Source organism: Polypterus senegalus, chromosome 2 (genome assembly GCF_016835505.1).
Source record: "Polypterus senegalus isolate Bchr_013 chromosome 2, ASM1683550v1, whole genome shotgun sequence".
In the NCBI taxonomy this organism is placed as follows: Eukaryota; Metazoa; Chordata; class Cladistia; order Polypteriformes; family Polypteridae; genus Polypterus; species Polypterus senegalus.
In genome coordinates, this window is record NC_053155.1 from 50,964,809 (window position 1) to 51,108,987 (window position 144,179).

Here is a 144,179-nt window from a genome sequence, read left to right on the forward strand (position 1 = left end):
ACTATGCGGTTGGCCCAAAAACAGACCTACTGAGGTCAAAGGGTTAACAATATTAAATACATCTTGAACGCAAAATACGATGTTCAATAATGATTCCCTATAGTTCAAAACTATACTAGGTACAACAAATACAAATAAACTTCAAAAATTATCATGAAATGTCAAACAACAACTGCCTTAAATACTTGACCTCCTCGTGAAACTCTTTTTTGAACCATTCGCACTGTGGGTGCTCAGTGCTTTCTAGAAATCTGTGGAAGAGACTGGATGTCTACACAAAGGTTCATAGTCACTAAAGAAAATGGCTGCATTGTGTCTGGGAGTTCTTAGGTACATTACAGTGAACGCTGCAGATGGCTGTCTTCATCTTAGCTGTAAGTGCTCTTGTCTGCTCCACACTGTAATACATTTCACAACAATTATAAATGACTAAGTATGTAAATCAATATAAAATATATTATTCAAGAGTTCTTTAGCACTGAACTTGATGTCAGCTCTCACAGACATGCGCTAGATTGACTTCTGAACCTCATTTATTAGGCACTCTATAAACAGTTAGTCATCCTCATGCAAAGACTGTCTCATCATTCATAGAAATCTAGGAGAAACTTTACAAAAGATCTTTAGCTGCTAAAGTATCAAGGTCATTAAAGCATGGAGGCCATGGGGCCATAGAGGCAGGCCGAGTCGAACATCAGTTTTTGCTGAAGCATGTCAAGGAGCATTGACACAGTATATCAAGCCAGGCCTCCTTCTCCAGTTAACAACAATAAGCACTGGCAACAACTGAGTGCCCTTAATGAACCTTATCTGATATAGATAGGCATTGTCACTGATGTCTGGAAACCCCAAGTTTATCAATCTTCAACAATTTCCCAATGTGCAATGTGGGACTCCTGATGTCCAGAAGAGGCATAAAGACACCAAATTAATGGAACAATCCATCAAAAAGGGATGACTTTTCCACATGTTACTGAGCCCGTGTTGTTTGTAGTGCTGGCCGAGAAAAAGTTTGCTTTAAGGGAAATGGAGATAACACAGTTTTTCATATGATGAGCTTCTAAAGTCGCCATAGGGGGACTGAAGCTGAAGAAGAGCCAACAATATTAAAAATCCATGAAAAAAATTAATATTCATCATGTTGCATTATCCATATGTCAGTTATGCAATATTATGCTCACATTCAAAATCAGAGTAGTGTATGAAAAAAAGCAGGTGAGAACGAGCAAATCCCACTGCTTCCTCATTGGTCAAGGGCCCTGTGTTAAATTCAAAAGCTCAGATTCACTTGAAAGCAAACCTTCTGTAGTCTCCATGGAACACTGCACTAAATATTCTTTAGTAACTAAGACAGTCTGATAATGGAGGAGTGTGGTACTTACATAAAAATAGAAACAGAGATAAACAGTACAACTGCAGACTTTCAAATTAATAATTAAATATTACATTCACATACAGAAGAAATTCAGACTGGTATTAGATGTATGAAAATGAATAATGCAACTGAAAACCTAATGCATGTATTTTTTTTTTGAAAAATGTAGACTCCACCATTCTTTCCTTTTTAAGGATACAAGAATGGAAATTACGAAAGCAATAAGGAACAGTGTTTCTATCTATAGTATAATTTTACAGATTGAAATAGTATTATTATTTTATATTTGGTTAACACCTTTATCCAGGGTAACTAACAAAGTCAGGATAAATTACAACTGTTCAAAGATTTGTAATTATTATATTTGGAGCTTGGGGAATATTATTTAGTAGAGAAACTTTGGAGTTTAATGCTTTAGCCAAAATGCTACAATGACTTTTATGGCAACCATTGTACTTCTTCAAAAAGGAAAATCCACATATCACCTAGAATTTGGGTTTAAGTTCAAATATTTAAAGATTACTAACAATTGGGATGATCTGAGGGATTAAATATAGAAGGTCAATCTAAGGGATGCAAATAAATCTTAAAGATCACTCTAGGGCTATCAGCACAGATATGGGTGTCTATCTGTCAGTGGCTCCTCATTTCTAAGTTTTGAATCCTACACCACAAGATACCTCAACTCATCACCTGTGTCCCAAGTGTAGAAATAATGAAGCACTTTTTCTCTGTTTAATTTTTAAGCTAGTTTGATTAAAGTTACCAGCAAAAAATAATATACCCCCTCACTTCTCACGCCCCATTTTCTTTCCAGTGCATTGGGGTCACTGGTTCCTTCCTCCAGTTCTTCACTCTTGCCCTTATGTTGACTGCCCAGTTTTCATTCCTCCTTATGAAGTCTTCTAATGAATTACAGAAGCCATATGCTGTACCTCTTTTCAAACCTTACAGTCCTTTAAGGTGCGGAATGAGGCTTCCTCCTTGGCACCCTGCTCCTCATTATTTGCCTAGACACCTAGGAACTCCCCTCAGAGCCTGTCCTAATAAGCAGTAGGCCACTCAGTTCAGTTGTGCTGCCATATCTACATATTGACAAGAAGTATAAAAACTGTTTCCATTTGTCTTAATCCTGTGCTCCCTATGACTCCATGTGAATGGTACATTCCACATAGTGCATATTATTTTTTTTTAAATTTTTGTATGGTTTAGGTTATACTTACCATATAATTCAATACCTAGTGAAATCTATGCTAGTATCTATTGTTAACTTCTGAAGTTAGATTCAGTGACCATCAGAGCTCCGTACAGGGGCTGTAACTGTTTTCACTTCACAATCTGTGGCTAAGAGATGTTATTAGAAAACACATCATTTACTTGTATGTAGATAATACTCACCTATATCACTCCTTCAGAAGAAATGGCATTTACGTTATTGAGTCCTTCAATCATTATGTAAACAATTTAACAGATTAAATAAGCAAAAACAATATGTTTTTGAATCAGAACATAAAAATGAAACACAGTAACAATGTCCTGTCACTTTTTATCACAGAAGGACTAAACATTAATTTAACTGAATCAGCATACAGCTTAGCAGTTATCTTTGACACAGATTTATCTTTGCCCTACTCCTTGCTACACTATCTAAATTCCTGCCATTTCAGATAAAAATAAGGAAAATTAAGAATTGCTTTTAGTAAGCAAGCCACAGAGAAGTTAATGCATGCATTTATTTTTTCTAGAATTGTCTAATGTAATGTGTTAGCTAAAAGCTGCAAAAATACATTTCTAATTGCAACTTTCAGATAATTTCAATAAATCTCTTTATATATGAAGTACAACTCATTTTGTTAAGTTTTCGAGTTACTGTAAGCTTAAGGCTGACTCCAGAATACTTCATCTAATATATCATCCATGTTCAAATTTAACAGAACTTCTCAGTGCATGCAACATGGAACACGATGCTGCTTTTCTAAAGGTTTCAAGGATAAGCAGAACTATAATAGGAAGCTGAGCCTTCAACTTCAACATCCCAAAGCTGTGGAGTGATCTGCCTGCTTGTGTCAGAGATGTCCCATAAATCTCACCTTTTAAATCCAGGCTGAATACTCACTACTCTAGTGTGGTATACCCTGACTAGAGCTGCTAATAAACTGTTCATATTGTAACTCAGTCTGTTGGTTATTTGCTTGTATGTAAATATCATTTACTGTGACTGACCCAAATCTGCATTAAATTTGCATCCAATATGCAGATGACACTAAAACTGGAGGGATGGCAGACACTGAGGAGGCACCAAAAAAAGAATTCAAAAAGACCTGAACAAGCTTCAAAACTGGGCAAACACCTGAAAAATGCAGTTTAATGTCGAAAAGTGAAAAGTGCTACACTTGAGCAAAAGGAACACCATTATAAGTTCAAGATTAGTGACACTGTCCTACAGAAGTCAACCTCTGAAAAGAATGTAGTGACTTATGACACCACATTGACTGAGTAATGCACAGAAGCAATTAAAAAGGCAAATAAAATGTTAGGTTAAATCATAAAGACTTAAATATAAGTCAAGGTACATTATGCTCAAACTATATGATGTATTAGTAAGACCACATTTGGTGTATTGTGTGCAGTTCTAGTCACTACAGTACAAGAAAGACATAACAACACTTGACAATGTGCAGAGGAGAGCAACAAAGTGCATCCCTGGATTTATGGACATGTTCTACTGTAACAGACTCAAACAATTAAACCTGTTTAGTCTCCAGTCTCTAGGACAGCTATAAAGAGGATGGAGAATGGAAAGGCTGTTGGTCCAGATGACATACCTGTGGAAGCATAGAGGTATGTAGGAGAGATGGCAGTGGAGTTGTTAACCAGATTGTTTAATGGAATCTTGGAAAGTGAGAGGATGACTCAGGAGTTGAGAAAAAGTGTACTGGTACCAGTTTTTAAAAATAAGTGTGATGTGCAGAGCTGTAGTAACTATAGGGGGATAAAATGGATGAGCCACAGCATGAAGTTATGGGAAGGAGCAGTGGAAACCGGGTTAAGAAGGGAGGTGATTATTAGTGAGCAGCAGTATGGTTTCATGCCAGGAAAGAGAACCACAGATGTGATATTTGCTCTCAGGGTATTGATGGAGAAGTATAGAGAAGGCCAGAAGGAGTTGCATCGTGTCCTTGTGTACTTGGAGAAAGCATATGACAGGGTGCCTTGAGAGGAGCTGTGGTATTGTATGAGGAATTTGGGAGTGGCAGAGAAGTATGTAAGAGTTGTACAGGATATGTACGAGGGAAGTGTGACAGTGGTGAGGTCTGCGGTAGGAGTGATGGATGCATTCAACGTGGAGGTGGGATTACATCAGGGATCGGCTCTGAGCCTTTTCTTATTTGCAATGGTGATGGACAGGTTGACAGATGAGATTGGACAGGAGTCCCCTTGGACTATGATGCTTGCTGATGACATTGTGATCTGTAGCGAGAATAGGGAGCAGGTTGAGGAGACCTTGAAGAGATTGAGATATGCTCTGGAGAAGAAAGGAATGAAGGTCAGTAAGAACAAGACAGAATACGTGTGTGTCAATGAGAGGGAGGTTAATGGAATGGTGAGGATGCAGGGAGTAGAGTTGGCAAAGGTGGATCCATTTAAATACTTGGGATCAACAGTACAGAGTAATGGGGATTGTGGAAGAGAGGTGAAAAAGAGAGTGCAGGCAGGGTAGAATGGGTGGAGAAGAGTGTCAGGAGTAATTTGTGACAGATGGATATCAACAAGAGTGAAAGGGAAGGTCTACAGCACGGTAGTGAGACCAGCTATGTTATATGGGTTGGAGACGGTGGCACTGACCAGAAAGCAGAAGACAGAGCTGGAGGTGGCAGAGTTAAAGATGCTAAGATTTGCACTGGGTGTGACGAGGATGGAGAGGATTAGAAATGAGTACATTAGAGGGTCGGCTCAGGTTGGATGTTTGGGAGACAAAGTCAGAGAGGCGAGTTTGCATTGTTTTGGAAATGTGCAGAGGAGAGAAGCTGGATATATTGGGAGAAAGATGTTAAGGATAGAGCTGCCAGGCAAGAGGAAAAGAGGAAGACTTAAGAGAAGGTTTATGGATGTGGTGAGAGAGGACATGCAGATGATGGGTGTAACACAGCAAGATGTAGAGGACAGGAAGATATGGAAGATGATCCGCTGTGGCAACCCCTAATTGGAGCAGCTAAAAGAAGGAGAAGAAGTCTCCAGCAGATGAGACTGGCATTGACAAAGAAGATCTAGAATTACTCTTTCAGCTTAAGGGTGAATCACATACTTGAGGACATCAGTGGAAATTAAGGGGGAGAGCATTTGAAAATGAAGCAAGGAAGCACTTCTTTATGCAAAGAGTTTTGGGACTATGGAACAAACTACTGAGACATATAGTTGAAGCAGAAGAAGAATCTTGGTGAGACATTGGGACAGCTTAGCTATGAGCTAAACAAACAAGCTTCACGGCCTGAGTGGTCTCATCTTGTTTGTCAAGTGTTTTGTGTTTCAAATCCTTTATGATTCTTCTCTTGGTATTCTTCTGTGGCAATCAGATCACTTCTACGGTTTCTGCTCATGAAAGTGACATAAGAAGTATCTGAAGTCTTAGAGTATAATGATTAAAGGGCTTAATTTGGTTCATAGCGCATACTTGCGTGAAAGGTCCAGGTGAAGTACAGCATCAAGATTGTATAGGGCTTTATCTTGGTTTTGATGTTTTAAAGTTTCTGTAATTGTTTTGTTCCTGAATACAATAAGAAGCCAGTGTTCTAAAATTTGAAGCTATTGTTGTACAAAAGTATTATTTTATGGGGTTTTTAAATAATTGTAGTTTGTTAGATAAAGTTATATCTAATTATTTAAATGTAACCACATTAAATGAATCTTCTCTTTCTGTCGGTTCCTGCTAGGTTCTTCAAACTGTGACTTTATCTGTGAATAAGCCACCTGTTTATTTCTCCATAAATGCCCTTGACAACAGATTTTGTTTTTCTCACTTCCATTATCAATCAGGCATACCTTCATCATAATTTTAATAGACCTTACAAGGTGTGAGTATTAAATAACAAAACCGATGCTGTAACTTAATTTAAATAAATACTACATACATTTCAGCACCTTTCCCCTTCAATATATTCCCCTCCTGTATCTATGCACCACTGCATTCTGGTCATTAGTCACTGAAGTTTAGTCATTTTCTTCTTCACCTAAGTGACTTAAAATAAGTTCCCTTGAGTGCAGACTTGATTTTAGAGAAAAGAAAAAAAATTACATGGAGCTAGGTCTGGTGACTAGGAAGAGTGTCCAAGCTAGATTGTCATTAGGATTGGCAGATATGAGGATGTTAGTCCCTTCTTTTTTTTTTATGAGGTTGTTCATGGATCCATTAGGATTTCATAAGAGTCAAAAATGCCTGTCAGATCAAAGAGTGGGTAAAATACTTGGGGCTCCTACAGCTGCCTTCAAGCAGTACAATTCATTTCTTGGCCAAAAACTGGTTTACCAAGATTGCTGAGCAGGCTGATGTGTTGTCCTGATGAAGGATGAAGCAATTTTTCCACAACTGTGGTCTCTTTCTTTTGACCCTTTCTCACAACGTTTACATATATACTGTATTTATGAGCTTGACACTATCAACTTCCCAAAAGTCTTCAGAAGCCATTAAGAAGGGTAAGAGAATGTCGGGTTATATAGCACAATATGAAGAGTACAAGTCCAAGGAGGTTCTGCTCAACCTTTGTAATGCACTGGTGAGGCCTCATCTAGAGTACTGTGTACAGTTTTGGTCTCCAGGGTACAAAAAGGACACAGCAGCACTAAGACAAGTCCAGAGAAGAAAGAATATACTGATTCCAGGGATACAGGGAATTAATTATGAGGAAAGATTAAATGAGATGAGCCTTTTCAGTTTAAGCAAAATGAGATTAAGAGGAGACATGATTGTAGCGTTTAAAAATTATTAAGGGAAAATTTCGCACAAACATTAGGAAGATTTTCTTTACACAGAGAACCACTGATACACGGAATAAGTGACCAAGTAGAGTGGTAGACAGTAGGACTTTAGGGACTTTCAAAAGTAGACTTAATGCCATTTTGGAAGACAAATATGAAGTTCTAATATGCTGTATACTGTTGCCAAGCACACTTGAGTAAGGGGCATGTTCTGGGCTTCTGCAATCACTGTATTTCCACTCTGGTATAGAGGTTGGTGCTGTCTCTTACACTTTTCTCTCTCTTGACCTTACAACCAATGCGTGGAACAAGACTCACTACCTGACGTTCCAACCCTTTATGCATGATTGGCTTCTCCTTTACACTGTTGTATACAGCAGAGGAGTTTCATTAGGACCTAAGTGGCACTAACAAAAATAAGAAAAGGTGAATCAGATGAAATATTCAGCCCTGCCAGGAATCTAGTTTGTCCAGTGGGAATTTCATTTTTGTTACAGGATGAACACCAGACTGGCAGTTGACATGAAGTGGGGCAATAACAATATATGCTGCCACTAACTATGCATTATGATAGTCCCAGCTACCTTGGAGTTGCCTTTGCCTGTAATTGTGTTCTGGGAGGTGAGGATTGCAAAGATAAGTGGGTCCAGCATAGGGAATTCTAGGAGGAAGCTCACAGCAAGTCCAGTAGCCATCCCTGAACTCTGAAGTTAAGTTTAGGCCTTCCCTGGGAGATATTACTGGCAAGAATTTGAAAGCACTTTCCAGTTACAAGACAGGATGCTTCATGTGATGAGGATTGATGATGGCAAAACTACTGAAGGAAGGAGCAGCAGCAGGAGGAGGAGGAGGAAGAGAAGCCAATGGTTTTGACATAGACGTTGGAAAAGGAGTGAAAAAGTGCTTGAGGTGCCTCATCATTGGCATTGTAAATCCTATTTAAGTAGGCCCAGATTGTCAGTAGGTTATTTATCCCTACTCTGTGGGTATTATTTTATTTTCTCCCTCTTTTTGTGTTTTTTGTGGTTTGGGGACAGTTCAGAAATGTCCCCTGTTCATATTGTGTATAGGTGTTATAATTATGATATTTCTGCATATACTAGCATGGTGATAGAGTGATTTATGCTTTTGCTTCACATGCCACATTCTCTTTAAATTTTCTATTTTTATGCTTTATTTGCCCAAGGCAAAAAAGAATAACACTGACAAACTGTCTAATGAAACGGGCCTGGATCTTGAGGAATGTTAAAGATCACTGGTCCAACATGGCTTGTTTACATTAACGTTGCTCTGTATTTATTTCAAGTAATTTAAGATTAACATCAGCAGACTCTGTCACCTCGTGTTCTGCATTTTCCTTGCTTGTTAGTGGACAGATTAACTCATTAACATTTCCAAAAAAAAAAAAAATGACCATGATAGAGTGAGTGTGGATTTATGACCTAAGATTCTTCTAAAGAGCTGCAACTTTAAACCAACCTTTGGTCTGTCAAAGTCCACATGCAGACTCATAACATCTGAAGGAAGCTAAAGAAAACTCTGTTTTGGACTGAGCTCTCCGTGGAAAGGCAAGTACAGGATTTAATTTGTACTAAAGTAAATTTGATTATATGAAAAAAATGAAAAACAAAATCATTATAGATGTTTTGATCAGTCTACTGTATTGTCAACTAAAATGGGCCAATCAATTTTTCTATATAAAAGGGAACACAGTTAGAAAGGTCCCGCGATAAGTTGTTCCTTTAAGTCACACGGGACTGTACATCAGTTTATAAGTGAAACAAAATTGGTTGATGGTGATATTTTATTTGTTTAGATAGGTGGATGTGTAGATGTTTTTCTTGTTCCTAAATAGTACATGATAAGTTATGATGTGGGTGGACCATTAAACATTATCAATATGTACATGAATATGCCCGACGTGTAGAATATAGATGTTTATTTATTAAGGGAATTCACTGTGGTATTTACATGACTTCTGTTACATCACATAGCCAAAGATAAGGGTTCCACTGCCAGCCAGATCACTTTCAATTTGCAATATGTATAATTTGCTGTTGACCACTTGGGTTTCACTCTTGGTAAGAGTGAAGGTGGTTGTGTGTTTGTTGGTGCCACAAAGAAATGTCACTTCTATCAGGGTTTGTTACCTGCTCTGACATTGTGTTTGAAAAACCAGATAGCTTGACAGATACAAGACTCTGGCATACCATGTCATTCTGACTGTTAATTGTTCAAGGTCATATTTATGTGATAATTCATATGATATTAGTTTATTTCTGCTTTCAATCCTTATGTGGTTTGCTATATTTCATCCATTCATTGCTTACTGAACCACTTTAAAACAGTTTAGGATGGTGGGGATCAGGGCCTATCCCATCAGGACTTGACACAAGACTGGAATCAACCAAGAACAGGGCATTTGTCTAACTAGCCCAAAAAAAAATGAAACCAAACTGAAACAATATCAGTGAATTAAGTCATTGGTCACCTGATCTGTTTTTAAACATACCTTCAGAACTGTGAATGTGAAGAGGTAACTTTTAAAAATGTTGACTTCTTGTAAAATGCGAAGAAAAATGTATTGTATTGAGTGTTTATATGTAGCTAATACTGTCTATCTGAAGGTCCAATTCATTCTTGTGGCAAGACTGCCAAAAAGAAATCTTCATCTCACGCTTATTTGACCAAAGTATATTAAAAGAGAGAAACCAACTGAATATGAACTCTACAATTGTTTGGTGCTTTCCTCCATTTATATTATATTTTCTAAAAATTAAGTATGTGGGGCTTCAGGATGCAGAATTCCGTTCCGCTTTGATGACAGGATGTGAATTTTCATCTGTTTAGGTACATTATGAGTCTTAAACACTCAACACAATTAATTTTTATTTGCATTTTACAGGAAGTCAACATTTTAAAAAGTTGCCTCTTTACAGTGACAGTTCTGAACGTATGTTTAAAAACAGATCAGGTGACCAATGACTTAATTCACTGATATTGTTTCAGTTTGGTTTAATTTTATGTTTTTAGCATATTTTCAGTATGTAATGTTTTATCTCTCAGAGAGATACTGCTATATGTTTAAATATTTTATAAAACAACAAATACACAGGAAAGTTAAATGAAATACAGTGTCCTCCAAATCCATTTTACGGCAATATTTTAACAAAAATATATACAAGTTAACTGATATAAAATATGAACCAGATTCTTTAAAACACAATCATATTTCTGTGAAAAACTGACATTCTGTTCTGATGATTTTTGCTTAAGTGACTTTGTGACACCCTTTCCAATATTGTATGTGGTTTCTCTCTTTGCCAGTGTTAAAAAAGAAGTTTTTAATGACATTCGAGGCCTCACTTGGTGTCAGAGGCAAGACGCATTATTCTCCGGCTCAATGAGCTCCAAGGTCCACCGGCTTCGAATGTTGGCTGGTGGCCTTTAGCAGCAGGGAGACGCATGTGAAGTGATCTGTAAGTGCTGAATCTGTGAACTCTCTCCCCTTCTACCTGCGGGTCCTCTTTATGGCCGGCTTCACCAGGTCTTCCCAGTCCTTTGGACAGTCTGCTGCCACCTGAGGAGCATGTCCTCTCAGGTCTGGACCCAGAGGCACTACAATACTTTTTTTTAGAAACGTCAGACAACTCTCACACTGTATCCTACACCAGGCAGTTTGTTTGCTCGATGTTCATTAGATTAACTGATAATTACCTCACATGTTTCATGTTTTCCAATTCTGTCTAGTACTTTTATAATGACCTACTCCATTTGTACAATTAGATTCTTGAGAGAGCTTATTCACGCCACTGTCTCTTAAATTTGGTCAGACCTTCAGTCATGTATCAAGGAAATAACAGTATTATGCTGAAAAAAAACAGCCACAGGAATTTTCACTCATCATTGATAATAAAAATGGTGAAAAATCCAGACAGACACAATTATAGCAGAGGTACACCTCTCGCCCAATCAACAAAGGCCATTCTAACCCACTTAATCCAGACCACATGGTAACTTGAAGCCTATTCAACCTATCATATGGCACAAGGCAGGAACACATACACACACCAGGGCCAACTTAGCATTGCCAAATCACATGACTTGCATGTCTCTGGACAGTTGGAGGAAAATTACGCACCCAGAGGAAACCCACACAGACACAGGGAGAACATGTAAACTCCATATAGGCAGAACCTAGGATGTGAACCCTGGTCTCATTAATGCAAGGTGGCAGCACTACCACTGCGCTTCCCAACAAAGGCCTTTGCATGACAAAAACATAAGTCACTCATGACTCTCGGCTGAAATAACCAGGGTTAGCAATGGATAGACATACTGTATATCATAACAGTTCTTCACCATACACGCCACAGTCCACTGGTCTGATGGACTCCAACCTATGATCTCAAGCTGGAGCTCACTCAAGTAGAATGGGACTTCAGAGCTGAAAGGATGTCCTTGAAACCAAGAAGGCTCAAGTTCAGGCTGGAGAACTCACTTCAGCAATATCCTAGATAGTTTACCAAATAACTCTATTAGGATTTTCCCCACTTAAACATCTCACTGGATTCTGGTGAATGTGGTTGCCGCATACTAGGCCTATAACGTCTCAATGGCCGCATGATTTCATCTAATTAGCTTAAGGAATCATCATTAAGTAAGGATCTAGGAAAGGGTGACCCAATGTATGGGCACAGACCTAATTACTATGTAGGCATTTATACCTAAAATAGCACTAAAATATATTACTGCCATTTCTCGTTTTTTTAGGTCAGCTACTTCAGACACTGCAGTTAATTACTCAAGTTAATGATGAACAACTTGATATGCAAAGTTAGAGTTGGTAACTGCTGGCATTTACTGTGAGTGGAGTTCTTGACTTCAAGAAAAGCATAGTGTAAAAAACAATTTTACGTCATACTTGATCCATCTTTCTTTCTTTCAAAGACATGCATTCTATATAATATTTTTCTCATTAAATAGTTGTTTATCCAAGTTTCAATTATTTTCAATACAACTTCAGAATCGCAATACTTAATTCAGTACCGTTTGCTTCAATTGATGTCCTTGTTTGACTAGAAAACTAATTGCAATGCATTATCTTAACACTGTGCTGTGAATTGAACCTGTCTGGGTGTTCAATACATTGTAGTTGATTGATTTATTACTACCTGTTTGCAATCGCTATAAATTCTGTGCATCTTCTATTTTTTCGAATTTATCTCAGTTAGTTACAGTATTAAAAGCTTAATCCAGAAAAAAAGTTAACAGAACAAGATGCAGTGGACAGAAAGATATGGAAGAATGATGATCTGCTGTGGCGAACCCTAACAGGAGCAGCCGAAAGAAGAAGAAGAAGAAGATTGTATCTACGTTAGTGTGTATCCTCTCCCAGGTGCTACCTTCTGTGTTTTAAGGCATGCTGTGTACAACTGAACTTGTTGCCGAAATTCTCATAATATGCCTGAATTTCTACATAGTGACATGTTGGAATCTATGGTGTGGCTTGTTGTAGTATGCCATCCATTTGTAACTGGAATACATACAACAGCACCACATCTGCATGGTGAATGTTTAGCCCCTTCACCTCCTTAACTCTGTGTTTAAAACAGATGCTGAGGTGACTATTTTTCAGACCCCCGAGATCTTCACTAATGTTCTGCTTGGAGGTTGCTACAACTGAACTATAATGACAACTATATATGAACACAATTTAAAATAAACAGTGAGTATGCAGAAAGAGTCTGAACGTCACTCTAAAATGACACTAAACAGTATTTACATGGCACACAGTATAAACGATGTCATCTGCAGACGCTTTACATTGAAGTAGAAAAGATAAAAGAATACACTTTAGCCACTTTACATTATATACTGTAGTCTTACCACTACTCAATTAAGAAAGGATGATTTAAAACTATTAGACTTTAAATTTTTTTAAGTTGTTTTAAATTACTTCCATTTTTTCATGCTCACCACCATTTTGTTGCTGGAATGCTTCTTCACATTGTTAGAGAAATGAGTTGTGAGTTACATACAAATTTTACTAAAAACAAAGGAAAGACATTGCTTTAGAACAACCACCATGAAAGATAAAAAAGTTGTTTGTGTCTTTCAGTGTGTTTTAACCCATGTTGAAGCTTGTCTATTCTTGGTGTTTGACCTTGGCTTCTGATAATTTCCTTGACATAGATCAGGGGTGCCCACACTTTTTTGGCTTGTGAGCTACTTTTAAAATGACCAGGTCGAAATGATCTACCTACATTAAAATTATATATATATATATATATATATATATATATACATATATACAGTATATATATATATATATATATACTGAGTATACTTTATACATAAAATAGATGTTGTCGTAACTTGCATAACTGAATAACTTTATGGCACAATTACAATTCAATACATTTATGGTCACTACAGTATTTGGATTTAATAATTGTCATGTGGGAAAAGGCTGACTCTCATAAATAAGTAGAGCCGAATAATTAAGTCAAGAAACTTTTGAATTCAGCTGAGTGAAAAATGGCGGCTGTCCGATTAACTGCTATTTTAGTTCCCTCTCCTTTCTCTTTCTCAGATCGCTTTTTGGAAGGACGTCAGCTTCGTAGTTTTTATGAACAGTTCGAAAGTGCCTTTCCACATTTTCCTTCTTTGGAATAACAATGATAGATTGACAGATCAGACAAATGCTGTGATTCACCATGAGAGTTGATGGTTTATCCATCTTATTCGAGAGTGATTGCACATTCCTCTTTACCTGTATATGGAGGCAGGCCAGTTCTTTTATCCATGCTTTGACTTTTTTCCCTTTCTGTCATTGGAAGAGCTGCAATATTTCATATACCACACTTTAATTTCCATGGAGTCTCCTACATTTTCAGGTGTTGCAGACATAAGGTATCTCCTTCATGTCTTCTTTGTGACTTCTCCCAGGTTTGCAGTTTGTCTAAAAGGCAGTTAAGAGGAATCATCGCTCAGTTTTTTTGATGACAGCAGTATATAATTAATCTAAAATTATTTATAAATTTACAAATGCCAGATCATATCTAATCTTAACATTAATAAATTGCTAAAATAAAATTTTTACTAAAAACTAGTAACTACAAAGAAAAAACACACACAGAACACAGAGCGTCTGTAAAAAGCTCAGCCTGCACAGCACTTGCTCTGTTTTTATACCTGTTACTCATCTCAAAGATCAGAAAATCACAGTAAGCTCAGAATAATATATCGTGTCTCATTGCAAATTATCCAAAATGAACCCAGGTCATTTACTCCATTACTCTTTAGTTACATATTCTGGGAATGTCTTTTTCTAAGGCTATACTGAAAAATAATTTTCACTAATCTTTTGGACAGTTCTGGATGTATGATAATCCTGAGCCCCCAACCTTATGAATTCCAGTAATCCTCTCCTAGTGCTTATACTACAGTGATAGCATGTGTCTTCATCTTGTTTGACTTGAAGAATCCTAACCCAGCCACAATGACACTGTGGGAAAACTTTGTCTCGTTTTCCTTCAAAGTAGAAAAATCAAATTGTAACAGAATCTGTTAAAAACAAATATCCATGCATTTATTTATTCAAGTTTTTTTTTCTGAAGGAATCACTAATTCTTAATTACTTAATTAATTACCAAGAATCTAGCTCACTTTGACCCTAAGTAAAATTAAGCATTTGAAAGGCCAAACCCAAGGTCCGAGGACACAGTATATTTACAAAGACAGGAAGCTGACACATGCTGGACATTCTGGCCTAATTTGCATATAATGTGTGGGCATTGTGGGGACTGTTTTGAATTGCAATAATTTGTGAGGTAATTGCAGAAGTAGCAACCTGATTTGGTTTTTAAATATATTGCTCTATCTACCCTTGTACGTATGTACACATCTGCATGCTGATTTGAGGAAACGACACATATATGTTTTGGGTACCCTCTCCCATTTGCTGCCTTAAATATAAAAACATCTGTTTTTGACAAAGGAAATGCGTGTTTTCTAGTGTGTGGCAGAGTATGTGTGGATGTTTTTAAGACTGACTAATTGATCTGCTGCTGTCAGAGGGGCAGTGAAGTATTTTTTGCATTTTCATTAAGCACAGTTACTGGCAAAGCTTCTCCAGTCATTTAGGCTTATTTCATTTGCATACCTGTGCTTTTATGCCGAGTGTTTTTTGTTTGCCCATTTTTTCGTTTTCCAGGTTAGTTTTGGTAGCCTCAGTCTTGGGGACCCCATTCTAGAAAGTGAATTTAGTGGATTCCATAATAGATTCATGAATGAAAAATTATATATGAAATACTCTTAAATGTTTTTGTATATGCTCTCATGTCAGCAAGGGATGTTATTCCAAAGCATATATACGTGTCTAAGAAGGAAACTAAGATGGATTAAATGCTTTTAAGTATGGATAGACGTTATTAACTGACCAAGAAAGCATTTTCAAATTTTTGCCAAATGCAACTTTTGAGACATGACCATTAAAATGAAAGCAAGGAAAGAAAAGTCATATTTGTAATGCACCACATGTTTCAGAGATAACATTCCATTATAGTTAAACTAGTAAACGGGAATGTTGTTTTTTCTCATCAATGTGTAACTGTTTTTAAAGTATTTCAGTCAAGTTAGGTTAAATGGTAATCAGGCCTCCTCCAGAATTACATTGTGTGTGTGGGCAAAGGTGATGTGCAGTATACCGACATCTCGATTCTTGTGCCCCTGTGATGCATCAGAGTAAGCACCGTGCAGTGTTGTCTCTGACATGAAATATTTGATCTGAGTTGCCTGCTACGTTTAAAACAGCATCAGTTTCGTAACTGGCAAAAAAAGCTCACTTTTTAGAAACAGGTAAAGTGGAAATGCTGCAAGAAACGTGAGCTTGAGATGGGGATGTTAAGCTTCAGTGAACCTTTTTTGAACTTACAATGATATGTTCATTTATGTATTGCAATACTATTCACGTGAGGTGGAGACTATTATGGGTTACCATGTTAATGAACTCATAGATGCAGTTTTAACACCGGATCTCCTTTTATTAAAAGTCTCAGTATGGCATGGCACCATCTTTCAGAACAGAGAAGGATGGCACTTTGCCTGCAGAGTTCCCACTTGTTAATTTATCTGTTGCTCTTTCAAACAGATGGATTCTTCCTGTAAGCCTCGTACCATCAATTTGAACAAAGGTGATGGCCAGAGCTATGGCTTCTTCCTGAGGATTGAAGAAGGAGTTCAAGGACACCTGATCCGTAATGTGGAGCCTGGAACAATTGCGGATAAAGCTGGCCTTAAGGATGGGGATCGTGTTGTGAAGGTTAATGGAACTTGTGTGGACAGCAAAGATCATTCAAAGGTATGATTCTGGTTATGTTTGGTACTTTTGGATTTGGTTGGTTGTTTGTTTCTGTCATGGGAACAACGCAATTCTTGTTCATGCTTGGCTTAGTTTTAGAAAAATAATAAATAAAAAAGCAAGTGGCAATATGTTAAAAAAGGTAATAAAAAATATTCAAAATGTCATATCCAATGTAATATAAATTGCACTCCCACAGTCCAAAGACATGCAGGTTAGGTGTACTGGCAATCCTAAATTGTCCCTAGTGTGTGTGTGTGTGTGTGCCCTAATCCCTGCCTGGGATTTGTTTCAGCCTTGTGCTATGTGTTGGCTGGGATTGGCTCCAGCATACCCCTGTGACCCTGTGTTAGGATATAGCGGGTTGGATGGATGGACAACAGCAAAAAGCAGAATATTTAACATATGTAACTCCAGATATGATGAATGTGCATTTTATAAACTAAGGAAACTATGCAAAAAACATCTTCGAATTTGCAGACCAAAGTACCCAATTCATCAAACATCCTGATGCATGTTTTGTTTTTATATGTAAATGAATTTCACAATTTTCACTTTCTCCCATATTCAACTCAGAAAAGGAAGATGGGAAATAAAAGCATTTTAAACCAAAACTACATTATCATCAAAGAAAATGGAATGCAAATCTTTTAACAAAATAAAAGTGTATTTGAGGCGAAGAGATTTATATGATGTATATTTCAATATCTTTCTGCTTTCATTTATACAAATACACTTTGTTTTTCACGTATTGGCTGATACCATTTTTTGATGAGGAACTCTGCGTTATTTGCAAAGCTATGGCTCTAAATGAGTGGACTTGTCTCTCATGTAAAATGAAGTGTGATTAATTAGGTGGAAGAAAATGACAATGGGTACAGAAGGAATCATGCCAAGTCTTCACAGACATTGACCCATCTCTGTCTGCATCTATGAGACAGGGTGATATACATTGTGAAATTCAAAGTGAATGTGAAATAACTACAGCAGCTGAAGTAGGAGGCTACCTAATAGTCTTTTTATTTGATATTGTACTTCTGTTTCAACAGTTGAGCCCAATTGTTCTTCATTTTAATGTATTCTGTATGATCATCAAATACAGATGTGACAGAAACTAAAATGCAACACTCCATTACATACATATTTTATAAGTAGTGCTGGAGCAAGGCTTTTGAACTGGGGAGGGGAGTAAGCTTGATTGTGGTTCACCTTCCAGCAGCATCCAGCAATACACCACCCCTGACATCTTACTGCACACAACAGATACAAATCCCAAGGATTTAACATTTGATCAATAAGAGCTGTTAGGATGAGAGTCTGATTTTTGAACCAATGTGGATCGACGAGGGGGATATGTCAGTATTATTTACATAGGTTAATTGTGATGGACCAGTGACACTCATTTCCTTCATCTCTCTCTTGTTGTTATAGTTTTAATCTGCATCCACCCCACTGTTCTCTGTTATGCACATGGTTGCTTTCTTCATCAGGCGATCTCTTTCTCTGCCCTGCCACTTTGCTATTCTTTGTACAGTTTGTCATGGCAGCTTTGACCAAGTTTAGTTGTCGTTTGGCTTGTAGCAAATAACTGTGTGAGTGGAAGTAAAGACAGCTCTTTCTCACCATTATGTGTGCTCCAATGTGCCTGATGTGTGATTACTTGTTTTCTAGCAGAATAGCAAGTGGTGGAATAGTGATTTGGTGTGTTTAGACAAACCAATATGTGCCGTTTTAAATTTCTGTATTATATATATATATATATATATATATATACAGTATATATATATATATATATATTATATATATATATAGAGTATATATATATATATATATATATATATATATATATATATATATATATATATATACTGCTCAAAAGAATTAAAGGAACACTTTTTAATCAGAGTATAGCATAAAGTCAATTAAACTTATGGGATATTAATCTGGTCAGTTAAGTAGCAGAGGGGTTGTTAATCAGTTTCAGCTGCTGTGGTGTTAATGAAATTAACAACAGATGCACTAGAGGGGCAACAAAGAGATGACCCCCAAAACAGGAATGGTTTAACAGGTGGAGGCCACTGACATTTTTCCCTCCTCATCTTTTCTGACTGTTTCTTCACTAGTTTTGCATTTGGCTACAGTCAGTGTCACTACTGGTAGCATGAGGCGATACCTGGACCCTACAGAGGTTGCACAGGTAGTCCAACTTCTCCAGGATGGCACATCAATACGTGTCATTGCCAGAAGGTTTGCTGTGTCTCCCTGCACAGTCTCAAGGGCATGGAGGAGATTCTAGGAGACAAGCAGTTACTCTAGGAGAGCTGGAGAGGGCCATAAAGGTCCATAACCCATCAGCAGGACCAGTATCTGCTCCTTTGGGCAAGGAGGAACAGGATGAGCACTGCCAGAGCCCTACAAAATGACCTCCAGCAGGCCACTGGTGTGAATGTCTCTGACCAAACAACCAGAAAGACTTCATGAGGGTGACCCAAGGGCCCCATGTCCTCTAATGGGCCCTGAGCTCACTGCCCAGCAGCATGCAGCTCGATTGGCATTCGCCATAGAATACCAGAATTGGCAGATGCACCACTGGTGCCCTGTGCTTTTACAGATGAGAGCAGGTTCACCCTGAGCACGTGACAGAAGTGAAAGGGTCTGGAGAAGCCATGGAGAACATTATGCTGCCTGTAACATCATTCAGCATGAGCAGTTTGGTGGTGGGTTAATGATTGTCTGGGGAGGCATGTCCATGGAGGGTCACACAGACCGCTACAGGCTTTTCAAAGGCACCTTGGCTGCCATTAGGTATCAGGATGAAATCTTTGGACCCATTGTCAGACCCTATGCTGGTACAGTGGCTCCTGGTGCACGACAATTCCTGGCCTCATGTGGTGAGAGTATGCAGGCAGTTCCTGGAGGATGAAGGAATTGATACCATTGACTGGCCACCACACTTTCCTGACCTAAATCCAATAGAACACCTCTGGGACATTATGTTTTGGTCCATCCAATGCCACCAGGTTGCACCTCAGACTGTCCAGGAGCTCAGTGATGCCCTGGTCCAGATCTGGGAGGAGATCCCCCACAGCACCATCTGTCGTCTCATTAGGAGCATGCACCGATGTTGTCAGGCATGTATACAAGAACACAGGGGCCATACAAAGTGCTGCGTACAATTTTGAGTTGCTGCAATTAAATTTTGGCAAAATGGACTAGCCTGCCACATAATTTTTCACTCTGATTTTTGGGGCGTCTTTGAATTCAGGACTCTGTAGGCTGATCATTTTCATTTCCATCAAACGATGTGGCATCCTTTCGTTCCTAACACATTACCCATATCTATATCTATATCAGTATAGATATCCAGGAGGATTTCTTTTTCCCATTGAGATCTGATGTGTTTTCAAAGTGTTCCTTTAATTTTTTTGAGCAGTTTTATATATATATATATATATATATATATATATATATATATATATATATATATATATATATATATATATATATATATATATATATATATATATATATATATATATATATATATATATACACACAGTGGGTACGGAAAGTATTCAGACCCCCTTTAATTTTTCACTCTTTGTTATATTGCAGCCATTTGCTAAAATCATTAAATTTTTTTCCTCATTAATGTACACACAGCACCCAGCATCATGCTGTCGGGGTGTTTTTCAGCTGCAGGGACAGGACGACTGGTTGCAATCGAGGGAAAGATGAATGCGGCCAAGTACAGGGATATCCTGGACAAAAACCTTCTCCAGAGTGCTAAGGACCTCAGACTGGGCCGAAGGTTTACCTTCCAACAAGACAATGACCCTAAGCACACAGCTAAAAGAACAAAAGAGTGGCTTCACAACAACTCTATGACTGTTCTTGAATGGCCCAGCCAGAGCCCTGACTTAAACCCAATTGAACATCTCTGGAGAGACCTAAAAATGGCTGTCCACCAACGTTTACCATCCAACCTGACAGAACTGGAGAGGATCTGCAAGGAGGAATGGCAGAGGATCCCCAAATCCAGGTGTGAAAAGCTTGTTGCATCTTTCCCAAGAAGACTCATGGCTGTATTAGCTCAAAAGGGTGCTTCTACTAAATACTGAGCAAAGGGTCTGAATACTTAGGACCATGTGATATTTCAGTTTTTCTTTTTTAATAAATCTGCAACAATTTCAAAAATTCTTTTTTTTGTCTGTCTATATGGGGTGCTGTGTGTACATTAATGAGGAACAAAATTAATTTAAATGATTTTAGCAAATGGCTGCAATATAACAAAGAGTGAAAAATTGAAGGGGGTCTGACCTCATAATCGTATATATATGTGTCTATATATCTGATTACCCATTGGCTTTGGTCACTGAGTGCAAGGGGAAAAAAAATAAAATGCAGTCTATAAGTTATTAAATAGTAAAACATTAACGTTTTAAGAAGTAAAGATACATTGAGCACAACTGGAGTGGTTTCGGGTAAACTACATTTTAAAGACTGTGTAACACAACAGGTAAGTAGTACTAACAGCAGCTAAAATGTATATGGATCATCTCTCGGTAGTAGATCCCTTTCGAAAGGCGCTACACGACGGCTGTGGTATAGAAATTACATTTTCTATGTGAACGTCCAAATTTCTGCTTGTGGTAATCTGCCTTACCGGCATTACCAGCAATTAAAGAAAATTAGTTTTGTGTCCTCTGCAGTGTTAAGAGAGAAAGGCTTTGGTTTGGGATAAAAGGAAAAAAGGTGTAAAGAAAGGAAAGTTGCCTTTTTCTTTTATATAGTAAAGAGAGATGTGTTCGCTGACGTTATGATCGCCTTTTGAGGACTGTCGCGGTGGGTCTCATGTAGACTGGTGAGATGTCCCTGCCATTAACCGGCTGGGATGGCACTGTTGGTCCTCCACTCCTGTGCGTGTCTTCCGCAACCTCATAATCGTATACTTGCAAAAGAAAGTGCGAAACGCCTTAATATTAGTTTGCCACGGTCTAGAAAAGGGATCCCGTGTTTGCAGTTGTCTGGGCTATAGCTCAGGGGAAGGAGGAAAAAAATTAAAAGTGCTCACTTTGACTTAAGGCAGAAGCGCAGTCAGCGTCTCAAAGGACGGTACAGCTATGCGCGTGCGCCGGCTGCTCAACTTTAATAGTATTTTTGCAGGGCAGGAGACGCCACTTTTTACAGACACGTTCAAGTGATCAAAAGTCTTTGCGCTCTTTAGAGGTCTTCCTTGTTCTCTGCATACTGCGTTCATAATCAGTTCACGTGAGCCGCTGGGAGTACATGCATTGAAGCTTCTGAGCTGTGCCTGTGCTATCTTGTGCGATCTCGCGATGTCCACAGCTTTATTTAATGTTAGCTAAGACCCGGCACTTAAAAGTTTCTCTCGCAGCTTCGCTGAGTTTATGTCAAACACCACCCTGAATATCTCATCTTCATCTGCATATTGAGTGGCAGAGTGTTTCTATTGGATTGCCGCTGAGGGACGGCCTTATATGGGCAGGCACTCAATTATATGGGAGGCGTGATGATGCAAGACGCAAGACACAACTCCGCCTCACACTGCGACCGAGCTGCCCGCTATGGCCGTATACAGTATACGAAAGTAGGTTAGTTATGACTGTTACATGTAGAATTTCGAAATGAAACCTCCCTAACTTTTATAAGTAAGCTATAAGGAATGAGTCTGCCAAATTTCAGCCTTCCACCTACACGGGAAGTTGGAGAATTAGTGATGAGTGAGTCAGTGAGTGAGTGAGTCAGGGCTTTGCCTTTTATTAGTATATATATATATATATATATATATATATATATATTATATACTGATCAGCCATTACATTAAAACCAGCTGCTGATATGGTGTAGGTGCTCTTGTGCCATAAAATAATTTCTGGCCACTGAGTCCTGGACTCCACATGACCTCTGAAGGTGTTTTACAGTATCTGGCACCACGCACTTAGCAGCAGATCCTTCAAGTTCTGTAAGTTGTGCGGTGAGTCCTCTATGCATCAAACATGTTTTTCTAGCACATCCCACTGATGCTTGATCACATTATGATCTATGGAATTTGGAGGCCAAGTCAACACTTTTAACATTTCCTCATATTCCTTAATCCATTCCAAGTGTGGCAGGGTGCATTATCCTGCTGAAAAAAGCCATCTTCAGCAAATACCATTGCTATGAATGGGTTTACCTGGTCTGCAGTAATCTTTAGGAAGGTGGAATGTGTCAAAGTAACATCCACATGAATTCCAGGACTCAAGGTTTCCCAGCAGAGTATTGCCCAGAACACAACACTACCTCCTTCAGCTTACCTTCTTCCCATAGTGCATTTGATGCCATCTCTTCCCCAGGAAAATGGCACACATGCACCTGGCCGACCATATGATCTAAAAGAAAACATGATTCATCAGACCAGACCACATTCTTCCATTGACCCACAGCCTATTCTAACACTCATGTGCCCGTTGTAGGTGCTTTCAGAGGAGGACAGGAGTCAGCAAGGGCACTCTGAGTGGTCTGCAGCCATGAATCAAGTTTCAATGCACTGTGTGTTCTGAAACCTCTCTCTCATGGCCAACGTTAAGTTTTTCAGCAATTTGAACTACAGTACCTCTTCTACAGGATCGGACCAGATGGGCTAGCCATTACTCTCCATGTGCATTAATGATCCTTGGAAGACAAGGACCCTATCACTGGTTCACTAGTTGTCCTTTCTTGGACACTTTTGGTAGGTACTAACTACTGCATGCTTGGAAATCCCCATAAGACCTGACATTGTGGAGATGCTCTGATCCAGTCGTCTAGCTGTCTCAATTTGGCCCTAGTCAGAGTCATTCAAATCCTTATGCTTGCCCATTTTCCTGCTTCCAACACATCCCATTCAAGAAATGACTGCTCAGATGCTGCCTAATATATCACACCCCTTGACAGGTGATACTGCAATGAGATAATCAAAGTTATTCACTTTATTTCTCAGTGGTTTTAATGTTGTGGTGAATATACAGTATACACTAGCCAAAGTAGTCATGTTTATAATACAGTAGGCAGAGACAGCATAATGCTATTCTGTCATTGGATTCCAGAATTACAGTAGCTCCAGGGAAAAACTTGGGGGTTGGTGGCAGAATTGGCACTCCAGCCACCATAAAACAAAACCTCACACTGTTCCACTCCATCTGAACTAGTGTGGTGCTGAGGTATCACCCGTTGCATGGCTGCACTAGGGTCCTAATCTGGATCCTGAGTTGGTTGCCGTGTGGTGGGTGTGGCAATGCATTGTATTAGTGCAAGCTCCTAACCTCTCTCTCTTTTGCTGGGCTGTGACCATGAACACTGTAATGTCTGACTCTTCCTCTTAGTTCATGGTAGAAAGTCTGTACTGGTTAAAGTATGAAGAAATGCTGACAAACCATGAGTTAAACAACAGCTATTTTATTCTCCTTTGTGTGGTGCTGTACTTTCACTCTCAATGTAACCTCACCCAAGGCTCCCTTGCAAAAAGCACATGATATTCCAGAAGACAGAAGCAGCTCTGGTTATTTTATCTGCTAGTCTAGCTTCATTCTGTTCACGTGTTTCACTTGTTCCAAGCCTACAGGTGGCACTGGTGTGCAAATTGCAGCAAACGAAAAAAAAAAACCCTGCTCTAAATTTTTGGATCCAAAGTCACTATGTTGTCTATATAGTCCTAGATAGCAATTATGTCAGATTTGGTCTAGATCAATCAAATAGTGAAGGTTTGTAATACTTGCCCTAAGACAACAAGTGACACTTGTGTGTAAACTGTTGCACACGAGAAAAAGAAAAATGACGGGGACCCCAAGGGTCCAAATGTTGGGTTCCAAGTCTGTCTTGTCAACATGGTCCTAGAAAACAACTATGAACAATTTAGTTCAGCTCGGTCAAAGGGTGTAGGATTGTATACGGAACATACAGTCCAACATGTATATTTCTATGAGGCTTTAAATTGGAATGTACCAGAATGTGGTTAAATTGACTTCTTTGTCACATTCATGTGTCCCCTATTAGGGTGTGGCCTGGGGTGAACAGTCTGTGCTCCCCAACTGGCCTTGCTACCATTGCTATTGTTGATTTAGTCTGCCTTTGAACGATTTTAAGAATTAGTTTGCTTCTTCATTGCAGACCATAAACAATATCAACTTGTGCCAGCAAGATAATATACCTGGAATCTAAATTTCAAGGCCGTCCAAGTCCCAAGATAAGATAAGAGTTTATAGAAACTAAAATAGTCATCAAGTGCATGGTGATTGAAAGTAAGGAAAAGCAATTAAAGAATTGGTCTGGAAACTGCAAGGTTGCAGCCTCAACTCTAGTACGTGACACACTTTGCACCCTGAATTCTGAAAAAAAAAGTTTTGCTTTAATGCTGTGCTGTATGAAGTGGTTTCAGATGAAGATCACCTTCAAATAAGTATTGTACTATATATACTCACCCATCTATTGTATTTTCTATGCATACTTTCTTCTGTTCATTGTCAGAGAATATCATAGTGCAATGAAGCAAACAAATTGACACTTTTCCTAGGACAATATAACCTAAAATTCTGCCTTTGAACGGCAGGAGGAATAAATTCTAGCAATATGAGAACATACGCTCCACAAAGAAGGTGCATCATCTGGTAATCGAACCACAGCTCAAGAAATTTTTGCACACCATAAGGCCATTTCTAATTTACTGTATGATCCTGATTAAGTTGCTTATCCTGCTTTACTCATGTTCCAATGATGAACAATGAGTACACCATATTAGACCAAAGCATTTACTAAGCCTACTTAACCCTGACCAGAGTTGTGGTGGAGCATATCCCAGCAAGCATAGGGCACAAGGCAGAAACAATACCCTGGATGGGGTAACAGTCCATCACAGGGTGAACAGACTATATAAATATATATACAGTTAAGTCCATAAATATTTGGACAGAGACAACTTTTTTCTAATTTTGGTTCGTACATTACCACAATGAATTTTAAATGAAACAACTCAGATGCAGTTGATGTGCAGACTTTCAGCTTTAATTCAGTGGGGTGAATAAAAAGATTGCATAAAAATGTGAGGCAACTAAAGTATTTTTTTAAACATAATTCCTTCATTTCAGGGGCTCAAAAGTAATTGGACAATTGACTCAAAGGCTATGTCATGGGCAGGTGTGGGCAAGTCCGTCGTTATGTCATTATCAATTAAGCAGATAAAAGGCCTGGAGTTGATTTGAGGTGTGGTGCTTGCATGTGGAAGATTTTGCTGTGAACAGACAACATGCGGTCAAAGGAGCTCTCCATGCAGGTGAAAGAAGCCATCCTTAAACTGCAAAAACAGAAAAAACCCATCCGAGAAATTGCTACAATATTACGAGTGGCAAAATCTACAGTTTGGTACATCTTGAGAAAGAAAGCAAGCACTGGTGAACTCAGCAGTGCAAAAAGTCCTGGACGTCCACGGAAGACAACAGTGGTGGATGATCGCAGAATCATTTCCATGGTGAAGAGAAACCCCTTCACAACAGCCAACCAAGTGAACAACACTCTCCATGGGGTAGGCGTATTGATATCCAGGTCTACCATAAAGAGAAGACTGCATGAAAGTAAATCCAGAGGGTGCACTGCAAGGTGCAAGCCACTCATAAGCCTTAAGAATAGAAAGGCTAGATTGGACTTTGCTAAAGAACATCTAAAAAAGCCAGCACAGTTCTGGAAAAAAACATTCTTTGAACAGATGAAACCAAGATCAACCTCTACCAGAATGATGGTAAGAAAAAGGTATGGAGAAGGCATGAAACAGCTCATTATCCAAAGCATACCACATCATCTGTAAAACACGGTGGAGGCAGTGTGATGGCTTGGGCATACATGGCTGCCAGTGGCACTGGGACACTAGTGTTTATTGATGATGTGACACAGGACAGAAGCAGCCGAATGAATTCTGAGGTGTTCAGAGACATATTGTCTGCTCAAATCCAGCTAAATGCAGTCAAATTGATTGGGCGGTGTTTCATGATACAGATGGACAATGACCCAAAACATACAGCCAAAGCAACCCAGGAGTCTATTAAAGCAAAGAAGTGGAAAATTCTTGAATGGCCAAGTAAGTCACCTGATCTTAACCCAATTGAGCATGCATTTCACTTGTTAAAGACTAAACTTTGGACAGAAAGGCCCACAAACAAACAGCAACTGCAAGCCGCTGCAGTAAAGGCCTGGCAGAGCATTAAAAAGGAGAAAACTCAGCATCTGGTGATGTCCATGAGTTCAAGACTTCAGGCTGTCATTGCCAGCAAAGGGTTTTCAACCAAGTATTAGAAATGAACATTTTATTTCCAGCTATTTAATTTGTCCAATTACTTTTGAGCTCCTGAAATAAAGGGATTGTGTTAAAAAAAAGCTTAAGTTGCCTCACATTTTTGTGCAATATTTTTATTCAAACCACTGAATTAAAGCTGAAAGTCTGCACTTCAACTGCATCTGAGTTGTTTCATATAAAATTCATTGTAATGTACAGAACCAAAATTAGAAAAAAGTTGTCTCTGTCCAAATATTTATGGACCTAACTGTATATATGCATACTATACATTATATATACATACACATACACACTAATCCGGAGAAGTGTTGGGTCCAAGACAGGAAAACTCCTGTCACATTAAAGTGTCTACACACACAGTCATTATTGCCAATTTAACCAAACCAATTCATCTAACCTGCATGACTTTGAACTGGGGGACGAGATCCACATGAGCACAGGGGAACATGTAAGCTCCACACAAAATCCACCTGTGACACGATTCTTGGTTGTGTTCTGCTATTTATGAACCTGTTGATGTGTGACTGACAGAAAACTCAGGAAAAGCACAGCAAGTTAACCTATCAGGCTTTGTGAACATTTTTGATATGGTGGATGCCATATCATGAATTTTCTCTAAGCATTTTCAACTTTGGTGTAGTTGTGTCGCATCACACTCGCTCTTCAATTGACTGAAAGAGTGCTGAGCTGCTCAAAACTCCCACCAACTCCACCCGTTTTTTTAATCAGCAATGCTTGAAACTCCAACAGGGACTCGGCTCACTCTCACTGCTCAACACTGCTGCTCAATGCAGACTTAACCACAGGGTGTACATCCACTTCAGGCACGATGCCACCTCTAGGAGAGAAAAATGGCAAGGAGTGGAAGTAAAAGACGCAGGATTTGACCACCATTTTCTTTAATCAATACTGCTGAGGTCCCACAGCTTTTACCATTATGAGAACTTGATGTCTTATTTGTGGTAGTAATTAATAAAATTAGTACCTTTATAAGAATTTTATGTTTTGCATATGGTAAGAATTAATAAAATTAGTACAAAAACAATAGAGGACTAAAACTTACATTTATAACCCATCAAAATCAGCATAAGATGAAATTTCACTTTGGTGAGAATCCAATGGATGAAAACCTTTGAGCCCAAGTCAGCAGTAACCACAATATTATGCACTTGAAATGTTTGTGTTTGGAGGGCATGATGAACTACAGTATGATGGTAACTTATACTATTATTTTTACACTCTGCACTATTCATCTGATATTCATAGAGAATAGTTTCCAATCACAGTAAATGCAGCACAATTTCCAGGGTTGCTCCCTTTTCCCTCTGCGCCCTGAGATGGATTAAGTGGGTTTTAGAATGTACATGTATTTATGTCCATTATGCATAAACAGTTATAATATTCACATTAGGAAGAGCTCTAAATGGGTCCCTCAGGTAATACAAATGTTACAGCTGAAATACTGAAATGAAGGATAACTATTATATGTTTCATTTCATTTTGCACATTAAAAAAACTACAAATGTGTTATATAATCATCATTCTTCCAATTTTTCACAGGTGGTAGAGCTCATTCAAGAAAGTGGACCGTCTGTCACACTGCAAGTCTTGGATGAGAAAGCCTATCTAAAGATTAAAGATCAAGACAATGAATCACAGACGCCACCACCAAAACCTGCTCAAATCATGAATGGAATGGCAGGAACAACTCCAAAACCAAAGCTGTGTTATATGGTGAAAGACAAAAGTGGATACGGATTCTCCCTCAAAACAGTAAAAAGTAAGCCTTACTTTGCACACCTTGACAACCAGGCAGCAGTATACATTCCTGTAACATTTTTATATTAGCCTGAAAATTAGAACTGACACGTGCTTGACTTTTATCCTGCATTTCTGACTCTGTGTTAATGGTGACTTATTTTTTTGTTTCTTTTACTTGCCAATGTTTCTACAGATGATAGTGGAATCTTCATGACTGATGTTAAAGCATCTGGAGTGGCAGAAAAGGCAGGAGTCAAAAACGACGATAGATTAATTGAAATCAACAATGAAAACGTGGAAAAGTGTACCCACGAACAAGCCGTTGCAAAAGTAAGTATGGGGATATTTTTTAGCAGGGATGTCTATTGTTTTAACATTTATTTATTTAGATTTAATTCAAGGTGAATTATGTATCTCAAGTTAATAGTTTTTTGTGTAACAGCAGGTAGATGCCCACACAGTTCATGCAGCAAGGCACGCAGCAGGGCAAAAGTTTCCTATTGTATTGTATTGTTTTGGAGGAGAGACCACATCTCCTTAGTGTGCGTTCAGCCCCCCTCTTCATGCAAAGTGGCTGGCGCATAGTGCGCCCTGGGGGTGGGCAATCGAAGCAGGGGGCAAAGACCACTAGTGTGTGTGTATGTATGTATGTATATATATATATTGTGGTCCCCGGCCGGGGCTGGAGCCCGGCCGGGACGCCCAGAAGGACCAGAGGAGGGCTTGTGCCTCCTCCAGACCGCAAGGGGGCGTCCGTCCTGGTTGTGTTGGGTGCCTCGGGTACAGGGCTTAGAAGCCCAACCCTGTAGGGACCCAAAGTCACCGCCAGGCGGCGCCCCAATGCCGGTTTATCCCGTGTGGTTCCGGGCCAGGGATGGAGCCCGGCCGGGACGCCCAGGAAGACCAGAGGAGGGCTTGTGCCTTCTCCAGATCGCAAGGGCGATCGCCCTGGTTGGATAGGGGGCCACGGGTAGAGGGCTTGGAAGCCCAATCCTGTAGGGGCCGTGGCCACCGCCAGGCGGCGCCCTGGAGCCTGAGGAACCCTGGAGCCCAGCACTTCCGCCACACCAGGAAGTGCTGGGGGGAAGACTTATTGTGGCGACCGGAGACCGCTGGGGCGTGGCCAAGGAGTGGATGGCGGAAACACCCGGGGCTCATCCGGGAGCACTATATAGGGGCGCCTCCCTTCAGTCGAGAGCGGAAGTCGGGTGGAAGAGGACGGAGCTAGCGGGAGGACTGGAGGCGGCCAGAGAAAAGAGAGAAAGAGGCATTGTAAGGCCTGAGGACTGAAAGAGGCATTGTAAGGCCTGGAATTGGTAAAACGGTGCAAGAGGCACTGGGGAGTTGAGCGCGGGACAACCTGTAAATATTGTAAATAAACAAGTGTGTGGTGAAAACAACGATGTCTGTCTGCCTGTGTCCGGGTCAAGTTCACATATATATATATATATATATATATATATATATATATATATATATATATATATATATATATATTTATATATATATATGTGCACAGAGAGAGAGAGAAAAATGAGTGAAACTACTGATGCAAAGTTAAATTCACAGTGAAACTCAGTGTTCGGCTTAACTGTGTCATTTCTACTGCATCTGCCTCTCAGTAAGCATTTAAATAAAAATTTCTAGTGGGGGAGTAAAAAGCAATGGAAAATCTGTGTATCCTCTGTTAAAAAAAAGAGAGAATGCACACTTCTGAATACTGATGTTAAGATACTCTCCAAAGTTCTCGCTAAAAGGATAGAGGAAGTGCTTCCTTATGTAACATCACAAGGGTAACTGGATTTGTTAAAGGCAGACATTTGGCTTCTAATGTTTGGTGTTTGTTTAATGCAATATACTCACCCATAAAATCTATACACCAGAGATAGGACACAGAAAAATTGTTTGAAATAGCTGAATGGGACTACCTTTTCACCACATCGCACAAATTTGGGTTTATACCAGTCCAGAAGCCTCTATATTAACATTATCTCAAATTACTTCAAACTAGAATGTGGTACTAGACAAAGATGCCCTCTTATCACCGTTGTTTTTTGCAGATACCATTGAGCCATTGGCCAATCAGTTTAGAAATGCATCAGAGATAAACAGGATTACCATAGAAGGCCTTAAACAGAAAATATCAATATATATACAGCTGATATGGCACTGTATATATCAGACCCACAAACTTCCCTACCAGTAGTCCTTAATGTACTAGCAGAATTTAAAAAGATTTTTAGACTTAAAATGAATTTGAATAAAAGTATAATTTTTCCATTGAACTCTCTAGCACACAACACTGGACTGGACATCTACCCATTCACTTTATCCGATCAGTTTAAATATTTAAGGGTAAACATCAGTAAATAAAATGATCCTTTTCAACAAAATTTTGCTATCAGTGTGGTAAAAATTAAGATGTGAACAGACGTTCTACCATCCATCTAAGATTAGCAGGAAGAATCAATACTGTCAATACGAACATCCTTCCTAAGCTTCTTTTTCTATTTTAGAGCATCCCATATATATTAACAAATTGGTCTTTAAGAAGTTAGACTCAAGTATGATCTCATTTATTTGAAATCTGAGGTGTCCTTGCATATAAAGGGTGACTCTACAAAGACCTAAAGCAGAAGGTGGCATGTCACTACCTAATTTTCATTTTTATTACAGGGTGGAAAACACACCAGCTATAAGGACCTGGACATTGTCACAAATTGATAAATATACACAAGCCAGGTGCAATAGAAATACAATCTTGCCTTACTTCTGTATATGCCCTGCATTCTGCCCCCAGTAAATACAAATTATCGTCAATATACCAATAATCCAAATGTCCATCAATCACTCAGAATATGGAACCAATGTAGGAATCACATCAATGCAAAGCAGTTTTTATTTGTTGGACCTTGGATTACATTATAATCACCTTTTTTCTACACTCTCAAACCTACACAGTGTTTAAAGTTTGGAAAATGCCAGGGATTAAAACACTGAGATAATTGTATATACACTAGATAATGTCTTTGCATTCTATGAACAATTACACTCTAAATTTATCTTCCCATCAATACAATTTTTCCACTACTTTCAAATCAGAAACTTTGCTAAAAGGAACCTGTCCAATTTTTCACAACCCCCTCCCATTTCTATCCTAGACGAAATACTGATCAGTCTTGGAAGACTCAGATAGCATCTCAATAATACATAAAAACATTAAATTCTCTTCCTTTCAAATATCCCAGGATTTGGTGGGGAAAGAATTTTTCACTTATTATCTCAGAAAAAGAGTGAAAGGCATCCATACATAAAATACACTCTGGTTCCATATGTGTAAAGTATTCAAACACTCAACTTACAATCTTTTATCGATCACATTTATCTTGTTTAAAATTGTCTAAAATGTATCTACTGCAACCTATGAATGTTGCGATCTAGCTCCAACCTCACTGAGCCAAATGTTTTGGAAGTGCACAAAATTAACATCATTTTGGACAAAAAAAAACTTTGAATGCCTATCAGACAGCCTAGTTGTCACAATCACTCCTAATCCAATAACAGCCATGTTTAGTGTACTGCCACATGGTCTTAAAGTGGAGAAGGGCAAATTGATTTTAAGTGCCTACACGACAAAACTAGCATGTAGACTTATCTTGCTTAACTGGAAGAATCCTAGCCCACCTACTCAGAGGGTAAATAATATTCTATAATATTTGAAACTGGAAAAAATCTAATTCTCATTTAGAGGATCTGTACAATTTTTTTTTTTAAATATGGCAAGAGCTCATTAATAATAAACTTTTTTTTATTGAGGAAAAGGACATTCCTCCTTTTTTACTGTATTTCTCTCAGATGGGGGTTGAATTCTGTTTTGTTAAGTTCAATTTGATTGTATATAATGTTATCTTTGTTGTGTAAGTTAGACTTAATTGTATGGAATAAAAAAGGCAGCAGTGACTTTTCATATACCACACTTTTCTGAAGAGAAAACACAACAATGTGCATGATGAGGTTCTACATGTGATCTTACTGTAGATGGCTAAAAATTCTAGACCTGCAGCCACAGACCCTGAGACAGTTGTGGCATAAGATTCCATTAGGGAATCTTCTTTTCTTTTGGAAATTTGATTTCTTCTCCCTCTCTTGCTACTTTTGTTTACTTCAGAAAGGCAGTTGGACTCAAAATGTGCTTCTTGATGTATCACAACATGCCACAGTATAACTGCACGGGAGAAATGGGAGTCATGAGAGTAATCTGAAGCTTTTAACTTTTTGTGTGATACATTAACTTGAATGTAAACCATTAATTCACTTCTATAATTTTCCAGTTCCACTGTTGGTAGTATAATTATAGCCTCAGATTTTACCTACATATTAGTTTGCCAGCTTACAGTTGCTTCTATCAAGTTTTGCAAAGCCATGGCAACAGTTTATTTAGATTTCTCAAATAGGCTGTATATTTCTTTCTCAGGTTAAACAGGCTGGAAACAGTGTTGTCTTTTTACTTGTGGATGAGGAAACTTATAATTATTACAAGAATGCTGGCATGAAGATAACTAATGAGATGGCAAACCTGAAGCTGCTCCCACATAAACCCCGCACTATAGAGCTGGCTAAAGGAGAAGATGGCTATGGCTACTATCTGAGAGAGGAAAAGGCCCGGCCAGGTATGGCTGCATTCAGTTGTTTACGAAGTTTTGCATTATTACATAAAATGTTGTCTACATGGAAGCAAATTATTTTAAAGGTGACATCCATATATCCTCATTTTGATTACACATCATTAAACATTTAAACAATATTCTAATAAGTACCAACTACAAAAAAAAGATGACTGTGTGTTTCAGCTCTCGAGTCACAACTTGAGAAAAAACTGTAAATGACAACTAGCAGGGTGTCACAATTTTCACCTATAGAAACAAAAAAGAAGCTGTGAATATCACATAATAATAAACAACAAAACTTTTTGCAGTTTTATTCAAGAAGCTGTTACTTTAAATAAACATGTGTGTGTTGTAGCGGACGACTAGAGGATAGAAGGACCGGGAGAGGGACAATACATCCCCCAGGACACGAAAGGGCAGCTGCCTTGGTTTGCATTGAGGCCACAGGATCAGAGCTTAGAAGCTCATCCCTGTTGGGGCCCGTGGCCACTGCCAGAGGGTGCCCAGATGGTTACAGAGCCATGGACTGCAGTACTTCCGCCACACCAGGAGAGTGGTGCCGGAACAGGAACCAGGCACACCCAAAGTGCTTCCGGGTGCCCATGCAGCACTTCCACCATACCAGGAAGTGCTACAGGAAGGTCATCACGGAGCACATGGAGCACATCCGGGTGCATTATAAAAGGGGCTGCCTCACTCCATTCGAGGAGTCAGGAGACAGAGGACAGAGCTTGCGGGAAAGGAGTGGAGGTGGCAGAAGAAGGAGAAAGGAAAGAAAGAGAAAGAAAAGGACTGTGAACTTTATTGGCGATTTGTGCATTGTTCGGCGCTTTATGCAGGAGCAGAAATTAAATGTTTTTGATTTCTTGGACTTGGGTGTCCTGTGTCTGTCTGTGATCCAGGCTGGTTCTTCACAGCATGTAAAAAAATGAACAATTGTTTTTAACCATTCATCAGTTTTAAAGACAAAGAACTGTTACATTTTGCACAAATGTCTGAATGCATTTCTTTACATAGAACATTCTTGATAGATGAAGCAGTTAACTAGCAATGTAGTTCAAAGTAGTATCCTGAAGAACCTCAATCCTCACACAACATCATTATTATAGCAATGGCTGAATAAGAATTGACAAAGCCACTATATTTCTGTCTACATCCACACTACTGTTTTCATTTAAAATTGCAAACATAAGTCTTGATTACCACTGTATGCTGATATTCTTTACCAGAAATAGTTGATTTACATATCAAAAAATAAACACACCTGACGATTACAGGTAAGAGGCCACAAACATATGAAAACAGGCACTAAGGAAGTACTCAACCACAGAAATAAACCTTCCAGAAAGAAGATGCATGGTACTTCACCCAAAAAAGCCTTCTCACTTACAAACTAGCACTCTCAGTCACTCTAAAAAGTGGGCCATACCTTCTCCCACTCGTAAATCCGGCCCACCTTAAATCCGTTCACACCTCTCCGTCAGCGTCTTTTGTCCGGTAAATGTGCCGATTAAGGCAAGCAGCCGGCTATTCCATGCCCCACCGTCGCAGAACATTCACTAAATTCTCCCAGCTCATGCCTTGCTTGATTATCTGGGAGTGAACTGCTGGAGTTTTAGAGTGGAAATAATAGATCGTTATTTGGAACACATGAATTTCATTTAAAACAGAAACTTTTTCATATTTTAGTAATAAATGTTACAAAATGTAGGCATAAATTATAGAATGTGTGAAGCCTGAAGTCCAAAGATCAAATAAACACTTTCACAAAAGGTTCAAGGACGATACAACAACTTCCATGGCGTAGTTGGTAAGATTTGCTGACTTGTAATCAAGAGGCCACCGGTCCCTGCTGCCTCCTATATTTACTGTTTTCAGTAGTGAGCTGCTCTTATTGTTAATATTATACAGTACACACATACATTTGGTTTGCGTCTGTACATTTATAGTACTGTACTTGTAAAAGTTACCTTTTTTTCACTTTTATTCTCTCATTCACGATCACGATACATACGACCGCTCTAGGGATCTGACACTGTTAGTTTTTATTTGAAATTGGGAATAACTGTAGATGCGAGTCGTGTTTTCAGGCAATGGAACTGGACATTCTCTGATCTGGAGGGATAAAAGCTGACACATAAACACGAGTGAATCTGCCTTCTTCGTATCTCACCATCACTTTATTTTTTTTTATTCAGTTGTATTGAGTGTTCCTGCACGCACAGAATTAGTATGCACCTTATGGTGTATGATGTCAAAAAAAAAAAAAAAATAAAACACACACGTAGGTATATATGATATTTTGAAGAAATCATTTTGTGACCGGAATAGTAACAATCACAAAACATCACCGCACTAATGCAATATTATTTGAAAACGAACAGTGTCAGATCAGGTGTGAATTTACGCTGGCGCTGTTACTTAGAGTCAGATCAGGAGAGATGGGAGGCGGGGTGGGGTGTTACAGAGTGATCGTCATTGAGAAAATAAAAATGAAAAAAGCTAACTTTTACAAGTACCATAAATTTATACCCAAAGTCCCATATATTTGTCTCTTTCTTTTTTTTTTCTCTGTGCTGCAAGAACCGTCTTTCCTACATTTACGACGTGTGTACCTGTTGCAATGCGCACACTTTTCTCTATGATGTGGTTTCTATTACACACCTGAAAAAAAGAGACAATATATGTGACATTTTGAAGAAATAATTTTATGACCTGAATAGTACCAATCAGAAAACATCATCAAACTAATGCAATATTATTTGAAGACGAACAGCGTTAGATCGGGTGTGAATTTACACTGGCGCTGTTACTTAGAGTCAGATCAGGAGACGCGGGGGTGGGGTGTTGGTGGACGGGTTGTAGATCTTGGGGTGTTGGTGCGTGAATGTGATTGAGAGAATAAAACTGAAAAAAGCTAACTTTTACAAGTACCATAAATTTATACCCAATGTCCCATATATTTGTCTCTTTCATTTTTTCTCCGTGCTGCAAGAACCGTCTTTCCTACATTTACAATGAGTGTACCCTGTGTGTACTAAAAGCACGGCTTCCACAGTAGGTGCTTTTCACATTATATGTGAACCTACCTAAAAAATACAAAGGAGAGAAAACTGGACTAGAGGCAGACAGGGATGAGCTGAGGCATACTTTTTGAACATTTTATCATGCCAGTAGCAGACTACCACTAGGCTATATAAATTCCTCCAGATCACAAAAAGCAGGAAGGGCTCACTTATATAAGTAAATGGAAGGCCATTTAAGTTACCTCAGTCAGTGTGACTGAGAACAGGAGGTCACGCTCTGAGATAGTGGTTGCCATAAGAGGTTGTAACCTTTAGATTTTTTCAGATCTTTATAAAAGTAGTTCAGAAGATTCATTGGCATATATTTAAAAGCTGTTGATTTCTCCAGTACCATTGAGTTGACGGGCAGTATGACACATAGAAAAAGAACTCAAATAGCAAAAGGTTTGTGAGGCCTGAACATTTTTTTGAGAGAAACTGTGAGGTGAGGTGGAAGTGGTATTTTGGACGTGTTGTTTAATTTACGAGTGTAGGTAAAGGTTCTATAACCACAAGATTTAAACACTGGATACTGAGAAATGAATGATATTCTTTATTTTCACAGGTCACTTCATTAATGAAATTGATAATGGAGGTCCAGCAGACAGAGCCGGACTGAAAAACATGGATCGGATTGTGTGCGTTAATGGTGATCCAGTAGATTCTATGAGCCATGAGCAGGTGGTGGAAAGAATCAGAGAGTGTGGCAACAAGACTTTTCTGATGGTTGTCGATGAAATCACAGACAAAATTTATAAGATGGTACAACATACGTTCTCAGTAATAATATCTGAAGCCAATGTTTACTTTGCAAATTTCATTGATTTTGACAAATGGGTAGCACTGCTGGCTTATGGGTCTACAATAATGGATTCAAATGTTGTTGATACTGCTTATATGAAATTTTCATCTTCTGTGCATGGTTGCTTGGGTTTATTCTAAGGGTACTTGCTTTTCGCCTACATCTTAATATAGTCAAGTTTTACTAACTGTGAGATGGTACAGTCTGTGGCCACGATATTAGTTACACCTGCTCCTCTAACATCCACTCATTAGGGTGGAACTCAGTAAATATATTAGCACACCAGGGGCCTCATGTACATAATGCCGTGTGTAGTGCTCACACTAAAACATGGTGTACAGACAAAAGTGGAAATGTGCGTACACACAAAAAAATTCTGATGCACAAAATGGTGCGTAAGCCATCTTCCATGCACTTGAGCTCCATACATTTTGGTCAGCATGAAAAGTAACGCACGTACACATTCCTTCCATCCCACCCCGACTCTTCACAGAATTTTGCATATTTTAATATGCAAATCAATCACCTTCCCCATTCAGTGTTTGGTTAAATGACAATGGCAAAAGCATGTGAAAAAAAGAATGTCAGCGAATGCAAAGTGGAGGCAAGGAAAAATTAACTATTTGTTTGCTTAAGCAGTGGTATAAACAACAAAAGGAAGTTGATCAAGTGATACAGAATGGTAAAGAAACTCGGAAGTTCAAGTTCAGAAAGTCGCGCAGTGCCCAAAATAAAAAAGAAATGGTCAGATATCAAAGTCAACGAGAAAAGGCGAGTCACAACCCACCATCTGAGTATCAAACAGAAGCATATTAGGATATAGAGAAAAGGAAAAAAAAAAATTAGGGACAAAGTGAAATGTCCACTTTAATCTTGCACTTTATTTTGTCATTAAAGTAGAACATTGTAAATTTAATCTTAAAATCAATGCTGCCTCAGCTATGCGCAAAGTCTATATGAACTTCTCCCATTCGGCAAACGGTTCAGAGCCTTTCCTGCATGAACCTCGCGGTTCAGAAACAGTTTCATCCAAAGAGCTATAAACATACTTAATCAGTCCATCAAGTGTTCCTGGTAGGACTGTTTGAACTTAGAATTCACTGTCTGCACTATATGTACATGTATATTGTACTTACGTTTCATATTGCATATTTTTCATTGTCTTTTATGTATTATTATTATATCATTTTATAGGAAATAACTTTATGAAGGATTTGCATATTGAATCTCATTATACCATGCAATAACAATAAAGGAATTCTATTCAATTCAATACAAGAGAGAGCATATTTACAGATGAAGACTACTGGCTTCTAAGTTGATTCAGGTTTCCAAGAGCTATCTTCTTGGAGCTCTTGATGTAATTTTTATGATGATATGCATTAAAGTATGTACATTAGTAATGATTAAACATGTTGGCACAGTGGTAGCGATGATCTGATGCTCTGTCCAGCCTCTCTCTGTATGCTTTCTGGGACTGGATGGATAGATGGATGGAATAATTAAACATGTACTACTAAGATATTTCAAAGTTCCTTAAAAGTTTTGAAAAATTATCATTCTAAGCTTACAGCTGGCTTTACATTTATTACAATGCTCACTGTGTGGCGATTGGTTACGTATAGAAAGAAAAGGAAGGACTGGAATTTGGGGTTAATACATTGAAAGGGACAGTACTTCTGCATTAAATTACTTCATCAAGGGTTGTGCATGTCCCAGCAAGTATATTGCAGGACGCAGGAACAATCTCTGGACAGGGCGCCAGTTCGTTGCTACTACCGTGCCCCCATGTTTAATACATGCTTTATTTCATTTCCTCATGAAAATGATATCAAGTATACATCTTAGTGTATAAATTATTCAGATATTACTTATCATATCACACATGTAATATTACATTACAGGAATGTAATGTATGCTGTGTTCAGTTGGCGCAATAGAAAGCCCATTTAAGAAGCACATGGTGATGCACACACAGAGCACACATAGAATATGAAGCATTTAACATGCTACTTTAGTTATAATGGGATCTGAGAAACTCTACTAAATGTTCTCCTGGGTAGATGCTGTATCACTATTATCCTCTGCCCTTTCGACACATTTATGCCGTAGAGCTTTCCCATCAGATGCTGTACAGCTGTGATTCCATGCTCAGATACAGTGGGTTAAAATACTCTGAGTGGTGCACCAAGAGTAACAACGCTAAAGCAGCTGTGGTATTTGGAATATCTTGACCATTCCGTGGACCATTACAATTGTTACAGGTTGATTACAATCAGATGCCTTAAATTTATAAACAATATGCGGTTAGTTTCAATGTATTTGATAAGCCGCATCAGGGATGTAAATCTAAAAAAAAAAATGGGAAACCACACTGGAACATTAGCACTGCTTTGACGCTGGGTGCTGCCAGTTTGCAAAACCGAGTGAAAACTTGTGTTCGCACAGGTTAAGGATGGCGTGAGAATGTGTGTGTCTTTACGCCAAGTTTAGTTTTTACATAACTCAAAGTGAGTGTGGAAACGGGTGTATGCACCGTTTATACTTAAGGCCCCTGGTCAAGATTATTAATTGTTATTTGACTGAACATCAAACAGCTGTGCTCCTGCACTACTGCCTCTAGAGTTTACAGACATCCTGTTAATGAAAGCAGTCAGAGAAGAATGATGAAACGTGTATTTAAGCTTACAGAAAGGCCATAAATACTAAAATTAGCGGACTTGACAGAAGTTGACATGCAGAAAGATTACTCGATATACTATACTTTTCATCTTCAAGTATTAGATGACCACAATATATGTGATCACCAAAACTGGATGTTCCCTACTCTGCAAATTCTCTACTTTAGCTGTGACAGGCAGATGGTGAGAATTTGGCATAAAGTGAATCCATGGAGCCATAAAGCCTTGTGTCAGACTGGTCATAGTATTCTACTGGTGTGGGAAATGTTTTCTTGGCACACATTAGGCTTCTAAGTACCCAAGTGTTACTTGAATGCCACAGGTTTCACTGTTTATTAATTGCATCCCTTTAGTGCAACAGTTTTCCCCTTTTTTTAAATAAATATTGTCAGTCAAATAACATTTCTTGTCAGAAAGCACACATTTTTGCGGAGTGGATAAAACAAACATGACAGAGACTAGTTTACTGCAGTAATCTGTACAGTTTGCAAATCTCAATCACACAAAGATGATGTGGAAATGGAGGTGTACAGCATAAAATTCTGCATGAATGCCATAATATTGGAGTTGATGTTGACCAAAAATCCATAAGTAACATTTCCAGCATCTAGCTGAATCCATGCCAACAACAATTAAGGCCGTTTTATAGGTTTAAAGGGTTAGGTGGTGGTTAAATGCTTCATTCTTACCTGCCAATTCTGATATGGTAGGCTCCAGCTACTTAAAATGCCAAGAAATTATCATATGAACGCAGTACAATAAACGTTTTACTTGCATGTCTCTTTGGAATAGAGTCAATGGTACAACATCAACAAAAACATAATATACACACATACATATATAAAAACCAAGGCATATTTAGAATAATTTGTACAATACACATAGTATATAGAAGAACAAATGAAGTATGTGTTACCATGACTGGCTGTTTTTTAAACCTAAGATAGGTTGATCAAAAATGTCTCTAAATAGAAGACTAACTTAAGTGCCAATGGTCATGTGTCTTTTTCCAGAATTAAGAAGCGAGAAAAGTTGTTCAGGATGGCTCAGGTCTTTAAAAATACTGCTTGTCTTTCTAAAGTAGCAAGTGTACTGTACATGTCCTGAACTGACAGCAGGTGGGAGCTGGTCATGTTCTGTGCCGCCATCACCATCTTTCACAGGACTTTACGCCATACTAGGATGCCATACTAGGATGTGATGGAGCCCGTGAAGATGGACTCCACAATACACCTGTAGAAGTTCATGAGAACAGATGAAAAAATCTGAGAAAGTAAAGGCACTAGGAAGCTTTCTTAACAATAGCTGAAATGTGTGGTGTCCACTTCAATTTACCACAGACAGTCACTTAAAGAAAATTAAAGCTGCTAACCCTCCCTGCAGCACCCCCTTCAATGTAGATAAGGAGTGTTGTGTGCTTAGATCTGCACTCTACAAGCTACCTCATTATTTTTGGTGATTAGGCCTATGATGGTGTCATCAACAGATTCAATGATAGAATTGGATCTGTACTCCTGACGAACAATGTGTACACGAGGGGGCTCAACATACTACCCTGTGTAGAATGGAAACTGTCAAGTACCCTGGAGTACTTCCGGTGCCAGGGCATAACCTCATGGAAGCACTTCTGGGTCAAGAAGAATCCCACAAAAACAGATATCATGAATCCCTGCAGCATCCAGGGGACCCATCAGAGTTGACTCATGGCACTACAACCCCCATCTTTTCCTGCAGGTTTACACATGGTTACCAAGGTCCAGTCTAGTTGATGGGGGATAAACATATTCCGAAATAAGAGCCTTTACCCATCACTGTCCTTCCATTCTAGCTTCCCTTCTTGGCAGGTCCCCCAAACTCCATGGCAGAATGCCCCATTATCTTGTTTCACACTTACAATGGAAAGTAAGGCAGGATGGATGACTAAGCAGCAGTGATGACTGGCATACTTGGCATCAAGAATACTCCATTAACAATCTCTTTGAGGGGATACAGTAATCCCAACAACAATTACAGTAACAAAAGCATGGCTACTTAAGTAATGTGAACCGTTAAAAGAAGTTTGCTATACCTTCAGAGTGTATAGAAATAGAATGAGTTGCTAGGTTTTAGGTGATACAATTAAAGTTTTTATGTTACATAGTAAGAACTGTAAAGAGCAGTTCCATTTACTGCACAAGAATGGTAAGAATCAATACATCAGCAAATTACATACTAATCCAAAATAAGTTTACCCATTTTGGCTGGTGATCATGACTTTCCCTTTACCTGCCTTTAGTTTTGCTTGATGTCTATAGTTTCTTTATTAACATTCTTGATTTTGGCTGCACTCTTGCCCATTCAGTTCCCTTATGAATCTGCACCATTTCTTTTGTCAGGTGAAATCATAATCCATCTCCTGCTTAATATTATTTATCTTTGGTCATATTTGGCTAATTTTTTCCTCCCTACTTCCTTCTCTGTCCACCCTAATAATATTTGTCCTTTAAAGGAATACTTCACCCAAAAATTATTTTTTTATGTGTTACCTCATATACTTTGTAGTGGTGGCTGAGAAAGTTTTAAACACATATTTTTTTGCATAATGAAGAGAAAATTGTTTATAACAGAATCCAACAGTGACCAATACTATACAATGGCAAACAATATGAAAAATGTCCATAGAAAAAGAAAATCTTCTCAGAAGTCAGAATTCTTGACTAATAAATGAGGGGGAGAGAAGCTGCTCTTCAATTCAATAGCACAACATTAAGGGAATGTCATTCCTGTTTACAATGCATGCAGATTTTTCCAGAAGTGACTTTTAATAATATTTTAGCACAAGCTGCATACAATCTGCACACTTTGAGCATACGACTGGATAACAGACATGTAGACTATGTGAAACAAGTAGCACAACAGGGACGTTTTTCACATTTTGCAGTTGTACAGTGCTGGTCACTATTGAGTTCTATCACGTCATGAAGTATTTTCTTTTATACTGCAGGAATGAATGACTTAACAAATTTTTCTCACATATCACACAACTACTCAGGTAGGTAACATATTTAAAAAAAAAACACTTTATAGATTCATTGCAGTCCATAACAATGACTCGACAGCCTGCCAGACTAACATCCTTCAGTATTATTCACCTTTCACTTCTTTCTTAAAATCCAGCATTGTCGCCATTATCCTAATTTCTTAGAATATCAAATATAGCTTTGGTGAAGGAGAAACACTGCCAACACTCAATTTTTTTTGCTTTCTCTTTTTTACTTATTATTGCAAGAGGTAAAGTAAATTGACACCTTTTATTGGCTAACTAAAAAAGATTACAATATGCAAGCTTTCGTGGCACCTCAGGCCACTTCTTCAGGCAAAATGTAATGGCTAACATGGTACAACACCCTAGTACTATTACTTAATTATCTTAATTAATCAGTTAAACAATTACTAAATCACAAGTCATTAATAATGAATGGGGTCACTTTTCAAATGCCAAGAATATATATATATATATTTTATTGCAATGATTTAGTGACCCCCATAGCACATAATCTTAAGATAACAAAAGCTGGTTTGACTATCAAGAGGTAAACATTTTTTAGTTAGCTATCTGCTAAGATGTCCCAAAATCTCAGCCTGACACTTTTTCTACACTAGAAAAGTAACTGACACCAATGGACTAACTAGTGAGATCAGGCACGGCTGGCTAAGCAGTTACCAAGGCAAACAAATTGTTACTGCTCATAACAACTTCTCAAAATGTCCCAGAAAGTTTATGAATATTCAACTGTGCTGCAAAGCTATGATACTAGATGGGGATTTGGTTTGTAAAGCCTGTTGTACTTGTTGGAGATTTTACTTTTTCCTTTGAGGAGTGATTATCACCCAAAATAAAGAACTGGCCCTAAACATCTCTACAGCTAAATGTAGACACTCACACATAACCATACTCACTCTGGCCTGGGCAATTTACAATTGTCAATTAACCCAAAGAAAAAAAAACAAAAAACAAAACAAAACATGAAAACAGGAAGAACAACAAAAAGCTAAATAGACTGTCAAAAGATTTTCTTGGAGCATCTACAAAACTTTCTTCTGCTGAGGTTTCAAGTTTACTTTCTTTCAAATCAATTGACATGATTTTGAAGAAAAGGAAAAAAAGACATTATTCACACCAATATACTCCACAGCTTTTACACTGAAGTTACTCAACAGCCACACAAACTGTCTTTTTCTGTCAAATGTTGCGGGTACTGTATTACTGTCTCAAATCTGAGAGGGACAGGTAAGTAAAAGATTAATTCATAATAAACTGGATGATTACATTATAGGACTGGCTGTTGTTTACTAGCTGACGTGTACAGCAATGCTCAATCTACATTCTTCCTTACCCACATTCTTATGACAAAAGGTGTGAACCTTTTTAGTATCTAAACTAGTAATATAATTCCATCGATTTAAGATAAAGGGATAAAGGTTGTGACTTTATTACACTAAATCAACTATGATATGCTAGTGCCAGAATATAATCACACATTCATTTTTAAAAGGGGATGGGCTGACTAATGTTTACCTATCATTATTAGTTTCCATTAACTTGCATAAGTAGTGCACACCCTCTAGAAAGGTGCATTCCTAACTTTTCTTGACTACTTCAACTTCATGTGTCCAATTTTTTTCTCAAATTCCTTACAATTGGCTTCTTGAATTCAAGTCTTTCTAATGACATTCCTTTCTTCTTCTGCTCTGTTTCCTTATTTTAAAATAGATATAATAATGAAATACTGTAATTAGTATCAATAATGCTTTGGGTAACACCTCAGGTATTGCAATGTTGCATACAAACTAAACATTATTTGTCTTATTCAACTTGTGGCCACTCTCCATCTTACAAACTCTTTTCTGTCATTCTCTAAATCTGAGTCTTCACAAGACATTATTAACTTGTTAATATTTTGGTTTGATTAAATAACAATACTTGGATTTCTAAGGCTCTGTTTACAATGTTTCTAAAATACTGTTTACCTCCAATATCATGAAACAGATGAAACCAATCCTTACTAAATTTGATCACACTCAAATTTTAAAACCAATTAATTTCACAAATGCAGCATCATTGATGCTAGTCTGTTTTACAGGCAGGAGTATCACCCATGCTCTGCTGGGAAGAACAGAATCATTCCAACAACAAGCCTCTGTGTACAACTCCAACAACTCCAACTACTGCACCAGAGGACAAAGTCAAACACAAACCAAAACTCTGCAAGCTGGAGAAAACCACAAGTGGCTTTGGTTTCCACTTGAATGCAATAAGAGGAACACCTGGCCACTTCCTAAAAGAGGCAAGAAAAATTCCACATTTCTAAGCATGTTTTTTGTTATTTTAATGAAAAAATCAGTTTGTAAATTATTGGTATCAGTGGTTCTCAAACTCAGGAATTTGTGAACCCAACAGCACATTTTTATTAGACTCATATTAATTAAACCTGCTGTTGAATAGCTAAAAAAAATCCAACAACCCCTTAAATTAAACTTCAGAGCTAAAGGTGAATGTTTAACAGGCACTGATTATATTACGCAAAAATGCTACATCTATAAGCAACTCCATCACTATAGAAAATTAAATAAATATTGGGAGATTAAGGTAAAATGTGCAGGTGTTGATGACTGTCGTGATGACTATCTAACAGTTCAATCATGCAGGAAGCGATTACTCTTGACAGCTCAGTTGTGAAAATGACTGCATAAAAAGAAAGAATTTTAGAAATTAGATTTAGATCAACTGAAAATAGTGATGTGGTATGGCTTGTGTTGATTAAAGCTCCAGGAGACAACTGAAATAAGTATTATTTTTATAGATTTAGGATCAATTATATTGTGAATAAAACAGAGACAAAAAGGTTTGACAGCTGCTTGGTTTTTAGATGCTCCTGATAAGTAAAGGGAGGATGCTCTCTGAGGCAATTTTTGGATTACACAATTGTTGATGGTTTGAAGAATTAAGCTCCGAAGATTCTGTCTTAGTCCAATACAGGAAAGTGATTTAGTTAGATTTGTTTTGCTGAGTTATTATAAGAAATGAAAAGATGCCGCTAGAAAGACCTGAAGGTAATGTTAACAAAAGGGAGAAAGCCTAGCAATGTTTAGAGATAAGACATTAGAAATCTAACTGGGAGAGCAGGCTGTGATGTTAAGCATAAAATGAAAAAAGTCTGAACACTCATAAGTAGAAGTGAAATATTCAGCAGGTTCTATAAGAGTGAGTTAACCCACTGAGTGAACAATTGACAATACAACTATAAATGATCAAGAAAATAAATAATTGAAAATCAAATGTCAAAAAGGTAAACCCATTAAATAATATTGAATAAAGTTTCTAAACTAACTCTTCAAATATTGTAAAACACTCAACAGCCATGAGCTCTTCTAAGAAACTGAGAATCTGAATAATTCCTATAAAGCAGGGAAATAATACAACAAATAATATCAAAGTGCTTTCATGCTAGCAATTTCTATAATTTACAATGTTATTAAAAATGACAATTAAGGGAGACTACTGAGGTCAACACAAGGACTGGTTGACCAAGAAAACTGATTGATGGAACAGCTCATATACTCTGTAGGAAGGCAAAGAAAACCCCCAATAAAACTGCAAGAGACCTACAGACAGGGTTAGATAGAAAAAGAAGTGGTGGTGAACTACTCTACGGTGCAGTGTTACTAAGGCCAACATGACCTTCATGGAAGAGCCATTACAAAAAAAGCTTGCCTGTAATCTCATCACAAATAAACAATGTATTGGGCTGTACAGCAGCTTATGGCACAGGAGACACTGCACGAGTACAGGAAAGAATGGATTCTACTGGAATGCCAGTTAGGAAAGTGGAGCTGAAAAAAGGATGGTATCTACAACAAAACAACAACCCAAAACACGCTTCAAACATCTACTGAGAAGTACCCTTAAGAAACATAAGGCAAATGTTTCTGAATGGCTCTCACTGTCTCCAGACTTGAACATCTCTGAATATCTTTGGGAAGAACTTAAACATGCTGTGCATGTAAAACAGCCCAAGAATACTTTAACAGCTAGAAGTGGTCTACAAAGAAAAATTGTGAAAAAAATTCTAAATTAATCATTTAAAGACTTTAAAGAAGTTTAAAAGTTGTGTTTTTTTGCCAAAATTAGTGCAACTAAGAACTGAATTTGTATGGTGTCCAGACATTTGCAAATGCTCTTGAATTTTTTTTTTCTCACTTTTTCTGATCATTAAATAAGTCATAACTGTACATTAACATTTTCATGGATACGCGGGTTAGAAAAATAAGTGGTTTGATGGATAAAATGCCATTGCTCTAGACGGTTTACTGTAAAAATTATATTTACCATTTTTTAACTTTAAATAAAATATGTAATTTAGCCAGGGGTGTTTGCAGGGAACTGTAATATCAGCTTATGGTTCGTTTCTGGAAAGCATGATCCTGCCAAAAGGATCAGTTGTAACAAGAGTTACTTGAGTACTATCTAAGGAAATATCTGAGATCAGATGTTATGAAATTTGTATATTGCTGTAACTACATTGATTTTGAAATCATGCAAGTTAGTTATCTCACTAAACAAAAACCGCTGTCACTAAAAAAACCAAAAAAACTAAAACCAAGCACAAATTAAATAAAGTGTCAATAATTAGCACAGCACAAGCTAACAAAACACAAAATGGTCTAAATAGGGACTGTGCAAATAAAGAGGTCATCCTATTTTTGGAAAAAAAAAAAATATGCACATTCCTTAAAGATGCCTCTTTATGTGTGTGCAGTGTCAATTCAGAACTTACAAGATTTAATTTCTATGTTAACATGTTTTTTTCATAAACGGTGATAAAAAGATTCCCTTACCATCCTTGTAATTGCTTTCCTTGTTATTCGGAAGGCTTGCTGCTTGATAATCTTCTCACAAGTGTTGGCAACACTGAAGCAGCTTTTTTTCTCTTTAACATAAATTGTCATTTGCACCGGTGCTTTGCAATTTGGTAACTGTTACTATGTAAAAAGAAGAAATAAAACTATACAAAAAGAAAAAGAGAAAAAGCAAATCAGTATCACCATTAACTGCATTTACCATCACTAAATGCATTACAGTATTCTAATACTGTGCAAAAACTGAACAAGCACAGCAAATGCAAGAAACACACAACTGCCACACACTGGGAGGACCTTGGTGGTGTAACTGATATATTTTAAAAGCAGACATCAAGTGAGCCCGCACAGACAGATCCTGGAAAGATCCAACAATGTTCTAAAATTGTACGTTGCATTGTGCAGCCTTTTTGACTGCATAATCAAAGTGGGAGAGGACAGCTGATTAATCAAGATCATAAATGCTTGTGACAAAATAATAATAATTATATCAACAGAACATGCTGTATGCTTTCATTGCCTTGTTGATTATTTTGGAAGATGTCAAAGAGTCACTTAGAACAATACAAAAAGTCTCCATAGCATAAACTACAGAGCAGAGAGGTTTATATAATAATATAAATAGGCTAATTTCTCTTCCAGACCAGTTTGGTCCTAATCAGTCAGCTGGGCTTTTCATCTCAGGTGTTTTCAGTTCAGTCCCTGGCTTTTAATTGTTAAACTTGTTAATTTGTATCTAAAGTAATACATGTATGAATTCTTACAGGTGGTGAAGGGCAGTCCTGCAGAACAATCTGGTTTGGTAGATGATGACATTTTGGTTGAAGTTAATGGTGTGAATGTGGAAAAGAAATCCCACGAAGAGGTGGTAGAAATGATCCGATCAGCTGGAAGCAAAATCGAAATGCTACTGGCTGAGAAAACAGTCTATAACTACTTCACCGAGAAAAACATTCCCATCACCACAGCTCTAATAGAATCGCCTAACACAGAGACTTGCTCCAATTCTGCTGCTTGGAAAGAGGTGCACACCGAGGTCATTACAGAGATAAAAGCTGAAAAAGCAGCATCAGCACCAGCAGTAGCAGAAAAAAAGGAAGCTGAACCAGGCCCTGATCCTGCACCCACCAACAACAGTCCTGCAGAGACAAGGAAAAGGGTAAAGTTTTTCTGTAAACTTCTACAATCCTATAGAATTATCCCCTTTAAGAAGTGACATATGGAGAAGCTTCAAATTTCGAATGAAAATCAGTTTTTTTTAATAATCTTAGAAAATGTAATAGAAATATTGGGTGTTACATTGGGGTCAATACAACATTTAGACATCAGCATGATTCAGTGAACAAATTTCATATTTTTCCTGTGTTAATGAAGGTTCACTATAGGGATACCTGTCTTCCACCCACAGTCAAAAACTGTTGTGAAACCTGACTACTGATTGAATGTGTTTGTAAGAAAAAACAGGTGATTTTACAATACAATAAAACTGACTGTATAGTGTAATAATATAATTCAAGTACATTAACGTATATAACATTTATTACATACACAAGTAAATGTATAATAGAATGAACAGGAAATGGAGTCAAATGAACAACTTAAATATTTAATCTGAAACTAAATATGACAAATGAAGAAAACATGATACATACACAGACAGATCGATCCTGGGCTGGCTTAACACCTCCTTTCCATGTTGAACTTTACAGATAGATGGGTGTGGGTTTGTGTATCCTAATTTTCTCTTCATCATCCAGTATGTGCTCTTACATGTGCCTTCATATATGCACATATGTATATTTAAATCAGTGCCCCATGACTAAACTGAGCAAACGTCCAAAATCCCAGGTTAGATTAAAAATTTCCACAGCAGCTATCGCTGGACATAGGTCTGTTTTTGAAAGATGTGGCTATAAGACAAAGACAGGTATGAAGACAAGACAAACACCATGTCTGAAAAACATTTTTTCTCAGTTATCGTACTGTACATACTGTATGTGTCAGTGTTCAGGGTAGATTCTTAAAAAAAACGGCTTGTTTTAAATTTTTGAATCTTTCCTAGGATTTTTATCATTCAAGAATTCTTCCAAATACAAAAATACACATAATCTTACAATGAAAATTAATTTCAATTTTCCTCAGGCACACTTGAATACACACACAATACTAAAATCAACTTTTCTAGACATTTTGAACAATGCAGAATAAGAATCTGAACTTAAAAGAGTAAATTTTGGAAACCAAACGTTAATTTGTACAGAGATCTCTCTCTCTCTCTCTCTCTCTCTCTCTCTCTCTCTCTCTCTCTCTCTCTCTCTCTCTCTCTCTCTCTCTCTCTCTCTCTCTCTCTCTCTCTCTCTCTCTATATATATATATATATATATATAATATACACAGTTGCGCTTGAAAGTTCGCGAGCCCTTTAGAATTTTCTATATTTCTGCATAAATATGACGTAAAACATCATCAGATATTCACTCAAGTCCTAAAAGTAGATAAAGAGAAACCAGTTAAACAAATGAGACAATAATATTATACTTGGTCATTTATTTATAGAGAAAAATGATTGAATATTACATATTTGTGAGTGGCAAAAGTATGTGAACCTCTAGGATTAGCAGTTAGTTTGAAGGTGAAATTAGAGTCAGGTGTTTTCAATCAATGGGATGACAATCAGGTGTGAGTGGGCACCCTGTGTTATTTAAAGAACATGGATCTATCAAAGTCTGCTCTTCACAACACATGTTTGTGGAAGTGTATCATGGCATGAAGAAAGGAGATTTCTGAGGACCTCAGAAAAAGAGTTGTTGATGCTCATCAGGCTGGAAAAGGTTACAAAACCATCTCTAAAGAGTTTGGACTCCACTAATCCACAGTCAGACAGATTGTGTACAAATGGAGGAAATTCAAGACCACAAAGGACCGCAGGGCAACTTCTAAGCAACTGAAGGCCTCTCTCACGTTGGCTAATGTCCATGATCATAAAGTTGGCCAGTTCCGAGCGTCAACTGGATGATAACATACATACAAGACCGCAAGACAAGCACATTAGTGAGTCTTCATTGTTAATTTATTTTTAAAGTTTTTTTTTTTTTAACTATTTTTCTCACGCAGTTAAATAAAACAAACAAAAAAAAAACACTTTGTTTTCCTTCCGGGCAACGCCAGGAATTTCAGCTAGTATGAAAATAACACGAGAAAACAAAACAGTGTAACAATAAAAAAAGAAAACAGAATCTGTGATCATTAACAACAGTTGTCTTGCAGAGCTCCAATTTCTTGTGCGACGCTCTCTTGCAGCCACCACTACTTGACAACCACTGCACATAGACTCAAAGAGCCGCTGAACTTGCATAAGGCCCTGACGAAGTTACTGGCCTTTGGCAGACAGAGAGGGACATGTCTCCAGATGTTACATCCAGGGCATCCAAGAGGTGCTCTAAAGGGATAATGTCAGGAGAAAAGGCGTGTCAAGGATGTTCATTCCTCAAAGGTCTGTGACCAGAGCAGTTGTGTGTGTGGCCTGACATTGACCTGCTTATAGGGTCAGATTGTGTGGGTGGATGTGAGCAGAGGGACAGGAAGAAATTTCAATTTCATTGTTAACTGTTTTTTTTTTTTTCCAATCAGTATATATTACAAATGCATTTCTCTCACAAGACAATATACTTGAAGGAAAATAAACTAAAGAAAATTGTTTTCCCCAAAATTAACTTATTCAGTTTATCTGATTAATGGGTCATATTAATGTTCTTTTTGCTTCTATTAGCAAAATCAAGCTACTTTATCAGTCTGAGCAAAGTAATTTCCAAATCATTTTGTATAAAACCAGATAGCTGCCACATTGTTACCACTTCTCCCGCCATCCTAGTGGCTGTAAGCACTATGTCTTTGTTGTTTAATTTTTTCCTAATTACAGCTCTTACAGAGATCAAACAGGTCCAATGGGAAGTTATGTGTAAAGAAACTTCCATTAGGTGGTTACAATTTTATAACAAATATTTTCTCTACCCCTACCTACAGGCTGATTCATCATCATCATCGTCGTCGTCATCAGCATCAGAAGCAGAAGATGAGAGATTATGAAGAAATGTAATTTCATTCATGACTTTGCATCACCAAAGATGTCAACTCTGAAGTTTCAGTAAAAGCATACTACTTTCATTTGCATATTTTCAAGTAACTCACTTGGCAGATTATACAGGCTTGATTTCATTAGCAAATCTAAACACACTATCATCAGTAACATGACAGGATACGGTTGCTATTAGTGGAAAAATCAGTCAAGCTGGTGGGATCCACTGTGTTTTATCACCAAGCTTTTCATTATTAAGTGAATTAGGTGAGCAAATTAACTAATTATGGATAATGAATTTCTTGACAAAGTCTTAAAATGAGAGATAATGTCAAAAAAAATCAGCCGCAAGCAATTGCAAACCTAAATTTCACAATATACTTTCTTTTTGCACACCTACATTATTTCAAAGATCTTCTTTCATTGATCTAAACAAAGTTCTTGTAAATTTTCATTTTTTGTGCCCTATTTTACTTACCACCATGGTAAAGGGTTGTATAGTTTTTTTTTTTTTTCTCTGAAAGTTTATGCTCTAAGTAGTCTGTAAAACAAACCAGAAGAAAAATAGAACCATGCAACATATATGCACTCCATCCCATTCTTGGGAAAGAATATTCTTTTCAGATTCATCAGAACAAACATGGAGGAATATCCCTTTCCCAGCTATTTTAATATTGGTCAATACATTCTTAATTTAGTTTGACAATGCAAACTAATCATTGAATTTCACTGTGGGCTGGATTATGTGTTGGTCAAACTAGTATGCAGGCCAATGAAATGTGATTGCAAAAAAATAAATAACTGAATCTTTTCAAAAAGAAAGTAATACTACAGCAAGATATTTTCTTAATTTCACATTTTTAGTTTTTTAGATCTCTTTCAGTGCATGATATATCTAAATAGGCTGTGCACAATCATTTCAATAACACCACTCATTATTAAAACCAGGGGGAAAAAGATAATAGAGACCAGAACAGGATCCAAAAATTAAATGCACCAAGATTCTGCAATTTTGGTTTTGTTAAAGTTCACCTTTGTAACAATGGGTTATAATTGATAGGGCAATAAGAATAAAGGACACATTCACACAATATTAAGAGAATATGATGTTAGCAAGCATCACTTTACTGAACTACAAAATGTGAATGTGCACAGAATGCAACAAAATATTTCCTTGTCACACAGAAAATGGAAGGCTATATATTGGAGCACTGATTCCTCCATGCTATATTCTTGAATGCCACACTAAAATAAAACAGAGTGAAATATGTGTATGCTATATTATATCTTAGAAGTTCTGATGTTAGTACCTTTCTCAGATGATATTTGAACATCCTTAATAAATTATAGTAATGAATAGCAAAATCTTTATATGAGAGACGTTCAAAAAGTTTCCACACTTTCATATTTTCGTTTGAAATGGTGAAGGTGAGTAGTAACTGGGCATTAAAAAGGTGGTATGACACTGGGAAAATTGTATCGCAAACGCAGGTGACTATGTAGAAAAGTGCTTGTAATTTGTTTTTGAAATTCTTAATAAATAGTTTAAAAAAGTGCAGAAACTTTCTGAACGTCCCTCGTACAATACATCTGCAAAAGCTTACCACTTGCTGACAATAAAGAGTCAGAAAGTATATTACGTGAGATTCAGGAGATGGGAAGCAGGATCTCCTGCATATATTTAACATGAATTCATATTTATTTTTAAATAAGACTGATTAAAAGACTTTCTGGAGGAACCATATCAGTTTAAGTAAAATATTTAGTACTGACACTTTAGGGCAGAAACTTTGTTTTCTTGCTGAAGGCCAGCTGTAAGAATTGTACTTGGTTTTTGTAATTCTGTAATAAATTCCTTAGAGAGGTATGTAAGAATTGTAGACATCTATGATGAATCACATTTCATAAACAGTTGATTTGTCATTTTTATTATTTTTTCTGTCATTAAACCTGACAATAAAGAACTTTCAAATGAGTTGTTTTCAAAGAAAATTTTTTATTAAAGTACATAGCACCCCAGTACACTTGAAACAAATTATTTTAAGATATTTCATGAGCAAGTTTAAATTTAAAAGGCAAGATTTCAAGTTCACCATGTTCATTTTATCAAACTCTTTTATTTTCTAGGACTCTTTGAATTTTATGACACTTAGCTAATTTCCAAACCTCACTCAGGAAATGTATACTCTATTGAGCAATTTTAATTTAATACTTTCAAACATTAAGTTGCAAATAATGAGAAGTGTATTTTGTATAAAAGATTAACAATTTGTAATTTATATTACTTATTGAGATTTTATATGTACATGTTTTGAGCCCACATTGTTAATTTCAAATATGCAATAATGTGGAAAGAAAAATATACCACCCAATGTTTCAAAAAATGACATATTGGAATCTTGCAGCCCGATGTATCAATTGTTTCCATTTTTTATATCCCATTTCACAAAACACTTATTTCTTTTGTGATTTTATGATAACTTTTCACTGTCACGAATACATATACTGTATAGTATTCTAAAATATATTCTAGGTTTATTTCAGTGCTAACTGGGGTCACTGCAATTGACACTGAGCTAATTGACATTTGATGGATTTTTCAAATTTGACAATTCATTTTACAAATTTTACATATATGGTGCATGTGTGTGTATGTATGTGAGATTATACATATACATATATACACACACACATACACAAGCGCAAAGCTCCTTGACATTTCAAAAAAGGCATAAAGAAAGATGTGACGTTCAGATTTTATGCTTGCATAGCATAAATCTATTTGTCAACTCTAAATTTCCTTTATATGCAAGAGCACTTGGGAAAATTCCTGATATACCACGGTTCAGTCATATTTCCAAATATATGGATTATAACCTCATACGAATTGCATACCATTCATGCAGAGGTTCATCTAACACTTCAGGAATGTTTGCCATCATTATGAAGATCAAAAAAAAATCCTGCTTTACTATATAACATATAGTCTACAATAAGCGCTAAGAAATGAAATGACATTAATGAAAATAAAACCCATTTACAGGACAGATCGCTAACCATTAAAGTTTTGAGAATCTTGCACTTGATCATACAGAGCAGAGAAATAACTACCAACAAAGTTTCTAAAACATAGTTTGAAGTAAACTATCAGCATTGAAATTACCCAGTCTGAATGTGTGTGCTCTGTCCTATTTTGGGTCTGTGCCTGCTTTGCACCCAGACTCTGGTTATGATTAATACTGGTCAAAGAAAAGAACAAACATGTTTAAGAACATGCAAACAACTACACACACTGAGTAGACAGAATAGCTGTTCCATCTCTGTGATTAAAGACATATCATTCCCTTACCCCCTTAATCCAATCCAGATCATGATCCCAAGTGCTAGAGCCCTAACTCATCAAAACCTTAAAATGGTTCCAGTCCACCATAGGGGCCTACTCATTCACATACTAACACTAACCTCTCAAAAGGCCAATTTTCAAATTGTCAGCATAAAATGTGCCTACTAAGGAATATGGGAGAAAACCTACACAGAAATAAGTAGAATCTCAAAAAACAATAAGATTAATGACAGGATTCACACTGAATCCATGAGTCAGCGCTGCTAACCGCTGGTCCAAGCATATAGTGTGTTTTGTGTGTATGTGATTAAAGAGTTGAATAAAAAAGCAAAAAAAAAAAAAAACTGTAACTAAAAGAAAAAGCAATGTTAAATTTATCTTAAAACATTTTCTATGGTAAACACTCTGCTTCTATAGTGACTAAGAAAGTTGTATTAATTTCTGCAACATAAAATGTCAAATTAAAACAGATTAAAGGGAAAAAAGGTCATCTTAATTTATTTATAATTTTCTTTTTATATATTTAAGTTTTAACTGCATCAAGTCTGCAATTATGTACAGATATGTATTCTGTATGTACAAACTTCATGGCTGACTTGACTTCAACAATTTCCATTTGCTCACTAAAATGCTATTTGCTGCTTTGGGGTGTTCATAACTAACCTTGATGAAGAGACCTTTTGTCTTGAATGATGTTGCTAATCTGTAACCTAAACCACCGTCTGTTTTTCACAGCAGCTCTTTTGTTACAATCTCAGACAAATCCTACTGTGATAGATGCCTAGGATAAAGCCTCAGCCTCTGGCTTCTCTGTATGTTCTATATCACTAATAAAAGAACTATCCTTGACCACAAAATTTTTTATTCTCTTATTCCTGCATGAATAATCTGAACACATTTAGCCAATATTTTCACCTATAATCTGAAAACATACATTTAATGGTGAATATGTGCACCATACTTTCCTGTTTATATGCTTTATTTATACCCTTGGGCATATCAGCTTTATATAAGGTTATCCTTTGTAGACTGGTGAGAGTTATAATGAATATTAAATTCTGCTCTTTCACTTATTCATTATTCAAACACTTAAATTTTCTTAAAAACTATGAGGGTAGCAATATGAGAAACTTGCTCTAATCATTGACTGACTAGAATTAAGGTTAACATTACATATATATGAGAATATAAAAACATACACACAGAAAAAAAATTCCTAGGAGATAATTAGCTCATTATTCCATTAGGCTCAAAATCCTAAATGAGATTAAAAGGAAAACAATTTACAGTGGATAATAAAGGACCATTTATTTGAGTGTTAATGCAAAATTTCAGCCCAACCATAATACAGTATTATGATTTGATTTCAAGCTTTACAAGACTTTGGACAGGAGCAGGAATCTCAAAATGAAGTTGTTACAGTCTTTGTACATTTAATAGTTTGTGTTATTTTCAAAAGAGTGTTGTTTAATCTAATATCGTCATTTCTGTATGCTATTGTAATTAAAATATTTTTACAATAATTGTAAAATACACACAATATGCCACATTATTAACAAATTTGTAGCTCATGATTCTTCAAACATTTTACAATCCAAGACAATAAATAAGTCCACAAAGTAAGAAAAAAAATCCTGATTCAGGAATTTCTTGTAAATTTCTAAATGGCACAACTGCCATTACAGAAATAAAGACAGTAGATTCAATTTAACTGCATGTACACATAAAAGAGTTCCAGATTATGATTGCTGAAAGCAGTTTTTTTTTCCTTCCCAACCAAATGGAAGCACAGAAAGTTAAATTGTCATGTTTTTCTCTGGTGCTTGCTTGTGAGCTAAGTAGAGAAACAGAATACTGGAGAGGGCACTGACTAGAAAAATGACATCAAACCAGCGGTGGTAGAAACTGAATTGTAGCTCTCCAAGTACCTCAGTAACAATAGTCCGATACTCCAAAGGCATGCTCATCCTCATCAGCAGGACTGATGAAACAAAGTACATTCCCTGTACAACAAAACACACAGAGAGGTGAAATGATTTGCTCAAGGTCTCACAGTGTCAGCAGCAGGGTTTGAATACAAATGCTGTCTGATTCCCTCCCCCCCCCATTATTCCAGCACCAATAAATGACATACTGCTTATTTATTGATTTAAGATGTTTCTATGACAAATAGTTTTGTACAAAAACAGTACACTACCTTTGTTAAACTAATTGGACTATTTTGTAACTAAAATTTTACAATGAAACAATTTTAAAAACATACGTTATTCATAATGGCACTCATAATAGTACAGTGCAGATGTCAGGAGGCAAGAATCAAGTACATAAATGACATACATTCTCAAATATTACAAAAGTTCACAGCCTATCCTTGTAGCATCAGCTGCAAACAGAAAACAAACTTGGACTGGGCAAATGTCTATCATGGGGCTAATTTGGAATAAACAATTAACATAACATGCATAACATGCATGCTTCTGGGTATGTGGGAGGAAAACCGTACAACAATGACCAGGCATGGGATTTGAACCCAATATGTTGGATCCTTGAGGCAAAAAAAACAAAGACATTGTGTGCTTTTGTTTTTCCATCATGTTCATTGTATTACAAATTTGCATTTACGAATCCTTCCATCACCATTCACTACTTTCCAAAGGCTCTGACTTAGCTTAATAGGATAAACTGGTTAATGTGCTTTGTCTGTTGTGCTTATAGTAAATAGCACTTAATCTGAATCTCACACACGATGTACATAACTATTAAGTTTTTCTTGTTTGTTTTTTTTTCCCCACAATCAATCTTTAAAAATTCTGAAATGAGAAAAAAAAACACTCCATCTTCTCTCATGTACAGTTAGCTTAAATATTACCTCCAAATTAAGTGTATGCATGTGCCCTGTGATAGGTTAAAGTGTTGTCTGGCTTAAGCTCTAAATGGTACCAAACATCTCTCAGATAGCTAAAATGGACACAGCCTGTTCAGCCCATGCCCTTTTGTTTTTAGAAAAATGCTGTATATTGTTGTAGTAAATCTTAAGTTGTTTTTTTTTACAATAAAGAAAAGAAGAAAAAACTTGCTTTACTTCTGAAACACCAACCAGAAATTCATGTGTACGTGTGATAGGTGAAGGTATGATATTACATGTGGTAACTCAAATTCCTATGGTACATGAACTCAGCAAATCGCCAATTACTTTTTTTCAAAAAACAACCTCACAACAGAATAAAACAAAGTCACTCCTTCCTAGTTATCATCTTTGACTGGCACAATACTATGATAAGAGAGACATTTGTATATTTTTGAGGGCAAATGATCTAAAGGATACTTACCATAATTTGTGCAAGAACCAGGACAATTACATTTGAAGATTTGCTACTTGAAATAGCATAAAAAAACTGGGGAGAAAACACATAAAATAAATATCATTAAAAAATAATAAACAGCAGGCTATTCCAAAACATAACGTCTTCACCCATTTACATAAATAAAGGTTTCATAGTATTTTAATGTAATATCACAAACCTGAAACTCTACTAAAAAATTTAATATTTGCAAAGCTTAATTACACCTTTATTAATAGGATTACTAATGTGTAAACATTCAAATAAAATAAAATGTGATGGCAGACAAATATTTGCTTTAAAGAATATCTGGAACATATCCATGAAATCATTTAATTGACCTGATTATATTTTCTTATCCACCTGCCAAAAGTCATAAATATAATGTGCAAAGTGTAATTTAACAACAGTATACACAAGTTATTGGAATTTCTGCAGTTACTGGGCATAATGAATATAGACATAAAAAAATGGCACTTACGGTGGAAGACATAGAAAAACAGGACAGAAAATGAGTATCAGTATACATGCATTGATGTTTACATAAGATATTGGTAGCCTTGGTACACAAGGAAAATTTTACAAAAATAAAATGTTATGAGTTGCCACACAGAGTGAATATAAATGCTTCAGAAAAAATGGTTATATAATTTATCATAATGTATCAATTCTATACAATTTTTACTTATTTCATTTTCAGTTTTTCTATTTCAATTATACTTTAACCCCAAATATATTTTACTTTAATGCTTAGCTTTTATTTTAGCCTACATAGCAAAACGATTCTAGAAACATGGAGATAAAACACTCAGGGAGGCTCTTTTTAGTCCAGCAATCTATATGCGAGTCACGTTTTAAAAGTTAAATAAAATGTATCTCACTCATGCTCTCTCTACTGGTCAGTTTAAGCTGAAAGCTGTTTACTTTAGAAGGACTAGTCATTTTAAAAATTGTTTCAAGTACTTTACAGCACTCATCGAAGGCATATAATCCACACAACCTTCTAGACATTAATAATTTAATAAACAACTACACCAGTGCAATTTCTCTCTTTATCACTCAATGAAGAAATAAAAATTGCATGGGCAAGTTACCCTCATATCTTTGTGTTGCATAAACCCAGACTATTAGAAATCATTCCAAATTGCTAAAATTTGTAATTTGTATTTCCATTAGATTTTGAAAATAGCCACCACCTTCTGGACTTGAAAAAAATGATGGAATTATTTTACAAATTGTGTTTTCTATGATAAACTAATATAAGAAATGGAGAAAAAAAATAAAATACTGCACCAGCAATCAAAAGCTTTGTTTTGTCAAATTTTAGACACCAGTTACTTTAAAAGAGAAAAGCCACCAAACTATGCAGTAAAGCCTGTGGTGTGTGTCACTTTAATTTCAGTTTTTAAATATTTCACCTATGGATTTGCCATGCCATGTTTCAGTAATTGATTAATGGAAGGAATGCCGTTGTGCCTGTACTCCTTTCTGCATTTTCGACAGGGGAACAACCCATTTTCATTTCTACCCATTTTAATTTTATTTCAGTTTTTGAATGAGTTTTAATTTCAGTGAAGTTAATGTGTTTTAGTTAGCTTTTATTTTTATGTTGATTCATGAAATTCTTTTTAGCCATTTTAGATTTAGTTTTTAATAACATGCCCATGCTTTATTAAGTAATGAATTCCTATTCCATGAAATGATGCAGAAATACTTCTGAAGAAAGCTGTAAGTTATTTACTGAAAATGCTGTAAGAAGATTACTGCAGTTATGCAAATTGCACGTTGGCAAAATATTAAACTACAACTATAAATAATGAGTCACCTAACCTCCACACACCACAGAATTATGTAAATGGCTATACTTTGTACTTACGGGTTGTAAATCAACCAAACAGATAAGCAATTTAAATTAATAAAGCAAAGAAAGTTTTAAATTTTAATTTTTAAAGCATCTAAAACATGTTATATTACCCATTTACATTTTTTCACTAGTGCAAATGTGAGACAAAAGAAAAACTCTTGTAGTAGTGCATGGGAAAGGTGCTATATATATATTATTATTATTTTATTATTCCCCTTAAAACAAAGCTCCAAAACATATTTGTATATTGTACAGGGAAACAAAGAAAGTATTAACAAGAAAGTAAACGTTCTGCTTTCAAAATTTACTTCAGCATAAGCAAGAGCTAACCCAACTTTGGGCTTCTAAAAGCTAAACTTAACTGGCATTAACTATTGTAAAGAACTGCTGGAAAAAAAAGAAAATCTGTTGAAGTATGAAGGAATAATAGAGGGTTTGATACAAGAACCCTACTTACTTTTTAAATATATAAGAATCCTTAAGTAAGCAATTCTGATCAAAGATCTGTAAAATAAACTGCAGTGAAATAGGATCTGCTCTTATCTCACTTTTAAAAGAATTTTAAGAAATACACAGAGGGAAGAGAGAGTCTTCAGCTCACTTTTGGGATGACCTTTTATAAAGACAATATTCTTCTGTAAGAAATAGAAATTTCCACTGCTGCCCAGAAACATATTTGAGATGAGAGTATTAAACATATTGTCCTGCAGTAGATAGAACATGTTCTCTTTACTTATTATTGAGGAGAAGTGGGAAAAAAGAAAAGCAGAAACAACCATCACCTATAAGCATGACCTCAAGAAACTGAATGCCACACACATTTATGTGTGTCTGCCTCTATCTATGACAGTTCCTCAAAGAGCCAGATTATGTAATTAATTTGCCACAACCATTTATTCACTTTTGCTTTTTTGGAGACATTAAGAATATCTGAAAATGCTGAAGACTATGACTGAATTAAATGCAAACAAGGGGAGCAGGCAATAAATTTTAATATTTGTTTTACCCTGGTATAAATGAATAGAGAGGAGAGGTTCTCTAACAGATGAAATGTAACAGAGTAGCAGTCAGTTCTGGATGCAGATGGCCCATAGTCCCAGCACAAAGTGAATGGCGGCTGTGGTCTGTCTCCTACAGACCAGGCAAGTGCAATAACGAGAGTGCATGAGCAGAGGTGCAGGACATGTGTGTGGATCTACACAAATATGAATCTGGGTGTGAGAATAAAAGTATGTAATATTTTCGGATAAGGTCACCCGAAAACCATTCCATGATAAAACACCTGACTGACACAAATGCTTTCAAGCAGCACATTACTTGGCTGTCAGAATGTGGCAAGCTCCAGATAAGTTGGAACTGTTTTGAAAAATTGTCACTGAGTTGTAATCTCAAGGTGATGAGATCTAACAACTGCAGCTGTTAAGCTTGACATTCCCCCGATTAAAAGTAACGTAACACACCATTGACTTTAAATGAGAAACAAGCTACAGGAAAAAAGTAGGGTACAGTTTAATCCAATTAGTATTTGATCCAAACTGTAGACAGAACCAAAAATACATTTCACAGTCCCATCATCCAATCCCTACCACTGACTAATTCACTGACTGGCCGCAGTTTAGTTTCTCTGACACCAAGCCATATAGTGATGGGCAATGTCATCCAGAAAACAAAACATTCCTGGGATGTAATTTCAAGAATAACCTTGCAAAAAGGTTTATAGTGAAATGATTTCTTCATTCAAATCAAACAAAAACTTGTATTTCTCTGAAAAGAAAATCTTGTTTGGAGTTACTTCCTTAAGAAGTTAACTCTCCCGACCTCTGCAATACTTTAAATATGTTACACCTTTGTTCTTCAAGGTGCAGGCACAATCACACAAAAGCATTGCTAATTTAACCAAATTTGAAAAATATCTTACATTACTTTTTGTCCAGCAGGCCTTCTTACAGTAGAGAACACTCTGTGCTTACCTCAGCCAGACTTACAGACATCTTTATATCAGTGTACACCCACTTAAAACAAGTAATGTTATTGGTATTTATTCTTCTATCAGAAACAAGATGCATTTCAAATTATGCAAAAGTTCAAATCTCAAACACATCAGTCTTTTTGCATCCTTTGTGCACCCTTCTCTTTGTCTCTGCCACATTCAGTTACTCTGTTTCCTTCGACGTCATTCCAGGCAATGTGGTGAATCCAAACTGGTGCCAAATGAGTGTGTGTTATTATAGAGTTATTTAACTGGCATTACAACGGGTACAGATTGTATTTATTGGTACATGCATTGGCATTATGTTGAGTTTTTAAAGAATACATTGAGAATTTTCTTCTTTATGAAAAGTCTGCCCAAATTCCATTTTTCTGTTTTCCTCTCCTACATGGAAATCCTTAAGTGAACACATTAAATACTTCCAATATACTACTGGAGAGCAAACTGATCAGGAGTCTTTCTGAACAGAATCCATCCACAAGTCTTTAAGATCCTGTACAACTTACAGTTACATGCTTTAAATATTTCACTTTCTTCCCTCACATGACAGAAACATACTTGTGCGTGATACTACAAGTAGTATTCATGCTCTTTGAAAATCTTTCAGAGAATATGTAAAACCTTTATTTGCAGCATGAAACGCAAGGCAGAGATCAACCCTGGAAGATGCACGTCAGTATATCACTGGGCAAAGACATGCACACTTACTCACAGCAATCAACTCATACAAAAATGTAGAATGGGTAATTAAAAGCTGACCATAATTGTATTTCTACTTGTCTACACAAAAGTTGGTGAAGGACCGAAGAACTATAAGAGGCCGGAATGAATGGCCTGTCTTCATTTTAAAATAAGTAATTCTTGTGTAAGTGAAAAGCACACGTACAGGCAATGCACAATGAAGTATAATTCTGAAATATTACAATAGTGTTTGCAGTAAAATGTAATTGGAAAAACTGAATGGCAAAAATAAGATTTTATACCACAGAATTAATAAATCAACATTTTAAAAAGAACAGTATGATTTTAGGTAAGTTATTGTAAGCCATCTGGTGTTTTTCTGTTGAACTGCAATGGCTGGGAGATTATGAAGCAATCTGGCACCTCTTAGCAAGCAATAAATGAACTTTCACCATTAAGCAGAATTTTTATGATATTGTATAACTATATACTTTAGAATACAGAAAGAATTACAACAAACAGAACTTACCTTAGTTAATGTAATTAACAAACCTCTGATGGAAGTTACAATAATAATTCCTACAAGAATGAATGAAATATGTTGCGACCAAAATTTGACCTAAATTAAGAAAATGCAGATATTCATTAGATCTGTGGCATCACAAGCTAATAGATACATTTTCAAAATAAATGTAAAAGTATGAATCCATTAATTCTGAAACCATCAGTCATTTGAAATTAAGCAGCCTGAGCATGGAAGAGGTGGTATATAAACAAAATGTATTATTATTACTAATTGTTAAAACAAAAAAAATGTTTGAACAAAAAGAAAATCTTGGCTATTCAGTTTTAAAAATATCTGTATAGCCTGTCAGTTACATAATCAAAAAGTGTTATTCCCGTTAGTGCTAGGCAGTATGACCAAAATTCTATATCACTGTATTTTTCTAAATTATACCGGTTTCACGGTATTTTTTTTCCTATGCACGAGAGGATGTTAACCTCATTTTCAACTGCAATTACTGCAGTAGACTGGCTAAGAATAACCTATTCAACTGTCATGAGCATTGTACATTGTACAAAAACTTATTTTAATGTGCACACAAGTATTAATACAGGTTTGCATGGCCCCATAAAGTGATACTTTTCAAGGGGGTGGCACTAATGAAGAGAAGGGATCACATTGCATGACAGTTGCAGTCAAAATATGGAACCTTTTTATTGAACAAATTATGCAAACAACTTAAACTAAAATTTTGACAACATATTTTCAACCATCCAAAGAGGCATTTAGACTTAGTAAAATATCCAAAGATGCTTGTCAAAAGTTGTATTGCACTGAACATGTCTTAAAAAAAGAAATAAATAGTACATTTTTTTTTAAACCAACTACGCTTTCTGTTAATGTTAACAATCTCTGTCCACTGGCACGTAAAAGTGATTTTTTTTAAACAACTTTACCATCATTAAACTGCATAATAAATAATAACAATAAAATAAATAATAGTGCAACTTCCAGTAATAATACTATTACTTCAAGCCCAGGTGCATTACACAGTATTCACTTAATAAGAATAAAATAAAATAAAACAAGTGCAACTTGGCAATGACATTTTTACCAACTGAACCATCATTTGGGCAAATGACATTAATATGCACCTTGCTTAAAGCTAAGCTATATACATAAACTAGCAAAATACCCGTGCTTCACAGCGGAGAAGTAGTGTGTTAAAGAAGTAATGAAAAAGGAAACATTTTGAAAATAACGTAACATGATTGATTTATTGACATTCATTTATTGACATAAACGGCGAGAATGAAGCAGACATGTCGAGAATAAAGTCAACATGCCACCTTTATTGTCATCATAAGCGTCGAGATTAAAGTGGAAATGTCTAGAATGAAGTCAACATGTCGTCACACTATTACACAGTACCCAGGTACATTACACTGTATTGAAAAATAAAACAAGTACTACTTGGCTTGCAGCATTATCCAGTAGTACAGAACCAGTATTCATACATTTGAACATAATGGCCCACATCCAACCTTTTAAAACCAAAATTATCTCCAGGCAACGGACGTGACTCCTTTTTTTCGGCAAAAGTTCTTCTGTGTCATCATGTTCAACTTTATCGTCAGCTACAGCTTCAGTTTCAGAATGTTCTCTGTCCATTTTCACTGTGCAATACCTACACTACCGTATGTATTCCGTTGCATGCCTATTTAGCGGTGTAGCAGTGAAAAGGAACCCCCGCACAACAACTCCTACTAACGCATGTACTCTGTTGTATGTGATTAGCGGTGTAGCAGTGAAAAAGGTCCCCCTTATACAGTTTCTTGCTGCGCCACATTCCGAACGTTGTTTAGGCAATTTAAACCGGTGCGGTATAAGAAAAATCTGTATCATAACAAAAATAAAAAATGGTTTTCGGTATGAACCGGTATACCTCCCAGCACAAATTCCAGTTAATGAAAACTAAAATTAAATATGCCATTAATAGAAAAACAATCATGTAATTAACTAAAATTATACATAATTAATAAAAAAAAATCTCAAAACCAGAAACAGACATAAGTTAGAAAATAAAAACAAAAATGAAATAGTTTTTGAAATTTTATTTTAACCATATTAATCTTTTTGCACAGTGTCCATGTGAACATGCAGTTGCTGGTATATTTATTAAAAATTACTTAAAACTGTGCTGTAATAAATTTGGTTAGAACCAGGCATCGATTTGTGCGCATGTGCAAGTAACCCTCGTGGCTAGCATCTGAATTTGTGCATTTCATTGGTCATTTCATTCATCAGTCAGCTCTTTCGTCTAGAAGTATGAACCAAAGCCTCACAACTTGTCAATGACTGGCCAGAATCTACTGTCAATAGCAAATAGCCCTTTGTTAGCGAATGGCAGACAACTTTCACTATACTTCAATTAAAAGGTGCTTAAATTCAAATATGTTATTTATATATATATACAGTCCCTGACAAAAGTCTTGTCGCTTCTCTATTTTGTAGAAACTCCTGCTATTATCCTAACTTTTAATTAATCAACTAGTGTTAGAAATAGCTTATATGAAAAGCTAAAGCCCTCCCAAATGATGTTTAATGCACTGAAATAGTGCACTGAATTAGTTTCACTGAAAAAAGATTTATCATTTAATCAAGACAGAAAGGTCAAATTTGGGCAAGACAAAAGTTGTGTCACCTATACAGAAAATTAACAACTTTACTGCAAATCCAAAAATATGTCAGCAAATTAAGTAGTGGTGCTGTGAGATCCAAATTTAATATCTTGTATGACTTCCATGAGCTTGAAGGAAGGCATCAATGCGGTATGGCAAGGATTCATACAATTTATTGATGAAGTCATCAGGAATAGCAAAGAAAACAGTCTTGCATGCCTCCCAGAGTTCATCAATATTCTTTGGTTTCGTCTTCCATGCTTCATCTTTCATCCTACCCCACATATGCTCAATGATGTTCATGTCTGGTGACTGGGCTGGCCAATCCTGGAGCATCTTGATCTTCTTCGCTTTAAGGAACTTTGATGTGGAGATGGAAGTATGCGATGGAGCAGAATTTGGCCTTTTTTATGGTTGGGAATATAAGAGGTAGCTAAGATTTCTTGGTATTTTAGACTATTGATGTTGCCTTCCATCCTGCAGATCCCTCGCATACCCCCATACCGGATGTAACCCCAGACCATGATTTTCCCTCCACCAAACTTCACTATTTTCTGGGTAAATCTCAGCTCTGTGCGGGTTCCAGTAGGTCTCCTGCAATATTTGCGGTGACTGTGGTGTAATTCAACAGAAGATTCATCTGAAAAATTCACCTTCTGCCACTTTTCCAGCGTCCATCCTTTTAGCAGGCTGTGGGCCTTGGCAAATGCAACACGGTTTTTCAATTGTCTTTTGTTTAGTGCTGGCTTATGGGCACCGACTCGACCATGGAGGCCATTTCAAGGCAGAATCCGACAAACTGTTCTGGTTGACACAGGGACCTCAGGTGACCAGGTCTCGTGGAGCTCTGCTGCAGTGGAAAATGGGCTGGCCTTGGATTTTTGAGCCAACAAATGGTCCTCTCGAGCAGTTGTCTTGCGGGGTGTTCCTGACCTGGGCTTGTCAAAAACGTCTCCAGTCCCTTCAAATCTTTTTTTTTATCCTCTGAACTTGATGTGAGACACACTGAAGGTGCTTGCCACATCAGCAGTGGATTTGGTCTTCAGCCTCTTGATAATCAACACTTTAGTCTCAGGGTGAATCTTAGGCATGTTTGCAGAGCTCTAGTTGCAGTTGATGTGAAGGTCTAGTGTACTGGGGTTCTTTTTATACACACCTGAAACCTAATTGATCCATTATTAGTCACAGGTGAAGCTCATATGACAAGGCGACAACACTTATGTCTTGCCAAAAATGGACTCAATGGGCTTTACCAAGCTGTGAATATTAGAATACTTTTTGTCAGTGTCATTTTGCACTGAAACATTATTACAAAAGCTGATGGGATTAAAATGACCCATTTCTTGTAACAAAATCTTGATTAGAAATATATTTTAGCGGCACTTCAGGTCAATTTGTACACAAGCGACAAGACTTTTGTCAGGGACTGTAAGTATAGTATGCATATATACAGTTAGGTCCATAAATATTTGGACAGAGACAACTTTTTTCTAATTTTGGTTCTGTACATTACCACAATGAATTTTAAATGAAACAACTCAGATGCAGTTGAAGTGCAGACTTTCACCTTTAATTCAGTGGGCTGAACAAAAAGATTGCATAAAAATGTGATGCAAATAAAGCATTTTTAACACAATCCCTTCATTTCAGGGGCTCAAAAGTAATTGGACAATTGACTCAAAGGCTATGTCATGGGCAGGTGAGGGCAAGTCCGTCATTATGTCATTATCAATTAAGCAGATAAAAGGCCTGGAGTTGATTTGAGGTGTGGTGCTTGCAGATTTTGCTGTGAACAGACAACATGTGGTAAAAGGAGCTCTCCATGCAGGTGAAAGCAGCCATCCTTAAGCTGCGAAAACAGAAAAAACCCATCCGAGAAATTGCTACAATATTACGAGTGGCAAAATCTACAGTTTGGTACATCCTGAGAAAGAAAGCAAGCACTGGTGAACTCAGCAACGCAAAATGAGCTGGACGTCCACGGAAGACAACAGTGGTGGATGATCGCAGAATCATTTCCATGGTGAAGAAAACCCCTTCACAACAGCCAGCCAAGTGAACAACACTCTCCAGAGGGTAAGCGTATCGATATTCAAGTCTACCATAAAGAGAAGACTACATGAAAGTAAATACAGAGGGTGCACTGCAAGGTGCAAGCCACTCATAAGCCTCAAGAATACAAAGGCTAGATTGGACTTTTCTAGCACAGTTCTGGAAAAACATTCTTTGGACAGATGAAACCAAGATCAACCTCTACCAAAATGATGGCAAGAAAAAAGTATGGAGAAGGCATGGAACAGCTCATTATCCAAAGCATACCACATCATCTGTAAAGCACTGTGGAGCCAGTGTGATGGCTTGGGCGTGCATGGCTCCCAGCAGCACTGGGACACTAGTGTTTATTGATGATGTGACACAGGACAGAAGCAGCCAAATCAGTTCTGAGGTGTTCAGAGACATACTGTAAAAACATACAGCCAAAGCAACCCAGGAGTTTTTTTTAAAGCAAAGAAGTGGAAAATTCATGAATGGCCAAGTCAGTCACCTAATCTTAACCCAATTGAGCTTGCATTTTACTTGTTGAAGACTAAACTTCGGAAAGAAAGGCCCACAAACAAACAGCAACTGAAAGCTGCCGCAGTAAAGGCCTGGCAGAGCATTAAAAAGGAGGAAACGCAGCATCTGGTGATGTCCATGAGTTCAAGACTTCAGGCTGTCATTGCCAGCAAAGGGTTTTCAACCAAGTATTAGAAATGAAAATTTTATTTCCAGTTATTTAATTTGTCCAATTACTTTTGAGCCCCTGGATTGTCTTAAAAAAATGATTTAGTGGCCTCACATTTTTATGCAATCTTTTTGTTCAACCCACTGAATTAAAGCTGAAAGACTGCACATCAACTGCATCTGAGTTGTTTAATTTAAAATTAATTGTGGTAATGAAACAAAATTAGAAAAAAGTTGTCTCTGTCCAAATATTTATGGACCTAACTGTATGTATGTGTGTATATATCTATACTAATAAAAGGCAAATCCCTCACTGACTGACTGACTCACTGACTCATCACTAATTCTCCAAGTTCCCGTGTGGGTAGAAGGCTGGAATTTAGCAGGCTCGTTCCTTACAGCTTACTTACAAAAGTTGGACAGGTTTCATTTCGAAATTCTATGCGTAATGGTCATAACTGGAAGCTATTTTTCTCCATTTACTGTAATGGAGTTGAGCTCGAAAGCCGTAGGGGCGGAGTTTTGTGTGACATCATCACGCCTCCTACGTAATCACGTGAACTAACTGTCAACGCAGTGCGTAGAAAACCAGGAAGAGCCCCAAAAAGCGCTGAAGAAAACATGCATTATATAATTGAGAAGGCAGCGAAACAATAAGAAGCGAGCGAGTGACATATACAACCATATTCATGAGTGCTGCTACTTCGGAAACAAAGCACGTGTAAACCTAAAGTTTAAATTAAGTTCATAGACAGGCTGCCGCTGGTGTTTGTCATGCCCACGGGTAATGCGGGATACAAGTTTAATGAGAGGACGCAGGATATAAACGAGAGTTTTGATCACTTTATAACTAAGTTAAAATTGCACGTGAAGGGCTGTGCTTATGCAAATTCGAGACTGTGTTTGTGGGGATTGACAGTTAAAGGCGGGTGGGAGTCACGTCATCATCTCCCTCCCATTCACCTCATTTCGCTCTGAGCTGAGCTCCGCAGCTAACGCATAAGCGCAGTGTTCGAGCGACTTTGTGACGCTGCCACCAAATACTCACAGAAAATTCCACAAGTTAATACACACGCTGTCTCTACAGTTTCTCCACACTGAATCCTCCAGGCACTACTTACAAAAGGTTACATTGACAATTGTGTTACGTTATTTTTAAAATGTTTCCTTTTCTTAGCACAAGCACAGCTGAGAAGCTTTGATGCATGTGCTCCATAACGCGTTAAAAAAACATGCATTTAATCACACTTTGCAATACAAGCAAAGGGGAACTTCTGTCAATGCATGATTTCCTGGTACACAGATTACATTGATCAGCGCTTCCCGATTCATTTTACCCTCGCACCCCCTTGGTTTGAGAAGAAGTATGAAAAAATATGAGGTTAACACAGAAAAACAGATCACCAATTGAAGCTTTATGAATAATCGATTCGCCATCAATAATTGTTTTGGTAAAGCCATACTCAGTGTAATCCTCCTTCCATTTTATAATTTTTCCGCCACTAGCCATGATTAAATGAACGGTAAAAAAGTAAGAGCGAAGCGAGGGTGACTTATTCAGGCAGGCAGGCGACGGCTCAATAGCTCAATTTGGATATAAGTAGGTTCTATTTAGTCGCCAGAAATATCTTTGGTAGGAATGGAAGTTGAATTTAGTCTTTAAATTTCTATGGTAAAGAAAAAGTTATGCAATGATGACTAAATTTAACTATATAAAGTCAAAACTTGTATATATAAAGTCATTCCCGAATATATAAAGTCAAAACTTGATTATATAAAGCCACTGTCGGAATAAATAAAGTCAAAACTTGAATATATAAAGTCAGCGCTGCAATATATAAAGTCAAAACTTCAATAAAGTCAGCATCGGAATATACAAAGTCAGCGCTGGAATATCCATCCATTTCCCAACCCGTTGAATCCGACCACAGGGTCACGGGGGTCTGCTGGAGCCAATCCCAGCCAACACTGGGCGCAAGGCAGGAACCAATCCTGGGCAGGGCACATGCATCATTTTCAAAATATTAAACGAACAGTGTTTTTTGAATTTATTTTTCTGAATACGTTTTTGTTACCTTAGTTCAGTTCAGAGTCGTTTCAATCAATAAATTTTGACTTTCACTTTATATATTCAGGAGTGAGTTTATATACTCCGATGTTGACTTTATATAATCAGGAATGACTTTATAAATTCAGACGCTGACTTTATATATTCAGGTTTTGACTTTATATATTCCGACAGTGACTTTATATATTCAAGTTTTGACTTTATATATTCTGACGCCGACTTTATATATCCACAAAATCAATGTATTTGCCTGTGTGGCACCCCATACTATATGTGTGTGTATATATGTACACATGTATGTGTGTGTGTGTATGTATATATATATATATATATATATATATATATATATATATATGCCAGCAACACTCATGACAATGACAAAACAATTACATTGTCAATCATGTTACGTTATTTTAAAATTTTTCCTTTTCTTTTCATAACTTCTTTAACACACTACTTCTCGCTGCAAAGCTGGTATTCTGCTAGTGTATATATATATATATATATATATATATATATATATATATATATATATATATATACACACACACACACACACATACATACAGGTGCCGGTCATAAAATTAGAATATCATGACAAAGTGGATTTATTTCAGTTATTCCATTCAAAAAGTGAAACTTGTATATTAGATTTATTCATTACACAGAGACTGATGTATTTCAAATGTTTATTTCTTTTAATTTTGATGATTATAACTGACAACTAATGAAAGTCCCAAATTCGGTATCTCAGAAAATTAGAATATCAATTAAGAACAATGCAAAAAAAGGATTTTTTAGAAATGTTTGCCAACTGAAAGGTATGAACATGAAAAGTATGAGCATGTACAGCACTCAATATTTAGTTGGGGCTCCTTTGGCCTGGATTACTGCAGCAATGTGGCGTGGCATGGAGTCAATCAGTCTGTGGCACTGCTCAGGTGTTATGAGAGCCCATGTTGCTCTGATAGCGGCCTTCAGCTCTTCTGAATTGTTGGGTCTGGCGTATTGGCTCACAAGGAGCTCTTCAGGTTTTGCATGTTGCTCATTAAGTGAATGATCTGAGATGTTGCTATAACAGATACTCAATATTTAATGTAAATTGTATGCTTGTAGAAATGCAGTATACATAAAACACTTTCATTTCTATTTCTGCTATTATTGATACTTCAATTGTATTTTACATATGATCTTTCAAGGTTTCATATTGGGTAGATGACATATAATCGGAATCAGGAGATAATCAAAAATAATTATGAAGTAAGACTGTATGTTGGCGGTGATCTTACTGCTCACAAATTGAATCTCCAAAATAAAAATGCAGGTTTGAAATTAAATAATTTGCTTAAATTTGTTGCATGTTAAAGTAACAAATGATATCAGAGCACAAATATTTGATTCTTGCATTGTCTGATTATACTGGAAGCCTTGAACACTGTCAGAAGAAAATAAAGTTCTGTAAAATGATATGGATTAAGCTGACAGGTGTACCATGAATGATGTACAATCTGAAAACTATAAAGAAAACTGTGTTTTACACATGCAAAACTATGTCTGTGTAGGGTTATTCGTGTGACAAAAACTAAAAGTTAAATTCTTGAAAAACTAAACCTAAATAGAAAACAAACACTAAGAACTAAAACTAGAAAATAGCAAAAATATAAAACTGAATAAAATATAAAATCAAAAACTAAACAAAAACTAAAATTTGAAAATACCTTAAAAGCAGAAAAACAATGTAATCAAATATTAGTAGCCTAACTTACATCAAACTGTATGCCCAAGTAGTTGACTGTAATTTCAATGCCTCTAGTTACAGGGTCAGTTTTTCCAACTCTGTCAAAAACTATATTAATTGTAGCCTAAAAAAAAAACAAAGTACACAGTTTCAATGATATTGTGACCTTACACATGAACCTATTGTTATATTTCTTCAAATGATGTAACAATTTAATGATCAATACAAATTAATAAAACAACTGAAGAAAATAAAAAGTTATATATACATGAAAGCAAAATGCAATCTTATTTTAAAAAAATTGCAAACAGAAATTCAATATTGAAAACTGACTCATATAACCTCAAAACAGTAATTGTGGCACACATTGTAAACAAGCAGTTTTATTGAGGCTAAAAACAGAGGCAGGCAAACTCATTTCCTGTATCCAACAAAACACACATTCTTCGATAATCACTTAAAATTGATGAGTAAGACTACCTAAAATGTTTAAAAGTAAATAGATATTAGGTGCCCGGAGTCCTTGGGCTGTTTCTCCAATTAAAATGAACAGTTGTATTTCTTTGTGAATAGGCTGGTGTAACATCACTTACACCAATCCAATGTATACAGTATAATAACATAAAACTGTAAAGTAAATAAACTTTAGTCTTCTTACCATACAAATCTTCCACACACAATAGATTGAGAAAAAGTAGCCAAGGAAGTTGAAATATTTTCCTTGAAAGGTTTTTGAATATTCTATTCTTTCCTGAAGGTGTAAGGAAAAGAAAATCAATTTGTTTTTGTCACATACATGACAAAGCATCACAATAAGCATCAGAATTTAAACCTTATGTTATGGAAATTTGTAAGGACAAAAAAAAAAAAAAAAAGAAACACCTCCAGTTTTTACAACTCTTGGAAATTATGTTTACTCTGAAGTGCTACATACAATAAATTTGTTTTTCAGCTATGGAATCAATACTAAAAGTATATCATATTATAATGCTATTGAGTTCATTTCTTAGTCAGTGCACAAAATATTTTCTCTTTGTGTAAAAAATTGTCAATGTATAGTTATTTTTTTCCTTCAGCATGGATAGTTTAGAGCAGGGGTGCCTAATACGTCGATCATGATCAACCGGTAGATCGCGCTGCATTCAAAAAAATTTTTTTAAATGTTAGTCTATCATTTATCCTCCCTATGGCATTTGCCACTTGATTGACATACAGGGAGACCAGTCTGAGATCTCTTTTCTTCTAACACACTGGTCATCCCGCACGCACGATCAAACGTGTGAGCTACTGCAAAACACCGGCTATCTAAGTGATCTAGTTATCCTTCCAATTTATATCGACTAAAGAAGGGATTTAAAAAAAAAAAATGTGTTGGTTATGGGCGGGATGTGGAATTGGAAGAGGATTTTTCTTCTCGCACAATGTCACAATCGAAGTGCGTTTGTCTGATCTGTCAATCTATTATTGCTATTCCAAAGAAGGAAAATGTGGAAAGGCACTTTTGAACTGTTCATAAAAACTATGAAACTGACTTCCTTCCGAAAAGCGATCTGAGAAAGAGAAAGGAGAGGGAACTAAAAGCGCAGTTAATCGGACAGCCATCATTTTTCACTCGGCTGAATTCAAAAGCAAAGGCAGACACACCGAAGCATCGTTCTGGGTGAGTCAGTCGATCATGAAGCATGAAGTCCTTCCAAGATGGAGAGATGATAAAAGATGCCTTTGTTGAGGCAGATGGCTAGGGACAAATTCCTGCTGAAATTTAAAGACCCCTGGCTGAAGAAAAATAAGTTTCTCCTTGTCATTAAACATGCACAATACAAGCAACTTAATAACGATCAATGGCTGCTAGACTTGGCATTTTTTTTCCGATCTGACCAACATGTTGAATGAGCTTAATTTACAGCTGCAAGGAAAAGAGAAAACCATGGTCAACATGATTAGCTCTGTTAATGCTTTCAAACAAAAAATGCAACATCTGTCCTCAAAGCTGCAGCGCCTTGATTTGGGGAACATCCAAAACCTTGCGTCAGAGCTGGAGACAATGGAAGGCGTGTGCTTAACTTGACAGCATACGCTTTACAGAGAAGATTGAAAATTGTCTGTCAGACTTTATCTAATGGAAAAAAAGTAACGATTTGAGTGTTGCCCAATGTAGCAGAGTAAGAGTAGCATTTCTTCTTCACAAATGTACTCAAGTAAAAGTAAAAAGTATGGTGCAGTAAAACTACTCTTAGAAGTACATTTTTTTTTAAAAAGTTACTCAAGTAAATGTAACTCATTACTACCCACCTCTGATACTCAGTGTGTGTGTGTGTGTATATATATATATAGCATTTTTAATGTAGGTAGATCATTTTCACCTGGTCATTTTAAAAGTAGCTTGCAAGCCGAAAAGTGTGGGCACCCTGGTTTAGAGTTTACAAAGTCCAGCTAGTCCAGCTATACATTAAAACTGAGAAAAAGCTCAGACCTAATTAGTCAGAATAAATGCATGTGGAAAGAAACTGTTTAGTTGATGTATTAACTTTCACTAGACAAAAGCATTTGCCAGAGGGTAGATTTTGGAATAGGTGCTACCCAAGAAGAGTCCAGAAGGCTTCTTTACCCTGGACTCATGGAGGGTCTGAATGGGTGGTAAGTTACAAACTATGACCTTTTCACATGCTCTGCTGATGCACTATAGATTGACCTTAGCTTGAGCAGAAACAGCACCAAACCAGACAGTTACAGATGAGGTCAGAATGTACTCGATAATTGTTGGGGAGTGTAATCAATACATACTTTTTTGTGTTTGATAACTTCTGTTCCCATATGTATTCTTTCTTGTTTTTTTTTTCTGGTGTTAATTTATTCTTACAAATCTGTTTATTAGGGATGCTGGAACTTTAAACCAATTTCCAATTAAAATATACATGCACAAAAATTATAAAAGCAAACATTACAGTTTTATCACCAATTAATATCTGTGAAAGAAATATTTATAGAGTACCCAAAAATAACCAGAATTAAAAAAAAAAAAAAAATGTTTTAATAATTTTTACTTATTGAAACTTTAGTCTCCTTCAAAGTACTTTCCATGTGAATCAATGCACTTGCCCCAACAGTTTTCCCACTGGTGGTAACATTTTTTGAATTACTGATGAGGAACATTGTCCAATGCCTGAAGCGATTTTTCTTTGACTTACTTCACGGTTCAAAAACACTTTCCTTTGAGTTCTTTTTTCATATGCGTGAACAAGAAAGTGTCGCACGGAGCAAGATCAACTGACACTTCCCCTTGTTTCAAACAGGAAAGCCACTCATGACCTGTGTTTTACTTAAAAGTTTCCTCTTTAAAAGCAGTTTCAAGCATCACTACAGTTTCAGCAGATGATTTCCAGAAGAGAAAACAAAACTTAACGCAGACTCACTGTTCTTTATGATCACTCAAAAATTGCAGAACACGTTTCATAAGCACCAAGAAAAACCGACACGGAATGCTATACGAACAATACAGAGCAACACCACTTGGCTGACTGCCACAGAATACTGGAAGTATGCTACAGCTAGCAGCAAAATTCACAATTAAGTCCAGATTGCACACCAGGTACAGATTCTGGTTATTTTTGGGTACCTCCTCATATTTGTAAAGGCAACATGTAATGTAATAAAACAATGTTTACAAAAAGTGAATGACTAGATTCATTAAAATTTACATCAGAAACTGTACTCTGAAAATGATGCTGTCAATACAATCAGATTTACAACTCTGTCTCATGTAATTTACAAGGCTACATTCAGTATTTAAAAGAACAGGTAACATTAGTAAAATATGTGCAATTCCATCCCAAACCTAAAGACAAGAATAGGTGAAAAGTTTTTCGAAGTACCTTAGTTGCATGGAGATCTACCGTTTCCAAGAAAAGTTGACGACTTAGCTCTTCCAAAGCATCTACCTCCTGCTGAATCAATGAAAGATCTATTTTCATGGTTAAGGCAATATTTTGACTCCTCAAAAATTGTATCTTTGCAAGAAAATAAAAACACAACAGCTGTTAATTTGATAGCCTTATTTAGAGCTTTATAACTTAAAATTTCCATAAGATGCTTCACTGATTCTCAAATCTATACATATCGACAAATGATCAAAACTGAAACAACTCATCTTGTAAATATTATATATGCAAATCCAATAAATAAAAAAAAGATATGGCAGATGGAAGTTAATTAAAGGTGGCACAACCACATAAAGTGTAAGGGAACAATTACTTTTTGACAAAAGTGCAGACAATGTTAGATAACTTTGTACATTGGGTAAACAACATAAAATGACACATTTTATTTGTTTGATTGCCCTTTATTATTAGTTTATGGATGAAGACTTAAAAACATTCAATTCATAGTACAGGAAATCAGAAGGCGGCAAATACATTTTCACAGCACTGTATAAATTAATTGTATTTAAACAAACATTAGAAATGTTTAAGCAAAATTAGAACATTTAATTTTTGAAAAAAGAGCAGTGAAATAATTTTTATGCTGTTCTTCAGACATACTGATTGATATAATGCTTTCCAAAATTAATCTTGTAACAGCAAGTAACATGACTATGACCATAAATTTCTCAAAAACACAACAGTAGGAGAAACATTTGGCTCCTGGTTTGACTGTCTATAATTACACTAAATAACAAAAACAATATAGGTAAATGAACATTACAAACATTTAGATGAGAACAAGCGATTTAGCCCAACAAAGTGTGCTAGTCCTATCGACTTCATTTTTAAAAATAACATCAAGTCGTTTTTGTATGTCCCTAAACTCCTACCGTCTACCACACTACTTGGTAACTCATGCCATGTGTCTATGGTTCTCTGTGTGAAGGAGAACTTCCTAATGTTTGTGCGAAAATTACCCTTTATTAGTTTCCAACTGTTTCACCATATTCTTGTCATGTATCCTTATTGTTAGGACACACAAGTAAATACATTCAAGGACAGCATAATTCTCATTTTGACAATGTTAGTTTTTCAGCCTGAAAAAAGGATACTTTCACTCCCAGGAGGATAAGATGTGACACTTTTTATCATTCCCCAGAAACCGGTTTGCTTATTTTGATCTTCACCCCGGAGGTACATCATTCGTCGTGTTGCTCCAATCCTTAAGTTCAGCAAATTGGGTAAATAGCAGCAAGAAAAACACATAAATACATACATACATACATACATACATACATACATAGCAGTAATGAAAAAAATAATATGAAGATTTCACAATATTGGTGACAAAAGAAAACAGAAAAGATGTGGACAAATAAATTCAGGAAACAATGTATTGTAGTTCAGGTATGTTTTTGTTGAACTAATGACTACTGCCATAGGCCCTGTCCACACTACTACATTTTCATTTAAAAACACAGACATTACTCTTCATTCATGCCTTTCAACCACACTACTATGGCATATTCGACCACCAAAAATGGTGACTCTTGAAAACACTCTCCTATGCAGTATACATCTGAAAATTTAGACTGAGCATTATGGTGTAGATAAGCAAAAATCATTTTTTTTTTAAATGCAGACTCCAATTGCTCTCTCATTTGTACATGCTTATTACATAACCCTTCCCAGCGCATTACGTTTCATTCCCTGCTCGGTCAACCTTCACAGAAGCATATTGCAACACAGCAGATATACGATAGCTGCTTTCCAGGGCAATTGCCGTGTTTCTTACCTGTATAAATCTAAACTGTGTTTTATATAGTTTGAATGCTGCATACATATGTAAATGGCAAATACTTTACAGATTACTACAGTTTTATGATAAATTCCGCGGCCTGATGGTGTTTCCATCCCTTCATGCATCATCAGTTCTGGGAAAAAGTCTATGCTGCGTGCATGACCAATGTAGGCAGACAACTATTTAATATGCATTTGCAGTCATTTTAGTGTGACTGTTGACACTTTCAGAAACAATGTAAAATGCTATTGTGGATTAAGGCTGTCAGATCGAACACTGCTATTCGAATATAATTCAAGTCACTTAAAAACAGTCTTATTCAAAGGCAAAGGCTTATATTCTATTGTAAAAGAACAGTTGTTTGTTTTATCTGCATTCATTTTGGCATTGAGTTACTCCATACATGCTATGCAAATCTGCAGTATTTTATTGGTCTGTTTTTGCACTTCCACAATCAGTCTTTTGGTAATTTTGAATGGTTAGCTTATTATCTTAATTAATAAAACTTACAGCCAGATCCTCTTCACAGTGTGCCTTCTTTCTCTTTTTTTTTTTGTTCTATCCCACTACTCTATTAAAGGGCCTCATTAGTGTCAGCCAAAATATCATGTCCCATAATAAATCTCCATCTTATGTGACTGGTGGTTTGATACAGCTCTTTGTTTTAGACATTATGTAATTTCAAATATTCAGGCCACATTTATTAAAACACTGCTCTATCTCCAAATAAAAAATAAACCAGGCAAATTGTGTGGACCCAGATTTGATACTGTGACAATCCTATAAGCCACATAGGAGCCACTTTTAAAGGTGAGCCCACAGGTGCAAACTCTTTTTTTATTCTGAATGGCACGATATAAAGGGCACCCTAACACTGCCCAGTGGACACATACAAAACAATAAGACAAGTCAGCCTTTGAGCTGCCTACCTCCTGCATGATCTTTTACTTTACTCACTGTTCTTACATTGTCGCAGTCTTACTAACTGACCTGTATTCCTCTTGATCCTTGTCAGGACAGCGAGCCATAAAAGCAGCCACAAAAAGAAGCTTAAATCCTTATGAGACACACATGCTGGTACAGTGGTTTGCTACATTATTACTATTTTTTTTTTTTTTTAACTAAAATGCCTCAGTAAGACATGAAGTACTTTTAACAATGCTAATGCATGGGTCCCATTTATAGCACTCACAGACTTCTTACAGTACAGGCAAAATCAAAAAAAAAATATTCATATGACAACTCATGTTCAAATGGCATAGAGTTTTCAAACAGTGATGTTTTCATGTATGAACGTTTGTGTGCATGCGTGTGTGAGAGAGAGGGAGGCAGAGATAGATTCAATCTCATTCAAGTGATTATCTATACTAATAAAAGGCAAAGCCCTCACTCACTCACTCACTCACTGACTCATCACTAATTCTCCAACTTCCCGTGTGGATGGAAGGCTGAAATTTGGCAGGCTCATTCCTTACAGCTTCCTTACAAAAGTTGGGCAGGTTTCATTTCGAAATTCTACGCGTAATGGTCATAACTGGAAGCTGTTTTCTCCATTTACTGTAATGGAGATGAGCTTGAACCCGTGGGGGGAGTTTAGTGTGACATCATCACGCTCCCCCGTAATCACACAGTACATAGAAAACCAGGAAGACCTCCAAAAGTGCTGAAGAAAACATGCATTATATAATTGAGAAGGCAGCGAAACAATAAGAAGCGAGCGAGTGACATATACAACCATATTCATGAGTTCTGCTACTTCGGAAACAAAGCACGATGTAAACCTACACTTTAAATTAAGTTCATAGACAGGCTGCGCTGGCGTTTGTAATTTAGTGCCTGCCCATATAAGGCCGTCCGTCAGCGGCAATCAATAGCAAACTCCACTAAATATTCACGGGTGAAGGACTGTGCTTATGCAGAGGAAGATGAGATGGTCAGGGTGGTGTTTGACACAAACTCAGCGAAACTGCGAGAGAAAGTTTTAAGTGCCAGGACTAAGGTAACATTAAATACAGCCATGGACATAGCACGAGATGGCACCAGCACAGCTGGGAAACTTCGATGCATGCACACCGAGTGGCTCACGTGAACTGGCGCAGTGCACAGATAAAAGCAACAGTTCCAAAGAGCTGAACAAAAACCGAATTACACAATTGAAAAGGCAGCAAAAAATACATACAAGCATATTCATAAATCCAGCTACTGCGGAAACAAAGCACACGGTGGAAAAAGTCAATGTCCCGCTAAAGGAAGACAGTGTAAAAAACCCGTGCATGCAGTGTGTCAGGTCTCAGATAAAGAAGAAGGCGAGCTGTTTATTGATGCAGTAAGAAGCGAATCGATGAATGAAACCTGTCATCTTTACAACGATTGACAAACACGGAATGTAACTTGAACACAACACATCCTACAAATACGAACCTGATTGAAAGAAATAATGATAATCAAATCCTTGATGACAGCAACACTCAGTAACACTCACAAAACAAATACTGTATATTCACAGTCATGTTACGTTATTTTAAAATGTTCCCTTTTCTTTTTCTAGCTTTTTTAACACACTACTTCTCCGCTGCGATACGCGGGTATATATATATCCCGATCTACATACTCGAATAATGGATACTTTATTCGCCATCAATGATTGTTTTGGTAAAGCCATACTCAGTGTATTCATTAGATGAGCGGTAAAAAGTAAGAGCGAGGGAGGATGACTTATTGAGGCATGCAGGCTGTAGTCTTGCGTCAACTCTATCTGAATTGCGATCACATTTGAAAAAATATATCTTTTCAAGTTCTATTTAGTCCATATGTGTCAAACTCAAGGGCGCGGGCCACATCCGGCCGGCGTGTAATTATATCCGACCCGAGATCATTTTATATACTGTATTATTGTTATTAATGGCCGGGTATATGAAGCGCTGGTAACACAAAAAACTACAGATCCCATAATGCAGCGCTTCAGCTGCCTTGGCCGAACACTTACCGCGTTAATCAAGTCTAGCTTATGATGCTGCAAGTTATTGCGAAGCTAGCTCACACGATGCTGAAGAGAAAAGTTGATTCTGAAAATAGAGCCTTTAAAACCGATGGGAGGCTGAGTATATGTTTACTGAACCCGTGTGTCTCATTTGTGGAGCTAATGTGGCTGTAATTACAGAATTTAATCTAAGGCGGCACTATGAGACAAAACATCAGGGTAACCTGAATGCAATGCAGAAGATACAGAAAGCAGAAGAATTAAATAAGAATCTGACACTTCAGCGGACGTTTTACCGTGCACAATCACAAAGTGATTTCAAGTGAAGCTGCTTTTATGGGAGACACAAATGCACCAGTGCAACTTGCCCCACTTTCCCTGTTGCCAAGTAATGTTAAACCAAGTCGTCACTACGGTGTTCCCAAATCGCACTTTGCTGATAAACTGGCGCACTGAGTTTGCGGCGCTTTGGTGACTTTGAAGAACAAAAAGTCCGTCTACATGCGGCTCGAACCTTGTGCATGTTTGGTAGCACATATCTGTGTGAGAAGCTCTTCTCAGTGATAAAGACTAACAAAACAGCACACAGGAGTCGCCTCACTGATGAGCACCTGCAATCCATCCTGAGAATCTCCACAACACAGAACCTCACACCAAACAGAAACGAACCTGTTGCCAAAAAGATGCCAGGCGTCCAGCTCTAAAATGACATATGAGCAAAGACAACTGAATGATTTGATTTGTTATTGCTGAAAGGAACACATTTTATTTATATTTCCAGGTTTTGTTATGCAGCATGTTCATATTTGAATTTGTATAATTTTGACAGGATATATTTTTATGGAGAGCAAAATCTTTTGGGATATTTAAAATCTAAGTTTATTTTTATATAAAATTACATAAGAGTAAAGAAATGTGAATGTTTGTTCTTTTAACGTTTACTTTATTTCTAACTTGTATAATTTAGACAGGATATATTTTTATGGAGAGCAAAATATTATAAGTTGTTTAAGGTTTGAGTTGATTTATTCACGAATAATATTCCTGTCTGTTTTTACCATTCCTACCAAAGATATTTCTGTCGACTAAATAAAAATTCCTTCTATTTAAAATTTAAATAGAACTTGAACAAATCGATAGTTCATAATATCCACGCAGACTTGCACGTAAGAGCGGGAGTTATCCGTTTTAACAAGCAGCGTATTGCACTGATCTGAAATAGCTGTGTGTGTATATATGTAGATATGTATGTATATGTATATATATGTTTATATATGTGTGTGTATGTATATATATATATATATATATGTATTTCTGTGTATGTATATGTATGTGTATATATGTAGATATGTATATATATATATGTTTATGTGTGTGTGTATTTATATATATATATATATATATATGACAGCAACACTCATCACTCACAACAGTTACAAAACAATTACATTGACAATCATGTTACATTATTTTCAAAATGTTTCCTTTTCTTTTCATTGCTTCTTTAACACACTACTTCTCCGCTGCGAAGCGCGGGTATTTTGCTAGTCTATACTAATAAAAGGCAAAGCCCTCACTCACTAACTCACTCACTCACTGACTCATCACTAATTCTCCAACTTCCCGTGTAGGTAGAAGGCTGAAATTTGGCAGGCTCATTCCTTACAGCTTACTTACAAAAGTTGGGCAGGTTTCATTTCGAAATTCTACGCCTAATGGTCATAACTGGAAGGTATTTTTCTCCATTAACTGTAATGAAGTTGAGCTGGAATGACGTGGGGGGGCGGAGTTTAGTGTGACATCATCATCACGCCTCCCACGTAATCACATGAACTGACTGTCAACGCAGTGCGTAGAAAACCAGGAAGACCTCCAAAAAGTGCTTAAGAAAACATGCATTATATAATTGAGAAGGTAGCGAAACAATAAGAAGCGAGCGAGTGACATATACTACCATATTCATGAGTGATGCTACCTCGGAAAGAAAGCAAGGTGTAAACCTAAACTTTAAATTAAGTTCATAGACAGGCTACCGCTGGCGTTTCACATGCCCACAGGTAATGCGGGATACAAGTTTAATGAGAGGACACAGGATATAAACGAGAGTTTTGATCACTTTGTAACTAAGTTAAAATTGTAGGTGAAGGGGTGTGCTTATGCAAATTCCGAGACTGTGTTTGTGGGGGATTGACAGTTAAAGGCGGGTGGGGGAGTCACGTCATCATATCCCCTCCCATTCATCTAATTTCGCTCTGAGCTGAGCTCATGCTAACGCCATCTTCGAAGCAACCGTCAGACTGCCACCAAATACTCACAGAAAAATCCACAAGTTAATACACACGCTGTCTCTAGAGTTTCTACACACTGAATCCTCCAGGCACTACTTACAAAAGGTCACATTGACAATCGTGTTACGTTATTTTTAAAAACTTTCCTTTTCTTAGCACAAGCACAGCTGAGAAGCTTGATGCATGTGCTCCATAACGTTAAAAATAATGCATTTAATCACACTTTGCATTACAAGCAGATTACATTGATCAGCGCATCCCGATTCATTTTACCCTCGCACCACCTTAGTTTGAGAAGAAGTATGAAAAATATGAGGTTAACACAGAAAAACAGATCACCAATTCAAGCTTTATAAATAATCGATTAGCCATCAATAATTGTTTTGGTAAAGCCATCCTCCTTCCATTTTATAATTTTTCCGCCACTAGCCATGATTAAATGAGCGGTAAAAAGTAAGAGAAGCGAGGGTGACTTATTTAGGCAGGCATATATATGACAGCAACACTCATGACAATGTCAATCATATGCGTTATTATTAAAATGTTTCCATTTCTTTTTCATTACTTCTTTAACACACTACTTCCTTGCTGCGAGGCGCGGGTATTTTGATATATATATATATATATATATATATATCTTATAATATATGAATGACCTCCAAAGATCGCTGAGACTTTTGATATCATGAACGAGTCTGCAAAAACTGTGGTCTCCTGCCCAGCAAAAGTCGAGCAGCCAGCGTGCATAGCTGTGCCGGCCTTTGAGGCGCTGACTGCGCTTCTGCCTTAAGTCAAAGTGAGCACTTTTAATTTTTTTCATCCTCCCCCTGCGCTATAGCCCAGACAAGTGCAAACACGGGACCCCTTTTCTACACCACGGCAAAATAATATTAAGGCGATTCACACTTTCTTTTGCACGTATACGATTATGAGGTCCTCACCCCGGATTATGAAGACACGCACACGAGTAGAGGACTGACAGTGCCATCACAGCCGATTAATGGTGGGGACGTCTCACCAGTCTACACAAGACCCACCGTGACTGTCCCCAAAAGCCGATCATAACGTCAGCGAACACATCTCTCTATACTATATAAAAGAAAAAGGCAACTTTCCTTTCTTTACACCTTTTTTCCTTTGATCCCAAACCAAAGCCTTTCTCGCTTAACACTGCAGAGGACACAAAACTAATTTTCTTTAAATGCCGGTAAGGCACATTACCAGAGGCACAAATTTGAACGTTCACATAGAAAATGTAATTTCTATACCACAGCCGTCGTGTAGCGCCTTTCAAAAGGGATCTACTACCGAGAGATAATCCATATACATTTTAGCTGCTGTTAGTTACTTACCTGTTGTGTTACACAGTCTTTAAAATGTAGTTTACCCAACCACTCCAGTAGTGCTCAATGTACCTGTACTTCTTAAAACGTTAATGTTTTACTGTTTAATAACTTAGACTATATTTTATTATTTCTCACTTGCACTCAGTGACCAAAGCTATACACACATATATAAAAGCTATACACACAAGTATATGTATGTGTATATATATGTATGTATGTGTATATATATATATATAATATAATATATATAATATGTATGTACGTGTGTGTGTGTGTGTGTGTGTGTGTGTATATATATATATATATATATATATACACACACACACACACATATATACATGCATACATACATACATACACAAATATATATAATTTGTGTGTGTGTATATATGATGTAGATAGGTATGTATATATATATATATATATGTGTGTATATGTAGATATGTATATAGATATGTAGATATGAAGATATGTATGTGTATATACAGTATATGTGTATATATATATATATATATATGTATGTATGTGTATGTGTGTATATATGACAGCAGCAATCCAAGCTGTGAGAAAACAGTAAAAAGGAGGCGTGGCAGACGTCGTGGTACATTTTCTGATGCAGCTAGACGAAAATAACTTTGTGGCGCTGCCAAATACACAAAACAATTACTTTGACAATCATGTTACATTATTTTTAAAATGTTTCCTTTTCTTTTTCATAACTTCTTTAACACACTACTTCTCCGCTGCCAAGCGCGGGTATATATATATATATATACATATATAGATAGATAGATATGAGAACAACACTCATATCAATGACAAAACAATTACATTAACAATCATGTTGCGTTATTTTTAAAATTTTTCCTTTTCTTTTTCGTACCTTCTTTAACACACTACTTCTCCGCTGCGAAGCGCGGGTATTCTGCTAGTTTGAATATAAAATAAACACTTTCGCAAAGGTATAATGAAACAAGTGTGCTATTATTCAAGAGTAAATCTGAATAACAAAAAATTCAAGTGACAACAAGATACCAAGAAGACATGACTCACCAGCATTTGTGTGTCTGCTTATATCCCTTTAGCAATATTTTTTACACATAGCAAAACTTTAGACTGGCTGTTACAGAATGAAATCAAAGACTTCTTTTTTGGTGCAAACACCATCAGCGTGGCACTACCAGACCTAAACACTAGCGTGGAGAGTTGTTGGAGTACCGAAGTGACTATGCAGCAGGTGTAAGTCCCATTTTACTTATGGCGCCAAGCAGAGTTGTGTCACTGAAGAAGCTGTCTGTTGTTACCGTTCTGCCTTTGTCCAGAAACGGCTCCATAAGCTTTATGACCACAGACTCGGAAAGTCTTTGCCCTAGGGTTGTAACTCAAAACACAGTTCTCAACAAATCATTGCCAGATGTCTGAGATCACAGCAAATCTGTCATTTTGTCACATTTTCTGCATGGGTGTCTTTGTTGTCAAAGCACAAATTCCTCCTGGTAGTCTGATAGTAGTCACAGGAAATCTTATCTTTGATTGCCGGTGCAACAAATAGTTCTGAGCAGACATCAACTGTGGTCATCGCTCCTCTTATGAAAAGAATGGAGATACAGTTGTGGCCAAAATTATTAGGCCCCCTTATGAAATTAGGCAACACTCCTGATTCCAATATGAAAATGACCATTAACAACAAATGTTTGTTTTTTAAAGCGTATCTGTGTCCAAAATAACAAGGTCCACTAATTGTAGTTTGGATATTTTATTGACACACTGAGTGGAAACAAGAAAGGGCAAAAATGAGACATCCAAAATTATTAGCCCCATGCCCATTAATAGTCAATACTGTACCCTTTTTGAGCCACAACTGACAACAATCTATTAGAGTAGGTCTTTACTAGATTAGCACAGGTCTCCTGAGGGATTTTGGTCCATTTCTCCATTGCAAATTGTTCTAGCTGGTCCAAATTGCGTGGTTTCCGAGCATGGACATTCACTTTGAGCACTCGCCACAGATTCTCAATGGGATTGAGGTCTGGGCTCTGTGCGGGCCACTCCAAGATCTTGATTTTGGTATCCTTGAAAAACTGTTGAACTAATTTTGATGTATGCTTTGGGTCATTGTCTTGTTGGAAGACCCAGCGACGACCTTAGCCTAGACTACGAGCAGATTTCTGCATATTCTCCCTCAGAATGTCAACATAATTTTCTTTTTTCATGATGCCATGCACCCGAACAAGGCTCCCTGTGCCTGAGGCTGCAAAACAGCCCCACAGCATGATGCTCCCACCACCATGTTCAACTGTGGCAACTGTGTTCCTAGGGTTGAAGGCCTGTCCCTTTCTTCGCCAAACATAAGCAACATCCATGTGCCCAAACAGTTCCAGTTTAGTCTCATCAGACCAAAGCACAAACTTCCAAAAATCATCTTTACATTTCAAATGTTCACGGGCAAACCTCAGTCGGGCTGTGATGTGCCGCTCTTTGAGTAAAGGGGTTCTTCTGGGACGATGGCTGTGAAGCCCACCACGGTAAAGAGCCGTTCCTTGAAACATCAACTCCAGAAGAGGCCAGGTCAGCAACAATCATCTTGGCAGATGTCCGGGGTTCCTTGCTGACATCTCTGACTATTTTTCTCTCCAGAGTTCTTGAAATCTTGCTTACGCCACGCCAGGTTTGTTTCTTACAGAATTTGTCTCCTTGTACTTGGCAATGATGCAACATACAGCAGTTCTAGACACTGTGAATCACTTGGAAATGGCAGTGTAGCCTTGCCCCTTATTATGAGCCTCTACTATCTTCTTTCTGAGCTCCAGACTGATTTCCTTTGTCTTTGGCATGGTCAGTAACAGTAGTCCCTCTCATGTGTTCAAGAGCCCTGTTCCATGGAAGTCTTTTTATGCTGATTGAGTGTTGTTAGGAAGCCAATTGACTGCAGGTGTTGTTAGGAAGCCAACTGATTGCACAACTAGTGGTTTCATAGCTGATTGGTTAATTAGTGTAGGTGTGTTTTGAAAGCAAACATTAACATGGGGCTAATATTTTTGACCACCCCATTTTTTACTATATTTGATATAAAGCAAGACTAAAAATATATTTTATATTACAAAATGTATCAAAAACTAGCAAATATCACTGGTGGATGTTTGATTATATCAAGTTTCATCAATGTTGCAAACTTTGGGAAGAAGTTTAGGAAAATGTTCCATGATCGGGCTAATAATTTTGGCCTCAACTGTAAATGCTATCAACTCAGAAAGGTAGAAGCAAATTCGTTTTACCAGGTGAATGTCACTGACAGAATAAAACTGAATAATAAAAAAACAAGTAGCCAAATATACAGCGGGTGTTACAGACTCAAATAAAATGTATGTTTTTATTATATTATAGTAATAATAAGTGGCTCACTACTCAAAACGCAGAGCACCCGGACTCGAACCCGGTACCTTAGGGTTATAAGGAAACAGTTCTTACCTTTTTTTTTTTATTTGCTATAGCCATTTGTTTTTGTTGTGGTGACTAATAATAAAGTATTTAAAAAAAATAAATAATGTACACATATAAATGTAATGCCACAAACTCTTAAGCTACATTTGAATATATTTGAGTATTTACTTCTTTTTACTTTGAATATTTAATACTTATTTTTGGCTAATTTGACAGCAATTGTTCGCAAACAACAGTTACAACCTCTCACACCAGAAATTAACGATTCTGTACTAAATATAGTGGAATCCTAAAAATTTTGGGCACAACTATCACAAACACTTTCAGCTGGGACATTAAAAGCATCTACATCACTAAAACGGCACTGCAGGGATTGTACTTCTTACGCCAACTAAAGAAATTAAATATTTCCCAGTCAATCCTAGTTCAATTTTACAAAGCTATAATTGAAAGGGTAATCACATTTTCCATTGTTGTCTGATTTTGTTCAGCAATGGCACACTCCAAATCTAAATGACAGGGTCTTGTGAGGTCTGCTAAGAAAATAATTGGCTGTGTTCTTCCATCTGTGGCAGACTGTATACATCTTATGTTACTAACCATGTTAAAAGGATCACCAAAGACTCATCTCACCCATATTATCACTTACTCCAAAACCTCCCCTTTCGTAAACATTTCAGGTCAATTAAAACTAACAGACACCTCAATAGTTTCTTTCCCAGAGCCACAGCCCCCCTTCTTTGTACATTCATGTGGTCTGTCATAAACTGTATGAAGGTGTGCATGTGTTTGCAGTGTATGTACGTGTGTATACGTGCATACACACTATACACTCACAATTGCACTTACACATCATATGCACATTTCCTTTTATAATCGTACTATTTTGCAACTTTGTTTGATATTTTTCTTTTTAACTTATGCTATTTATACTATATGCATGTGATGTTATGTTCCATTACAAGCAGCTCCAAATCTACCAACTCAAATTCCTGTAGATTAAGTACTGGCAAATAAAAGTGATGCTGATATATTATGCTATCATGTTTCATATTGGAGTACAGTAAGGTGTCATTTAATTAATACATTTAATCCTTTGATAGATAATTTCAGTATACCCCCACATTATGAATACTTTACTGTATTTGACCAGCTTTTACGCAGAAATATCACCAGGTATATATATTCCAATAATCAGAAAACACTTTCATTTTCAGATTTTCAAAAATTACACAGTAACACATGACACACCAAAACAAGTTTAAAGAAGTGTAGATCATCATCATCGTCGTCATCCCCAGTTTAACAGCCACTTTCAGGGGTTTCCCAGGTTAGCAGGTTGCCCCAAAATGTTCTCCTCCACTCTACACCATCTTTGGGGGTGAGACCCATTCTGTTCCTACCATCTGACCCTACATTCAACCACGTCTTCTTCAGCCTCCCTCTGTGTTTCTTCCTCTCCACCTCCAACTAGGTGTACTTCTTGATCCAATCATATTCTGCCCTTCATTCCATATACCCAAGAAACCTTAGTCTGTTTCTCCTCAAAATAATACCTATCTACTCCACTCCAAGTCTATATATTAACTTTCCATTAATCTTCCTCTCACTTTGTAACATATGAACTACAATCAAATGCATCAGGGTTGCACAGTGGATTAAGGAGTAAATTGGCACCTGTAGCAGTTTGGCATCTGTGCTGGAGAGCCATTTGAATTTTTCATTACAGTTCCTCTTATCAGATTTGTCTGAATACCTCATATGCCCCTTTAATGTACCGTTGTCTAAAAACATAACACTAAATACTCTTATTTTGCTTCTGGAGCGTTAATGGGGATAGGCCAATTCTATTTTCTTCTTAAACAACAAAGACAAATGAATATTAAACAGACTTCAGTAGTTCTGAAATTGATATAACACAATATAATGACAATGTGAAAAAAGTTTACTTGAGGTTTTTGCAAATTTATTAAAAATAAAAAAACTGAGAAATCACATGTACATAAGTATTCACAGCCTTTGCTCAATACATTGTCGATGCACCTTTGACAGCAATTACAGCCTCAAGTCTTTTTGAATATGATGCCACAAGCTTGGCACACCTATCCTTGGCCAGTTTCACCCATTCCTCTTTGCAGCACTTCTCAAGCTCCATCAGGTTGGATGGGGAGCGTCGGTGCACAGCCATTTTAAAATCTCTCCAGAGATGTTCAATCGGATTCAAGTCTGGGCTCTGGCTGGGCCACTCAAGGACATCCACAGAGTTGTCCTGAAGCCACTCCTTTGATATCTTTGCTGTGTGCTTAGGGTCGTTGTCCTGCTGAAAGATGAACCGTCGCCCCAGTCTGAGGTCAAGAGCACTCTGGAGCAGGTTTTCATCCAGGATGTCTCTGTACATTGCTGCAGTCATCTTTCCCTTTATCCCGACTAGTCTCCCAGTTCCTGCCGCTGAAAAACATCCCCACAGCATGATGCTGCCACCACCATGCTTCACTGTAGGGATGGTATTGGCCTGGTGATGAGCGGTGCCTGGTTTCCTCCAAACGTGACGCCTGGCATTCACACCAAAGAGTTCAATCTTTGTCTCTTCAGAGCAAAGAATTTTGTTTCTCATGGTCTGAGAGTCCTTCAGGTGCCTCCAGGTGGGCTGCCATGTGCCTTTTACTAAGGAGTGGCTTCTGTCTGGCCACTCTACCATACAGGCCTGATTTGTGGATTGCTGAAGAGATGGTTGTCCTTCTGGAGGTTTCTCCTCTCTCCACAGAGGACCTCTGACAGAGTCCTGGTGGTTTCGAACTTCTTCCACTTACGGATGATGGTGGCCACGGTGCTCATTGGGACCTTCAAAGCAGCAGAAATTTTTCTGTAACCTTCCCCAGATTTGTGCCTCGAGACAATCCTGTCTCGGAGGTCTACAGACAATTCCTTTGACTTCATGCTTGGTTTGCGCTCTGACATGAACTGTCAACTGTGGGACCTTATATAGACAGGTGTGTGCCTTTCCAAACCATGTCCAATCAACTGAATTTACCACAGGTGGACTCCAATTAAGCTGCAGAAACATCTCAAGGATGATCAGGGGAAAAAGGATGCACCTGAGCTCAATTTTGAGCTCCATGGCAAAGGCTGTGAATACTTATGTACCTGTGCATTCTCAATTTTTTTATTTTGAATAAACTTCCAAAAATCTCAAGTAAACTTTTTTTACTTGTCATTATGGGGTGTTGTATGTAGAATTCTGAGGAAAAAATGAATTTAATCCATTTTAGAATAAGACTGTAACATAAAATGTGGAAAAAGTGATGCGCTGTGAATACTTTCTGGATGCACTGTAATTATTATATATATTAAATCCTGTCTTTTAAATTTCCATGCTACTTCTTTCTTTTAATGTAAGACAGCATCACTGAAGGAATTATCTGTCTGAAATTTAAATTGGGTCCATGTCAAACAGTCATCTCAGTGGATAATCACACATGTATCATCTTTATTTCAGTAATAATAATACATTTTATTTATATATCGCCTTTCCCATGCTCAAGGCACTTACAGAATATAAGAAAGAACGGCAGGGTATACAATATATAGCATTGTACAAACCAACTAAATAAAGAAGATTACGACAGTGAATTCAGAGAAAAAAGCCTAACAGACAATATAAATGATTGTCTAGCACACACACATACAGTAAGCAAAGGAATAATCTCCAATTATTATACAATGATTTAGAGTTGCCCATGTTCTGTTCTTTCATACTATGTTCCCATCTAAGTCAAAAACATCAGCATGAAGTGTTTTATCTCTGTATTGCTTGAAAGCACTTCCTTTCTATAAAGTATATGTGCCCAAAATGTTTTATTTTTCTTTCTACATTTCTCTACTGATACTCTATAGCATCCATCCATCCATCCATTCTCTTCCGCTTATCCGAGGTCGGGTCGCGGGGGCAGCAGCTTAAGCAGAGAGGCCCAGACTTCCCTCTCCCGGCCACTTCTTCTAGCTCTTCCGGGAGAATCCCAAGGCGTTCCCAGGCCAGCCGGGAGACACAGTCCCTCCAGCGTGTCCTGGGTCTTCTCCGGGGCCTCCTCCCGGTTGGACGTGCCCGGAACACCTCACCAGGGAGGCGTCCAGGAGGCATCCTGATCAGATGCCCGAGCCACCTCATCTGACTCCTCTCGATGCGGAGGAGCAGCGGCTCTACTCTGAGCCCCTCCCGGATGACTGAGCTTCTCACCCTATCTTTAAGGGAAAGCCCAGACACCCTGCGGAGGAAACTCATTTCAGCCGCTTGTATTCGCGATCTCATTCTTTCGGTCACTACCCATAGCTCATGACCATAGGTGAGGGTAGGAAGGTAGATCGACTGGTAAATTGAGAGCTTTGCCTTACTATACTCTATAGCATATGTTTTATATTGGTGTTTGTGCATTTGGTAGATTTTCAATAAAGGTTGCCAGTTTAGACTAAGAGTGGATATGTGTGCCCTGTGAAGGAGTAGTTTGAGCATCTACAACCCTGAATTGGATTAAGCAGGTTTGAAAACTTTGAGGATTCAGTTACAACACATGGTTTTTCCATTACAAAAATTAACCATGGAATGGGCAACAGTCAATTACAGACAGATACAAGCATTTTTGGAAACCAGTGTAATCACACATATCAAAGTAAATAATATTATATAAATGTACACTGGTTAAGTATTAAGAAGGTAAATATTGTGGCAATGTCAGTATAAAAAACGTAATAATTCTTCAGTTTGCATTGTTTACCCTTCACAGTAATTTGTACCACAGCCTGGTTCAGACTTAGCCAATGGTATTGGATCAACCAAACCTTTATAGTTTCAAACTAGTGAATTAGAAAATGGGTATACAACTCACTCCTTTTTTTTAATGAAGGACTACTAGCGTAAATTGTAATAGTATTTTATAATTATGACACCTCACCTTTTCTTTTTGCTGATAATCATATCAATTGTCTGAAGGAGCCGTCTTTCTAAAGCAAGTATGTCACTTTCTGTTACATTTCTGTAAAAAATACACAAGATCACTGTAGCAATGCATATATTATAAGTATTAGAAATAGTCTATATTTAATCAAAACAATTCTGGTGACATTTGCAATTTACTGAAAACTGATCTTAATGCAGAAGAATCTATTCCTGATAAAAAAAATTCTGGTTTATTAATTCCACTTATTTGGCAGAATTTACATGAAAAACTCTTGACATTTCCCAATACCACAACTATAGCCTCAACTGCATCTAAGTTCAACTAAGTGCTACGTCATCCTCTCCTTTTTTTCAAAACTTTAATGAAGTGCAAAAAATATTAAAAGGGCATCTTTGAACAGAGTGTCACTATATATTTACATAATGTGTCCTGCTCTTCCTCATTAAACAGAACACTACAACTGAGTATGACCTTGGAATCATTAGGCCTGTTCTCAAAAGTCCTACATCTTGGGCAGACCCAACAATCTGCCCTGGCAAGGAGAGGAGAATGGCACACCAGACATACACAGTTCTACCCTATAGATCGGTGATAGGTCCTCTACTTTTCTCTCTGTATACCACCTCACTGGGCCCCACCATGCAATCCCATGGTTTCTCTTATCAGTGCTATGTGGATGATACATAGCTGTACCTGTCATTCCTTCTAGACAACAATACAGTATCAGCTGGAGTCTCTGCATGTCTTACTGATATCTCAAGCTGGATGAATGATCACCATCTACAGGTCAACCTGGGAAAAAAACAGCTTCTTGTGATTCTAGCCAGCCAGTCTGCTCAACTCCCCATTTCTGTACAGCTTGGCTCACTGTCACTAATACCTGCTAAGTCAGTATAGAATCCTGGGGTTGTGATTAATGATCAGCCACATTTCTACTGTTTCTCATTCATGCAGGTTCATGTTATACAACACCAGACCTCATGTGACAGAGTATGGAGCACAACTCCTGGTCCAGACTTTGGTCGTGTCACATCTGGACTACTGCAACTCGTTTCTGGCAGGATTACCCACATATGCTATCAAGCCGCTGCAGATGGACCAGAATGCAGCAGGCCGTCTTGTATTTAACAAGCCGAGATGGTTACATGTCACTACTCTCTTGATGGTCACTACATTGGCTCCTTGTAACAGCCAGCATTAATTTCAAATCGCTGATGCAGAGTATATGGAGACACTGCTGAAACCCTATATACCTCTTCATCCACTTAGGTCTGCCAGTGAAAAGCGCCTGTTGATGTCGCCTCTGCATGGTATCAAGTCTCAATCCAGACTCTTCTCCTCTGTAGTTCTTAGTTGGTAGAACAAGCTAACCACCTCTTATCCATACTGCTAACTCCCTCATTGTATTCAAGACAAAATTGAAAACCCATCTGTTCTGTAAATATTTATATAATTGATTGGAAAAAACGTTGCTTTGGGAAAGTTTATATTGCTGCTTAATTTGCTGTTAGATTACCGGTAAGTTTAATTTATCAATTGCAACCTATGATTGCAGATTTATTAGTTATTACATTTCACTTGTGGCAATCAGCTTTTGTTACCTGTCCTACTACACTTGCTGAACAAACAGGCCCTAGCCTAATGTTACTCAATTATGTTTACCTCTTTTGTAAGATGCTTTGGATAAAGGCCTGTCAAGCAAATAAATGTAAATGCGTTAAATATTTGGTTTGTTATTTCTAGTGAAGAAAAACAAGCAAAAAAAGTAGCATCACTTTGCTTAAATAATCATTGTGGAAGAAATACAACAATCAAAAAGAACAAAGTAATACTGACTGGTAGGAAAACACAAAAACAAATGGATGATTACTTTGAGTACAAGCAGTTTGATGTAGAATTATGCATCTTAATTGATACAGTAATCTTGTTATATTAAGGTAAAATTAAGAAATCTTACTTGTACCTTAAGAAATATGACATATATGTGTATGGACAATTTACAGCACCAAAGCCAGACAGTAAAGCCATTAGGGTTACCCCAATCACCCCAACTCGACTGATTAGTTGTTCTATTGAAAGAATTCCTACAGAGAACAGGAGAAGGAAAAAAAAAATTTAAATGCCAAAACAAACAAACGGAACTGTAATAAGAATACAAATGATAATAATTGCAATTTAAACTACAACAGAACATTTTGTGATTTTCACTGCTTCATTACAATTTAAACATTTTATGACATCACCTTCATTATTCTAGGTAACTTACCATGCTTTGGACTCAAAATAGGAAATGGATCTCCTAGTTTCCAAAAAAAGTACATGAAGGTAAACCAAACAACACAGGAAAATAATAGCTTCTGCCGCTGCACTATAAACAGAAAAATATATGATTACACAAAGGTAAAAATATGAACTATACATTCAACATAATACAACTGAAAATTTCCTCAGCACATTATGGCTTTTCTTGTGCATGCAGCAATGACAAATGGGAAAAAGCAACAGTACCCTAAATAACCAATTATAACATTATGTATAGAAAAAAATGCCTTTTCCTTAAAAAAAAATTTAAAAACTAAACAATGAATTTTAATTGCCATATTTTTACTTAGAGTTCAGGAATTCAGGTAAAGGTAAAAAGCAAAAACGAACACAATTTATGAGAAAATAAAATATTATTGCAGCAAATGTGCTTAATTAGACTATAAAAATCTTGAAATCATTATTGATATCAGTAACAATATTAAACTTTGGCATTAACAAACACTGAAATAATCGTGACAGGTAAATTCTTTGGAAAAAAATAATTTTTTATGTTTGAACAAATGTTACTATCACTAAATGAAACAAGTTTGACTCTACATGTTCTATTAAATAAAAATGACACTTAAGATTATTAGCGCTTGTAAATTTGTGAGTAAACTTGTAGCATTTTGACATTTAGCTACTGAACGCAGTATACATATTTTCTACAAATGTTTTTTTCAGCTTGCTATTAAATAAAAGATTAGTAACTGAACATATTATTATAATACATTTATGACTGTACAGAGAATAGTATAATTCTTAAATAAAAGATGTGTGTGTGGTATACAATACAGACTAACTAGTAAATCTATATTGACCTAATGTGAATGTATCCTGCAAATTTGGAATAAAAATAAGTTGAATTTGAACTATTTTGTTTTACTCAGCATTCTCACATTATCAAGAGATCTACAGCGCTTCCCTTTTTTTTTCGACAAAGTTAACATTCATAACTTCAATATCATGTGAACAAAAAAGTAACAAAGTAAAAACTACTTCTCACTTAGTCCACCTTGTTGCTCATCTTAGATCTGTGCAGAGACACCTGGTTAATTCTAAACACTTTGTGATGCATTCTCTATTGTCAGATAAGCAAAAACTGGAATTTTCTGGCCAAACCATAACCTTTACATCTGGAAAAACCTCATTATCATTTACTATGTACCATACTGGTGAATATGTCATTGTTTATGGATTCTTTGTTTTCTTCAGAAATGGATGAACTGTGATATATGTGTGTTTGTAAAATGAAAGTTTAAGATAACAACTGATATGAAAAACAACTTACACAATCTAATATTGCTGACCACGAAGTATCCAATATAGAAAGGAACTACAAATATAAGCACCAGCAAAATGACATAAAGATTTAGCTTCCAGTGAAAATACCTAGAACTGAGAGATGTAAGGAAAAAGAATCATTTTCATTATAACACAGCTAGCAAAACCCTTATTTACATGCAAAACGCTTGGAGAGAAAAATCATTGGAAGCCCCCGCCTCTACAAATAAATCTCCACAGGTATGTTTGAAGGATTCACACAAATGTGATTGTCTATGGTTCTGTCTCCACATGGTGCCAACTGTATTTTGACACATTTCATTACGGTACTCAATAAATAACTGAAATCAAATCAATTTAATTAATAATACAACAACAAAGCAAATCTTTAAATTAATAAAAACAATTTTTTAGACAAGTACGTAGTGGCTAAAGAATATCTCTCTGAACTGGAAGGATCTGATGTGGTTTAGTCTGGAGATATAGAGGGCCAAAGATGTTCTAATGCAAGAAAGACATTTTCATACACTTTTCAGCAAGCCGTAAATTAACAAATATTTAACTGTGGACCAGCTATTTTAGATATTAAAGACATCTAACACTAAATAATAATCCCTGAAAATGTCATGCATCTAGAATTAAAGTTCAAATGTTATAACTTATGGAACACTGAAATTTTTTAGCAGTAATCTTTTTTTTCCCCCAATTACCTTTTAAAAGCCACAGTATCTTAGAAACTAATGCACATACAGGTGTACAACTCTGCATACTGAATACTGAGTATAATTACATTATTTTGAGCAAGAATGAAGAAAATCAGAGATAGTGAGGAATATTTTCTAAATTCTGTTAATCAGATACAGATTTGACTATATTAATATATAATAATAATAAAAATCAATAAATATACTGGAAACAACCCACAATAATGTAATGAACAACAATAAGAAAAACATACATTTTAAGATGTCAGTGATTTAGAGCAATTTATCTTTATACTAGACATTTAACTAAGATATAATTCATACATATACAAAAAACTCCTTATGTATACTACAAAACATAAAATAATAAGCAATTTTAAATAAATTCAAACAAAACAAAACTAGGGAATTGAACCAAATGAACAGAAATCAAATATAAAACTTACGTGCTACTTAATACTCCCAATATCTCAAAAATTAGAAGTTCAAACATGGTACAGGAGAAGGCAAAGGTCACAGAGAAAACAACCTGTACTACGTACTGTCGAACCTGTCATAAGGAAAGTAAAATTAAATAAGATGCTTAGATACAGTGCAAGTTAAAAAAAGGAAATAAATAATATTTTTAGCTTAGTATTCTTATACATCCTCTTACCACAAGATAGGGCATATTCAAAACAAATGATTCTCAACTTTTTTTTAAGGACAAATATCTTTTTGCAACACCAAGTAACTCAACATGCTTAATTAAATATTTGTGAGAAAACACATTCTCTTATTTATTGCCTTTCAAAGTGGGCATTAAAACATTATTTTAAAATAAACATTAAAAGAATTCAATGAACTATCGTACATGTCCATAGGAAAACAAACAGAATGCATAGTAAGTAGTCCTCTAGCCAACTTGGGGTTATATGAACTTGGCAAATTTAAGGCAGATGGGGGATGCCTTATAGCAGGTATGGAGTTGGTTTTATCCTATTTAAATAGTAAGGAAAAATACAAATTTTAGGATTCTGGGTTTCTGTGTACATCTTACAAATTCACTTCAGCAAACCAGATGATTTTCATTTTTGGTGAAAACATTTTTTCCAGTCAGAAAACAGGAACCAAAATACAATTTCAAATTTTCCATTTAAACAAATATTTTATTTGTAATGAAAAAGAAAAACATAACTAAATATATTAATAAAAATAGCAATGGGTTGGTTTAATATTATTAGGATTTTATGACAGCACAGCTGATTTAGGAAACTTGTCTTAAAAAATATACTTGGCCATTTAAAAACATGTATCATCCATCCACTCATATTAACGAGTGCTTTATCTGATTTAGAGCCATTATGCAGAGCCAATCTCAACAGCATTGAGTGAAAAACAAGAACTAAACTTGGACATGTTGCCAGTCGAATATGAGGTGTGGCAGAAAGGTAATGAGACTGATTTTTTATTTACCAAAGTATTTATTTTTTTCAAACATCAATGTTATCCCCTTCAAAGTAGTTCCCTTGGGCAACTACACACCAATGGAGACGTTCCCACTGTTGGTAGCAGCGCTGGAAGTCTTCAACCGGTATGGTCTTCAGCATGTGCGTTACACTCTTTTGGATGATTTCTAAAGTCCCGAAATGACGTCCTTTGAGGACATTTTTCAGTTTAGGAAAAAGGAAAAAGTCATACGGACTGAGGTCAGGTGAATAAGGGGGGCTGGGGAACCACAGGAATGCCTTTTGAGGTCAAAAATTCTGCTATGGAGAAGGCAGTTTTTCGGCACCATTTTGGCACAGACCTTTCGCATGTGCAAATGTTCAATCAAAATTTGATGAACGGTAAATCTGTTCAAATTTAATTGTTCACTCAAAATTCTTAATGTTAAACGACGGTCTGATCTCACAAGAGTGTTCACACGTTCGATGTTTTCATTGGTTTTCGAAGTTGAAGTCCTCCCTGAGCGGTGTTCATCTTCAACGTGTTTTCAGCCTTCCAAAAATGATTTGTGCCAGCGAAAAACTTGAGCTCGGGATAAAGAATGTTCCCCACAGGCCTGTTTTAACTTATCAAACGTCACACTTGCCGTTTAATGGCACAACGTTGCTCTAAATTCCGCTGTTCCATTTTGTGTGACGCACAACCAAAAACACAACTTTGCTAATAGCAGTCACAAAAATCACGTAGTTAACGGAAGGAGTTGAAACTCGCACTGAGCTATGGGAGGGTACTGATACACGTGCTCTATCAAGGACAACAGCGCAGCGTTGCCAGATCGCTTACAGTGTTGCCAGTCTCATTACTTTTTTGCCACACCTCGTAAATGTATTTTACACACTTACACATTTTAGAAAATAATATAACTTATTGATCCTTTTTTTTTTTTACCAGATTAGTATTGTAAAAATACTACATGGTCATTTATACAAATACAATTTCCATGATTGAACTACCAACTGAATTATGACTTGGTTTCAGTTAATTGTTTTATAAGATATTAACATAAATAATTAGCAGACAGAATGACATATTGATTAGACAAACCCAAAAGGTTTCATGTTCAAGAACAAACAAAACTTCAAAAGATTACAGAAAGTCTATCAGCCAGATCCTCATTGTAACTATGACTGCTCTTTTTATTTTAGCCAAGTGTCATTCTTGTGTACATTTGTTTTTGTTATATTTATGTATCTATGTACTTATTTATTTAATGAGCTTCTGAAGAAGCCAAAGAATCAGCAATCTGAAGACTTTTTCTGACTCATACCAAGGCGGTTTTAGTGCTACGCTCAGAAAAGAAAACATACTGAAATCGTCGAAATATTTATTAACATTCAAATGCTCCAACTGCTTAACTTTTCAAAGGAATATGCAACTTTAAAATCGGTATACATAGTCATGTTGATCATTCTAGTAGTTTACACACATTTACCTCATAATCCTTGAATAATTGTCTCATAAAGAAAAGCCATCCAAACCCAAAGAACAGTACCTGTAAAATAAAAACATTTGTGCATTTTTGAAGAACAGTACATGTGCTTATTACATTGCAGATATAACAATTCATCCTCAAAAACATTTATTTATATAGCATGTTTTCATACAAATGAGATAGCTCAAAGTACACATAAAAATAAGATTAGGCAATACCAAGTAACAAAGAATAAAGGAGGACAGAAATAACAAAACAAAAAAAAAACCTCCAGTGGCTTTAGAAAAAAAATATCTGCAGGGGTTCTGAGGCCACGAGATTGCCCAGCCCCCACTGGGTATTCTATCTAATACAAATTATCTACAACGGGAGACATGAATATGAAATTACTATATTACTATACCATTTTATTAACTATAAAATGGTATCAAGAGAAAATAAAATACCTGTACTGTAAATAAATACATTTTCTAGTGTAACACTAATAAACAACAATACTGAACCAACAATCACCTATATGAAAATTATAAAACAGGAAAATGCTTTATTGAATATATATATATAAAATGCAACTGGTAAAACTAATACATCATTTAAATTTGATGCTTGAAGAAATGGGTTGAATACTGTTGCTAATTGATTTCCTTGTTTAAGCAGTAAGCCCGGCAATCCAGGAAATAAAAACAATGTTTTATTTCTACACAAAACAAATGTAGAAGGATGCATACCTAATCCACTATGTAGTTTTTTTCCTCATATTAATTTGTTTCATTATTACTCCTTAACAGACTTTAAAGACAAGTAGATTAATGATAAGAATCTAACACAAAAGGCAGCCAAGTGTACTCATCATTCAGAGTATTTTCTTAAAATGAAATCTGAATATCAGTGAATGATTTTTTAATGATCAGATTAAACAGCTTTCTAGAATTCATACATTTATGAATATAAAAATACAGTACTTGGAACTTTTGTTAGCAGACTACATAGAATCAGCTTAACTAAAAAGTTGACGAACAGTATAATTCTTAAGATAAACTGTGTTGCAAAAAAAAAAAAATGCACCCATAGAGTAATGTAGGGCTCAAAGCAAAGAACTACAGTTTATACTATTAGAATGGACAACATACTAATGCAGCGGCACAATTGGTGTTCAACCAGCTAAGGCAGGCACATCACACTCCCTTCTCTACAGATCACTGGCTTCCTGTTGCAATTACTAAGTTCAAGTCCTTGATGCTTTACTAAAAAAGTAATCAATGGGTCAGCATCCATAAATATGGAGAAACATCTGAGGTCCTATGTTCCTTCTCAGTCACTTAGGTGTGCTAATGCCCCCCTGTCAATTCTCAGCCCAGGCTCTTTTTACATGTATCTTCAAGCTGGTGGCACAAACTGTCCATATCCATTTGAAATTCTGACTTCCTCATTGTTGAACATTGTTGTTTGAATACTCTCTCTTGTTTGGTGAATTTTTGTCTGATAGTTGTTAGGTTTTTGTAACGTAGGAATTGTAACTATAGCTTATATTTTCTTCTGAGCTCTTCGTTTGTGATGGCCAAATTTTTAAGTGATGTTTGATTACATTGACCTCTTCTGTAAGTCGCTTTGGGTAAAAGCGAATGCAAAGTAGACAAAAAAAAGTAAATGTAATGCATTATGCACGTCAGAAGTATTATTTTTATAAATATCCTAAAAGTGTATTTTCCTTTCTGCGTTTTAGTTTGTCTGCATAAGTAGCAGGTGTACATCTGTAGGAAAACCACAGTGACTGGGTCAAAGTTCTGAATTCGAGCATTCAATGGTCCGGCACGTTTAAGACATCGCAGTAACTGAAAAACGAAACACTCAGTCTGAATGAAATTTGCCAATTATTAGCACTAGCAAATGGCAAATAATTTTGACCAAATTACTTTCTTTTTTTTATTTTTTCCCATACATTTGTGCCTCAAATGCAATACAGTTGGAGAAGGGGAACGTAACTTTTAAAGAAGATACACTGTTCTTCACTAAGGCTAATCAAATAATGACTTCTAATATTTTAATACTAAAATCACAGTTCTACGTAAGAAAAGGAATACGCTGGCCTGTTTAACATTATGATAAACTAAAATATACCAACTTATTTCAAATACAAAAACGCTAAAGAAAGATTGAGGGGCAACACGACATACTTTTTTTTTAAACCTCACAGCGATGTTTGCTTGGCCAAAACGAAGATTACTTAATAACTATAATAATATTACACGATTCTTTCACCAGTTTCCCATCAAAAATACTTTTAAAGATGTAAAACACGTTTACCTGTGAGGTGAACATAATAACCGAATCCACGAAAAAAGACATTCTAGCAAAGTTAAATACAAAACGCCAAAAATAATCACATTGTCACTTTTATTTCTCTTTTTTAATCGCGCACTTTATAAGTACGATACACTGCAAGTACTCCACACAGTTCAACTTCGCTCTGCTCGCATTGCAATGACCAAAACTCAATTCAGAGGAAATACGTGACGTCATCACAATGACCCGGAAACACAATCCTTCTCTCGCTCTCTCTCTGGAAATGACGTAAGACCAGTGTTCTTTCTGAGTGACAGCTTAAAGGTGATGACAGCACAGATAAATTGTTAGGCTTTTAAATCAGTGCGACGCAATACATATTTTGCCGTGGAGGACTATGATGGCGCCAAGAGCCATAGCAGTAGTTTAATGATGGATACAATATTACATTAATTTTCCCTTTCAAGATGGAGCAAACTTTTATCTTTTTCTGTCAGTAAATCCTCAGGTTACTTGCGTGTTGCCTTACTCTGGTGTTATTATTTCTCGTACTAATAAACTGTTGCGACTTAGAACGGTTTAGAGTACTAATATGGATGTTTCCGTTTCCATAGTTTTTTTTTTCTTTCGTAAAATATGTCCAAATGATTATTTTTAATCAAAAACCACTTTTTAAAATAAAACGGAACTTTCTATGTATGTTTACATGACATATGGTTCTTACAGTAAGTGTATGTCTTATCTAGCATTTGCCCAGGGTCTTCGTGTCCTCTCGGTATTGGTGATCTTACAATTGAACCGTTTAAAAACATTCTAACATTACAAGAAACTGCCGGAGCAGAACGCGCTCACTTCATTTCAATAACTTTTAGCAATGAAAAATGTAAACACTAGGTGGCACCACATGTTTATTATTATGCCCAGCGTACGAATTTAAAACTCCATGGATCGCGGGCCAATATTAGATTTTTAAATTGATATACCAACAGTAAAATTTACCGTAAAACAACAAATATCAAAGTGAATGTTCTTTTACGGCATTAAACGATTAACCCCTACAAAATGTGTGATATGCACTATTCAGGTTTGGAAAGTAGTATTTATGAATGAAAAATGCTATAAAATATAAATGTATTACCTAGAAAATGTTATTTCTTTGTTAGTGTTCAAACTGCAGATTTTTTTCCTGGTTGGGTAGTAAAATTTAAAGCAAAAGGCTTGCCCATCATATTTGTACTGGGAAATTCTCAGATGACTCCTCCATCATGGCCTGCATTAATAATAGAGAAGAATCAAAGTTCACAAGGCTTTTGGAGGACTTCATCTTATGGTGCAGTGAGAACCAGGTGCAGCTCAGCATCAGCTAGACAAAAGATCTGATGGTGGACTTCCAGCCTGCCAAAAAGCTTCTGAGTACACTCACCATTTAGGAGGAGGATATAGAACAAGTGCAGAACCACAAGTACCTGGGGGTCCATATTAACAGCAAGCTGGACTGGACTTACAACAAAGTTGTCAGAGCAGACTGTACCTCCAAAGGAGATTCAGATCTTTTGATGTATGCAGCAAGCTGCTGGAAATGTTCTATTAGTCCATAGTAGCTGCCTTTGGGTGGAGGCAACTTGAGTTCAAAAGATGCACAATGCCTGAAAAGCGTTACCGGGAAAGCCTGCTCCATCACAGGGCAAACCCTAAACACACTGGACGCTACTATGGAAAAGGGAATGTTGGCAAAAATGGCTTCCACCATGAAAAATATCCACCATCCTCCCCAGCAGTCACTCCTTTAGCACTTTTTCCTCCATGGAGTGCTAAGAAGCATCTCTCGGAATCTTTTCTTCAATTCTTCACCTGTATAAGCCTTACATTTTATCGATGTACAGTGTTTTTTTTTTATAAAAGAAGCTACACCAAATGAATACACATTGATTTATTTATTTGTTATTAAATTCTGAGAGCAATTTATTTATGAGAATGACATTGTATGGTTATACATTGGTTAACAATGCTGTGACAGGTCATTGTCTATGAGGAGTTTGCATGTTTTCCCCAGATCTATGTAGACTTTTCTCCAGGTACACCAGCTTTCTTTCTACCTTCCCAAAGCTGTGTGTGTTAGATTCATTTCTCATTGATCTTGTTATGAACTGATTGTGAGACTGGAAGATTATTTCTTAAAGGCCTTGTGTAAAAACCTTTAAAGCAGTCTGTAGGTTTTCTGTAAATGGAAAAAATAAAGACAGTAGAATGATCAAACTGTGAGGTAAATGCTGTATTTCAGTTACAAGAATTAAAAAACTTATGGAACTGCAGTAACACAAATATCCCACACATTTTCATAAATAAGTTAATGTATGTAGTATAAAAGTAATTTTATAACATAATTATTTAGCTCAATACAATATAGTCCCAATTCTAAACAGTATTTGTAAATAAGACATAAGTGAATTGAGCTTTTCTTGTCAGCTACACCAACCACACCATGACTTAAGACCTTCAGTTCACAGAGGTTAGTTATCTAAAGGTATATAAGCTAACACTCTGATGACACACTTGGTGGACACACTGGGCAACAGCCCATTATATTCTGTAGGTTTGTTGAGAGCATCTTCCACAATATTGAAAGTCTATCTATCATCTGTTGATGAAAATCCCCTCCTTCTAAGTGCTTCATAATACAAATCAACATCATTACCACAGACATGATAGAGTCTCAGGAACTGTGAAAATGGAAGACAAATTTTAGTGTGCTGGGCATAGAAAGAATTGTAGAGGAACTACCTGTGTGAGTAAATTTCCGTGAAATTAGGAGTAGGGGGATTTAAGTCCTAGGAAGTTAGATATATAAACTAACGTCAAGAAACGATTGTTTCATGGTGGACACATTGATTGTGAAACTGGAAAATATATTAGGTGGAAGCAAACAAAGTTGTTAATGAACTGCTGAAGACGGCTTAATGAAGCATGAGGTAGCACCAACACAGTTGTCGATACATCTTTTGTATGAATCAAGTACTATGTGAGTAGAATAAAATAGTCTTATATCCAGGGAACTACAATATTGCCATAGTTAGGTCCCATTCTAGTGTCCATTGCAACTCCATTCACCCGGAGATAAAAGCTGAAAGCAAAAGAGAAAGAGTTCAAGTAAGGATTCAGTTCTGAAAGTCAATACAGTGTGTACGCAATGGTTCTGCACTGGGCATCTATTAAACAAATGTCTAAGGGCAATGAGACTTTCATCATGCAGAATGACTGTGTTAAGAGAAGGAATGTCTATGGTAAGGATAAAGCAGTCACGACACTGAAACCAAAAGCTGACAAACAACTTGAGTGCCTGATTAGTGACTTTTAGATATAAAGGAAGACATTAAATCAGTGGTCCTATAAGGCTATCACCAAAAGCTAAAGCAAGATTTATATGACGCATACACTTGGAAACAACAGTGTTAGGCTTGGGGAATTATGGGTTTTTCAATAATAAGAGGCCTAGCATCTGGAGGCAATTCTTTTTAGCTAATGAGAAGAGAATGAGTAGATACAACCTCCTGCTGGTAATCATTTGTAGAGTCCTGTGTGTATAAGAGGGAGATATGTATGTTAGAGAGTTGTTTCAAAGCCTAAACAATTTAAAGGACATAATACCATAGGACCACTGCACCATATTTGTCTGCCAGTTTGATGATGGTATCATCTTGTTAGTGCAGTGTCAGGAGCAACTGGTGCTGTTCTCCTGCTTGGTAAAGTTCAATTTGTGTTTGCTTGGTTGAGAGAGTTTACAATTGGATAGAGTACTGGTTGATGAAGTAATAAAAAATGTGTAAAATGTCAATCTGATTGGGTCTAGAAACTCTGCTGGGGGTTAACCAAGTTGACAATGTAAGAGATAGGATCACATCCTCTCACAGTACTGGTCCCTTCTGAAAAATGTCTTGTGAGACAAATCCTTCAATATATGGATTAGGGCAATGTAAATGTTTTTTTTTGCTACAGATGCAAAATACGGGCCCCTGCCTGAAAGGGGGGAGTCACAGAGTATTGCCTGACTACAGTATATTTTTGCAAAGAGTGGAAGAAGCTTCCTGCTCTGGTTTGTTTTTCAATAAGCAGTTAGATTTGTTGCTCTTATTGTTGTTATGGAATTCATAATACCTGAAATTCAAAGATCTTATGAGGTGGTTAGTAAAGTCAAACTACTATGGAACAATACAACGCAGAAGTGTTTTTTTAAGATACCATTTGTTAGAGTAAAATGTTTCAGTAAAGATATGGAGAGCATGATCTTGTGGAAAAACTACAGTAGGATATTCTTCTTATTTTTTGTTATGTGACATCCCAAAGGATGTTGTGCTAAATTATAGGTGAAATCATTTGGGAGAGAATGTTGTAATGACTGTACCTGTACAGAAAACTAAGTGATTAGAGAAGCAAGTTTTGAAGCATATAGCGTGTGGAACAGGACCCGGACACAGACAGGCGGATATCGTTTTTTCACCACACACACGTTTATTATCTACACTATATACAATATTTACAAGTGCACAAACCCAGTGCCTCCAGCACTGATTCCCCAAAAGTCCGGGCCTTTTACACAGTCCAAAATGCCTTTCTTCTGGTCGCCTCCAGTCCTTTCTCCAGCTCCGTCCTCTTCCACCCGACTTCCTGCTCTTGAATGCAGGAAAGTGGCCCCTTTTATACCACCCCGGATGGGCTCCAGCTGCTTCCCGGCACTCCTCCTTGGACACACCCCCATGTGGTGGAAGTGCCAGCTGCGCACCCGGAAGCCCTCCGGGTGTCTCCATTCTTCTTCCTCCCAGGACTTCCTGGTGTGGCGGAAGTGCTGGGCTCCAGGTTTCTTCAGGCACCGGGGCGCCGCCTGCCGGTGGCCACAGGCCCCTACAGGGTTGGGCTTCCAAGCCCCCTACCTGAGGCCACCAACAAAGCCAGGGTGGTCGTTCCCTCGTGGTCGGGAGGAGGCACCAGCCCTCCTCCGGTCCCCTCGGGTGTCCCGGCTGGGCTCCACCCCCAGCCGCCTGTGACAGTGCCCCACTGCCAGCGAAGGCCCGTCCGAGAGGGCAGCATGTCCCTGGAGTGGATCCTACTCCATACTCAGGGCCCACCACGGCACCCTGTGACGCACCACTTCGGCACCCCTTCCGAGGCCTTCTTGCCCCTCTGGTCTACACCGCTCTCGCCTCTACAGTCCCCATCAGCCGGGGCACCATCCGGTCGCCGGTGGAGAATCCTCCCACGGAGCAGCCCGTTCCAGGAGGGCAGGTCCAACGGCTCGTCGGGGCTTCAGTCCTGTGAATAAACAAAAGGGAGGGCCAGAAGCACTGCTTGGATACCCGCACCCCCTCCCATCAGTAGCCCCCGACTTGCCTGTTCGGTGCCTCCACTGTGGGTTCCATGCCCGTCCATTCTTCATTGTCGGGACTGCTCTTGCAGGCGGCTCCTCCACCCGCCAAGGATTCTCCCTCTGCCTCCGCAGAAGACGGCCCTCCACCGGACGTGCACACCCAACAACACGTCCATTCCTGTCGGAGCAACCGGCACACACCCCTCGGCTCCTCCTTCCTCTCTTAGACGCCCTGACGGTCTGAGTCTGAGCACAATGAAAGCTTAAATCCAGCCCGGTCTGCGCCCATGCAGACCGAAGGGAGACAGCGGCAGGCTTGGAGCGCAGGGCGCTAGGACCCGGGGCACTCATCAGCCCTTGTCCTACCAGCCCCTGCGATCTCGCTCTCCTTGCTCTGCGTCTGCTGTAGGAGAATCGCGTACTTGTTGCCGGTCATTGTTATCTCGGCTGTTTTCGGCAACTTCTCCCCTGTGCTGTACAGGGAGGGCAACACTCACCTTCCCTGCCGTACTCCTCCAGCCAAAGGCTCCAGCGTTGCACCGTTCCTCCGCAGCCTGCGGCGTCCCAGATGATGCGATTGCCGTCACCCTCAGCTTCTCCCACTTCATGGAGAGAGCACGTAGCACCTGTAATAAAGGCGACTCTGCGGGCCGAAGGGACTCCTCCGGCTCACGCAGAGCCACCGGCGAGAACAGGGAGACAGATGTGGGTGGGCTTACCTGTCCGTCAGCTGCACACGTCGTCTGCCTCCTGTGGGCCACTCCCTCTGGCCCAATCAGGTCTCTCTCAGGCACGAGACTGACATTCCTTGGTCCCGCCTCTATACAGTCATTGGCGGCCACAGAAGACACACCGGCCAATCCCGTGCCTGTCAGTGGGTGGGACTTCCGGTTTGCGGCCATCTTGTCTCCCCTTCCCCAGGTGCAGCAGATCCGGATTGTCCCTGCCTGTAGAAAACAAGGTAAGTTCGACCCCGAAGGTCCTACTACCACGGGGCAGGGCACTTACCTCCCGGATCCCGTCACTCCGAGGCCCCTGCCTCGGCGTGGCCTTCTGCATTGCAACGCCGGCCTGGCCGTCATTCCCGACAGCGCGACTCTCGGAGCCCGCTGCACTCCGGCAACACCCGTTCTCCTTCCTCCGCACCCGGGGAACATGGCTATTCTGCGGACCGGCAGCGGTCCATGGGGAGAAACGCTCCCGCGGGGTTGTGCACGCACCAATCCCGCAGCGAATGTGTGGGGTCCGCTGCTGCTCCAGGCCATCCACAGAACAATAATGTAAAGCAGGTTCCTGCCTTGTACCAGGCAGAGCATCCTGCTGGCTACGCCAGATGTGAACGTCACCCGGGCACAGACAGGCAGACATGTTGTTTTTCACCCACCACACATTTATTTACAAATATATTTACAAGTTCAAAAGTGCTCACACAACCCCCAAAGTCCTGGCCACACACACAATGCCTTTCTTCGGGCCGCCTCCATACTCTGTTCTCCTGCTTAGTCCTTCTTGTACTCGACTCCAGCCCTGAATGAAGGGAGGCAGCCCCTTTTATTATCACCCGGATGTGCTCCGGATGGGTTCTGGCAAGCTACCACAGACACAGCCCCGTATGGCGGAAGTGCCGGCTGCTTCCCCGAAAGCACTCCGGGTGTCCCTGCTCCTCTTTCCCCCAACACTTCCTGGTGTGGCGGAAGTGCTGAGGTTCAGGGCTCCAAAGGCATGTGGGCGCCCCCTGGCGGCGACCACGGGCCCCTACAGGGTGGAGCTTCAAAGCTCTGTACCCGTGGCCCCCAAAGGAACCAGGGCAGTCGCCCCCAGATGGTCTGGGGAAGGCACAAGCCCTCCTCCGGTCCTCCTGGGCGTCCCGGCCGGGTCGCCACCCCAGTCACCTCTGACAAGTGGTAAAATGATGGAACATAGGTTTGATGAGAAAGAAGATGGAGAGCTAAGAATGGAATGTAAAGAGTGAGTCCTTTTAAATGAGGAAATGGTGGGTGGCAGCAACTTAAATACAATATAGTTAATAAACAAGTAAAGAATATTCCCAATATGGCTCAGCATTGCCAATGTATACTCTATTTGTGTAATATATTAAGGCTAATAAAGCAACTACTTGAGTGTTTTTAAATATTGCAACAACCCAACAGAAAAAAAAAAAAATAGTTGCAGGACTTATAGTCAACTGGGAGTCTCAGGGGGTGGCACTCCCCAGCACAGGGCATATTAAGGGAGGTGGGAACCACGCAACAGGTGGACGTGTGACTGAGAAGATGTTGCAGTACTTGGAGTATAGCACAAGTGAAAAGTGCCCCAGGGCTGTAACACTATGACAACTTCAGTGTACAGAGCAGCTGTAGATACAAAATACAAGCAGTAAATAAGGTGTTCACCTCAGCCAGTAATGGTGGCTGGTTGATGAATAGTTTCTGTGTCCTGAGAATTTTGTCTCATTATAATTTTTTGTTCTATTGGGCTACCTTCTGTTTTTTTTTAACATTCATCTTGGTGCAAGTGCCTTCTTCCATTAAACTCTCTAGTTGCTGCTACAATATTAACCGTTTTGTCATTATTGCCTGAAATGCAGGTGTCCCATCCATCACCTCAACTATCTATGATAATTATCAATTTCTCTGTTCTCATGAGTTTAGAATTTGTTCTTTTTCTCTGTGATTAGATTCCATAAATGTATTAACTCTTGTTAGTCTGGGACCATGAATGATACTTTTTTATATTATCTGGTTTACTGTGATTTCACAAATAGATGTTTAATCCCACATTAATAAACTAGATAACATGTTATTTAACCAAATCACTGATATGGCATTTAAGCTGGGCAGAACTACTCATTTTTGTGTTGTTCCCTCTTTTGAATACCTATTCATGATGACACTTTTGCAACTCCATAAATTCCATAGTTTGGTTAACAGTAATATTCATGTAAAATCTCATGAATATCCATTCAGTTGTTTTTGAGTAATGCATTTTTTGTGGTGTTGGCACTGCTATTAGAAGACCCAGTGACATTCTAGAGGTTCTATGAAGGCTATATTTAATATTGCACAAACAGTAACATAAATACAAATTTTCATGAATTTAGACAGAGCTGTTTTTGAGTGAGGACCAATTTTCATCATACCTCATCCACCCCGTTTCCACTGCTGTTTCCACTGAAACACTGATGAGCAACGTAGCTTTCCCTGTAAATAAAGGCAGACCTGAACTATATGCCAAATTTATTTGCATGGGTTAAATAGTTATACTGTGCTAATGTGGTTTTTTGTTTTGGGCCATAAAATTACAACATTTCTACTCGATGAAACTTTTCAAAAGGTCTCAAATTCAAGATTTTAAGTTGTATCAACAGTAATATGCACGCAACAATTTCATGAGCTTTTTCATGAGTGATGCATTTTTTTGCTTCTAACATATTACTACCACACTCCCCATTGACATTTTTGAAATGCCAGGTATCCTGAATTTTAAGATGATTTAATGTTATTATAAATGCAAAATTTAATTATGACCGACTCTTCCATGTTGGAATAATGCCTTATTTTTTTAAGTTGCCCCATTACAAAATTTTTAAAACTCTAGTTTGCCTATATTAAGTTGGACCAACAACATTCTACAAGCATCTACTTCTTCTTTTTGTCTGCTCCCGTTAGGTGTCGCCACAGCAGATCATCTTCTTCCATATTTTTCTGTCTTCTGCATCTTGTTCTGTTACACCCATCACCTGCATGTCTTCGTTCACCTCCCTGAAAAGTTGGCTCGGCTGTTTTTGCATCAATGATGTATAAGCAAACAGACAACAAACAGGCAAGATGCCATCTGAGGGTTGAAATGAGGCTTTTAGTGTGCAAAATGGATAAAAAGCCGAAACAGTTTAAAGACAAACAGTATGTGTGTATATTCTGTGTATTCTAGAAGGAAAGGGTAATACTGTTATCATGATAATATATATATAGAAACAGAAAAATCTATAAAAACTAATGACATGTTTATGTCCAAAAGAGATCATATTAAAAATTCCAACTAAATACAGTAATTGTGCAGGACCAACTCAGACAAAAAAAGAAACAATGCAGAGAGAGTCGACAATGGCTCTGATTTCCTAAGGTAGATTAGTAATATAATCAGTTTAAATTACAAAATACAGAAGACGTCAGTGGAAAATACACAAGAAAATATGCTAACAGTAAACTAATATAAAATAAATGCACATATAAATGCATCAGAAACAAATAGATTACTGATGGCTTGGTTTGAAAAAATATGGGGTAGGGGTAAATTAGTCTTTGATTTTCAATATCACTGTCATAATGTTTATGGTTACTCTTCTGCATATATTTTAGTATGCAAAACTTAAATAAGATCAAATTAAAAAAGGACACAGGCAGACTAGTCTGACATGCATCCCTCTGCACTATTCTCTAAACACGGTAGACTGGCACTATGATTGCCCTTTCTGACAATTCAACATGAAACACCATCCCTCTTTCTCCATTTTTTGTGATTAAATCAACTGTTCAGTGAAGTTGGAGTTTTCTGGGCCTCAGGGCCATGAGATTGATCTGTTAGGGAAACTCTTTTTTCCATAGGTTGTCTACAAAGAGACAAAAATTTCTTGTCAGACAGTCAGTCAGGGAATCAATCTAAGGCATGTTGCTTTATAAATAGATATATGGTGGATTCAGAAAGCATTAAGACCCCTGTATTTTTTTACTTTTTGCTATGTTGCAGCCTTGTGCTAAAATTGTTTAAGTTCATTTCTCCCCATCCATCAACACTCTACCCCAGAATGACAAAGCGAAAAGAGGATTTTAGAAATGGTTGTACATTTTTTAAAAGTAAAAAAACTGAAATATTAAATTGACACAAGTATTCAGACCCTTTACTTAGTTGAAACAACTTTGGTACTGATTATAGTCTGGGTCTTCTTGGGTACGATCTGGCAAGCTTAACACACCTAGATTTGAGGATTTTCTGCCATTCTCCCCTGCATGTCCTTTTAAGCTCTCTCAGGTTGAATAAAGATCATCAGTGGACAGCTATTTTCAGGCCTCCCTAGACATGTTTAATTTGAATCATGTCTGGCTTAGGCAGAGCATTTCAAAGATATTCCCACAGTTGTCCCTAAGCCAGTTCTGTGTTGTCTGTGCTTTGTGCTTAAAGTCATTTTCCCATTGGATGGTTAACTATTTTCTCAGTCTGAGGCCCAGAGGACCATTCCATTCAGTTTTCTCTCACCCTGTCAAGTCTCCCAGTCACTGAAGCTTAAAAAACAACCCCACAGCATGGTGCTACCAGTACTATGCTTCATCACTGGAATGTTATTTCACAGGGGATGATCAGTGCCTGGTTTCCTCCAGACATGATGCTAATCTTGGTTTCATTAGACCACAGAATTTTGTTTCTTAATGTCTGAGAGTCATTTAAGTGGGCTTCCATGTGTCTGTAACTGAGCAGGGGCCTCTGTCTGGTCACTCTGTCATAAAGCCCAGATCGGTGGAATACTGCAGTGATTGTTGTCCTTCTGGAAGTTTCTTCTATCACCACACAGGTTCTCTGGAGCTCAGCCCAAGTGACCAGACAGATTGACCAATGGGTTCTTGGTCACGTCTCTTACCATAGCATTTCTCCCATAATTGGTCTGTTTTGATCAGGTGGCCAGCTTTACAGAGAATAGTGGTTGTTCCAAACTGTTTTCATTTAAGAATTATGAAGGCATCTGTGCTCTTGGGAGTTTTCAGTGCTGCAGAACCTTTTGCAGCCTTCCCCAGATCAGTGCATTGTCACAATCCTGTCTCTAAGCTTTGCAGGCAATTCTTTCAACCACATGGCTGGGTTTTTACTCTAAAACTTTGTGAGCTATGGGACCTCCTATGGATATGTTTGTGTCTTTCCCAATCATGTCTAATCATGTCAAATCAATTGAATTGAACGCAGGTGGACACCAAACAAGGTGTAGAAATATCTCAGTGATGAAGAGTCAAACTAAATTTTCAGAATACTTTTATCAATGTGCTATTTCAGTTTTTTCTTTTAAACAAATTTGCAAAACATTCTAAAACCCTGTTTTCACTTTGCTATTCTGGGTTATTGAGTGTTGGAAAAAATGAATTTAAATAATTTTAACAAATGGCCGAAACATAACAAAATGTGAAAAAGTGAAGGGGTCTGAATACTTTCTGAATCCGCTCTACATTGTATGCAAACCTAATAACTAACTAATATGTCAAATATAATTATGTTAACTGTATGTGTTTCGTAAGAAAAGTGTACGTTTGTCAAATAAAGTACCTTGGATTTTCATTTCTATTTTCTACATTTACTAGCTGAAATTCCTGGCATTGCCTGGGAGGAAAATAATTTTTTTTTTTTTATTGTTTGAGAAAAATATAATTTAAAAAAAAGCACAACTTTTAAAATAAAAATAAATTAACAAACAATGAAGACTCACTAATGTGCTTGTCTTGTCTTGTATGTATGTTTTCATCCAGTTAACGCTCAGAACTGGCCAACTGTATTTAACTGCAAAAGCAACAGGGGCGCGGTGGTGCTCAGACATAAAGAAAATCACCCTCTGGTGGTCGTTCCGAGTGTCAACTGGATGATAACATACATACAAGACCGCAAGATCACCTCCCATCCTACCCAGAAGGGGTGGGTTAGGGTTGAGTTCACCCTACTGTATTTTTAGTTGACCAATGAGAAACATGTGCACCAAGTGTCATGAAAATTGTTGCAGCCATTCGGAAGTGATGCTGGAACATACATACATACACACACACACACACTGACTTTTATATATATATATATATATATATATAGATATAGATATAGATATAGATTTTTGATCTATTGTAAGTTTATAACATCTTCAGTTTAAACCATTGGAACTCCAATGCAGTATGTCAAAGAAATGTGCTTTTTAAATCTCCTTGGACGGCGAAGTTCTAACTCACTTTAATTTATGCTAGGACTAGAGATGTGCCATATATAGTATATAAAAACACATTCGCCTGAAGTGAGCTCTCTGTACCTATCATGTACATTACTGCTACAAACATTATTGGTTTTGCATAAATTTGCCTAGTTGTAGAGTTTTCACCTTAGAGCTATTGTCTGCTTGTAAGGCGAATTTACTATTATTACAAATTAGATGATTGGAATGGATTCACCACTACAGTCATCATTATAATTCAAAATATAAAAAAATATGTCTTTGCTGCTTTGAGAAAGACAATTGAAACACTTTCTCTTGGAATTGCTAGTACAAGAATATTTATGCAATATATTACAGTGCTTTGTTTTTATGTTGGGAGGAGCAGGCTTATGAAGAATTTCCTCAGGGAGACCAGTGCTAACTAAATTATCTGTATTATATTTCATTCTTCATTATTACTTTTACAGTTTCCCGTACTTTTCATTTCAAACATTCTGTTTAGCATATTCTTTTTATTATTCATCTCTAGAGTTTTGCTATTGGGATTGCTGTGTTTTCAACTTCTGTTGCATGTTCTCTTTAATTATTACAATAGTTATCATTACACTAAAAATTGCAGCAAAAAATAACTCTATACAACTAATTGATTTGTAAACATGTTTTTAAATGTGGCTAGAATTAATGAGCTTGGCATTAGTCACGCAGCAGACAGGCTGATTATATTAAGTCATATATAAAGAGTATATCCATTGTTCAATTCATGTACAAATAAAAATATACAGGTATATGGAGTTCCAGGTTCATTGACCACCACTGGTTAATTGTATGGCCTTGAAAAATTAGCTTAACCTTCAAGCAAGCACTTAAAGTTTAAAAATAGAAAAATGAACTAAACCATGAATACATGATCTATTTAAAGCATTGTTTAAAAATAATGATCTAATTTAATAAATAAATACAAGAAGAACATACCATGGGTGGAGTTCATAGTTTCTGGAGGGCAACAGCAAATCTATGTGTTTAGATGTCATACATTTCTTTCTTTTTAAAACTAAGGGGCTTTGCCCCCTGCTCACTTCACTCGGCAACCCCCCTGGCCAGCGCTATGTGGATTTCACTTTCACCAAACAACAAATCTTTTAATTCTCGTGGATACGCCTGTTCATACGGAAGAAACACTGCTTTTCCCTGATGGCAACACGAATTAGACAATCTACAAGTTTCCGACTTAAAATTTAAATCCGGACAATACATTTGGTCTCTTTTCGCTGTTCCTTTATTTCACCGAGTAATAATTTCTGTTTAATTACGCTAATGCGATCTTTACTATCATTTTTTGAGACTTTCGAATTTAAGTAATTTCAGTATCTCTAACCTGCTCTGCATGTGTATCGTGCCAACGTTTTTGAATTGTTTACAACGTTCTACTTTGTCATTTACTCTTTGTCTTTTATTTCCTGCCCCGGGTGTGGTTAAATCTCTTGGCACAAAGTCTTGTCTCACGGGATATGAATGTATCTCTCTGAAAAAGTCACATCTCATCCCAGGCTAAAAAGTCTCATCTTGTCTCAGGATTTTTTTATTGTAATAGAGAGATGTCAATTTGTTCAGCCAATCTCAGGCATTTCTGATGTAATGGGGTTTTCAGGGGGAAGTTGGCATAATTGTGGCTGAAACAGAGAGCCATGGGAATAGTCATGTAAATCTACATGGCAGTACAAGAAGAAGTGCATTGTCTGTGGCAGTAAACATTATTATAATTCAGGATGCCCAGGAAGTAATATGTTTAGGCATTAGAGTGAGAGATACTTGGAGGTTCTCAGACAAGATTCCATCACAATGCTAAAAAAACAGATGAACTAACATGGGCTAGATGTGCCTAATGCTTACATTGGAGATATTAAGAGAAAATTATGGAATATCACCAAGTTGATAAAAGACAGTGTTAAAAAGATCAGCCAAAATGATGGTGTACCACTCTAAAGGGTGAAGTGCTGGGCATCTTGACAGCTTGTTGGCTTCTGACTCACTGTCAGAAAGAACTGCTGTTGGATACAGTATATTCATGTTGCTGCATATACACACTTTGTTGTTTAATGCATTTTTGTTTTTTTGAAATTTTAATAAAAATATATTTTTTGCATTCTAATTGAATGCCCTGTGCAGACTGTTTAAATAAAATATAAAATAAAAGTGAATAACTAGCCCGCCAATACAGACAGTATATGGTCCCAAGTTGAGAGCCCATATACTAACCAAGAGACTATGGGACCATATTGTCATTTTAAAAAAGACGGTGTCCAAAACCAAAAAGAAGGCAATCAAACTCAACAGTCTGTTAATGGTATCACATGGACTAAAGCTGGGAGAATGGGGGCCATGTTTTGTCTTCTTCTGCTAAACTTGAACATTTATTAAAGTCATAATAACAATCATTTTTACAGTACATAATGAGGCGGGAGAGAGTGTGACACTACATTTAACAATTTCCAGTTCTTTGCAAGGTTGTACCCGCCCAACAACCAAGAACATCACCTACACTCCACCCCTGACTTCTTCTCTTCCATTAATGGAACATAAAAGAAGACCAAAACAGAAAGTTCTAGACACTTTATTGTTTTTATTATGATTTGGAAGTGTGGAGAATTTAAATTTACTTTTATTTTTTAAGGCTTCCTATTTTTCATCATTATATTTTGAAAATACCTCAATACTATCTTGCTTTCATTGGGCAGTGGCATTTTGGTTAATGGTTGCTAAAGGCGGCTCACCATTATTAAGAGGTGTTGTATCAAAAGTTGCACTGCATGATGTCCCCAGTGCAATAATGTTTAAACTGTTGTCACACATCCTTCGTTGTCCAAATTTGTGAATAATTTCTAAACATGTTTTGCAAGTGCTTTTGTCTTTGATTTTTGAACCTTATTTTGGATTACATTCATATTTGTTTGTTGTGTTTGATATCAGCCCCCACTTTGTTATTTGTCAACATTTCATGTTTTGGTCTACCCTGTTTTCCTTGACTGTCTGTTTTCACCCTTTGGCAGAATAATTGTATTATTTCACTGTAAACTTCAACTTCTATTTAAGTTTTGTTTTCATGTAATAAAATAAACGCCATTGTGAGGAGTAATATCAAGAAAAACATATTATACAATAGCATTTTTTAAGCCCACCTAATCCTGAGAAAAGTCACAGGGTATTATGAGCCAATCTCATCAAGCATAGTGTGTAAGGCAGGAACAATCCCCTGGGCAGGGCACCAGTCCATTACAGTGAAAGTCTCTGCAGATCTCACTAAAATGTGTGTAGTACACATATAATAGTGGATATTCTACAGAGGAAGCAAATGTTTCTTTGGTTTCCATATTTGCAACAGTATGGCTGTGCAGTATTTTTCCTTTTGCTTTATACCTCTCTGCGACTGACCTTTGAATTGGTTCAAATCCTGGGCCTGGTAAGTGTGGTGTTGCACATTCTTCATGTATTTACATAAAATGAGGATTTCTCTGTATAATCTGTTTTAGTTGGTAACTCTAAATTAGCTCAGTGTAAGGGAGTGTAGGCGTGTTTGTGTGAAGGTGAGGAGTTTGAGACCCCCTAATTTAGCTGGTCTTCTGTTGGCTCACTTCACATCTCATTTTAGTCTGGCTGCCATTTAAGAAAAAATTAATCAATTAAGAGGACCAAGTCTTAAAAAGCATGGCAATTAAAATGAAGGGAAAAGAAGTCAATTAACAACAGAAATGTTTCACTGAGGAAAAAGGTAGCAAGACGAAAAACCTGTAGCCATGGCAGCTCTCCAGGATGAACCCTGAACACCCCTGCTGTAAAAAGTGCTTGGTCATAATTTTGGTACCCAGGAACATATACTTTTGCTAAGCAGGTTTGAAAACAGAGGGATGGATAGATTGATATTTGCACTTTTGTTTTTAGGTCACTTCCTTGGGAGTTAGCCCAGCAGCTTAGTCTCTAGAAGCCCATAATCTCCCTCCATAAAAAAGCAGTATATTGTACTTGTGCCCCTATGAGGACTGTGTGTTTCCTATTTTGTCCACGTCAGCACACACTGATTTGCATAATAAAGCAACAGTACATTTACAATGTTGTCTTAGCAATTCCTTTTAGGACTTTTATCCAAAAATAAAAGACTTAATTGTGTAATTCCACAAGAAACAAACATCTGCAGTAGTATTTGTGATAAAACCCATATTTAAATTCCAATATTGGTAGGGCTGTATTTTATCTGCCACACTATTAAAAAAGAATAAAATAATGGAAAAATGCAAAATAACTTATAATTCTTACCTTTATTTACCTTGACACCCATCCATTTTCTGAGCCTGCATCCTCCATTACAGTGTCATTCCACAACTTTGTGCATGCCAGGGGCCAATTCAAAATGAAATACCAGTCTTCTGAAGAGCATATTTATTTATAATGAAAATGGTGTCACCATCTACCCTAAAGTGTTTAACTATATGAATGTTACAGAAAAGCATATAGTAACCACAAGCTGAATATCAAGATTGGTGTTGGTTTATTCATCATTAGGACAAGAACTGGAGCCTATTTACAGGTCATATTCTTCAGATTTAGACTATTTGCAGCTATTACAAAAATGTACATGAACATTTAATTTCCGCTTTCGTCAATTTACAAGTTTGATTATTCGCAGAAAAATCAGTCAGAGATTCTAACTCAGTTTTATACAACAGCAAAGCAGCAATGCAGAAAATGGCATCACCATGTGAGCATTGTTTCATATTCATTGTGTTTTAAATGTATTTGATATTACTGTATATGTTTCCTCAATATTTCATTCTACTTTAAGCTTAAATCCTTAATGATTGCTTGAGTAGAGCAATTACATAATGCATTGTGATCTTGTATATTTATAAAATTTATAAATATTTGTATTTATTTATAAAAACAAGTGGCAGGGCAAACCAAGAATTTTTTTTCTGAACCTTAAGAAATTAACAGCTGGATGTTGGATTGAGCAAGGACAAGATACTTTACTTGTACAAATTATCCTTTTGACAGCAAATTATCTCGATTCATGCTCTGGACTAATTATGAACACAGCGTTTGTGGCCTATAGACCGTGTCACACACGTACGATTAGGGACAGCCTTAGGGTTCAATTCAGGGCATGGAAACAGAAAAAGGGGACGTTAAAAAGTACTAAGGCCTTCTCTCTTTCTATTTCTCACAGAACTACAGATGACTGAATAATTGTCCTTCAGACAAATGTCATCACTTCTGTCCCATCTGGATGACCTCACCCTATTTCTTGCCACCTTGGTATAAAACTTCCATTTTTCATTTATTTCAGATATAAAAAGACTAGTATCAGTCCTTTGTGATTGCTCACTGCCATTTTTGTGTTTTGCCAACTTTATTTTTATTTTTAGTCTTGTTACAACCCAAAATAAGAAAATGTGCTTCATCTTGCACAATCTTTTGTAGTGAACCACTAAATGTAACATAACAACAACAAACAGTCAATTTTTAACAGTTACTGAACAGTTGTAAGCCATGTTTTTTTATTTCCCTTCTTCATGCGTTAATCTTAAAACTGCAACAAACAACAGGTTACAGTGGTATATGCCATCTGTTGCAATGAATTTCTAAATGAACCATTTTAAAACTTGCCAGAGATAATGTGACATTCATTGAACAGCTGTCAGTCAGGCGTAGGATTGATCTTCTAAATACATCACACCACAACCAACAAAGTACAATTCCTTGCTTAACTGTACCATCTGTTGCACCTAAAATGTAAATGTAGCTGATCAAAGCTAGCTGGGTACCATATAACACTTCATGAACAGTACATGGTCTGTTCATTAAATAATTAATAAGTAATTAAAGATTTGCTTGGCACAACTTTACTAATAGTTGAAGGTAAAAATAACAAAACTAGCAGATGACAAGGTCAGAATATCATAATTACCTTTTTAATTCAATTGCCAAATCCCAATATGCAAAACCAAAGAAAAACAGTAAAAAAAAAGGCAAGCAGAAGGCATAACAATGTATTTAAAGTTTTTTTTTCATTAATCAAGCAAGTTTTGCTATCCAGCTGGGTTGAAATCTAAGTAATCAATGTAGATTTAATCATTAATGTCTGCAGTGCAGCATCTATTGGAAAGTATTTTTAATGCCCATAGCAATAAAGTGCATTGCATTTGTCATTCCAACAGATGGCACATCACAAACATTTGTACTAATAAAACACATTACTACCCGTTTGTGATGCACCGTCTGTTGGAATAACAAATGTAATGCATTTTGTATGTCTCTGTTATATGCCATTTGGTAAGGAATTCATAAAAGCATTGTTAATGTTTATAATGTGCCTTCTGTTGGAATGACTAAGACATAGCAAAGGGACAGACACACAGATACTTGTACTTTTATTAAGGTGGAATTTATCTTTTACATCACAGGTCATAAATTACATGACAAGTAATATGAGTTGCCTCTATGAACAGCATGGCAACACTCATGTATCTGCTGCAAAATGGTGGTGTCTAAGCAAAAGGCTAAGACAAAATCAAGGCTGCTGACATCACCTTTCTAACATTAAAAATAACAAAAACATGAAAAACAAATTCCTATTTGTAAATATTTAATGTTACATTAAATCTGTGCTATTGATCCCTTAAATACAGTACATCACAAGAAATTCTGTTCTACAAACTTTATAATGTCTGTTGTAATAAACTTCTAACTGCATCACACCACAACCAACAAAGTAAAATACTTTAAAGGTGTATGCCAACTGTTGCATTAAACTTTTAAATGCAGCAGGTTTAAGCCTTTAAGACACTCACTGAACAGTTGTGCTCTGTCTATTTTATTATTTCATAACTGGTAAAGTTCACCTCATCACAGTTCTGTGCAGTCTGTAACACTTAAGAACTAAATGGAGGAAGTCAAAACCATTCAGTGATCTTGTTACATTCATTGAGTAGTCGTGCCCCTTCAGTTCTATTGAACTTTTAAATCCATTGCAATATAACTGGCAAGATTAAATACTTCACGGCTGTGGTCTGTCTGTTTTATTGGACCGAACGCTACGGCAGTTCAATACTAGACCAATAGCCCAGCTACAGTCATTGAATATAGTTCTGTGCAATCCGTTCTAGTGATCTTCTAAATGTATTAAAACTATATCTTTTTTAAAAAAACATACTGCACTTCTTCACAATGATGTCAACAAGAGGCATCAAGAGAGCTGATTTTACAGGTGTGGTACATATTTCATGTATTAGGCAGCAGAAGAAAAGAACACAGATAAAAAAGTACATGTAAATGAGGTTAGACAATGCAATATTTTCCTTGTTTTCTACCCAAAAATAACTTTAAAATATTTAGTGAGATTCATATTTTGCAATGATGAAGTTTCCTGCAAAATAAATTTTACTATCAATTTTGAGAAACTCTATGTGAATCTAAACTTGCTGTTTCTCTTGTTACTAATCACAACACAAACAAAATATCAGCTCTTCACAATTCTGTAAAATGTGTCATATTGTTCTTCTTATTGATTCATACTATAATAATGTAAAGTTCTTTTAAAAAGATACTTTGCTTGCTTTTTCCTTACTGGACAGGTTTTATACCCTTTCCCTAGAAGGATATATACATACATTTTAATATATATTTTAAGAAAACTAGGGGGCCCCTGCTCGCTTCGCTTGCTAACCCCCAGGCCTGCGCTACACGCTAGCCTCTTTGTGGTTCTGCCGCTCATGTATGAGGATGCGGATGTACAATTTATATAGATTTTTATTTCCATGGGAATTGTTACATATGCATAATAGAATTGTTTTCTCTCTATTAAATAAAACAACTTTTTCGAATGTTTGGCTCTGAGATTTGTTAATTATCTTTTCAAAAGCTATTCTAACAGGAAACTGTTAATATTTTGATACGAATGGCATATCAAGATCTCCTTTGTTGTCTAATGTTATCCGTGGAAGATTTACAACATTAACTTGGATACATCCTTCTTTCTGCAGTAATTTTTGCGATGGAAGACCGGACGGTGTTAACAGTTGTAGATATTCTTGTATGTTTTCATGTTCCACACGATCACCACCATTTCAGCATAGTCTATTGACACACATTTAACCAATTTACCATGTAACCAATTGATATTTTTGGCATTAATTTATTTGACTCCATCGTTCCTCGGAGCTAGGATTGCCCGTGTACTCATTTTTTCTGTTGATAACCCTTTGTGATGAAATTCTTCAGTAAGATTTGGACATAATATGTCTTCTTTAATTGGGAACGTAAAGTAAAGAAAACGTTAGAATTTATAAGAGCTAAGAGAGTGTCTGACTAAAGCATTCACACGAATGAGAGGTGACAGTACCTTGTGTATGGCTGAATATGGTTGAGAGGAGGGTGTGACTTGAAAATATTTCATGGCCAAAGACTTAAGGGACTTGAAGAAATCGCTTCTTTTTTATATATATATATAATAAAGATAAGATATATTTTGAACTGTGAAAGAGAGTTACTCATTTCTGGCCTGAGTAGGCCAAAGCCTCCTTGTGGAGTTAGGAGATCAGATCAGATTAGTAATGCCATGACATTGTTTGAACAGTGGTGCTTCGTATGCTGCATTTACTTATAAATGCAACAAACCAAAACCAGACAATGATTTGGGATGCAGAAGTCTCGAAAGCACAGCTACCAAAAGCAATTCTTGGCTGCGCACTAGATGGGAGAATCACTGTCAAAATACCCCGATTAGAAACAAAAAGAATCATGAATCTTGATAAAAATAAAATGTTCATTTTCACAAAAGGCTGTGCAAGCTCCAAAGCTCTGAAGAGAACAAGGAAATGCCTGAACAGGAATGTGATACACAGTAAACAAAGTCCCAATCCCGAATCCAAAAATCACGGTCAATAACAGAGAAGAGGTTCAAATATATCAATAAGCACAGTATCAAAAACAGAGCACAGATAACACAAAGCAAAGCAATATGTCAATGTCAATTTATTTATATAGCACATTTAAAACAACATAGGAATGCTGTGGCCAAAGTGCTTTACAATAATAGAATAAAAGAAAACAAACAAACAACATAAATAACAATAAAATATATGAACATAAATAAAATAAATAATAAATAGAAGTAATGTTATATAATCACAATGAGGAAACCATCAGTATTACTGAAGATCATGGAATGCAAGTGAATAGAAATGAGTCTTTAATCTTGTATTGAACAGTTCAATTGTAGACGACTCCTTTATGTAATGAGGTAAAGAGTTCCACAGGCGAGGAGCAGCAGCTGCAAAAGGCCTGTCCCCCTTGGTTTTACATTTGGTACGAGGTACAACAACAGACAACAGACAACTGACCAGAAGATCTAAGCACTCTGGATGGCTGGTGTAAAACAAACAATTCGGATAAATAGGCAGGAGCAAGCCAATGTAAAGATTTAAAAACTAGCAATAAGATTTTAAAATCAATTCGGAACTGACGGGCAGCCAGTGTAAAGAAGCTAAAACAGGAGAAACAGAGTCATAATTTCTTGCGGCAGCATTCTGGACGAACTGTAACCTGCTTATCAGGGATTTGCTAATCAGAATTCAACGAGATGCAGTAATCAAGGTGAGAAAAAATAAAGCATGAGTAGCTTTCTCAAGATCCCGAGAAGATAAAAAAGGCTTGATCTTACCTAATAGATGAAGCTGGAAAAAGCAACTCTTGATTACAGAATTTAATTGCTTCTCAAAAGAAAGGTTACTGTCAAAGAAAACACCTAGATTGCAGACTTGAGGTTTGCAAAAGACAGAGAAAGATCTGAGAAGTCCAAGACCAATTTGGGCTTTAGCTGATGGACCCACTATAAGCACCTCCATTTTATTTTGATTCAGATCAAAAAAATTATTAGACATCCAGGATCTTAGTTCAGAAAGCCAGCTGTGGAGTTGAGTTATTGCAGAGTTGCAGACAGGAATATAAACTTGTGTATCATCAGCATAGCAGTGAAAAAAAATGTTAACTTTCCTAAAAATAGCTCCAATAGGATGAAGGTATACAGAGAATAAAATAGGACCCAAAATGGACCCCTGAGGAACACCATATTTAAGAGGAGCAGGAGACGTAAAAGAGGAATTTAAAGTGACTGAAAAGTGTCTACCAGTTAAATATGACATGAACCAGTTAAGAGCAGCCCCTTTAAGCCCAACAAGATGTTCAAGCCACATCAGCAATATCTCATGGTCAATAGTGTCAAAGGCAGCGGACAGGTCAAGGAGGAGAAGTCATTGAATACTTTCTGGAGGGCCATTTCAACACCATGATAATGCCTAAACCCAGATTGTAGTAGATCTCAAATAAATTATTGGAGTTAAGGTGATCGACCAATTGATTATATATAATTCTTTCTAGAATTTTAGCCAGAAATGGCAGTTGGGACATTGGGTGAAAATTCGCTAAAACTCTAGGATCTAATTCTGCCTTTTTTCGACGGAGACGGACAGCAGCATGTTTAAAAAATGAGGGCACAACCTCTGCACTTATAGAATCATTGATAATGGCTAGTAAGGATGGGCCCAAACCATCAAAGGCTTCCACTAAGAGGCATGGTGGTACTATATCGAGAGGGCTGGGAGCTGGATTAAGGGTGTCAATAGTTCTTTTTAACTGTGAAAGTGAGACAAGATCAAAGGATTCTAAGACAATGCCATGCTTATCAGTAGGAAGATCATAGCCAGTTTGAACAATGCCACAGCAGATAGTATCAATTTTGCTGAAAAAGAATGATAGAAACTGCTCACATGAATGAGCAGTGCTATTTAATCCCATCACAGAATTAGGGTGAATGGCCGCATTAATTGAATTAAATAAGACCCTAAGATTCTTAGAATGACGAGGTACTAAATAAGCAAAGAAATCTTGTTTAGTTTTCTTAACTGCAGCCTGGAAGTTGAAAAGAGAAGTCCTAAAAATCTGTTTAGAAACAATCAATCCAGCTTTTTTCCAATGCCATTCCGCAGTTTGACAGGTGCGGCGCAGCGATCGCGTAGTTTCATTTAGCCAGGGTGCAGGTCTTCCCTTATTACTGCGTATCTTGAGCGGAGCAATTGAGTCTAAAACCGTTTCACAAGAAGAATTAAATTTTAAGACAGATTCATCGATATCATTATTTTGGACATGCACATCAAGACTAGAGAAAATGGTTTTAAAATTGGATACAATAGAAGAATTTAAAAAGCGCAAGCAGCGTGGGGGACAGCTATTAGTCGGAACATCAACAGTAATATTCATATCCATCATTATAGAATAGTGATCAGTGAAAGAAACATCGCATAAATCAATATTATTAATTGAAATATCATGAGTAAGAACGAGATTAAGGGTGTGACCGAGAGAGTGAGTTGGTGTATCAATATGCTGGATAAAATCAAATGATTCCAATAGTGATAAAAAATCATTAACCAAAGGTTTCGATTGACAACAAATGTGAATGTTAAAATCACCAACAATAAATACTTTGTCATAGGAGAGGCTGATATCAGCCAAGAGATCAGAGAATTCAGAAATGAAAGTGTCATTAATTACAGGAGGTCTCTAAACCACGGCAAACAACAAAGAAGGGGAGCTGCACACTTCGAAAAGTTGCATTTCAAAGATGCTAAATGGACCCTTTGTAAGGCTCTGACATAAGAACATACTTTTAAAGCAGTGGCAATGCCCCCACCACGACGAGTCAGACGAGGAGAGTTTAAAAATGAATAACCTGATGGTACCAAGTCAGTAAAACATGAAGAGTCACCATTTAAAATCCAGGTCTCAGTGATGAAATCCAGATTATTTGAGGTAATAAAGTCTTCCAGAATAAAAGTTTTTTTAGACACTGATCTCACATTCAAGAGAGCAGCCTTGATATATGTGGAAGAGCTCGCTGCGAGATGAACATGGGTGAGCGTGCGAAGATTATCAGTGTTTACTGCCCGAGAGCACACCAAAGAGGAGTGATGCAGCCTTGAAATGGAGAACTTAAATCCGGTGTCCAGTGCCCATGAACAAGGGATGGAGTCCTGTGCAGGAGAAGATGGGTCATAGACGACTTGCAAGCATCGGGAGTCCAAGTTCTGGGACTTGAGTTGGCGTTGTTTAAGAGCAATTCCGGCTCTCTTTCCATGAAGGCGGCGGATGCGTTTGCGTCTCCGAGGGGCATTCAACTCATTGATATAGGTGAACACCGGTGTCCAGGTGAAGAAGTCAGGAAATGAATAAAACAAATGTGGAGGTTCACATAATATCCCATCAGGAGATGAAAACTGAGAGGAAAGCAAGTCAGAAAATATGTTAAGTAAAGAATCACGATCATAGGACGGTGGTCGTTGTGATAAACTAAAACATAAAAACAAAGTTAAAACATAGATTAGCGAGACGAGCAGACGGCCAGCCACACCAGTCGGCACCATCTTGTTTCTCATAGCATATAAACTCACCAAAAACACTCTCCCCTGCCAATGCATTGAAAGAACCACCAGGAACTAGGGGAAACGCTCCCTTAAATAGGAAGGAGGGCCTGTTCCTGGCAGTGACAGGCAGGTGGCCCTGTCCCTTGTGAAGCCACACACAAAACACAAGGCCACATTCACTTATAAATGAACACAAAGAAAAATGCACTGTACATAGTAAACATTAATACAAATAAATGACATCAAATAACACAAAACAAACAAGAAACACACCTTTGAATCCCAGCCCGGGGAGACATGCTGGCTGAAACATGACAGTAATACACCATGGGCAGTGTTTAACTAATAACTGAAAGGTAAGAGACACTTAGCAATAAATAGATAATAAACCTGTGTGATTTGAAATAGCAAAATTTGTGATTTTTTCCCTTGTGATGATAATGCAGTCTGAATGATTTATAAAACTTAATGATACCTATGCAATTACATACTGTTAACCTTTAAACTCATAGAAAATGAATGAAACCTCTCTTCAAGCGTAGACCTTTGGTGGACTGCAATTTTATTCTATATGAATGGTCCTCATATTTAATTCCAGCTATGGTAAGAAAAAGATCTTGAGTCTTCCCATGTACTTTCATTGACACCAATATGTTCTTATTTATAAAGTCCTGGCTTTTCATTGAAGAGTCTCTGGATCGTGGATTTTTGGGTTAAATTCTTTACCTGGGTCTCTTCCAATCTTTCTAAAATCCTCCCCTAATTAATTAATTTTCGACAAGACAACAGCAGGGAAATGGACTTGCCTTCTACTTGTGACATCATTAACTATAGTAACATAATTCTTTTTTCAATGAGTTTGCATGTCCTCTTCTTCTGCCCACAAATTTGGCTTCCCTTTGAAAACAAAACCTTTGAACATTTAGCCACCTGAAGCAGTGACATTAGTAGCAAAACATTTCAAGGGTCATTGCTGCTGCCACACATGGTGCTATAATCAAACAGGAGCCAAGGCTTGAAACGGAAACAAATATTAAACACAAGCATGAAGATTTTTGAAGCAGATTGGAGGTCAGTCACCTGATGTGGTTACCTCTTAATCCGCTTAAGATAAAAATATTAAACTGCTTCGGTCATTCATCATAGCTCACATACAGTATGTTCTTCTTGTAATATGGAGACTAAAATTGCCCACCATATTTCGAATGCAGCCTCTCAAGCACACTCAACACAGTATGCTATATAATTCCTAATCTTATTGGCCTTTCTACTCATTTTTATGCATTTTCATTTTGAGAACAGTAATGAGTCCAGAAGTATTCTCAAGCTTTACTCACATGGTTTATAGTGTAACTCCTGCTCTGCTCTTCTGTAAATGTTTGCAACATTTTAAATTCTGTTGTGTAAACCTTTACGTGAATTTACATTATACTTAACTTGCCCCATGGTCAAACTAATTGGAATTTCATACCACTAGCCCTAAAATAATTTTTACAGACACAGCCCATGATGCTCATTTTGATAAAGTGTTGGGACACTTAAAATGATAAGAAAACTGTCATGGCCAACAGCTTTGTACTAATTATTTTTAAAATGTAGTCATAGCCTTTTCTTTTTTTTGTGTTTGCTTTTGTGAGATTTTCCGTTCCATTCAATTAACTTTTCGTTTGCTTTATTGGCAGACTCTAAGGTATATTTGTTTTGGCAAGGCGAGCATTTTTCAGGCATTATCTTTTCATACTAAATGACAGACCTTAGCCAGTTTAATTGCTGTTGCACAGCAGCACTGACTACAATTGTGTAAACAATTGAAATGAAAATGGGTTGATAGAAAAACAAAGATGTTCATGGAGTGTCTTTGGAACATAATGTTGAACTTGCTTTGTTGTGTTCACTTGATTGAGTTATGCTTTGTTATTATGTTTTTATGCTTACATAAAGTATAAAAGTCAGGAGTTTTCTAGACTTTTTCAGCCAATCAAAATCACAAGGTCAAATTTAAAGATAAAATAGTCCTTCATCTGCATGCAAGAGTGTGGCATAGTAGTTAGAGCTTTGGACTTCAAAGCCTGAGATTGTGGGTTCCAATCCTGCCATTGTCAGTGTGTGACCATGAGCAAGTCACTTGCCCTGCCTGTGCTCCAACTGGAAAAATAAAAGAAACGTAAATGGTTGTATGTCAAAAGTTGTTAGTCATCTTGGATAAAGGCATCAGTCAAATAATAGATAATAGGTACAGTTCCAAAGCTCAGGTACTGTACACTTAAAACATCAATGAACAAATAAGAGATTATGCAGAAACAAATATCTAATAAATCTCCTAAATTTAAAGCGTGAATGTATACTAAAATATTTAAATATTACACCTACTAAAGTAACTAGTCTAGTGAGAGAACTGGCCTTTGCAATCCATATGAATTTAACAAAGAACAGTTGATGTATTTCACCAAGCAATGAACAGAAACATAGGTAAATCATTTGAATTTACAATAAAAAATAAAATATATAAAATATAAAATCTACTATAACACAAATTATATTAAAAAAAAATGTTCATTTTGCAGTAAATTCTGCAATATTGGGAAGTAATCCTCAAAAATTGAAGCAAAATCCAAGAAAATGGGGAAAAAGTCCCAACAACAAACTAACTTTTTGTCTTATTTTTGCCATTTTTGTGCTCTTTGGGATTTTATGAATACATTCTTATATTAATAAAGATATTTCACTGGCTTTTTCCTTTCTAAGCAAAGGTTTAATGGTTCCTTTCCGTAGAAGGATATTTACATGTATTTTTGAAATATTTTTTGGAATTTAAAAAGATATGTTGAACTGTGAAAACCAATTTCTCATTTTGGGCCTGAGTAGGCCAAAGCCTCTTTATGGAGTCAGGAGGTCAGATTGCCTGGGTGTAGGCCTATCCTAGCCATGCTGGGAAGGCCTGGTCTGGCTTTTGGAGCATTTAGGGGGGCCCATACCCTCTGTTAAAGTGTATTCAAATCATAACACCCAAGCTAAAATTTACTTTATAGCTAAATAAAGTTCCCCTTTAGGCAGAAAAATGAAAGGTTTAAGGTAATATCTAGGTGTATTAGGAGCAGTAAGAATGGACAGGTGGATCAAGCAGTACCTCAAAACGTCCAGCCAATGGCAATTCTCTGAACTACAAAGACCATTAATAACTTACAACAATGCAGAGCAATGCAATTAATGGAGAGTAGGAAATAGACAATAATCAGCTGACTATCAACAGAGTCCAGCAGTGACAGTGAAAGACACATGTCCACAAACCATCTGTGGCCCACCAAAGTTTCATCCTTGTTGGTGGTTTTGTTGTAGAATTCAGAGCACAAACATAGAATGATGAAGCACTGAAACAAAATGGCTTGGTATGAGTAATCCCAGTCCTGCTGATTCATTTGGATGACATGTCAAGGATATGACCATATTTAGTTAAACTGATGGATCCGTCAAGCAGGTATCAAAATTATCGACTGGTGGTGACAGTGTAATGTTGTGGAAGTCTTGATATGATTACTTAAAGAATTGACTGTTACTGGATATTTGAATATCATTACGTATATGGCACATCCTTTCATAGCAGAAGCATACTGATTTGTGAATGGGCTGTTTTTGGAAGATAATACTCCATTTTACATGACTAGAAAAGATCCCAACAAAATCAGCCTAATGCAAGGGCCTCATCAGTCTCTAAATATTCACCCATTCGACTATCAGTGGGAGTCAAAATGAGGCATTCAGAGTAGAAATCTGCAACAACTTAATAAAAATTAGTACATGCGGTTTTTATTTCTCCAACATATTTGTTGTATTTTAAGGATATGGCAAATGTACCTAATTTAAGAGCCACTCCTTGACGTAAAACCGTTGCAGTACACATTTTGTTTTGATGTGAGCTAAAGCTAATCAGTAATCTCCAGCATCACAGGTCACAAGTCATGGATTTCTATCCCTTTGCTTTCTGGTTGACCATTTTCCAGTTATATGTTGCTACTAGATGTACTCTAATTTTAATATTCAAAAGTATTTTATTGTTTAAATATCTTGGATTTCAATATTCTATCAAGGTTTCTCTTGGCACCGCTTCCAAGTAGATGTGTCCTTATTTTATGACTGCATTTTCCATACTACTGAATCAAACAGTATAAAATGGGCTGCAGACTGACAAACTCAGTGTAAGCTTCTTTAAATTAAGCATTAGGCCAGCATTTGAACTTTCTTCTTTTATTTTCTTCATAAATCTTTTCAATTCTTCATCACTTTCTGCTTTCACAGTGCTGTCATCAGCATGTCTAAGTTTATTGATAATTCCTCCTCTAATTTTATTCCAGCTTCAGTTTACTCAAGTCCAGCTCTTTATATTGATATACTTGGCATAAATAAGGTAATAGAATATAACCTTGGCAAAGTGCTTTTCTAATTTTGCCTTGTCTTCCAATTTAATTTTTAAGGATTGTTGTATGCTTCAATTTCAGTCTTTGCTTTTGCTCCCTTCGGCACTCCTTTTTCATTCCAAACAGAATTCAGCCAGCATCATCATTTTGTAATACACTGGTAGGATCAGACTACTTTAAATTATTGACAGATGTTGACACAACTGCATTCAGATGCTTAGAAAAATATTTGAGTCATAAAATGATGGAGTGAATAAGAAGTTAGTTATAAGTAAAAGAAAGGATGACATGTAGAAATATATATTGACTTAGTTTCTTATAGAGAATTATACGTTATATCCTTTGTGGAGAACAGAAATATTAGAAAATAGAAAACAGTATATAATCTTTTTATTTCCAGTGCTATTATTTTTTTTTTTTTGATAATATCAAATAAATGTGGTATAAAATAAAAGAGTGAACAAATCCAATTATCTTTTTAGCAATGTTTATTATTGGTTCCTTGGAAACAATAACTCCTTGCCACCTTGGCATTCATCTGAGTTTCCTAAAGTTTTTCCTTTTCAACTTATGCTTTCAGACAAAAGATCCTCCAAAAATGCCAAACAAAGCCTGTAAGCAATTAAGTTAGTAATAAAAATTCAATAGATTCTAAAAGCAATGCATACATTCCAGATGAGTAACTCGACTACGTTTAACCCCTCACTAAACGTCAATTACAAGCATGAAATGTACTGTATAATCAGTAACACAAAATGTATAGAAAAAGCACTCCTTGAACCAAATGCATGAACTATAAAATTGATTTATCCACCATCTACTTCTGAAACCCGCTTAGTTTAATTTAAGGTTATAGGGGGATGGAGCTTATTCCAGCAGTATAAGGCATATAGGTGAAAAGTAAACTGGTATGGGGCATTGGTGCATGGCAATGAACAGTCTTGTCTTGTATACCCATTGAGGATCAGTTTCCAGCCAACCTTATTTGTAAGTCTTGGGAATATTAGTTAAAAACTGAAAGTGCAATATGCCCTTTCTTGCAGTGTTTCATGATTTCACATTTATTTTTTAATTTTCTATAGTCACTCCTGGGTCTTTAGAATTCTCCAACACATCATTTTTAGGGTTTTGGAGACCTGGGAATGCAGTGTTAACATTTATTATTTAGTCTGCGACTCTATATATATAAAATCCAAAGTCTGTCTGTCTGTATGTTTGTCCGCTTTTCACGAGAGAACTACTTCAGATTTTGATCTGTTTTTTTTATAATTTGCTTGAATATTCTGGTTGATTTTGTGACTTTTCTCATTGTGTCATGTATCATAAATCACTTGCGGTGCAGATTTATTTGTGCAAATCCAAGAGAGACACACAGGGGGCCAAGGTGGAGGGGGGCGGCTGGCAGGACCCTCCTCACTCACGAGCCAGCCTCTGGGTGTATTTTACATTAGTTTAGTTAGTGAGCAAGAGAACTACTTAACAGATTTAGATTGGGTTTTTTTCTGGAATTTGCATTGAACACGGCATCACACCATTGCATCATGGGAGAATCCCTTTGGAAATGGGTGATGTAATTCTGGCCTAAGTAAAACACAAAAAATTAAAATGAATCTCAAAACATTACAATTTGAAAGTAACTGACATAACATTGTAGGCAGATAAGCACTGACATAGAGGCAGACCCAGAAGCAGGACAAGATTTTAAAGCTTATAACAGGCCAACAAAAACACTCTTACTAGAAAAAAGTCAAAGAAGAGAGCCAATTAACAAAATCCTAATTCCAAAGTAATACTTTCAAAATCAAAAACAAAAAAATCTACTTCTAATCTCAAAATATCCTAAACAAAGGCTCTCAAAAGACTGCTAACCTTACATCCCAGAAAGAAGCACAAAAGTAGACTGGACAACAAAATTGCAAAAAATAAATTAATGCCACAGGAAACTGAATGCATCTTGTATTACAAATGTGTGTGGAATTTAGGATTTTATGCTTTACATGATTTTTACTGCGATGATGTCAGGAATTTACAGCAATTTACTTTTGTGTGTGAGCTTTTCTTGTTTGGACACTGCCATATTGGATATGTGGATGCCTCCTTATTGTTTATAGATACAACACAGATGCTAATCATGTGACATGTGACCTATGATGTCATTGTGCTGCCCTATTAAAGATTGCATGCATAACCTAGAGTCCTAGTTCTGGGACATTTCTTAAAAATGGCAAGCCATTCTTGTGTCTAGTCAGAAAAAATCTGGAATCAGGACAGTTTAACTTTGATTATTTTTATAACATTCTGGGCTTTATTTGTTTTCTTTCTGGTTTTAATCTCTTGCTTGTTCAATTGCAACCTACTCCTATAATTTTCCCATATCTTTTGTTTTTTCTCTATCATTTCTAGCAATGATCATTGTATGGTGTTTTTTATAGGATTCTCAGGTCACTGCAGATTGAATTAATGTATCACCTTAGAAGTTATTTGATAGAGGTTAGGCTTGGGTGGGGGGGGCGATGTTAATGCCTACGGCATTTGCATGGGTACACAGACCAAAGATTTTACAAATAAAATATAATAAAGTTAGTCCTCTTGTTACCGAATCTAAAAATACCTACCTCTCTTTTAAACCATTAGGGGCACACGTGTCTAATTGCTTGATCCATTCTCTCTCCTTTTTAATCCTGCATGTTTTGTTCCAATAGGTTTCAGTGGATAGCCCAAACATAATTGGATTATGGTGGTTCCGTGCAAAATGTATATACAAGGGTGTCTGTTTTTCTTGATTTTCTATCAGTCTTAGGTGTTGGGTAAACCTAGCCCTTAGAGAATTTTTGATTTCCTCAATGTATAATATCTGACACTCCACACACTGGATGGCATAAATACAATTTTGTGACTAAAAAGTAAAATTTTGTAAAATAGGAAATTCTGTTTGTCGGGAAGCATTCCCACCTATTTTTTTGTAAACAAAGGGAACCTTCCAGGCAAACTTATTCCGCTTAGTACGGGTAGAAGAGGCATGAACCAATTAGTCCTTTAAGTTTTTATTCCTTCTATAGGTTGAACTCCTTAAGTGGATCCATGACTTCCTGTAATTTAATAAAATTGTCAAATAAGCCCTTAACATTTGGTGCGCTTGGTTAGAATAGGTCACCACTATTGGAATCACCTCCCCCGTTGCCTATTTTCCCTTATTTGTATCTCCTCCCCTTCCAATTGTTCTATCCTATGTGTTAACTCTTCGACTCCATAGCCCCCATTGTTCTCCTGAGCATCCTCTCCTTCCCTTTCCCCTCACCCTGTAGATATCTAAACCTATCTAGCTCCTCCGACCCCACTGTATTGCACTATTAATATCAGCAGCCCCCTCCACTATCCCATTAACATTAGGGACCCATTTTCTTTTTTTAAGGTTAGGGTAGAGGGGGGTAAGATCATATAGGTATTCTCCCTCTGCCCCAACTCCTGTCTTTGTACCATTGCACTAAGTCCCCTAATCTCATTAAGCTGCTGAAAGGTGATCTTAACATCAGGGCCCTTAAAACTAAAAACCCTATCAATCCTACTCACAAAAAGGTCAGCTCCCTCAGAATAAAAAATGTCTGTACAACTATCTATTTTCATAATGAAACTTTGTAACCTTGACAATTGCTGTATCCCTATCTCGTTTCTGTCCCAAATCACCCCCTGTCTCTCCTGTATGTTATTACTGCTCCAGGCCAAACCGGTCATCAGGATCATCTGGTGGTCCAATGGAACAGTCTCAAAATCTGTCAGAAAGAGAAACCATTGTTGTTCCTTATCCAATTGCCTACCAAATTCCCATTGCCAACCTCGGCTTCACACTGGCAACAAGCAGCAAAGGTCTCCAAAATTGTCTTTACCCAATGCATATTTATTTCCTTAAAGTCCATGTTCCCCACCATCCTTCTGCACCAAATCCAGGAACAACATACATTGGATATGAACCATTCTCTTCAGTCATAATTCCTCAGTTCTGTTTCTATCTGTATCCTTCCTTCCTCCAATGATGATTCATGCATGGTCAAGAAGGATATATCAAGAATGTCCATGTTGGCCCAATCTTGTAATTGGGGAATTCTTACTCTAACTACTTTTGTGTGTTGAGTCCTAATTTGATACTGCTTGTATGTTGTTTGTACCGCATATTTGATTTCCCTCAGTCTACATCTGGAGTATCTCCTCTTCCATAAGGTTCCAAATAAAACGTGAATGGTATTTTTCACATCTGACTGTAGCATGTTGATTCTAAAGAACCAGATCAGCTGAGACTTCACAAAACCCCTAAAGGGGCGCAATGGATGAAAGCTAGAAGCGTGCATCAAGGCATGTGTGTCTGTGGGCTTAAAAAACACTCTAGAATACAGAAATCTACCATTACCACTCATTTTTGAACCACTTTTAGGCCCATCCCCATACTAATGTTGGTATATAATGACTCTACGTCAATTGTAAATAGGAAGGCATTTTTTGGAAAGAGACATCCTCGGATGATCTGCAAGAAGTGATAGCTGTCACGGACATAACTATTGTGGTGTTGAAAAACTAGATTTAAAAAATGTTCAATCCACTCTGAAACATTATACTATTCTGACAAGCCGTCTGAAACAATCGGATATCCCGCCGGAACCTCAAAGGGAACTGTCCAAGACTCTGGGGATTTATGGATCTTGGGAAGCAGGTAAAATTTTCTAACCACAGGGACTGAGGTAAAGTACATCCAGACTAACAAAGTCAAGCTAAATCCCATGCCGATGCTTGTCCATTTAACAGGAAGTGTACAAAAGGCAGGAGGCTCCTATATTGCTGGCCTGGTAAATCCATGCAGCCAAGCCATTGTCATTATATGGAAAGTAATGCAATTTTCTGGATTTAGTCATTTTGATTTTCAAAGCATTTGACTGTATTTTCTTTATACCAGCAAGGGTACGTATCAGTATATCGAGTAAAATGTTGCAGCTGTAATGTTATCTTAATTAAGAAGGTCAACCTGGTCTGTAAAGGGAAGATGTGTTTTGTGTTCACTTTGCTATTTTAATGAGCTTTCAGTGACATTTTTTGAAATCAACAGAAGGAAATAGGATTCATTAAGTCACACACCCTCAAACCAAAACACCCAGCAAATTCAAGGTACAAATCTATTTGTCTTACCAAAAGAAAACACATGCAGACACCTCAACTAGGTGAGAAGATGGAGTTTATAGGGATCATTTAGTATTTTATTAATAATGTATTTCATTTGTATTTCAAGTATTTCAATTGAAAAAAATCTGAGAAGGCATTGAGTAAATGCATAAAAAGTTGTATATAGTCTAACAGATTTTAAACTCAAGACATTAAATATTTTGTGGCTAATTTTGACATGAGATGTATTCATTTTTTCTTTTCTTTATTGTCGTAAATGTTTCACCCTGGCACCAGTAAATGCCAACATCCATTAAAGGGCCATCTTAGATAGCTTCCTCAGGTCAGAGTGGAGTATAGGAATGTATGGTGAGATCCTCCCATTGTGTTGGCTTTATAAACAAACATGGTCTCATTTTAGTGTAGTATTCTGTTGCTGTTAAACTGAATACATGTTTCTTACAACATGTCTTACACACCATACACAGTTACAACTACTTCAGCGCCGGTAAATAAGGGAGTGTAGAACACACTTACATTTGTAACTATTGTGACAATGTATATATAAAATGCAAAGGTCTGAAGTAACCATAAATGCTACCTATCATAATTTACCCATTTTACATAGCAATACTTACATATAATATTTATATAAATACAATATACTCCTCCACTCACTATCACATTGTCTTATTGTAGATTGGAGTATATCTCAGAGATATTAATTACAACATAGGGACCAAAACTGCACAGGGTACCCTTCCATTACACCTCATTCATATGGGTCCAGTTTAGAGTTGACAACCTATTTTATGCGTTGTTTGTTTTTGAGAGGAACACTGGAGTGCCAGGAGAAACACCTATGCAGACATGGAGAATGAATTGACACTCAACACAGGCAGTGTCCAAACAAACTCAGGATTCTGGAGCTTTTAGTTGAAGAAGTCCAATAGTTATTCCACACATACTGATTATCAGTTTTGTATCTTGCGATGCAGATGTTGTAAAACACTGAATGACATATCACTCTATAAAAGATACTCTGTCATTAAAGTTTCCTTTAGTATTTGAATTTATTTAACAATCTACTATATAATGAAACACCAAGGTCTGTGTGTCCAGACCCCCTGAGCAATCTGATTGTTTAGGTTTGGTGTGATTGGTCAGTGTGGCTTTGGTGACACAGCAAAAGAGGAAGTGTGAGTGTGAGGCACACAAGGAGGAGTGAAGGTGTATAAGGCATGCTAACAGAGTCACCGTCAGCGATGGAAAGTATAAAATCAGATAGGAGGTGAGTAAGATGCCTCAAAAATAATAATAAACAAAGCAAGCTTTACAGGAATACGCTTGAGAAATGAAGCAGCATTAAAGATACGTCCACAACATGCAAATCTATAAGAATGGCATTGAAGCAAATATATTTAAATTATTTTATAACCTGTCTTTGACATGATCCGTGGCTACTTGATTCATAATTTTCGATTGTTTACTTTAAAACTATATATCTTTTCAAGTAATACTTTACTGTCCACAAGTGCACTTTTCAGTATGGTTCCTAAGCTTCTTAAACCAAGAACTGCGCTAATCATTGGATTCAGAAAGTGTTCAGCACCATTCGCTTTCTGCACAATTTATTGTGTTGTAGATTTAATTTTTAATGGATACATTTGTCATTTCTGTTCTTCAATCTAAACTTAATCACCCATAATGACAAAATAGAAACATGTTTTCAGTAAGGTCTGTACATTTATTAAAAAGTATAATATAAATCTTTCTTTTTATGAGTATATTCAGAATATTTGCATTGGCACTCCAAATTGCGGTCAGGTGGTTTGCTTTAATTGTCCTTGAGATATATCTAGAACTTGATTGATAAAAACCAACCCATGAAGTACAAGGAACTCTCTGTAGACCTCTTTGATGAAATTGTGGTGAGACATATATCAAGGCAAATGTATAAAACCATTTGTAAAGCTTTAAGTTTTCCCAGAAGCACAATGGCCTCAGTAATTGTGAACTGGAAGACGTCCGTAACCACCTGGACTCTTCCTAGAGTTGGCTATTTAGGCAAATTGAGTAAACATGCAAGAAGGGCCTTTGTCTGGAATGTGACCAAGAGCCCTAACAGTGTTTCGGAAATTGTCTGCTGAGACAGGAGAACCTGTAGAAAACCATCTCAGCAACACTCTGTCAATCAAGTGCATATGACTGCTCACTTGGAGTTTGCCAAATGGCTTTTTAAGGACTATATGAGTATGGCAAAAATGTTTTCTGATCTCATCTCTCTATTATAAAAAAAAAAATCTTGGGGAGGGGGACTAGGGTAGACGAGACATGATCTTCTCGGAAGACAATTTGAAGTCCCACGAGAGATTTTAACTTGCTCTCAGCTCTTAAAACAATGACAAGTGAAAAGCAAAACACGCAGCTCACCAGCAGTAGAAAGCCAGCAGATGATCCGACAGCATCTCCTTTGCATGTGTTCTGCCGCCCCCCCTTCACAACACGAGCAGAGTTATACGTCCTGCGAGAAAGAGATTTAACCATGCCCGAAATAAAGGAAAAGTATTGTTTTTACAACGTCACGTGAGACAAGGCAGTGAGACATCATTTAGAACAAGCCCACGGACATCTAACCTAGCAGTTGTTGGATTGCTTTTGGCAGCTAGATATCATGTGCTCCCAGCTCTTAAAACAATGACAAGCGACAAGCAAAACACACAGCTCGCCAGCAGCAGAAAGGCAGCATATAATCGACCACTTCTCCTTAGTGTGCGTTCAGCCACCCTAACCCCCCTCCCCTTTCACGACACGAGTGGCAGAGACACGAACTGGCAAAAAGACAGCTGCTGTACAGGCTTTGAAATGATTGGGCAGCGAGACAAGAAGAACAGGGAGCTCGCCAACAGCAGAAAGACAGCAGATAATCTGACAACATCTCCTTAGTGTGCATTCAGCCGCACCCCCTTCACAATGCGAGCAGTGTTACACGTCTTGTGAGAAAGAAATGTAACCACGCCCTGGACCAGAAATAAAGGACAAGTATTGTTTTTTACAAAGGTTTTAAAGTAAAAGTGAAAATAATGCATGTGTAACAATTCCCATGAAAATAACAATCTCTTTAAATTGTGTATCCGGTAAACCAAACCTGGGGGTGGGCGAGCGAAGAGAACAGGGGACGGAGCCCCCTAGTGAGAGAAAAATGTAACTCTTTGGACAAAACTCAAAGCACTCAAAGACCAGGCAATGCTCATCACCTGCCTAGTGCCATCCCTACAGTGAAGCATGGTAATAGAGGTATCTGCTATTGATGTGCTTCTAAGCTGCACGGACAGGGAGACTGGTCAGAACTGAAGGAAGGGCGAATGCGGTCAAATACAGAGAGATATTTAAAGAAAATGTGCTCCAAAGTGCATGTGACTTCAGTATCAGGGCGATGGTTGAACTTTCAGTACAACAATGACCTGAAGCATACAGCCAAGACGTCACTGGAGTAGCTTCAGGGCAAGTCTCTAATTGTCCTTGAGCTTCACAGCCAAAGCCCTGACTTAAACTCCACAGAAGATATGTGGAGAGACCTGAAGATGTCAGTTTACTAACACTTCCCTACCAATCTAATGGATCTCATGAGGGTCTGTCATGAAAAATGGGAAGAAATACCCAAATGCTTATATAGACTTACTCAAGAAGACTTGAAGCTTTAATGGCTGTCAAAACACTAAATTAAGGGTCTGAATGTTTATGTGAATGAAAGGTTTTAGATTTTGATTTTTAATAAATTAGTAAACCTTTCTGAAAACATGTTTTCACTCATAATTGGGTGATTTCATGAAGATTGATGGGCAAAAATGGCAATCTACATAATAATAAAATTTTTAGAAGCTGAAGATATCTGAAAGCTGTAATTTGAAATTCTATATTTTTGCTTGTGTTTATAGTCAAGTTATGCAAGCTGTTGTTTATCCCATCAATATACAAGTATACAGTGGATTGAAATAGCTTTGAATTAACATTGACGTCTGTGCTACGGTCCATTAAAGACAAGGGCTGTGTACTTGGAAATACACATAGTGCAAGTATATTAAGAAAAAAAAAACTCAAATAGGACACTACTACTGCAATTAGACAGTGTACATAGGATTGCCTTAGGACTAATAACACACAATATATCAGTCCTTTAGAGGTAAATAATGTGACTAGGGCTGTAAAGCGGCTAGTATAATAAAGCAGTTAGTACAGTGGAGAGTGGGGGTAGTTTAGATCTTTATGAAGTTAGGGGTGGGTGTTTGAGAAGCCGGAAAGCCTCGGGGAAGGCGCTGATACAAAGTCTGCAAGAGTTGGCCTGGATACTCTTGTGCATTCTGCCAGATAGCAGAGGAGCAACAAGTACATGTAAAGGGTGGGAGAGGTCATCCATTTTGCTAAAGGCCTTGTAGAAGCAGCCAGCATTTGAGGTAAATCTACTGAACAGGAAGGAGAGAGACCCCCAGTGATGCTCTCAGCTGTTTTTACTACCCACTTAATTTATGTAAATTGTTGCAGAAGCCGCTTGAAAAATGACAATTGTCTATGAAGATTATTTATGGTTTAAATTACCATCTCTAAAAAAGTTATCATTTCCCATATTTTTTTTTACAAAAATTTTAGTTTAAGATAACAGACACAGACACATTTTACATACATAAGATAACACCATCCCCGTGAGATTTGTGATCATGCTATTGAACAATTAATTTACCACACTGTAAGCCCTTGCAATTAGTAGTATGGTGCAGACAGCAGTCCATGCCCTTCAGAGGCCAGTCTTCACTGTAGGTGGTGTTATCCTTCTAGTTTCTCAACCCTCTTTTCTATTATGTGGTTATGAAGGACAGGAACCCATTTTGGCATAATCAGAAATAAGACTTAGAAACAATGGTAGACTAACTGACAGACACACTCACTTTAAGCTGAATACTCAGATTCAGGGAACTGGCCAGATTCTATAATCTAATTAAAATAAAAAGGAAAATTAACTAAGTGCATACAAAGTTATTGAAGAAGTTTAAATGCTGCACTTTGGAGTCATTATGGCAGGAATAATACAGTTAGATTTAAGAATAAAATTCCGAGTGAGGATCTGAAAAGCAAGACGTAAAATGTAGAGTTCAATTCCTGCTTTTAATATTGTGACTAATGGAGCCTGTTGGACAAACCTGGAAGGAGTGAATCGTTGAAGGCATAACACATGTTTATGTGTCGGGGTCTAGAGAGTTAAATTGAACCCTGATGTACAAGTTCAGCCCAGGATCTAATGAAGGAAATTCCTTAACCATGTGCAACAAACTGATGTGCATGAGGCAATGCCACCTGCCAGGAAGCACACTGAGCTGCCTGTGTGAAAAGTGCTGACAGCTCAGCCTTGTTGTCCAGGGGAGAATTTTTAAGGTTATTTTTTTCCCAAGAAAACATGAGCAGTTTTTAAAATGTTAATCTATGTAATCTGTGCAGATTAGACAAAAAAGGGACGGAGTGAGTCAGGACATAAACAAATGGCTGGAGGTGTCTTAGAGTCTTAATCAGGTGGATCATTGTTATCCTTCTATACACAGTAGAAGGCCACTTCAGAATAGTCCAATGTTTTTGTTCTTAGCCATTCTTGGGTCCTTTTAGCTGTTTGCTTTGGTTCATTACCCTGTTGGCGGGTCCATGACCAGCAACTGAGACAGAGCTTTCTGACACTGGGCTGTACGTTTCGCTCCAGAATGTCTTGATAGTCTTGAGATTTCATTGTTCCCTGCACAGACTTAATGCACCCTGTGCCAGATACAGCAAACACACAAAACATATCCGAGCCTCCTCTTTCTTTCACAGTTTCTTTTCTTTGAATACTTGATTTTTTTCATTTAGGGACATTGAGCTAACATATTTTGCCAAAAAGCTTCAGTTTTGTCTCATCAATCCAAAGGATATTCTTTGGGAAGCATTGTGGAGTGTCAACATGCATTTTATCAAATTCCAGCCTGACTTTTTTATGTTTTTCTTTCAACAGTGGAGTCCTCCTGGGTCTTCTTCCATTGAGCCCATTGTCACAAATAAACGAATGGTGCGATCAGACAATGATGGACCTTGACCTTGAAGTTTAGCTTGTATCTCTTTGGAGGTTGTGCTTGGCGTTTTGTCTACCATTCTCAGTAACCTTTTGCCCATTCTGGATTCATTTTTTTATCCATGGAGGTTACCTGCAGTCCTATTGACCTTAAACCTCTTAATAATATTTGTAACCATTATCACAGGAACATCAAGCTTCTTGGAAATGGTTGTACAGCCTTTGCTTTTAACATGCTTATCTAAAATATTCTTTCTGATCTCCTCACACAACTCTCTCCTTTGCTTTCTCTGGTCCTTGTTGAGTTTGGGACACACAATGATACCAAACAGCAGAGTGACGACTTTTCCCCTTTTAAACAGGCTGAATGACTGACTGAATGGTTGAAGAAATGTGTGATAGTAATCAAATAGTTAGCTATTTTGAAAAATCATTCGGATTCAGTGGGTTGGAGAATGGATGGATGGATTCTAATCCAGTTATTTATGATCTTTTCTAGAGGTACCAACAAATGTTTCCAAGCCACTTTACAATATCTTTGTAGAATAAGCAATACTTGATCTCTTTTCACACTTGCTTTGCTTTACTCGACATGTCACAGGCGTGCAA

At 37.1% G+C, this 144,179-nt stretch overlaps 2 protein-coding genes across 2 annotated transcripts; one reads left to right on the forward strand and one right to left on the reverse strand.

The window, feature by feature from the left end:
* The first annotated feature begins 8,870 nt into the window (after positions 1–8,870).
* Positions 8,871–53,913, forward strand: pdzk1 (PDZ domain containing 1). Its single transcript, XM_039743664.1, has 9 exons — positions 8,871–8,916; positions 16,503–16,712; positions 28,597–28,816; positions 28,991–29,127; positions 33,272–33,467; positions 37,095–37,291; positions 45,136–45,339; positions 48,678–49,070; positions 51,935–53,913. The coding sequence occupies exons 2-9, from the start codon at positions 16,503–16,505 to the stop codon at positions 51,995–51,997; spliced, it is 1,620 nt and encodes a 539-aa protein (XP_039599598.1). The 5' UTR covers positions 8,871–8,916; the 3' UTR covers positions 51,998–53,913.
* A 49-nt stretch (positions 53,914–53,962) lies between these two features.
* On the reverse strand, positions 53,963–103,377 carry si:ch73-390b10.2 (Golgi pH regulator). Its single transcript, XM_039743663.1, has 14 exons — positions 103,166–103,377; positions 100,862–100,921; positions 98,388–98,491; positions 97,245–97,351; positions 95,916–96,017; positions 95,613–95,733; positions 93,644–93,724; positions 77,954–78,063; positions 76,794–76,882; positions 73,580–73,672; positions 72,950–73,045; positions 63,735–63,824; positions 58,659–58,724; positions 53,963–57,332 (listed from the first exon to the last, which is right to left on the reverse strand). Exons 1-14 carry the CDS (start codon positions 103,205–103,207, stop codon positions 57,126–57,128), a joined length of 1,368 nt encoding a protein of 455 aa, XP_039599597.1. The 5' UTR covers positions 103,208–103,377; the 3' UTR covers positions 53,963–57,125.
* Between the last annotated feature and the right edge of the window lie 40,802 nt (positions 103,378–144,179).

Bases quoted from the DNA above. Each gene is read 5' to 3' on its own strand.
- pdzk1 (XM_039743664.1), top strand. From the start codon at position 16,503: ATGGATTCTTCCTGTAAGCCTCGTACCATCAATTTGAACAAAGGTGAT. The intron at 33,468-37,094 runs GTATGGCTGCAT...TTATTTTCACAG, and splicing joins AGAGGAAAAGGCCCGGCCAG to GTCACTTCATTAATGAAATT. The intron at 45,340-48,677 runs GCAAGAAAAATT...GAATTCTTACAG, and splicing joins CTGGCCACTTCCTAAAAGAG to GTGGTGAAGGGCAGTCCTGC.
- si:ch73-390b10.2 (XM_039743663.1), bottom strand. From the start codon at position 103,207: ATGTCTTTTTTCGTGGATTCGGTTATTATGTTCACCTCACAG. The intron at 97,352-98,387 runs GTAAGTTTTATA...TACATCTCTCAG, and splicing joins TTGGGAGTATTAAGTAGCAC to TTCTAGGTATTTTCACTGGA. The intron at 76,883-77,953 runs GTATCCTTTTTT...CCATGAAAATAG, and splicing joins TTATCCTCCTGGGAGTGAAA to ATCTTTCATTGATTCAGCAG.